A 144,179-nucleotide genomic window follows, 5' to 3' on the forward strand; every position below is an offset into this window, starting at 1 on the left:
TTCTCATGAATCTGCGTCATTTTGTTTTTCTTTCCTGTGCCCCTTCGTTTCTAAAATATGGCACTTACGCCTTGTGTAAAGTAGTCTTTTTAGCCAACTCGGAGTGGTCTTTAACCCCTTACTGGCCAGGGGCGTATTAGTACGCCCCAGGCCATCACCCCCGGTTCCGCACCTAGTGGTTGGCGCTCATAGCACATGAGCATTTCTACTACATAGAGGCAATCTGCTCATCGCCTTTCTGAAGCCGAGCCGATCAGGTAACTGCAGCTTCTGGTTTCCTGTGGAGACTATTGAAGCATGCAGAAAGTGGAAAAAATGTTTTTAAAAATATAAAAAAGGTAAAACAATATATAAAAGTTTAAATCGCCCCCTTTCACCCGATTCAAAATAAAATAATAATAAAGAAAAAACACATACACATATTTGGTATTGCTGCGTTCAGAATCGCCCATTCTATCAATATAAAAAAAAGAATTAATCCGATCAGTAAACGGCGTAACGAGAAAATTCTAAACGCCAGAATTATGTTTTTTGGTCGTCGCAACATTGAAATAAAATGAAATAACGGGCGATCAGCTCGAAACACAAAAAATAAGCCCTCACTTGGCCCCAGATCCCGAAAAATGGAGACTCTACGGGTCTCGGAAAATGGCGCCATTTTTAGCAAACTTTGGATTTTTTTTTCACCACTTAAATAAAAAGAACCTATACATGTTTGGTGTCTACAAACTCGTAATGACCTGGAGAGTCATAATTGCAGGTCAGTTATAGCATTCAGTGAACGTGGTAAAAAAAAACAACAACCGTGGAATTGCATTTCATTTGCAATTTCACCGTGCTTGGAATTTTTTCCCCCGTTCTCCAGTACATGATATGGTAAAACCAGTGATGGCGTTTAAAAGTCCAACTTGTCCCGCAAAAAATAAGCCCTCACATGGCAATATTGACCGAAAAATAAAAAGGCTATGGGTCTGGGAAGAAGGGGAGCAAAAAATGAAAATGCAAAAATGGAAAATGCTCCGGTCATTAAGGGGTTAAAAAGCCTCCCATGTAGAGGAGTTTTGTATCACTACCACTTAGCTAAAGGGACAAGATGAATATATAAGTAAGAGGAGTGGAGTGGCCGATGGAAATGGGAATAAAACCAATCCCAGATCCAGAAGAACAGCGGCATTTACACCAAATAAATGTTCTAGATTTATGACAAGTGACAGATCCTATTTAATGTGATTGTTTCTGTGACAAAACAGCCATTTTCTGCTATTCTAGAACTCCTTTCCATATAAATGTATTGTGGCTCTAGATGGTACCGTGTATGCTATCATTGTAATCTCCATTACTGGATAGAATTAGAGAAGAAAGACTAAGGCTCGAAGCTGTGACCAAAAATTATCAAAAGTGACTGCAGATTTTATTTGTATCTTTTTTAGGCAAAAGGAGTTAATAACAGCGATCACCTGACCGGGGTCTTACATCTTCAAGCAACTATTCCCAATCATCTGGGGAATCTACAAGAAGAAATGTCTTGTTTGCAGCCACTGATTTCTCTGCCTCCATTCAGTCCACAGTTGTGGATTTGTCCGGCTGAATCTTCCATGAGGCTTTTCCTCCATCACTGACTGCGAGGATCCATCACAGAACTGCCATAGATTCAGCTTATGTGCTCAGACATCACTGGGAGCCCCCCAGCAATGTATACATGACATTGCCAGAACAGACCACCCCACTGTATCCAGAGCTGATCACTCCGTACTAGGACCCTGGAATAGAAGTGGACGGCCCCCACACACAGGGGGCAGCTGTGGACGTGGTCCTGTGCCGGCTTCATTAGGGCAAGGTATATAGAGGATCTCATCTGTACCGAGAAGCCGGACAAGCAGTCCTGCAGCAGAAGTGACCGAACACTGCGAGGGTCAGGACCTAGGACCACCTCTTGGGAGGAGGAGGATGTTTTAATGAAGTATAAAAACTTAGGACACTATAGTCCTGATTGATCAATGCAATTATGCCAGAATTCTGGTGTAAATCACTTTGAAAAGTCACAATTTTTGTGCATTGTTGAGTTGATCAAAAATGTTGTAACGTTTGGTGTTTTCACGTCAGTTTTGCCCAGCTTCACCAAAATGGGCAGAGTTGGGGCAGGATGGAAGTGTGGCACCACAGCTTGTCTAATTCATAGCGAACTGTGGCTTCCCTTACACCAGAAATCTTACTCCAGTCCGTGACTGGAGTAAGATTTGTGGCAAGGTGCACACACCACTTGTCAGAAGTGCATAATTCATGCGCCACTTAATGAATCTGGACCGTCTGACTCCAGCACGCTCCCTCATCAAGAGCAGCTTGAATATGGCCAGTCTTAATGAATCCGTGTCCTAAGTGCTTTACTAGTTAAAGAATAACCGTTGTTTTAATTTTTGTTTTGTAAATTAATATTACACATGAAAATAAGTAATTTTATAATCTTATCAGAGAAGTCTTCTTTTTCCTGCTGGATTGATCTTTCAGTCTCAATTCGCGGTAACATCTGTAAAATCTGTATTCAGTGAAGACAAACTTTCCTATTAGTGAGATAGATGACAGTTAATGCTATTAATACTCGTTAAAGAAGGAAGGGGGGAGGAGCTAGCAGAAGGGGGAGGAGCTAGCGGAAGGCACAGACCTTCTGCTGCAAGTTCTCCTGAAACCACAGTTACTTCTCCATGGAAGATTGCAGCTGGTGTTTATACATAGAATCCTAGAACATTAGAATTGGAGGAACCTCCAGGGTCCTAGTGTCCAACCCCTGCTCAATGCAGGATTCACTAAACCATCTCAGACAAATGTCTGTCCAGCCTCTGTTTGAAGACTTCCATTGAAGGAGAATTCACCACCTCTCGTGGCAGCCTGTTCCATTGAAAAACGCACCAAATCTGCAGCGTGTGCACACAGCCTTGTTGTTCTTTTGGTCACAGGCAGGTCTTTGCACAGTCCTGAATGATAAGTACAGCAGATACACGCTAAGGCTATGTGCCCACGTAGCAGATTTACATGCATTTTTTCTGCCAGAGAGAAGTGTTTTTTCAGCATTTTTTCAGCGTTTTTTCAAGCACTTTTCCAAGTGATTTTGAGCATCACCTGGAAAGTGCTTGACAAGTTGGTCACACAATATAAATCCATGCAACCGGCATGGATTTATATTGTGTGACCAACTTAGATGCTTTAAATGCTGCATCTATAGTACAAAAAAGATAAGAATTAAAAAGTTAGAAATAAAAAAACCCTGTATACTCACCTCTCCAGTCTCCTCCCGGCAGCGTTCTCTCTCTTAAGTGTCCCGTGGTATACTGGCAGGACCTGCGGTGACATCATCTAGTCAGCTAATGGTCACGCGACCATCACCTGACCTCTGACGTCAGCGGTCGGTTGACCATCAGCTGACTAGATGACGTCACCGCAGGTCCTGCCAGTACACCACTGGACGCCGAGGAGAGAGGACGCCGCCGGGAGCAGACCGGAGAGGGGAGTATACAGGTTTTTTTTATTTTTAACTTATTTATTTCTTTTTTTCACCGCTTGGTAGCCGGGATGAAGAGGAGTTGTAGTCTCTTCTTCATCCTGGGTACCACACGCACCCCGATTACGCTGCAAATTCTCGGCCATTGAATTTAATTGAAACGCAGTAAATCCACATATACCTGCGGGTTTGCTGCTTTTCAATGGCCGCGTAATCGCGGTAGAAATGGTCATGCTGCGTTTTGCAACGCAATGCGAATTCGGCGCGCTAATTAGCGCATCATGTGCACAGCACATCCCAATTCACATTGCTTTGCATGGCAGACGGTTTTACATGGGCACATAGCCTAAGAGCGGGGAGCAGCTCTAGTGTCACCTGCTGGGATGGCACAATCACTGTCAGCAGGATACAGGGGACATTATCAGAAAGGAGGAGATGACGTCTCTGCCCTCTCGCCTATCAGAGAATAGATGGCTGTATACGGGGGGCCTTATCCTCCTCTATTACACAGCACTCAGCTCCTAAAGGGAATGATTTGACCATAATGCAATATATTTGAGTGGGGCCAGTGCTCCAGGTTTACGTTCATAATGTTGAATGGAGATTGATCAGTTCCAGTGTGTCTGAACAGGGTCCGAGCCCACATCTCCTGAGCTCAGGCTTTACACTGAGCATCACTGTCACGGAGGTCAGATTAGAAGGGCATGGAGCACGATGTGGATGGTTGCCTCCGTATCCGCCATTACCTGGACTGCTAGCTTTACCTGGACACTCTGGATCAGCTCCTCCGTCTTGTCGAGACCTCTAAGGGCCTGTTCACACAAGCAGATAAAATATCATTCAGAGTTTCATCCAGAAAAGTGGGAGAATTCTTTTCTCACTTGTCGTCCATGTGCAGTCCAGATCTAATCTGGCTTTTTAACCATTTACAGTTTCCAGGGCTACAGGATTGCAATGTATCTGTAAAAAGCAGATTTTTTTCTGTACCCATAGACTTGAATGGGTGAATCTTGTCTGACGGATGAAACGAGGACATGCTGCCATTTTCTTTCTTTATTTTTTGCTCACACACAGATTCGATCAGTGACAAAAAAGAAAAATGACTCCTCTGCACTTTCCCATTGAATCCCATTGGTCTGAGTGCCGTCCATTTGTTCCACAGACAACTTTCCTACTGAAAATACATTCGTGTGAACGAGTCCTAAGAAAGACATTGTAATTGGTTATTAGATGTTGACTGAAGTTTGGCTCTGAAAATGCAGGGCTCTTAAAGACGTTCTCTAATACTTTAATGCAGATGATTTATGCATAAAATAGGTGGTCTATATCAGATCGTTGTAGGTCCGACTCTTGGCTCCCCACCAATAAGCTGTTTATAGCAATGGCAACGGCCGGATGTAACTTGTGAACAGAGCGCACCCCAGTGGCCACTGCCTGGTGCTGCAGATCACCTCCGGTACTCCTCAATAGCTGGTCTGCACCCGGCAGCGGCCGCAGTGTACGGAGCGGTTTTGTTCCACTTTGAACATTGCCTGCATCTTGCCAGAGGTGATGACAGCTGATCATCGGGGGGCCGATGGTTGGACCCCACCTATCTTATATTAATGACCTATCCAGTGGAGTATAAAAGTGTTTGATAACTCCTTTTAAAATCTTGTTTCCATCCCATTGTCTTATACAGCGTGTATCTGTGTTCTTTCTGTAACCAGATGGGCCTGACCTCTGATGGTTCTTCTAGGCTTCTATTACAGCTCTTACAGCCCCAGCATGCATCATTTGTGCTGGAGAGGAATATGAAGACGCAGGAGCAAATAGAAGAACAATTAGGAAAGCTTGGATTATTAGAAGAGCAAAAAATGCTCATAGTGGAGGTGAGACTATTATTATTTTTTTGTAACTTTCATTTTTATATTTTTTTATTTTTAGGACATTTGTTTCCTCTCTTCAGAAAATAACAGCAGATAAGATTGATTAAAGCTTCTGGAAAGGTGTTCAATAACGTCTGATCAGGTGGCTGGTTTGTAATGGTTGTCCCATCTTACCAATCCCTCTCTTCTACCATGAATGTGACATTGTGGGACGAATATATATATATATGTATATGTGTATGTGTGAAAAGTTGTTTGCCCCTTCCTGATTTCTCATTCTTTTGCATGTTTGTAATACTTAAATATTTCAGATCTAAAAACAAATTTTAATATTAGACAAAGATAACACAAGTAAACACAAAATGCAGTTTTTAAATGAAGATCCTAATTATTAAGGGAAAAAGAAATCCAAACCTACAGGGCCCTGTGTGAAAAAGTGATTGCCCTCTAAACCTAATAACTGGTTGAAGCACCCTCAGCAACAACAACTACAATCAAGTGTTTGGGATAATTGGCAATGAGTCTTTTACAACACTCTGGAGGAATTTTTGCCCACTCATCTTTGCAAAATTGTTGTAATTTAGCCACATTGGAGGGTTTCCGAGCATGAACCGCTTTCTTAAGGTCAGGACTTTGACTAAGCCACTGCAAAGTCTTAATTTTGTTTTCCTTTAGCCATTCAGAGGTGGACTTAATAGTGTGTTTTGGATCATTGTCCTGCTGCATAACCCAAGTGCACTTCAGCTTGAGGTCATGAACAGATGGCCGGACATTCTCTTTCAGGATTTTTTGGTTAACCAGCAGAATTCATGGTTCCATTTACCACAGCAAGTCTTCCAGGTCCTGAAGCAGCATAACAGTCCCAGACCATCACGCTACCGCCACCATATTTTACTGTTGGTATGATGTTCCTTTTTTGAAATGCAGTGTTACTTCTACGCCAGATGTAATGGGACACACACCTTCCAAAAAGTTCAACTTTTGTCTTGTCAGTCCACTGAGTATTCTCCCAAAAGTCTTGGCGATCATCAAGATGTTTTCTGCCAAAACTGAGATGAGCCTTTGTTCTTATTGCTCAGCAGTGGTTTTCGTCTTGGAACTCTGCTATGTGTGTCATTTTTGCCCAGTCTCTTTCTTATGGTGTAGTCATGAACACTGTCCTTAACTGAGGCAAGTGAGACCTGCAGTTCTCTGGATGTTGTTGTGGGGTCTTTTGTGACCTCTTGGATGAGTCGTTGCTGCGCTCTTGGGGTAATTTTGATCAGCCGGCCACGCCTAGGAAAGTTCTCCATTGTTCCATATTTTCGCCTATTGTGGATAATGACTCCCACTGTGGTTCGCTGGAGTCCCAAATCTTTAGAAATGGCTTTAGAACTTTTTCCAGACTGATAGATCTCAATTACTTTGTTTCTCATTTGGTCCTGAATTTCTTTGGATCGCAGCATGATGTCTAGATTTAGAGGATCTTTTGTTCTACTTCACTTTGTCAGGCATGTCCTATTTAAGTGATTTCTTGATTGAGACCACGTGTGGCAGTAAACAGGGCTGTGTGGGGCTACGGAAATTAAACTCAGCTTCCCAAAGATGTGACAAATCACAGTTAATTTATGTTTTAAGGAGGGAGGGGCATCACTTTTTCACACAGGGCCCTGTAGGTTTGGATTTCCTTTTCCCTTAATCATAAAAACCTTCCTTTTAAAAACTGCATTTTGTGTATACGTGTGCTATCTTTGTCTAATAGGAGTCTGCTGCTGACATTGGTATTGGGGTAATGTCCCCCAATTCAGTTAATATCCTCCATCCTGGTATGTATGGTCCCTCCTTCCTGGTATATGTGACCCCCATCCCATCTTGGTATACGTGGCCCTCATCCCCATCCTGGAATGCATGGCACCCCTTGATCCCCCATCCTGGTATTCATGGCACCCCTTTGATCTACCATCCTGGTATGCATGGCACCCCCTGATCCCCGTCCTAGTTTTCATGGCACCCCTTGATCCCCCATCCTGGTATGCATGGCACCTCTTGATCCCCCATCCTGGTATGCATGGCACCCCTTGATCACCCATCCTGGTATGCATGACACCCCTTGATCCCCCATTCTGGTATGTATGGCACCCCGTGATCACACATCCTGGATATATACAGTACAGACCAAAAGTTTGGACACACCTTCTCAGTTAAAGATTTTTCTGTATTTTCAATGACTATGAAAATTGTACATTCACACTGAAGGCATCAAAACTATGAATTAACACGTGTGGAATTATATACTTAACAAAAAAGTGTGAAACAACTGAAAATATGTCTTATATTCTAGGTTCTTCAAAGTAGCCACCTTTTGCTTTGATGACTGCTTTGCACACTCTTGGCATTCTCTTGATGAGCTTCAAGAGGTAGTCACCGGAAATGGTTTTCACTTCACAGGTGTGCCCTGTCAGGTTTAATAAGTGGGATTTCTTGCCTTATAAATGGGGTTGGGACCATCAGTTGTGTTGTGCAGAAGTCTGGTGGATACACAGCTGATAGTCCTACTGAATAGAATTTGTACTATGGCAAGAAAAAAAGCAGAAAAACATGTCCCCAGCATGAGACACCCATTCAGGGCCAATAAACACTAAACTATGGAGGGCACCATCCAAATCAAAAAGGGGATCAACATGCTGCACACCACATAAATACACGTGAAAAAAGGGAAAAGAGGTGTGCTATGAAGCAGTGATCACCAAGCAATACTTCAATAAATTATCAAACGTTATAATAAGTGACAATAAATTTTATTCATTACAAATATAAATACATACAAACAACGTCAAAAAACCCAAATAGCTAAAACACAAGTAAAATCAATATAGTGGGGTTACCCACTAATTTGAAGCCCACCTGCTCCAAAAAAACATCCCTAGTTACAACAGAACAACTTTTTGTGGTATGTGAGTATATAGTATTTGTCAGCTCAGATATTCTATATGGGCTTCATTTATGTTTGGGACTCTTTGTATTTTTCAATATATACTCTGCTGTAGTAGGCACATACTTCCCTCTTCATCTTTCTGGACTATAGTACACCTCCTTGAATACTAATGTCAGGCAGTCATAACTAATTTGCATGTGTACGATATTGATCACCAGGGATAATACTGGCACTTGTTGTATTATGGTACTGCTTGTTCTGTTGTAACTAGGGATGTTTTTTTGGAGCAGGTGGGCTTCAAATTAGTGGGAAACCCCACTATATTGATTTTACTTGTGTTTTAGCTATTTGGGTTTTTTGACGTTGTTTGTATGTATTTATATTTGTAATGAATAAAATTTATTGTCACTTATTATAACGTTTGATAATTTATTGAAGTATTGCTGGGTGATCATTGCTTCATAGCACACCTCTTTTCCCTTTTTCACACCCATTCAGGGCCGGCGTAAGGGCATGTAGACTAGGCATCTGCCTAGGGCCTCCAGCCCGTGGCGTGCCGCTATACGGCCCGTGAGTTCGTCCCCCCGCATCGCGCATTGAACTGTATTGGTAGCGGGGAAATGACTGTGCCTGCAGAGTGGTGCTGCTGAGACGCTCTGCAGAGCATGGAGCAGCTGGAGAACGAGGAGAGGTGAGTATTGTATGTATTTGTTTTTTATACGTGGTGACCATAATACTGCAGAACTGGGGGGCTGCATTATACTGTATGGAGTGGCTGAATTATACTCTATCGTTGGGGCCGAATTATACTTTATCGAGGACTATGGGTTGCATTATATTATATGTACTATATGTTTGGCTGCTTTATACTATAGGGAGGCTGCATTATACTCTATTAAGGACTGAGGAGAATGCATTATACTATATGAAGGACTATGGGAGTGCATTATACACTATGAAGGACTATGGAGAGTGCATTATATTATAGGGAGGGCTATGGGGAGTGTTTTATACTATAGGGAGGGCTATAGGGAGTGCATTATACTATATGGAGGGCTATAGGGAGTGCATTATACTATATGGAGGACTATGAGGTGCATTCCATTATATGGAGGACTATGGGGAGTATATTATACTATATGGAGGGCTATGGGGAGTGTATTATACTATATGGAGGACTATGAGGTGCATTATACTATATGAAGGGCTATGGGGAGTGTATTATACTATATGGAGGGCTATGGGGAGTGTATTAAACTATATGGAGGACTATGAGGTGCATTATACTAACATGGAGGGCTATGGGGAGTACATTATACTATATGGAGGACAATGAGGTGCATTATACTATATGGAGGACAATGAGGTGCATTATACTATATGGAGGGCTATGGGGGAGTGTATTATACTATATGGAGGGCTATGGGGAGAGTATTATACTATATGGAGGACTATGAGGTGCATTATACTATATGGAGGGCTATGGGGAGTGTATTATACTATATGGAGGGCTATGGGGAGTGTATTATACTATATGGAGGACTATGAGGCACATTATACTATATGGAGGGCTATGGGGAGTGTATTATACTATATGGAGGACTATGAGGTGCATTATGCTATATGGAGGGCTATGGGGAGTGTATTATACTATATGGAGGACTATGAGGTGCATTATACTAATATGGAGGGCTATGGGGAGTGCATTATACTATATGGAGGGCTATGAGGTGCATTATACTATATGGAAGGCTATGGGGAGTGTATTATACTATATGGAGGGCTATGGGGAGTGTATTATACTATATGGAGGGCTATGGGGAGTGTATTATACTATATGGAGGACTATGAGGTGCATTATACCATATGGAGGGCTATGGGGAGTGTATTATACTATATGGAGGACTATGAGGTGCATTATAGTATATGGAGGGCTATGGGGAGTGTATTATACTATATGGAGGACTATGAGGAGCATTATACTATATAGAGGGTTATGGGGCAGTGTATTATACTATATGGAGGGCTATGGGGAGTGTATTATACTATATGGAGGGCTTTGGGGAGTGTATTATACTATGTGGAGGACTATGAGGTGCATTATACTATATGGAGGACTATGGGTAGTATATTATACTATGTGGAGGGCTATGGGGAGTGTATTATACTATTTGGAGGAATATGGGCCATATTATACAATATTGAGCGCTGTGGGACGCATTATACAATATGGAGGACTATGGGGAGTACATTATATTATAGGGAGGGCTATAGGGAGTGCATTATACTATATGGAGGGCTATGGGGCAGTGTATTATACTATATGGAGGGCTGTGGGGCAGTGTATTATACTATACAGAGGGCTATGGGAAGTGTATTATACTCTATGGAGGACCATGGGGAATGTATTATACTATATTGAGGAATATGGGTCACATTATACAATATGGAGGGCTGTGGGACACATTATACTATATGGAGGACTATTGGGAGTGCATTATACTATATGGAGGACTATGGGGAGTATATTATACTATATGGAGGGCTATGGGGAGTGCATTATACTATATGGAGGACTATGGGGAGTATATTATACTATATGGAGGGCTATGGGGAGTGCATTATACTATATGGAGGGCTATGGGGAGTGCATTATACTATATGGAGGGCTATGGGGAGTGTATTATACTATATGGCGGACTATGAGGTTCATTATACTATATGGACGACTATGAGGTGCATTATACTATGTGGAGGGCTACGGGGAGTGTATTATACTATTTGGAGGAATATGGGTCACATTATACAATATGGAGCTCTGTGGGGCACATTATACAATATTGAAGACTTTGGGGAGTGCATTATACTATAGGGAGTGTATTATACTATATGGAGGGCTATGGGGAAGTATATTATACTATATGGAGGGCTATGGGGCAGTGTATTATACTATATGGAGGGCTATGGGGCAGTGTATTATACTATATGGAGGACTATGAGGTGCATTATACTATATGGAGGGCTATGGGGAATGTATTTACTATATTGAGGAATATGGGCCACATTATACAATATGGAGGGCTGTGGGGCACATTATACAATATGAAAGACTGGGGAGTGCATTATACTATATGAAGGTCTATGGGGAGTATATTATACTATATGGAGGGCTATGAGGTGCATTATACTATATGCAGGGCTATGAGGTGCATTATACTATATGGAGAACTATGAGGTGCATTATACTATATAGAGAGCTATGTGAAGTGTATTATACTATTTGGAGGACCATGGGCCTCATTATACAATATGGAGGCCTGTGGGGCACATTATACAATATGGAGGACTATGGCATGTATTATACTAAACAAGCAAAATGCTGCCTATTCATCGAGTAATTGGATTGTTTATGCCAGAACAAAAATCCTTGTTCTCAGCAGCACATCGGCCGGTGTAACCTGCAGATGTGCTGCTGATAACATGATGCTGTATGGGGACAGATTGATCTATTAGTGATTGTTCTGTATCCATCATTCTTCCTCAGCTGGTGTAAAGAGGTCGGGAAACAAGCGTTGAACGGCTTCAGTATTGCGGATTGCGCTCGTTTAGCGGCCTGATCTCAGCGCATGTAAATACAAGCTAAATGTTTGTGTGGTGCTGTATGTCAGCATTTGGGACCCCACTTTAAACTTTTCCCCAGGGCCCCACTTTATCTAAAATCGGCCCTGCACCCATTTAAATGGTTCCCGTCCGCTGCACAGACTGGGAGAGAGAGGGGAGACTATTTGGGGCTTATGTAGTGGCGCTCAGTTTTGTGGAAATTGGAGGGAAAGTTTTCTTTTAATTTATGAAATTCAATTCATGTGATAAATTTAAAAAAATATTAGTAACAATTCAACTTTATTTTAATCCTTAGGTTATGGGTGAGGATCTTTTGGCAGAAAGAACAGAGGAAGGACAAACGGACACAAAAACCACTCAGACATTGGCCTCTTACATAATGGCGTCTGACGCCGAGTTCAGAGTCAAATGGTTTCAGAAAGCGACCACTTTCCTAATGAGCAGCGAGTAAAGATGATCAGCTCTCCGCCATCACTGACTGTCTGCAGACTGGAGCTTGTCCATCTCTAATCATTCCTGCTCAATGGGGGCCACAATATTTTGACTTCACAGTAATCACTGACATCTTTTCGGAGTATATTGTATACATAGTGATCTTTATACGGCTGGAGCACTTACAGTAGCCAATCAGATGGCATGCAGGTAGCGTTGTGCGAGATCCAGTATGCCGTCCTGCTTCTATCATTAGAGGGTCCTGCTAGAGAACAGCGGCCACACTATTATACTGTGTCCAGAGTTACAGGACTCTGTCAGATGTGGACTGCTACGTTCCAAAAAATGCTTAATAAGTTATTTTTTTTCAAACTGGATTGATATGCAAAATATTTTTAATAAAATCATTTTCTTATACTTGCAGGGTTTCTGTTTATTCAGTAATGTTGTAGCTGTTTTCTCTCACGCTGTGGATGATTGTAAATGAATACAGTTTCCTACATAATCATTGCAGCGGATCAGTTAAAAACGGGTGCCGTATGTGTTGTACCCAGGGCCGGCATCACCACTCGGGCAAGTGCCTGGGCCCTGAGCGAGCAGGGGGCCCACTCACCCTCTGGGACACCAGCGCGCTATGGGGCCCATGAGTCAGCGGGGCCTGATGCCAGCGAATGGGCACTTGCACTGGGCCTTCCCCAGTGCTTTAAACTGTTTGCAATACTTACCTCTCCCTGTTCCTCTGCTGCTCCTCTGTCTTCTGCGTCTTCTTACTCTGTGACATCTCAGGGCAGAGGGCGCAATGACGTCACTACAGAGCGCCCTCTGCTGAGCAGTCCCAGTGCAGAGAGTCGGAAGACGCTGATGAGACAGGCCTGCTTCCAGCAAGGAGCGGTGAGTATTTGATTTTTTTTTTTAATGTAATGAGTATTATATGGGGCTCATTATCTATTGAACAATATATGGGGCCCATTATGTATGGAGTATTATATGGGGCTCATTATGTATGGAGTATTATATAGGGCTCATTATCTATTGAACAATATATGGGGCTCATTATGTATGGAGTAATATATGGGGATCATTATCTATTGGACAATATATGGGGCTCATGTATGGAGTATTATATGGGGCTCATTATCTATGGAACATTATATGGGGCTCATTATGTATGGAGTATTATATGGGGCTCATTATCTATTGAACAATATATGGGGCCCATTATGCATGGAGTATTATATGGGGCTTATTATCTATTGAACAATATATGGGGCTCATTATGTATGGAGTATTATATGGGGCTTATTATCTATTGAACAATATATGGGGCTCATTATGTATGGAGTATTATATGGGGCTCATTATCTATTGAACAATATATGGGGCCCATTATGTATGGAGTAATATATGGGGATCATTATGTATGGAGTAATATATGGGGATCATTATCTATTGAACAATATATGGGGCTCATTATGTATGGAGTATTATATGGGGCTTATTATCTACTGAACAATATATGGGGCTCATTATGTATGGAGTATTATATGGGGCTCATTATCTATTGAACAATATATGGGACTCATTATGTATGGAGTATTATATGGGGCTCATTATCTATTGAACAATATATGGGGCCCATTATGTATGGAGTATTATATAGGGCCCATTATCTATGGAGCATTATATGGGGCCTATTCTTTATGGAGCAATATATTGGGCCCACTATTTATGGAGCAATATATAGGGCCCATACTGTATGGAGCAATATATGGGGCCCATACTGTATGGAGCAATATTTGGGCTCCATTATTCTGTATGGAGCATTATATGGTACCCATTATGTATGGAGCAATATATAGGGCTCATTTTACTTTATGGAGTAATATATGGGGTCCATTATACTGAATGGAGCAATATATGGGGATCATACTGTATGGAGCATTATATGCGGTCCATTATTCTGTATGGAGCAATATATGGTGCCCATAGTACTGGATGCAGGACCATGTGCTGCCCATAATACTGTATGGAGGACCATGTGGTGTCCATAATACTGTATGGAGGACCATGTGGTGTCCATAATACTGTATGGAGGACCATGTGGTGTCCATAATACTGTATGGAGGACCATGTGGTGCCCATAATACTGTATGGAGGACCATGTGGTGTCCATAATACTGTATGGAGGACCATGTGGTGCCCATAATACTGTATGGAGGACCATGTGGTGCCCATAATACTGTGTGGAGGACCATGTGGTGCCCATAATACTGTATATGGAGGACCATGTGGTGCCCATAATACTGTATATGGAGGATCACGTGGTGCCCATAATACTGTATATGGAGGACCACGTGGTGCCCATAATACTGTATATGGAGGACCACGTGGTGCCCATAATACTGTATGGAGGACCATGTGGTGCCCATAATACTGTATAGATGACCATGTGGTGCCCATAATACTGTATGGAGGACCATGTGGTGCCCATAATACTGTATGGAGGACCATGTGGTGCCCATAATACTGTACAGTCATGGCCAAAAGTTTTGAGAATGACACCAAAATTATATTTTCACATGATCTGCTGGCCTCTGGTTTTTATTAGTGTTTGTCTGATACATACAGAAATATAATTGCCATCATATTATGAGTACCAATAGGTTATATTGACAGTTAGAATGAGTTAATGCAGCAAGTCAATATTTGCAGTGTTGCCCCTTCTTCTTCAAGACCTCTGTAATTCTCCCTGGCATGCTCTCAATCAACTTTTGGACCAAATCCTGACTGATAGCAGTCCATTCTTGCATAATCAATGCTTGCATTTTGCCAGAATTTGATGGTTTTTGTTTGTCCACCCGTCTCTTGATGATTGACCACAAGTCCTCAATGGGATTAAGATCTGGGGAGTTTCCAGGCCATGGACCCAAAATCTCTATGTTTTGTTCTATGAGCCATTTAGTTATCACCTTTGCTTTATGGCAAGGTGCTCCATCATGCTGGAAAAGGCATTGTTGGGCGCCAAACTGCTCTTGGACGGTTGGGAGAAGTTGCTCTTGGAGGACATTCTGGTACCATTCTATATTCATGGCTGTGTTTTTAGGCAAGACTGTGAGTGAGCCGATTCCTTTGGCTGAGAAGCAACCCCACACATGAATGGTTTCAGGATGCTTTACAGTTGGCATGAGACAAGACTGGTGGTAGCGCTCACCTCTTCTTCTCCGAATAAGCTGTTTTCCAGATGTCCCAAACAATCGAAAAGGGGATTCATCAGAGAAAATGACTTTGCCCCAGTCCTCAGCAGTCCACTCCCTGTACCTTTTGCAGAATATCAGTCGGTCCCTGATGTTTTTTCTGGAGAGAAGTGGCTTCTTTGCTGCCCTCCTTGAAACCAGCCCTTGCTCAAAGAGTTTCCGCCTCACAGTGCGTGCAGAAGCACTCACACCAGCCTGCTGCCATTCCTGAGCAAGCTCGGCACTGCTGGTAGTCCGATCCCACAGCTGAAACCGTTTTAAGATACGGTCCTGGCACTTGCTGGTCTTTCTTGGGCGCCCTGGAGCCTTTTTGACAACAATGGAAGCTCTCTCCTTGAAGTTCTTGATGATGCGATAGATTGTTGACTGAGGTGCAATCTTTGTAGCTGCGATACTCTTCCCTGTTAGGCCATTTTTGTGCAGTGCAATGATGGCTGCACGTGTTTCTTTAGAGATAACCATGGTTAACTGAAGAGAAACAATGATACCAAGAACCAGCCTCCTTTTAAAGTGTCCAGTGATGTCATTCTTACTTAATCATGACTGATTGATCGCCAGCCCTGTCCTCATCAACACCCACACCTGTGTTAATGGATCAATCACTAAAACAATGTTAGCTGCTCCTTTTAAGGCAGGACTGCAATGATGTTGAAATGTGTTTTGGGGGTTAAAGTTCATTTTCTGGGCAAATATTGACTTTGCAAGTACAGTAATTGCTGTTAAGCTGATCACTCTTTGACATTCAGGAGTATATGCAAATAGCCATTACAAAAAATGAAGCAGTAAACTTTGGAAAAATTACTATTTGTCTCATTCTCAATACTTTTGGCCATGACTGTATATGGAGGACCATGTGGTGCCCATAATACTGTATATGGAGGACCACGTGGTGCCCATAATACTGTATATGGAGGACCACGTGGTGCCCATAATACTGTATATGGAGGACTATGTGGGGCCCATAATACTGTATATGGAGGACCACGTGGGGCCCATAATACTGTATATGGAGGACCACGTGGTGCCCATAATACTGTATATGGAGGACCACGTGGTGCCCATAATACTGTATATGGAGGACCTCGTGGTGCCCATAATACTGTATATGGAGGACCATGTGGGGCCCATAATACTGTATATGGAGGACTACGTGGGGCCCATAATACTGTATAGAGGACTATATTGTCTGGTCTGAACTGTGCGCTGGGAGGATTCGCCGGTTTCTGAGCTGTTGTAGACTTTACAATAGATATCACTCATGTAATGTGAGAAGTCAGTGAAATCTTTAGCATTGTACTATACCTATATTTCTGTGCATCATGAATCGTGGTAGGTGTGAAAGGGGCCCACTGAGACTTTTGCCCGGGGCCCATGAAATCCTGGAGCGGCCCTGGTTGTGGCATCTATTTCTTTTTGTACTGTATGCATGAGTTTTAATGGCGAATTTCTTTAAAAAATCAGTGGGATAAACCGTCATCTGAACTTGTCCCTTAACTTACATTGGTCTGTGAGGTGATCTGAAAGCAGAAAATCCAATGCTGACTTCTAGAACATTTGGGGTAACTTTCCCGCATTGGTCTCTACATGATCTGTGAATTCAGGGAACTGCTAGATCTGCAGCAGATAAAAGAGGGATTATATCAAAATGCCATCATGCAGACCAGCAAGTGACACATCGCTGGGATAAGGTCCTCTGCCCGACTTGTTGCTTTTAGATTACATAGCAAAAACCTGATGACAGTTTCCCTGTAATAAAATCCCAGAGCTTCTCACATGGGAAATCCAGCGGGTGGCAGATACTGGCCTGGAATCCTGCAGATACACAGCACTGCCGTCGCCTATACACTGCATTGTGAAAGGATTTGGCCCCCTTGAACTTTTCTACCTTTTGCCACATTTCTGGCTTTAAACATAAAGATATAAAATTCTATTTTTTGGGGGAAGAATCAACAACAAGTGGGACACAATCGTGAAGTGGAATGAAATTTATTTGCTATTTTAAACTTTTTTAACAAATTAAAAACTGAAAAGTGGGGCGTGCAATATTATTCGGCCCCCTTGAGTTAATACTTTGTAGCGCCACCTTTTGCTGCGATTACAGCTGCAAGTCGCTTGGGGTATGCCTCTATCAGTTTTGCACATCGAGTGGCTGAAATTCTTGCCCATACTTCCTTGCAAAACAGCTGGAGCTCATTGAGGTTGGATGGAGGGCGTTTGTGAACAGCAGTTTTCAGCTCTTTCCAAGATTCTCGTTTGGATTCAGGTCTGGACTTTGACTTGGCCATTCTAACACCTGGATATGTTTATTTTTGAACCATTCCATTGTAGATTTTGCTTTATGTTTGGGATCATTGTCTTGTTGGAAGATAAATTTCCATCCCAGTCTCAGGTCTTTTGCAGACTCCAACAGGTTTTCTTCCAGAATGGTCCTGTATTTGGCTCCATCCATCTTCCCATCAATTTTAACCATCTTCTCTGTCCCTGCTGAAGAAAAGCAGGCCCAAACCATGATGCTGCCACCACCATGTTCGACAGTGGGGATGGTGTTTTGAGGGTGAAGAGCTGTGTTGCTTTTACGCCAAACATATCGTTTTGCATTGTGGCCAAAAAGTTTGATTTTGGTTTCATCTGACCAGAGCACCTTATTCCACATGTTTGGTGTGTCTCCCAGATGGCTTGTGGCAAACTTCAAACGAGACTTTTTATAGATATCTTTGAGAAATGGCTTTCTTCTTGCCATTCTTCCATAAAGGCCAGATTTGTGCAGTGTATAACTGATTGTTGTCCTATGGACAGACTAACCCACCTCAGCTCTAGATCTCTGCAGTTCATCCAGAGTGATCATGGGCCTTTTGGCGGCATCTCTGATCAGTCTTCTCCTTGTTCGAGATGAAAGTTTAGAGCAGTGTTTCCCATACTCCAGTCCTCACAGACCCCACAGGTCATGTTTTCAGGATTTCCATAGTATTGCACAGGTGAGAAAATTCCTGATGCCTTGATGATACTTCCATCACCTATGCAATACTAAGGAAATCCTGAAAACATGACCTGTGGTGGTCCGTGAGGACTGGAGTTTGGGAAACACTGGTTTAGAGGGACGGCCGGGTCTTGGTAGATTAGCATTGGTCTGATACTCCTTCCATTGCAATATGATCGCTTGCACAGTGCTCCTTGAGATGTTTAAAACTTGGGAAATCTTTTTGTATCCAAATCCGGCTTTGAACTTCGCCACAACAGTATCTCGGACCTGCCTGGTGTGTTCCTTGGTCTTCATGGTGCTCTCTGCACTTGAAACAGAACCCTGAGACTATCACAGAGCAGGTGCATTTATACAGAGACTTGATTACACACAGGTGGATTCTAGTTATCGTTACCAGTCATTTAGGACAACATTGGATCAGTGGATTCTAGTTATCGTTACCAGTCATTTAGGACAACATTGGATCATTCAGAGATCCTCACTGAACTTCTGGAGTGAGTTTGCTGCACTGAAAGTAAAGGGGCCGAATAATATTGCACGCCCCACTTTTCATTTTTTATTTTTAAGTTTAAAATATCCAATAAATTTCATTCCCACTTGTTGTTGATTCTTCCCAAAAAAATTTGAATTTTATATCTTTATGTTTGAAGCCAGAAATGTGGCAAAAGGTGGAAAAGTTCAAGGGGGCCAAATCCTTTCACAATGCGCTGTATCTACCACTCGCTGACCTCCCTCTGTGAGAAGCTGATGGTTATTAATGATGGAATACAATGTTTTATTATAGCGGTGAGTGCTGCATTCACTTCTTACACTCATTCATGTGGATTTGTCTGATTAGTGACCTGCACCAGCTTATATCATGGGGCTGCTCAAAGTATAAAAATTTACCAAAAAGGTGTGTTCTGTTTATTTTCTTTTGGTTTCCATTTTGTTTTACTTTTTTTTTTTCTTTACGTGGATCTTTCTGTAAAAAATAAATAAATAAAATATAGTCAACCTCTGGTATGCTCTACTACCATGAGATCCCCATAATAAAGGCAGAATTTAATAAAGGGTTACACATTTATCCAAGACATTGAAAGTTATGGCTAAAAAGGTAAAAAGACTTTTCTTTTTTTGCAGCAAAATTGGCTACAATTGCCCAGACAGGTTATATTTGCCCACAGCGTGGGACTGGGGAGACTGGGGCCCACCCTACAGCTAGATGCTGATACCTGTTAGCCTTTATCCCCGTTATAGTGGGACCTCGACTGTAAAACACAGGCGGCTCCTGCACATCTACTGTGCGCACAGCACAACTGGGATGGACAATTACGGTAGTTTGCATTAAAGGGCTTCTTTGGTGAAAACAAGTTATCACCGATCTATGGGCTCCTCAGGATTGGTGATAACTTAATGATCGTTTGGGTCCGACCATAGGAAACCGCACTGATCAGAATTGGGAAGTTTTATCCCTGACAGGACACTTTTATCCCCATTTTAAAATGCAGCGTCAGGTGGGATGTCTGACCGCAGATCCATTCATTCTCTTTGGGGCTTCCAGAAAAAAACAAGAGCAGCGCTCGCAGCCATTGAGGGAATGAATGGATCAGTGGTGAAGTCACACATGCTGCTCCAGTCTAGTGGGGATAAAAGCTCCACATTCTACCAATCGGTGCGGGTCCCAGCAGTCAGACCCCCACCAATCAATACCTTATCACTTATCCTTTGGAAAGGTGATTACCTGTTTTCACAGTAGAATTCCTGTAAGTTCATCTTGTTCCAAGTATTTAATCAGAAATCTAAATAAAGATTATTCTCCTAATATCAGAGAGAACAATTGACTGCTATACACAACACAATCCACTTTTTCAAGACCAATAATACCACATTCAAGGGAGAACTAACGTGACACTGTGACCAGACCACATATTACCAGCATAAAGCGACCGAATAATCCCACGTAGAAGGGAGAAATACAGCCACACCGTGACCAGACCACATATTACCACCACATAGTGACCGAATAATACCACATATTGTATAAGGGACAAATATCGCCACACCATGATCAGACCAGATTTTAGCAGCATATAGCGACCAAATTATTCCACATAGAAGGGAGAACTACCGTCACACCGTGAGCAGACCACATGACCACCACATAGTGACCGAACAATACCTCATACTGTAAAAGGGACAAATATCGCCACACCATGACCAGACCAGATTTTAGCAGCATATAGCGACCAAATTATTCCACATAGAAGGGAGAACTACCGTCACACCGTGAGCAGACCACATATGACCACCACATAGTGACCGAACAATACCTCATACTGTAAAAGGGAGAAATATCGCCACACCATGACCAGACCAGATATTACCAACATATAGCGACCCAAATAATTCCACATACAAGGGAGAAATACCACCACACCATGTCCACACCACATAGTGACCAAATAATAACACATACAGGGATAAATACCACACCATGACCGGACCAGATATTACAACATAGTGACCGAATATTACAATACTGATCATTAATGAAATGTCCTCGGACGTACATTCAGTTGAAACCAGTGGGCCCCCTCTACGTCCTGCTCAGGGTCCTGCCAAGGACCCTGGCCCACCGGATAATCGTTCAGTGTCCCGGTGCTCCAGTCAGACCCTGTTTGCCCACCAAACTCATCCATTTAAATGTCTGATTTTAGAGTTTGCATTGTGTTCCTTTTCTTTGCTTATAAAAACATAATAATTATAGTCTATGGACCTTTTCTGATGCTGATGGTTCACAAAAGAAATTTGAGACATGTTTGATTGTAATCTGATTTGCAGATAAAGCTGGCCCATTCAAATGATTGGATTGCCAAAAAAAGATCCATTTGCATCCTTGTTCTGTATGTTTTTCACTGACTAATGTTAGAAGTTTGTAAATCTTCATCACTTTTTTTCTCTCATCAATAGGTGGCAGAAAATGTCATTTTTCAACATGAGGAGAGAAAACTTCATTCCATCACTTTACCTGATGGGCCCATGCAGGGTCGGACTGGCCTGGTGTGATAAATTCCCGGTGGGCCCCGATGAGAGAGTGAGAGAATTGGTAGCGGGGGCTCTTAAAAAGTGCGGGCCCTTTAAAAGCGCAGCCGAAGGAAATGTAGCGTCGCGTGCGGCGCTCCTACTATTCAGTGGTGACAGCGGGTGACGCGCATAGTCACATGACAGGAGGACGTGATCTTGGTGGGCGGTGACACGCACCGCGCTCTGCTTTCCCGCTGGTGGCTGGCAGTTGTGTGGTGTCAGGTGACACGCTGACGTCACGCTCTCCTCTTTCTGCTCCCCTGCCGGTTTTCGATACGCCGACGCCGCGCTCTGCTCTCCAGTCCCGGCTCCTGCTCCCTTGGAATTGGCCTTGTAACACCGGCTCCCGTCCGGGTATGTAACACCGCACCAGCACCGCGCACCGCCCTCTTCTCTCCTGCTCTCTTGGCCTTTTAAGCCGGCTCCTGGGCTGAGTATGCGGTGACCTGCACTCTGCTCTCTCACCATCACCCTGGAAACAAGGCTGCCGGCCCCGGCTACAGCTCTCCCTGCTTCAACTTCAAGTCAAGTGCAATAGCCACGTTTTTCTGGGTGAGTGTTCCCAGCATTGGTCATCATCCATATATGGAGGGGTCGCAGGCTGGTCACATGGTGACATGGATGGAGACATGGGGCTGAAGGCGGGGCTGGCTGGACCCATGGGGACATGGGGCTGAAGGGGGGGCTGGATGGACTCATGGGGACATGTGGCTGAAGGGGGGCTGGATTGACCCATGGGGACATGGATGGGGACATGAAGCTGAAGGGGGGGCTGGCTGGACCCATGGAGACATGGGGCTGAAGGGGGGGCTGGATGGACCCATGGAGACATGGATGGAGACATGGGGCTGAAGGGGGGGCTGGATGGACCCATGGGGACATGGATGGAGACATGGGGCTGAAGGGGGGGCTGGATGGACCCATGGGGACATGGATGGAGACATGGGGCTGAAGGGGGGGCTGGATGGACCCATGGGGACATGGATGGAGACATGGGGCTGAAGGGGGGGCTGGATGGACCCATGGGGACATGGATGGAGACATGGGGCTGAAGGGGGGGCTGGATGGACCCATGGGGACATGGATGGAGACATGGGGCTGAAGGGGGGGCTGGATGGACCCATGGGGACATGGATGGGGACATGGGGCTGGATGGACCCATGGGGACATGGGGCTGAAGGGGGGGCTGGATGGACCCATGGGGACATGGGGCTGGATGGACCCATGGGGACATGGGGCTGGATGTACCCATGGGGACATGGATGGGGACATGGGGCTGAAGGGGGGGCTGGATGGACCCATGGGGACATGGGGCTGGATGGACCCATGGGGACATGGGGCTGGATGGACCCATGGGGACATGGGGCTGGATGGACCCATGGGGACATGGGGCTGGATGGACCCATGGGGCTGGATGGACCCATGGGGACATGGGGCTGGATGGACCCATGGGGACATGGGGCTGGATGGGGACATGGGGCTGGATGGACCCATGGGGACATGGGGCTGGATGGACCCATGGGGACATGGAGCTGGATGGACCCATGGGGACATGGATGGACCCATGGGGACATGGAGCTGGATGGACCCATGGGGACATGGATGGGGACATGGGGCTGGATGGACCCATGGGGACATGGGGCTGGATGGACCCATGGGGACATGGGGCTGGATGGACCCATGGGGACATGGGGCTGGATGGACCCATGGGGACATGGATGGGGACATGGGGCTGGATGGACCCATGGGGACATGGATGGGGACATGGGGCTGGATGGACCCATGGGGACATGGATGGGGACATGGGGCTGGATGGACCCATGGGGACATGGGGCTGGATGGGGACATGGGGACATGGGGCTGGATGGACCCACGGGGACATGGATGGGGACATGGGGCTGAAGGGGGGGCTGGATGGACCCACGGGGACATGGATGGGGACATGGGGCTGAAGGGGGGGCTGGATGGACCCACGGGGACATGGGGCTGAAGGGGGGGCTGGATGGACCCACGGGGACATGGATGGGGACATGGGGCTGAAGGGGGGGCTGGATGGACCCACGGGGACATGGATGGGGACATGGGGCTGGATGGACCCACGGGGACATGGATGGGGACATGGGGCTGGCTGGACCCACGGGGACATGGATGGGGACATGGGGCTGGCTGGACCCACGGGGACATGGATGGGGACATGGGGCTGGCTGGACCCACGGGGACATGGATGGGGACATGGGGCTGGCTGGACCCACGGGGACATGGATGGGGACATGGGGCTGGCTGGACCCACGGGGACATGGATGGGGACATGGGGCTGGCTGGACCCACGGGGACATGGATGGGGACATGGGGCTGGCTGGACCCACGGGGACATGGATGGGGACATGGGGCTGGCTGGACCCACGGGGACATGGATGGGGACATGGGGCTGGCTGGACCCACGGGGACATGGATGGGGACATGGGGCTGGCTGGACCCACGGGGACATGGATGGGGACATGGGGCTGAATGGGGGGGCTGGCTGGACCCATGGGGACATGGGGCTGAATGGGGGGGCTGGCTGGACCCATGGGGCTGAATGGGGGGGCTGGCTGGACCCATGGGGCTGAATGGGGGGCTGGCTGGACCCATGGGGCTGAATGGGGGGGCTGGCTGGACCCATGGGGCTGAATGGGGGGGCTGGCTGGACCCAATGGGACATGGGGCTGAATGGGGGGGGCTGGCTGGACCCATGGGGACATGGGGCTGAATGGGGGGGGCTGGCTGGACCCATGGGGACATGGGGCTGAATGGGGGGGCTGGATGGACCCATGGGGACATGGGGCTGAATGGGGGGGCTGGCTGGACCCATGGGGACATGGATGGGGACATGGGGCTGAATGGGGGGGCTGGCTGGACCCATGGGGACATGGGGCTGAAGGAGGGGCTGACTGGACCCATGGGGACATGGATGGGGACATGGGGCTGATGGGGGGGGCTGGCTGGACCCATGGGGACATGGAGGGGGACATGGGGCGGAAAGGGGAGCTGGATGGACCCATGGGGACATGGAGGGGGACATGGGGCAGAAAGGGGGGCTGGATGGACCCATGGGGACATGGGGCTGAAGGGGGGGGGGCTGGCTGGACCCATGGTGACATGGATGGGGACATGGGGCTGAAGGGGGGGCTGGGTGGACGCATGGGGTGACATATGGATGGAGGCAGGGGGCTGAAGGGGGGGCTGGCTGGACGCATGGGGAGACATGGATGGAGGCATGGGGCTGAAGGGGGGGGCTGGCTGGACGCATGGGGAGACTTATGGATGGAGGCACGGGGCTGAAGGGGGGGGCTGGCTGGACGCATGATCGGACACATGGAGGTGAAGGTGGCCAAGTTGGGGACCTGGATGGACACATGGAGGTGAAGGGCGGCAAGCTGGACACATGGGGACCTGGATAGATATATGGGGTGGGGTGGGATGCATATATGAGGGGGACAGGATGGATATATGAAGGGGGGCGGGCTGGACACATGGAGGCCCGGATGGATATATGGGAGGGGCAGGCTGGACACATGGAGACCAGAATGGATATATGGGGGGGGGGGTCAGGTTGGATAGATGGGTGGCCACGCTGGACAAGGGACTTTATTACTGTTTAGGGGCCAGATTGAGGAACTTTATTAGTTTATGATGGCGAATGGGGAACATTATTACTTTAGAGTCCAATTAGGGACATTATTACTTCTCTAATATAATTTACTTTTTAGGAAACTGTTTTCCATAAGAGGGGACAAAAGGGGGGTCCTGTTACTGTGCAGGGCGCCACTATGTCGCTTTATTTCTTCAACTGGTGTAGTGTAGAATCCTGGGGAAAAGTGGGAATGTGCTCTAAAAGAGATCAGTTATTGATAACTGTGTGTTATTTTCTGCAGAGATGATTCCTGGCTGGAAGAAGTGATGGCGGACTGTGCCAGATGAAGAAAAGCGAAGATGAAGAACTTCACCTAGAGACATCACTGGTGAGTCAGTGTATTACTGTACACTTACACTATATAGTATATACTGAGCTCCTGTGTATGTCACTCGTGATAACTGTATTACCTGTACACTATATACAGAGCTCCTGTGTATAATGTCACCGGTGATCACTGTATTACCTGTACACTGACACTATATACAGAGCTCCTGTGTATAATGTCACTGGTGATCACTGTATTACCTGTACACTATATACAGAGCTCCTGTGTATAATGTCACTGGTGATCACTGTATTACCTGTACACTGACACTATATACAGAGCTCATATGTATAGTGACAGTGTTGTTAGTATTGTGGTTTGTATTCCTGATCAGTATTGTAGTATTTGGTCACTATGTGGTGGTAATATGTGGTCTGGTCATGGTGTGGTGATATTTGTCCCTTTTGTATGTGGTATTATTGGTGTTGTTATAGTGGATTATGTTGTGTATGGCGGTCATTTGTTCTCGCTGAGATTAACTAGGAAAAGATTTTTTTCAATGAGGCCACGGCTTCACTATCCGTATTTGGTCAGTATTTTTTCTCAGTAGTGAGAGGCAAAAGCAGGAGTGGGTGATAAATCCAGAATTGGTGACTTGTTTCTATTCTACCTTTTCTCTGATTGTTCCTCACCTGGTTTTGGCTCCCACTCCTGAGAATAATCCTGACTGAATACTGATAGTGGGGCTGTGGCCTTAGAGATGAAATACTTGGAGCAGAGCGTCAAAGATGGACTTACAGGGGTTCTCCGGTGAAAACAAGTAATCACCTCTCCACAGGATCAGTGATAACTTATTGATTGGTGGGGGTCTGACTACTGGGACCTGCACCGATCGGCAGAATGTGGAGCTTTTCTCCCCATTAGACTGGAGCTCATGTGCGACTCGACCACTGATCCATTCTTCCAATCGGTGCGGTTTCCAATCAATAAGTGATCACCTATCCTGTGTAGCCCATGAATCTGTGATCACTTGTTTTAACCGCAGAAGCTCTTTCATGCAAACTCCAGAAATTGTCCATCCCTGTTCTAGTCTGTGCACAGTAGATGTGAGGAGCCGCCGGTCACTGCTCCACTATAACAGGGAGATAATATAAGAGAACCAGCGAATGATAGGTCCAATACAACAAAAGCAATTCAAAAATACCTTTATTCAAGTTATGGTTAAAGTGACACTACATACACAAGGAAAGCCGCATTATAATAGTCATACAGCAATGTTATAATATATACTAGACTCTGAGATATATAGATGAATAAGAATAGATAAACATCAAGCAGGTTAATACATGGAAGGAAGGGGACAAACGGAAAGGGGTTATATCACCGAAATGGCAACTAAGAAAACATGTGAATGGCCAAATCATAAATATATATATATGTACATGGCAGTGTGGAGAGGAAAATTCCCGTGTGCTCCATGTCATTTAATAGTACATATACCCCATGCTTATCCATACAGTCCAGAGTAATCAGTGTGTAAGCCCAAATATAGAGTGTATCTACCTGCACAGAAGTCCAGTGTGTATAAATGGCATCAAGCGGCGCAGCCCCGACGCGCGTTTCGGACACACGTCCTTCGTCAGGGGGTAGCGTCCATATGAACCAGCACGTATAAAAATACTAATGTGACCAATCGGTAAGCACCGGGTGTCCTACATAATTAGGATCGCCCGCAATTAAGCTCCAAATTGAGGCGGGCGCATACAGCTGGTTATCCGCCGGTGTATACAGGCAGCGCTTGATGTGCACGCATGCGGCGGCCGGAGGGACTGGAAGTCGCGGGCATCGCGTCATGCATCAGCCGACGACGGGAACACACGTGACCCGGGTCACCTGATGCATAGAGACACGTGACCGCAGCCTCACGGAGCACAGACGGCGCATGCGCGCAGCGCTTACCCGTAGAATGGGCATCAAATTGTCCTCTGTATCCAAGCAACCACGGGAGATCAGGAAGCCAGAATGGAGAAAGGAACACAAGAGGAATAAGGATCACGCAGATAGAGACAACTCGGGGAATCAGAGTGACAATAAGTAAGTGTGAGACTAGTGAAGTGACTGTGCAAATCATACAAATATAATCATATGTTATGTATATACACATCGACCACAATGGGAGATATGCATAGAGAGGAAGAGGGATAAAGTGAACATGTGCTATATATCAAAGACCTATAATGGCCAGTTAAAACATTAAGGTGTGTGTATATAGAGTATAACACAGTGTATATATCCATATTTGAATATATTTGCGTATACATACATATCAAATATAAAGTGTTTACGTGCAATAAATAGAGTAACATGAAAAAAAGGGGGGGGAAAGAAAAAAAGAGAAGAGAAAAAAATATATATATAAAAGATATATATAAAAAATAAAATAAAAATTTTTTTTTACATATAAATATATAGATAGATAGTAAAAACAATCAGATAATACATCAACATACGTATGGAAATAATATACAGGTGAGACATTCTATCCCATCAAGAAAAAATTATATTTTTATATATAAAATATATAAAGAAAGAAAAAAGGGGGAGAGGGGAGGGTGGGGGGGGGGAAGAGAAGAACAATATAATAACGGCTTCCAATCTTCAATCCCGAAATATGTCATAACACTAGGATCCCACTCCGATGCTAGATCAAAGGCCACATCAGAAATAAACTATAAGAGGGGAGAGAGAGTTAAAATTACTATCATATAGAAAATAAATAAAAACATGTTAAAAACAAATTAAAAACAAACAGGCAGGTTCAAGGACTAGATTGGTCACAGAAATGGAACGTAACTCATGTCAATACCGGTAGGCCAATTCCTTAGATTAAGGAGAATCTGCTCCAGTGATGCGGATTTTATACAACAGGCCGATATATTAAAGATGCGATTCTTGGAGAGAGGCTACAGCCGTCTCTCCGTCAAAAGAGCATTTAATAGGGCTAAACATACCTCTAGACACAATGAACTATATTCAAATAAGACACAGCCAACGAACAGAACTGTTAGATTCATCACACAGTATCATGGTCAAACTAATCTGATGCGCTATTTTCTAAACAAATCTTGGCCCATCCTACAATCTGACCCTGTGCTCTCGAGATATTTGAGCCCGAAACCCAATATCACTTTTCGTCGGTCACGTAATTTACGGGACGATCTAGTGAAAAGTCACTATACCAATGAAAGAACAACTTTTATGTCTAAAGTGAAACCACTCAAAGGCTGTAGACCCTGTGGTAAATGTGTGGCATGTTCAAATGTGGTGCGATCCGACACATTTCAAAGCTCGGACGGACTTACAATATATAATATCCAACACCTCATTACATGTACCACAACTGCAGTGATCTATTATGCCACTTGCCCATGCTCATTAATCTATGTGGGATTAACTACCCGCCAATTAAAGGTTAGGATACGCGAGCATGTTCTTGGTATTATAGCAGCAAAAGAAATCAATGATCCATCGCTCTTGAAGACAATACCGAGACACTTCAAGACATTTCACGGATGTGACGCCTCATTACTTAGAGTAATTGGGATTGATATGGTTCCACCTAACATTAGAGGAGGTAAGATAAGTAAACGTCTGGCCCAATTAGAAACAAGATGGATCTGGACATTGAAAACTGTCTGTCCTTTGGGACTCAATGAGAACATGAGTTACGTTCCATTTCTGTGACCAATCTAGTCCTTGAACCTGCCTGTTTGTTTTTAATTTGTTTTTAACATGTTTTTATTTATTTTCTATATGATAGTAATTTTAACTCTCTCTCCCCTCTTATAGTTTATTTCTGATGTGGCCTTTGATCTAGCATCGGAGTGGGATCCTAGTGTTATGACATATTTCGGGATTGAAGATTGGAAGCCGTTATTATATTGTTCTTCTCTTCCCCCCCTTCCCCTCTCCCCCTTTTTTCTTTCTTTATATATTTTATATATAAAAATATAATTTTTTCTTGATGGGATAGAATGTCTCACCTGTATATTATTTCCATACGTATGATGATGTATTATCTGATTGTTTTTACTATCTATCTATATATTTATATGTAAAAAAAAATTTTTATTTTATTTTTTATATATATCTTTTATATATATATATTTTTTTCTCTTCTCTTTTTTTCTTCCCCCCCCTTTTTTTCATGTTACTCTATTTATTGCACGTAAACACTTTATATTTGATATGTATGTATACGCAAATATATTCAAATATGGATATATACACTGTGTTATACTCTATATACACACACCTTAATGTTTTAACTGGCCATTATAGGTCTTTGATATATAGCACATGTTCACTTTATCCCTCTTCCTCTCTATGCATATCTCCCATTGTGGTCGATGTGTATATACATAACATATGATTATATTTGTATGATTTGCACAGTCACTTCACTAGTCTCACACTTACTTATTGTCACTCTGATTCCCCGAGTTGTCTCTATCTGCGTGATCCTTATTCCTCTTGTGTTCCTTTCTCCATTCTGGCTTCCTGATCTCCCGTGGTTGCTTGGATACAGAGGACAATTTGATGCCCATTCTACGGGTAAGCGCTGCGCGCATGCGCCGTCTGTGCTCCGTGAGGCTGCGGTCACGTGTCTCTATGCATCAGGTGACCCGGGTCACGTGTGTTCCCGTCGTCGGCTGATGCATGACGCGATGCCCGCGACTTCCGGTCCCTCCGGCCGCCGCATGCGTGCACATCAAGCGCTGCCTGTATACACCGGCGGATAACCAGCTGTATGCGCCCGCCTCAATTTGGAGCTTAATTGCGGGCGATCCTAATTATGTAGGACACCCGGTGCTTACCGATTGGTCACATTAGTATTTTTATACGTGCTGGTTCATATGGACGCTACCCCCTGACGAAGGACGTGTGTCCGAAACGCGCGTCGGGGCTGCGCCGCTTGATGCCATTTATACACACTGGACTTCTGTGCAGGTAGATACACTCTATATTTGGGCTTACACACTGATTACTCTGGACTGTATGGATAAGCATGGGGTATATGTACTATTAAATGACATGGAGCACACGGGAATTTTCCTCTCCACACTGCCATGTACATATATATATATTTATGATTTGGCCATTCACATGTTTTCTTAGTTGCCATTTCGGTGATATAACCCCTTTCTGTTTGTCCCCTTCCTTCCATGTATTAACCTGCTTGATGTTTATCTATTCTTATTCATCTATATATCTTAGAGTCCAGTATATATTATAACATTGCTGTATGACTATTATAATGCGGCTTTCCTTGTGTATGTAGTGTCACTTTAACCATAACTTGAATAAAGGTATTTTTGAATTGCTTTTGTTGTATTGGACCTATCATTCGGTGGTTCTCTTATATTATGTGTCTTACCGAATGGTCTGCCATTTCACGTTGGTCCATATAATAAGTACACGATTACTTACCGGCCCGTTGATTTGCGGGTCTGAATATGATCAGTGTCTTATACTGTTATATTCAGTGTTGTATATATCTGATAATTTTACTGTGTTTTGCACAGGCTCCGTCTACTCTGAATATGGACCTAAAAGCCAGGGAACTATCCTGGCAGGGACAAATTAATGAAGTTTTTGGTAACAGTGGTGCTGCAGCTTTGGATTCTATTGGTTCACAGGTTGATATAGCTACTAACGTAATTAGGAACCTATTGTTAAAAAGGACACGCCTTTGGTGGAATAAAGCTTTCCTTGAAAATTACATTCTGAAACAGTTGATCCCTAGAGGCCTTAGGGTACGGGTCATACCATCCTTTCTGATTGAAGATAAGGACTTTATTAGGGATTGGGAGCAAGTGTGTAATGACACATCTAAGAGATTTATGGAGTTATTGATACAACTCAATCTCAAGTCCATCAATGAGATTGATAAATCCCTTGAAAAGACGGTCTCCAATGCAAAAGTGGATTTATCTGTGGATCAAATTAACTCCATTGATGCACAGATGAATAAGTCCATGGACTTGTGGGTAAAGGACATCCAGGCGAACCATGCCAAAAAACTAACTAGAGACCAGAGGGATTTTTCGATGGGCAGAGTATATAGGTGGAAGAAACTTACTCCCCCGGGCCTAACTAGGGATCGCACCCCATCTATTTCATCAAACCCGCCGACCAGCGAGGCATCTGACGCCTCCTCTTCCGTCTCTGTATCTACTCCAAAACGGAAACGCGAGTTACGGTTCCCTCCTAACAAGCGCAACTATAACTACTCACCAGAATCTAGAGGCAGCTTGAAGGTAATTAACCTAAGTTCTCACTCTTTTTCCCAGCAGGAGATTTCGTTGTTGAATAAAGGTTTGATGTTTTGCCCTTCAGCACAATTCGATAGGTTTACGGCCATTAAAGATCTCCATCTTTTTGCACGGAAATTACTATTTAAAAGATACTTCCATGATGAGGCCGCCTTTTGTTTATTTCCCACAGAGACGGAACAGGAGGCGTTAGCCAACCTGGAAGAACTGGCGGAGGAACATAACAGTCCGATAGGGGGTAAGATCCCTTCCTCTATTAGACCACGCTCTCAGAAATTCCCACCCCTATCTACGTGTCCCACCATTGATGTATTTGTTAAAATGGTGAGCAAAGACTTTGAGAAAATTCCACGTTACCCAATGACGCGCCCCTGGGCCTGTGTCGCGCTGCGTTGCGCACGCGGGAGCTTACCCGGAGCCGGATCTGTTTAGGGTTGTAGTCTCGTGGCGGTGACCCGGTCCGTGCCCAGGGAGTCAAACTGGACGGCAGTCTGTTAGCGGTAGAAAATGGTTGATGACTACGCCACCCGTTGAATGCAGCCAGGGGGCTGCTGCTGCAGGGCAGACCGCTGAGGCCGGTGGAAGGATGGTGCAGCGTGATAGTATAACCCCCAACGGGAGGGGTATGGCCTCAGGGCAGCCGACGTGGATGATGGGGGTAGCAGGAACCACTCAGAGACGGTATGGTAGCGTTCAGGGTCTTTACTGGTAACAACGATAGACCCTCCCGGAGTACTTGCTAGCGAACGGGGCCTGGTCAGTCCTTGAGCAGATGGGATCTCCCCTGGCCAGGCGTAGTTGTAGGCCTCCCAAGCTGACTGTACTCTTCTGGCTACCTTGCTGGAAGCTGATGTAAGTAGCCCACGTCCCTGAGTGTACCGTGTGGTGCTCACCCGTATGGCCGGTGACTCGGGGCCTTCTAATGGCTTCCGCTCCACGATGGCGGTGCTGGTCCCACGCGTGTGACCGGGCCTTCGGGCTTCTGGGCCAGGGGACCTGAAATCCCCTGCCTGACGGATTCTGCTGCTGGGTAGAAGTTAGTCCCCACAGCCTCGGACTCCGGGTCCGGTAAAGAATCTTCTTAGTCAGGGCGAGCTCTTTAGCTGCCAGCCCCTGACTCCTTGTGACTCTGCTGCTTCCTATGCTGCTCTTGTCTCTACTCTTCCTGGACTCACTAACCCTGCCTCAGCCCCGGGTTTATACAGGGGAAGTTCTTCCCCTCCCAAGGCTGGGCAGGAGGTGTGGCATGCACAGGATCCCTGACCAAAGGACCTCCCACCTGCTCTCAGACGTAATATCTCTATCACTGTGACAACCAGACCCCTGGGGTGTCACACTCCCCCCTAGTGAAATTTAGTACTCCGGGACTAAACACTTTTTAGAAAAATATAACAAGGTATATCAAAGAACAATAAAATACAATAAGGAAACACAATAAGATGGTCACGGATGTCCGCAACCGGGTGCAGTCTTTGAAGAAAAGCAAAGGTGTCCATTTCACCAACACAGGGAGACGTAACCAGGTAGGGGTCTGTCCTACCCCGAGTCCTTAACAGTCTCTAGTCCATCCTGGGTTACGCTCCAACTATATACAAAGGATTCCCGGTAAATCCACCGAAGACTCCTAAAAACAACTAGAAACACAAAATTACACACAAGCAACAATAAACAGGTAAACATTGTAAAACAACTTAAACATTTAGATCCTCCAACGTGCGGGTAACTGGCCTCTAGTGGCCCTAGTGGACCTACGGAGCTGACTGTCTGGCCCTGAACTACAGGGTGTAGGAGCTGTCAAGGGTAAACTGGGCAGCTGTCTACCGGCTCTTTGTCTCACTAGGGGTACGGCAGGCTCACTATAAGCAGAGGGTGGATTCTCCTGTTCCGCTTGGGTGGAGTCTTCTGCCTCCTGGACCGGCTGCTCTTCCAGCTCTACCCGTTGCTCCGTAGGTTCTTGGGATGATGGTTGGAGGAAGGTGAGTACGGGTACCACAACTGCACCATTGACTTGAGTCCAAGACCGAGGGAAGTCCCCGAGCACGGTACTAACCATATCTTCCCTTTCTTCCACGGGTCGATGGTCTTCCTGTTCCTCCTCAGGGTTCCTCAGTTGTTCGGGGCACTTCTTCAGGTGGTCCCGGGATACAATGGCTGTGGTTTCCCCTCCGTCTTTACTGATGGTACAGACCTTCGGGTTCTCGTGGCTTGAGGGCAGTACGGTGTACGGGTCCTTCTCCCACTGGTCGTCCAACTTGTGGAGCCGTCTCTTCCTCTTCAAGACCTGCTCTCCGGGTACCAGGGGAACAGCGGGAGCATACTGGTTGTAAGTCTTCTCTTGTCTTTCCCTAGCCTGACAGAGACTTCGCTCCACGCTCTCCTGTACTTTCCGGTACTGCTGCTGCCTCTCTGTGTCCCAGTCTGTTTCTGGTGAAGTGTCCTCGGGCGTCAGGACTCCCATTTCCAGGTCAACAGGTAACTTACCAGGTCTTGCCCTCATTAGGTAAGCCGGGGTACAGTTGGTGGAACCTACCGGGATGTGGTTGTATAGGTCCACCAGATCGGGCAACTTCTCAGGCCACAGACTGCGTTCTTCCAGGGGCAACGTTTTTAGAAGATCCATTACCACCTGGTTCATTTTCTCACAAAGTCCATTAGTTTGCGGATGGTAGGGTGTCGTCCTTATCTTCCGGCAGCCATACAGATTGCAGAATTCCTGGAAGACCTCCGCTTCAAAGGCAGGTCCCTGGTCCGTCAGCACTTGGTCCGGGTACCCGTGTGGACGGCAAAAGTGCTGCTGGAAGGCTCTAGCTGCTGTTCGAGCCGTTAAGTCCTTGACGGGGACGACAACCAGAAACCGGGAGTAATGATCCACGATGGTTAACGCGTAGACGTAGCCACTTCTGCTGGGGGTCAGTTTTACATGATCCAAGGCTACCAGTTCCAACGGTTGCCGGGTGACGATGGACTGCAGGGGAGTCTTCTGGCTGGCCCGGTCCTTCCTTCTCAGATTGCACGGGCCACAGTCTCTGCACCACTTCTCGATGGTTCCCCTCATGCCTACCCAGTGGAACCGCTCGCGCAGCAGGAACTCCAGCTTTTTCCACCCGAAGTGTCCAGCTCCGTCGTGGTATGCCTCCATCACCATGGCTGCGTCTCTTCGTGGCACCACTACTTGCCAGAGTAGTTCATGCGTCCTGGAGTTAACCATTCTGCGGCACAACTTCCCCTTGTAAAGGAACAGTCGACTCTTCTCTGCCCATAGTTGTTTGGCTTCCTCTGGAGCGTCTGATTCCAGGCTAGCCTCCGGGCGAGTCAGCATCTCCTTCACCAGTCGGACGGCAGGGTCGCTGTCTTGCGTTTCCGCCCAGTTGTAGTGAGGTAAGGGGTTCAACGTAGCAGCCTGCTTACTCCTTACCCGGTGGGAATACTGGATAGTCCCATGACGGTGGAACGCAGGGAGTTCAACTTCTTCCAGTCCCTCCGGATCTTCTCCTCCGTCCGGCAGGTTGGGCATCCTGGACAGGGCGTCCGCGTTGGTATTGGAGCGCCCTGCCCGGTATTTAATTGTGAACTCGTAGTTGGACAGACGGGCCATCCACCTCTGCTCCAGGGCACCGAGTCTTGCCGTGTCCAGGTGTGTCAGCGGGTTGTTATCCGTGTATACGGTGAACCGGGAAGAAGCGAGGTAATGCTTAAAGCGCTCGGTGACTGCCCATACCACGGCCAGGAACTCTAGCTTAAATGAGCTATAATTCTCGGGATTCCTTTCGGTGGGTCGCAGTTTTCGGCTGGCATAGGCGATTACTCGCTCTTTCCCCTGCTGAATCTGGGACAGTACGGCTCCTAGCCCGACGTTACTGGCGTCGGTGTAGAGGATGAAGGGCTGGCTATAGTCCGGATACGCCAAGATTTCATCCCCCGTGAGGGCCATCTTCAGCTGGCGGAAGGACTCTTCCTCTAGCTCTTCCCATTTGAAGGGCGGCTTCTGGTTCTTGGCCTTCCGGGACTGGCCTATCAGGAGGTCCTGCATAGGCGCCGCCTTTTTGGTGAAACCGGGAATAAACCTTCGGTAGTAGCCTACCAACCCTAGGAACTGCCGCACTTCTTTTACGCTGGAAGGGCTTGGCCATCCTTTGATTGCGGTGATCTTATCGGGGTCGGGAGCCACTCCGTCAGCGCTCACCACGTGTCCCAGGTATTGCACCTTTGGTTTCAGGAGGTGACACTTGGAGGGTTTCACCTTTAGGCCGTAACTCGCCAGAGCTTCGAACACCTCCGCCAGGTGTTTCAGGTGGTCCTCATAAGTTTTGGAGTATACGATGACATCGTCCAGGTACAACAGGACCGTCTCGAAGTTTCTGTGGCCCAGACAGCACTCCATTAATCGTTGGAAGGTTCCTGGGGCGTTGCAGAGTCCGAACGGCATGCAGGTGAACTCGCTAAGTCCCATCGGGGTGGTGAATGCGGTCTTCTCCCGGTCCGCCTCTGCTACAGGAACCTGCCAGTACCCGCTAGTGAGATCCAAGGTAGAGAAGAAGTTAGCAGATCTTAAAGCAGCCAATGACTCCTCTATCCTTGGTAAGGGGTACGCATCCTTGTGTGTGATACGGTTGATTTTCCGGTAATCTACACACATCCTCATGGTGTTGTCTTTCTTTTTGACTAAAACTAGTGGGGCTGCCCAGGGGCTACAGCTATCCCGGATTACCCCAGCCTCCTTCATGTCTCTAAGCATCCCCTTGGCGTGTTGGTAATGTGCAGGGGGTACGGGTCGATACCTCTCTTTTATGGGAGGATGATCTCCCGTGGGGATGCGGTGTTCTACCCCCTTGACTCGCCCGAAGTCTAACGGGTGTTTACTAAACACTCTCTCATACTCTTGAACCACCCGATAGACTCCTTGTTTCTGGTGTGAGGGAGTGGAGTCAGTACCCAGATGTAGTTGCTGACACCAGTCCTCCATGTCTTTCTTAGAGCCGTTACCTTCCTCCGGGTGAGATGGAGGCAAGGGTTCCACAGATTGTATAGAATTTTGATTAGTGGTATATAATTTGGCTAGCGTGGCATACCGGGGCAGGTACACTTCCCTCTCCCCGATATTTATTATGCGAACGGGCACCCTCCCATGGCGTACATTGACCACCCCCCGTGCTGTCAAAATGGTGGGCCTACTGTCTGAGTAAACTGGTTCTACCATTGCCTGGTAATCTCTACCTCTCAGACCAATAGCTGCCCGGCACCAAATCATCATTTCACTTTTTGGGGGCATGGCAATAGGAAAAGGGTCACACATTCTTACGCTACCAATCTCACCGCCGGAGAGTTCCACTTGTTGCCGTTGCATCAGTGCCCGGATCTCTTTCTGGAGCACCCGCTGCTCGCCGGAGCTGGCATTCTTGGCAACCTGCTGTAAAAGGAAAATCACCTCTGCAAGACAATTTTCAATTACATTAGTTCCTAGAGTTATTTTTGGGTGACTCTCATGTTTGTCAATATCTACAATGATCAGTCCCTGTGCGGCCAGTTCGACTCTACCAATTTTGATGGTCACCTCTTTAAATCCGATCTGTGGCACGGGCTGACCATTGCTGGCGATGATACTCAAGTCGTCGTCAGGGTAGCGGGTAATATCCGAGTCATTCCAGTACTGCTTGAAGAGCACGTACGGGATGGTGGTGACCTGTGACCCGGTGTCCAGTAGGGCACTCATGGGAATGCCATCCAGTACCACAGGCAAGACTGGACGTCCTCCCACATATCTGTCGCGCCAGTTCGATGGGCCTGGTGATCTTTTTCCTGGGGGTTGGCCCTCTACCCCAGGTTGTGCCCGTTTAAAGAACAGTACCTTTCCATATGTCCGGGTTGATTGCAGCGGTGGCAGATGGGTCGTCCGTCCTCGCTGTATCGGTCACTGGGTCTTCCTCTGGCCGGTGGGGTCCTCCTTGGTCGACGCCACGGGATGTCCTCCGGTCCGGATGCCAGCTGGATCTTCCCTGGAGTGGAAACCTGTAAAGACTGCACAGTTCGGGTTAGCGCAGCAACGCTTTTAGCTAGCTCTTGGACCTGATGGTGTAGGTCTGGAGCCGGGTCATTGTCCAAAGCCTGCGCATCAGCTCCCACAGGCCCTGCTGACAAGGGCGCCGCCTCCTGGTAGTAAGTGGTAGTGGGGCGTCTGTGGGTCACAACGCCACCTGGTGCCGGTTCTCGGAGCACCCGGATGGCTCTGTCCTTGAACTGTGCAAATTCTAGATGAGGGTCCTGTAAGGCCATTGCCCGCAACTGGGTGCGGTGGGCATTGCAATATAAACCCTCTATAAATTGTTCGGTCAACAGCCTGTCCTCGTTTCCCACTCCATTAGGGTCGGTCTGCTTAATGGCCCTCAGGGCCTCTTGTAGGTTGAGTGCATAGTCCCTTATACTCTCATGCGCTCGCTGCTTGCACCCGTAGAATCTAAGTTTAATCTCGGCTGAGGTGCGGGTATCAAAGGTGTCCTTCAGCCGGGTTAGTATCCCTGCGACAGTCTTCCTCCCAGGTGGCCAGGATTTTACTTCCCTTTTGGCTGCCCCAGTTAGTTGGGCCACCAGGATGCTCACTTTTTGCTCTTCTGTGAGGGGGTACACCTGGAAGAGGCTATCCAGCTTTTCTCTAAAGTCATGCAGGGTATGTGACTCCCCTGAGTACTGGGGTAGCCAAGCTGCTCCCGGGATATAGGGCATGGTGAAGGGCATAACTGCAACAGCGGTAGCGCTGGCGGGGGTTGAGGCAGTGGAGCTCTCCTCCGTATCCGACATCTTCCTCCCCCCTAGTGGTCCGTGGCCTACCTTGCGATGATCCTGTTCCGTAGGCCGCGGCTCCGCAGTGGATCGTCAGGGTTGAGGACCTTCCGTCGCGCTCCTGTGACGTCGGCGTCTGCTGGGCTCCTTCCAGGACCTTACGCAACGTCCGGACGTGAGGCGGGGCTTCAGTTCTCGCGCGCTTTCGGAGTCCACGCCCCTCTTCTTCCCGCGCGGCGTCCTCAAGATGGCGTCCAATGGCGGGAAAACTCCACGGATGGCGGGAAGAAGGCTGAAGATGGCGCCGGATGGCGGGAAACTTCACCGATGGCGGGAAGAAGGCTGAAGATGGCGCCGGATGGCGGGAATCTTCACCGATGGCGGGAATCTTCACCACTGGTAAGTTTGAACAGTCTTTGCTTTTCAGGCACGCAGTACCCGGTGGTTGCGGGCACGTGATCCTGCCGACTACGCCAAAGTTGACGCGCCCCTGGGCCTGTGTCGCGCTGCGTTGCGCACGCGGGAGCTTACCCGGAGCCGGATCTGTTTAGGGTTGTAGTCTCGTGGCGGTGACCCGGTCCGTGCCCAGGGAGTCAAACTGGACGGCAGTCTGTTAGCGGTAGAAAATGGTTGATGACTACGCCACCCGTTGAATGCAGCCAGGGGGCTGCTGCTGCAGGGCAGACCGCTGAGGCCGGTGGAAGGATGGTGCAGCGTGATAGTATAACCCCCAACGGGAGGGGTATGGCCTCAGGGCAGCCGACGTGGATGATGGGGGTAGCAGGAACCACTCAGAGACGGTATGGTAGCGTTCAGGGTCTTTACTGGTAACAACGATAGACCCTCCCGGAGTACTTGCTAGCGAACGGGGCCTGGTCAGTCCTTGAGCAGATGGGATCTCCCCTGGCCAGGCGTAGTTGTAGGCCTCCCAAGCTGACTGTACTCTTCTGGCTACCTTGCTGGAAGCTGATGTAAGTAGCCCACGTCCCTGAGTGTACCGTGTGGTGCTCACCCGTATGGCCGGTGACTCGGGGCCTTCTAATGGCTTCCGCTCCACGATGGCGGTGCTGGTCCCACGCGTGTGACCGGGCCTTCGGGCTTCTGGGCCAGGGGACCTGAAATCCCCTGCCTGACGGATTCTGCTGCTGGGTAGAAGTTAGTCCCCACAGCCTCGGACTCCGGGTCCGGTAAAGAATCTTCTTAGTCAGGGCGAGCTCTTTAGCTGCCAGCCCCTGACTCCTTGTGACTCTGCTGCTTCCTATGCTGCTCTTGTCTCTACTCTTCCTGGACTCACTAACCCTGCCTCAGCCCCGGGTTTATACAGGGGAAGTTCTTCCCCTCCCAAGGCTGGGCAGGAGGTGTGGCATGCACAGGATCCCTGACCAAAGGACCTCCCACCTGCTCTCAGACGTAATATCTCTATCACTGTGACAACCAGACCCCTGGGGTGTCACACCCAACATTAGATAATTTGACTAGAGATGAGAGACAGTGTCTCCAGCGGCTGCGTAAGTTGCCAGATGTGGTGTTTAAACCAGCTGATAAGGGTGGGAATGTGGTGATCTGGCCTAAATCAATGTACGAGGATGAAGCCTTCCGCCAATTGAGAAGTGTGGAATGCTATAAGAAACTAACCTTTAATCCCATAATAAAATATCAGACGGAACTCTCCTCTATCTTACAAATAGCTAGGGACAATGGAGTCATTTCAAAAGAACTACATCTAGCACTCCAGGTCAGTGAACCCTCCATTCCCACCCTGTATCTTTTACCAAAAATACATAAAAACTGCCAAACACCACCAGGGAGACCAATTATCTCAGGGAAAGGGAATTACCTGGAAAATGTAAATCGATTCATTGACACCAAACTGCAGCCGCTGGTAGAATCACTACCTTCTTTTACCAAAGACACCTCTGAGTTCTTGAGGAAAATAGATGGGCTTCACATAGATGGGGATACCATTCTCGTAACAGGTGATGTAGAATCATTGTATACCAATATTCCCCATGCAGATGGAATACGGGCTACCCAATTCTTTCTGCAGTCTTCATCCAACACAACGGATATGAGTGATCTCATTATCCAACTACTAGAGTTCACCCTATCTCATAACTTTTTTCTATTCAATGGGTCCTTCTACCTACAGCTCCGGGGTACCGCAATGGGTGCGGCATTTGCACCGGCATATGCTAATTTATTCCTGGGGCTGTGGGAGAGGGACCTATTCCTGTCAGATCAGTATCCATCTATGGACCGCGTTCTTTTTTGGACGCGATACATAGATGATATATTCTTGATCTGGCAGGGGACCATTAAAGAATTACATCAATTTATGAATGATTTGAATCAGAATCATTTAAACATTCACCTTACATATCAATACGACACGGACTCCATCGATTTCCTGGATGTGAAGATATATAGGGATGCCCATAACTGTTTACAATCCACTCTATTCCGTAAAGATACAGCGGTGAATTCTCTACTGCTGGCATCTTCGTCACATCCTCCAGCAATGATTCGGTCAATACCGGTAGGCCAATTCCTTAGATTAACCACTTCGCGCCAGAGCCTGTTTTTGCCTTCGTGACCGGGCCAATTTTTTCAATTCTGACCACTGTCACTTTATGAAGTAATTACTCTGGAACGCTTCAACGTATTCCCCTGATTCTGAGACTGTTTTTTCATGACATATTGTACTTCATGATAGTGGTAAAATTTCTTCCATATAACTTGCGTTTATTTGTGAAAAAATCGGAAATTTGGCGAAAATTTAGAAAATTTTGCAATTTTCAAACTTTTAATTTTCATGCCCTTAAATCAGAGAGATATGTCACACAAAATAGTTAATAAATAACATTTCCCACATGTCTACTTTACATCAGCACAATTTTGGAACCAAAATTTTTTTTTGTTAGGGAGCTATAAGGGTTAAAAGTTGACCAGCGATTTCTCATTTTTCCAACAAAATTTACAAAAACATTTTTTTATGGACCACATCATATTTGAAGTCACTTTGAGGGGTCTTTATGACAGAAAATACCCAAAAGTGACACCATTCTAAAAACTGCACCCCTCAAGGTGCTCAAAACCACATTCAAGAACTTTATTAACCCTTCAGGTGCTTCACAGGAATTTTTGGAATGTGGAAAAAAAAAATTAACATTTAACTTTTTTCACAAAAATGTTACTTTAGACCCAATTTTTTTTATTTTCACAGGGGTAACAGGAAAAAATGGACCCCAAATTTTTTTGTGCAATTTCTCTTGAGCGTGCTGATACCCCATATGTGGTGGAAAACCACTGTTTGGGCGCACTGCAGGGTTCGGAAGGGAAGGAGCGCCATTAGACTTTTTGAATGTAAAATTTGTCTGAATAATTAGCAGACACCATGTTGCGTTTGGAGAGCTCCTGATGTGCCTAAACAGTGGAAACCCCCCACAAGTGACACCATTTTGGAAACTAGACCCCTTAGGGAACTTATCTAGATGTGTGCTGAGCACCTTGAACCCCAAGGTGCTTCACAGAAGTTTATAATATTGAGCTGTAAAAATAAAATTTTCACATTTTTCCCACAAAACCGTTTTTCATCCCTTAATTTTGCATTATCATAAGGGTAATAGGATAAATTGCACCATGAAATTTGTTGTGCAATTTCTCCTGAACACGCTGATACCCCATATGTGGAGGCAAATTACTGTTTGGGCGCATGGCAGGGTTTGAAAGGGAAGGAGCGCCATTTGACTTTTTGAATGTAAAATTTGTTTGAATAATTAGCAGACGCCATGTCGCATTTGGGGAGCCCCTAATGTGACTAAACAGTGGAAACCCCCCACAAGTGCCACCATTTTGGAAACTAGACCCCTTAGGGAACTTATCTAGATGTGTGGTAAGCACCTCGCACCCCCAGCTGCTTCACAGAAGTTTATAATATTGAGCCGTAAAAATAAAATTTTCACATTTTTCCCACAAAACCGTTTTTCATCCCTTAATTTTGCATTATCATAAGGGTAATAGGATAAATTGCACCATGAAATTTGTTGTGCAATTTCTCCTGAACACGCTGATACCCCATATGTGGAGGCAAATTACTGTTTGGGCGCATGGCAGGGTTTGAAAGGGAAGGAGCGCCATTTGACTTTTTGAATGTAAAATTTGTTTGAATAATTAGCAGACGCCATGTCGCATTTGGGGAGCCCCTAATGTGACTAAACAGTGGAAACCCCCCACAAGTGCCACCATTTTGGAAACTAGACTCCTTAGGGAACTTATCTAGATGTGTGGTGAGCACCTCGCACCCCCAGCTGCTTCACAGAAGTTTATAATATTGAGCCGTGAAAATAAAATTTTCACATTTTTCCCATAAAAAATGTTTTTCATCCCCTAATTTTGCATTATCATAAGGATAACCGGAGAAATTGCACCATGAAATTTGTTGTACAATTTCTCCTGAGTACGCCGATACCCCATATGTGGGGGAAAACCACTGCTTTGGTGTACGGCAGGGTTCGGAAGAGAAAGGAGCGCTATGTTGGCTGGGATAGGCAGCAGACACCATGTCACATTTGAAGAGTCGCTGACATGCCAAAACAGCAGAAGCCCCCACAAATGACCCCATTTTGTAAACTACACCTCTCAAGGAATTCATCTAGGGAAGTAGTGAGTATTTTTTAATTTTTAAATTTATACCATTGGGCAGTGAAAAAATCATAATTATATTTTTACCACAAAAAAATGTTTTACCCTCAGATTTTACATTTTCACACAGGGCAATGGGTAAAAATGGTGCCGAAATGTGTCACACAATTTCTTCTAAAAGTGTCAATACCCCATATGTGGCTGTATCGTACCGCTTAGCCATACGGTGAGATCTGGGGGGGACAGAGTGCTATTTGACAATTGGAGAACAAATTATTGTAGAATAGGCATTTGGATTTGGGAGCACAAAATTTTCTGAATTTCTTTTGGGGGGCAAGGGTCATTTTGCTTTTCCAGAGCCTTTCTGCTACCAGTAACTTGGAAGTCCCTTATATTTTTAACAGATGACGGACCTGAGTGGGGACTAGCTTTTTTTGAGGACTGAGTTGAAGCTTTTATTGGGAACATTTTACGTAACATTTATCCGGCGCTCTAGGCTGAGCACTTACATCGGGGTTTCCATCTAAATTTCCAAGTGATGTAATTCAGATGAAACCCCTGCAGGATCCATTCACTGTAATGAGGCAGCAGAGTTACTCTGGACACCGTCTGGCCTCTGTGTAGCGGTGTCCTTTTTTTCAGAAGTGCACAAAACTGTGGCCAACCGCACTTTTATGCACGCTTAAAACAAATGACACCGTGGGATCCCAGGCTAGACGGCGTCCACAGTGGCCTATATCTGTCTCATTACAGGGAATCTTCCGTCATGGGTTCTGGCTGAATCATGTATTTCAGAGATTTACACGGAAACTCTGGTGTAAGTGCTCAGCGCAGAGCACAGGATAAATGTGAGCAGAGCCTTACTGGGATCTTTGGGGACATAATAAACAAATCAGTAGCAGGTGAAGAATTGGTTTTTTTTATTTTTTACGCCGTTCCTAGTGTGATATAACTGATTAGATTACTTTATTCTTCGGGTCGGTGTGATTACAGAGATACCAGATTGATATCGGGTTTTTATGACTGACAGCTGTCACACACTAAAAGACGCTTTTTTTGCAAAATCTAGTTTTTGCATCACCATATTTTGAGAGCTATAATTTTTCCATATTTCGGCCGACAGAGTCATGTGACGGCTTGTTTTTTGCGGGACGAGTTGACATTTTTATTGGTACCATTTTTGGGTATGTGACATTTTTTGATCGCTTTCTATTCCGTTTTTTGGGAGGTAAAATTAACAAAAACAAACAATTCAGGAATTGTTTTTTGAGTTTTTTTTTTATGCCGTTCTGCGTGTGGTAAAAGTGATCAGGCAGCGTTATTCTTCGGGTCAGTACATTTACAGCGATACTACACTTACTGTATTTTTTTTATGTTTTGGCGCTTTTACACAATAAAATATTTTATAGAAAAAAATATTTTTTTTGCATTGCTTTATTCTGAGCGCTATAACTTTTTTATTTTTCGGCTGATGGAGCTGTATGGCGGCTTTTTTTTTGCGTAACAAGATGACGTTTTCAGTGGTACCATTTTTATTTCTATTTTGTTTTTTGATCGCATTTTTTTCCACTTTTTGTTTGGCAATATGATGAAAAAGCATATTTTTTTGCTCCGTTTTTTATTTATTTTTATTACGGTGTGCACAGAAGGAGTTAATTAGTGTGACAGTTTTATAGCTCGGGTTGTTTCGGACGCGGCGATACCAAATATGTGTACTTTTTTTGGTTTTGTAAAAATATACGGATTTATTGGTTTAATATTTTATTTATTTATTTTTATTTATTTTGTGATTTTTTTTATTAATAGTTTAAAAACTTTTTTTTTACTTTTTTTCACATTTTTTCTTAGTCCCTGTATGGGACATTAATTTTTATTTTTCTGATCTTTGATCTCATGTAATGTAATAGACATATATTACATTACATGAGATCTTCCCTGACTGTTTCAGTCAGAGTCTCCTGTCTGGCTACAGCTGCAGCTGAGCCAGACAGGACACCATATATGGCAGAGCTGGAGGCGGTCATGTGACCTCCAGCTGCCATAGCAACCCCAGGTCCTGGAAGGACTCGGAGGTCTTCGGAGAGGTAAGTTGACGACCCCCTCTCCTCCTGCTGTCTCCTATATGCCGCGATCACTATAGATCACAGCATATAGAAGACAGCTAGGGGTTAACATCACTGGGACCTGATCTAATCAGGTCCCGATGATGTTCCCTGTCAGAGCTAACGCTCTGCACCGGAATCGCAGCGCTTGCAGGACTCTGGGGGTCCTGAGCGCTGCGAGACCACCCACCGTTTTTAAACGTCGGCGCTGCACAGAGCCCAGCAAGCGCCGACGTTTATCTACAGTGGGCGGTCGGGAACCGGTTAAGGAGAATCTGCTCCAGTGATGCGGATTTTATACAACAGGCCGATATATTAAAGATGCGATTCTTGGAGAGAGGCTACAGCCGTCTCTCCGTCAAAAGAGCATTTAATAGGGCTAAACATACCTCTAGACACAATGAACTATATTCAAATAAGACACAGCCAACGAACAGAACTGTTAGATTCATCACACAGTATCATGGTCAAACTAATCTGATGCGCTATTTTCTAAACAAATCTTGGCCCATCCTACAATCTGACCCTGTGCTCTCGAGATATTTGAGCCCGAAACCCAATATCACTTTTCGTCGGTCACGTAATTTACGGGACGATCTAGTGAAAAGTCACTATACCAATGAAAGAACAACTTTTATGTCTAAAGTGAAACCACTCAAAGGCTGTAGACCCTGTGGTAAATGTGTGGCATGTTCAAATGTGGTGCGATCCGACACATTTCAAAGCTCGGACGGACTTACAATATATAATATCCAACACCTCATTACATGTACCACAACTGCAGTGATCTATTATGCCACTTGCCCATGCTCATTAATCTATGTGGGATTAACTACCCGCCAATTGAAGGTTAGGATACGCGAGCATGTTCTTGGTATTATAGCAGCAAAAGAAATCAATGATCCATCGCTCTTGAAGACAATACCGAGACACTTCAAGACATTTCACGGATGTGACGCCTCATTACTTAGAGTAATTGGGATTGATATGGTTCCACCTAACATTAGAGGAGGTAAGATAAGTAAACGTCTGGCCCAATTAGAAACAAGATGGATCTGGACATTGAAAACTGTCTGTCCTTTGGGACTCAATGAGAACATGAGTTACGTTCCATTTCTGTGACCAATCTAGTCCTTGAACCTGCCTGTTTGTTTTTAATTTGTTTTTAACATGTTTTTATTTATTTTCTATATGATAGTAATTTTAACTCTCTCTCCCCTCTTATAGTTTATTTCTGATGTGGCCTTTGATCTAGCATCGGAGTGGGATCCTAGTGTTATGACATATTTCGGGATTGAAGATTGGAAGCCGTTATTATATTGTTCTTCTCTTCCCCCCCTTCCCCTCTCCCCCTTTTTTCTTTCTTTATATATTTTATATATAAAAATATAATTTTTTCTTGATGGGATAGAATGTCTCACCTGTATATTATTTCCATACGTATGATGATGTATTATCTGATTGTTTTTACTATCTATCTATATATTTATATGTAAAAAAAAATTTTTATTTTATTTTTTATATATATCTTTTATATATATATTTTTTTCTCTTCTCTTTTTTTCTTCCCCCCCCTTTTTTTCATGTTACTCTATTTATTGCACGTAAACACTTTATATTTGATATGTATGTATACGCAAATATATTCAAATATGGATATATACACTGTGTTATACTCTATATACACACACCTTAATGTTTTAACTGGCCATTATAGGTCTTTGATATATAGCACATGTTCACTTTATCCCTCTTCCTCTCTATGCATATCTCCCATTGTGGTCGATGTGTATATACATAACATATGATTATATTTGTATGATTTGCACAGTCACTTCACTAGTCTCACACTTACTTATTGTCACTCTGATTCCCCGAGTTGTCTCTATCTGCGTGATCCTTATTCCTCTTGTGTTCCTTTCTCCATTCTGGCTTCCTGATCTCCCGTGGTTGCTTGGATACAGAGGACAATTTGATGCCCATTCTACGGGTAAGCGCTGCGCGCATGCGCCGTCTGTGCTCCGTGAGGCTGCGGTCACGTGTCTCTATGCATCAGGTGACCCGGGTCACGTGTGTTCCCGTCGTCGGCTGATGCATGACGCGATGCCCGCGACTTCCGGTCCCTCCGGACGCCGCATGCGTGCACATCAAGCGCTGCCTGTATACACCGGCGGATAACCAGCTGTATGCGCCCGCCTCAATTTGGAGCTTAATTGCGGGCGATCCTAATTATGTAGGACACCCGGTGCTTACCGATTGGTCACATTAGTATTTTTATACGTGCTGGTTCATATGGACGCTACCCCCTGACGAAGGACGTGTGTCCAAAACGCGCGTCGGGGCTGCGCCGCTTGATGCCATTTATACACACTGGACTTCTGTGCAGGTAGATACACTCTATATTTGGGCTTACACACTGATTACTCTGGACTGTATGGATAAGCATGGGGTATATGTACTATTAAATGACATGGAGCACACGGGAATTTTCCTCTCCACACTGCCATGTACATATATATATATTTATGATTTGGCCATTCACATGTTTTCTTAGTTGCCATTTCGGTGATATAACCCCTTTCCGTTTGTCCCCTTCCTTCCATGTATTAACCTGCTTGATGTTTATCTATTCTTATTCATCTATATATCTTAGAGTCTAGTATATATTATAACATTGCTGTATGACTATTATAATGCGGCTTTCCTTGTGTATGTAGTGTCACTTTAACCATAACTTGAATAAAGGTATTTTTGAATTGCTTTTGTTGTATTGGACCTATCATTCGGTGGTTCTCTTATATTATGTGTCTTACCGAATGGTCTGCCATTTCACGTTGGTCCATATAATAAGTACACGATTACTTACCGGCCCGTTGATTTGCGGGTCTGAATATGATCAGTGTCTTATACTGTTATAACAGGGAGAGCAGAGAAAAGAGATCTGCATATTGCTGTAGTTGGCCCCTAGAGTCAATGTCCCCTGTGGGCCCCAGACACCCCAGTCCGACCCTGCTGACATCTGATTAAGGCCTAAGGCCCCGTTCACATGTCAGGTTTTAATCAGTGTTTTTTTTCTAATTTTCATCTGATTTTGGTCAGTGTGTCAGTTTTTCTCCTCAGTGGGGCATATTTTTTTATATGTAAAGTAAAAAGCTAAAGGTTTCCTCGCCTCGCTTGCCCGGCCTATAGACCCTGGAGAACAAGCAGTACAGGCAACATGGTTGGTTCTGGCCATTTTTCTGACAGACTCATTGACTTCAATAGATGATCTTTATCTACAAATCGGAAGAAAATCGGACCGGTCTCAGTTCTGATTTACAGATCAATCGTCCACAAAAAATAGAGCTGTAAACCTGTCCCCGGTCTATAACGGAGCATATTCTACCTGTTAGAGAAATAACCAGACGTGAAAAGAGCCGTGTGCTATTCTTACTGGGAAGGGGCCACCATTTTATGTTTTGTATTAATAATTATGTAATCAATTATTTTTAATACAAAATTAAATGTCCCACTTTATTAGTTTTTTAGTTATTTATTTTTACATTGGCCACTGGGGGCTGCCATTTTTATTTGGGGGGTGTGTAAGAAGCGCTCTTACACACCTCATTTACTGCAGCCCTGGCCATAAGAGACAGTAGTCTGTCACCGACCCTATCTCTAACATTAGAGGCAGCTCCTCCTGCCTCTAGCTGTGACCTGGGCACGCCCCCTTGGCTGTCCAGGTCGCAGCCATGGGAGGAGATTGCAGCCATCTTTGTGGAGCCTGCAGTGTAAGCTGTACATTCCCCCTGTCGTCGCACGCACTGCTCAGTCAGAGCATGCCATGACAGGAGCTGCCGGGGAGGAAATGCCTGGGAGTGGACGTCCCGAGTGAGTATCTGCAGCGGCGCCGTGCGGTGATCTCAGCTTCTCTGCTGTTATCACCGCCGACATCTTCAGGCAACACAGACACAGCGCTGCATGGGAACGTGGAAGGTGAGTAGAAGCGTTTATTGTTTTTTGTTTTTTTTTCCTTTGCAGTGAATATATGGGGGCATATACACACAAGGGTGGAGTTGGAGGCATATACCCACCAGGATGGATGGAAGAGGCATATACCCACCAGGATGGAGGGGGCATATACCCACCAGGATGTAGGGAGTGTGCATATACCCACCAATGAAGGGGGGCATTTACCCACCAGGATGGATGAAGGGGGCATATATCCACCAGGATGGATGGAGGGGGGGTGTATACCCACAAGGATGAAGGTGGGGCATATACCGACAAGGATGGAGGGGGGCATATACCCACCAGGATGGATGGACGGGGGCATATACCCACCAGGATGGATGGAGGGGGGGCATATACCCACCAGGATGGATGGAGGGGGGGCATATACCCACCAGGATGGATGGAGGGGGGGCATATACCCACCAGGATGGATGGAGGGGGGGCATATACCCACCAGGATGGAGAGGTGGCATATACCCACCAGGATGGAGAGGTGGCATATACCCACCAGGATGGAGAGGTGGCATATACTCACCAGAATAGAGGGAGGGGGCATATACACCTACCCAGGATGGATGAAGGGGCATATACACCTACCCAGGCTGGATGAATGGAGGGGCATATACACCTTCCCAGGATGGATGGATGGAGGGGCATATACACCTACCCAGGATGGATGGATGGAGGGGCATATACACCTACCCAGGATGGATGGATGGAGGGGCATATACACCTACCCAGGATGGATGGATGGATGGAGGGGCATATACACCTACCCAGGATGGATGGATGGAGGGGCATATACACCTACCCAGGATGGATGGATGGAGGGGCATATACACTTAGGATGGATGGATGGATGGAGGGGCATACACACCTTCCCAGGATGGATGGATGGAGGGGCACATACACCTACCCAGGATGGATGGATGGAGGGGCATATACACCTACCCAGGATGGATGGATGAATGGATGGAGGGGCATATACACCTACCCAGGATGGATAGATGGAGGGGCACATACACCTACCCAGGATGGATGGATGGAGGGGCATATTCTCCTACCTAGGATGGATGGAGGGGCATATTCTCCTACCAAGGATGGATGGAGGGGCATATACTCCTACCCAGGATGGATAGATGATGGAGCATATATACTTATCCAGGATGGATGGAGGGGCATATACACCTACCCAGGATGTATGGAGGGGCATATACACCTACCCAGGATAGATGGAGGGGCCGATACACCTACCCAGGATGGATTTATGGATGGAGGGGCATCTACACCTACCCAGGATGGATGGATGGAGAAGCATCTACACCTACCCAGGATGGATGGATGGGGAAGCATATACACCTACCCAGGATGGATGGATGGAGGGGCATATACACCTACCCAGGATGGATGGAGGGGCATATACACCTACCCAGGATGGTTGGAGGGGAATATACACCTACTCAGGATGGATGGATGGAGGGGAATATACACCTACCCAGGATCGATGGATGGAGGGGAATATACACCTACCCAGGATGGATGGATGGAGGGGCATCTACACCTACCGAGGGTGGATGGATGGAGGGGCATCTATACCTAACCAGGATGGATGGAGGGGCATATACACCTACCAGAATAGACTACCCAGGATGGATGGAGGGGCATCTACGCCTACCCAGAATGGATGGATGAAGGGGCATATACACCTACCCAGGATGGATGGATGGAGAAGCATATACACCTACCCAGGATGGATGGATGGAGGGGCATATACACCTACCCAGGATGGATGGATGGAGGGGAATATACACCTACCTAGGATGGGTGGAGGGGAATATACACCTACCTAGGATGGATGGGTGGAGGGGAATATACACCTACCCAGGATGGATGGATGGAGGGGCATCTACACCTACCCAGGGTGGATGGATGGAGGGGCATCTATACCTAACCAGGGTGGATGGATGGAGGGGCATTTTCATCTAACCAGGATGGATGGAGGGGCATATGCATCTACCAGAATAGACTACCTAGGATGGATGGATGGATGGAGGGGCATCTACACCTACCCAGGATGGATGGATGAAGGGACATATACACCTACCTAGGATGGATGGATGGAGGGGCATATACACCTACCTAGGATGGATGGATGGAGGGGGATATACACCTACCTAGGATGGATGGATGGAGGGGGATATACACCTACCCAGGATGGATGGATGGAGGGGGATATACACCTACCCAGGATGGATGGATGGAGGGGGATATATACCTACCCAGGATGGATGGATGGAGGGGCATATACACCTACCCAGGATGGATGGATGGAGGGGCATATACACCTACCCAGGATGGATGGATGGAGGGGGATATACACCTACCCAGGATGGATGGATGGAGGGGGATATACACCTACCCTGGATGGAGGGGGATATACACCTACCCTGGATGGATGGATGGATGGAGGGGGATATACACCTACCCAGGATGGATGGATGGAGGGGCATATACACCTGCCCAGGATGGATGGAGGGGCATATACACCTACCCTGGATGGATGGATGGATGGAGGGGCATCTACACCTACCCAGGATGGGGACCATATTCCATATACCAGGATGGGGCATATAGAAGGATGAGGGGCATATACTGTAGGGCGTATATGGTGTCATTACGCTTTGGCTCTTTTGATACCTGTGATACGTCTGACCTCATAGTATGTCCCCCCCTTTTTACTCTTTTGAAGGAGGCTGTTTTACACTTGAAGCATATATGTGTTACAATCCATAACTAAATCGTGTATATTTTTTATTTTTCCTCTTTATTGGTTAACTCCGGAATGAAGCACCGCTTTGTATTCATTTATATGAGATATTTTCATGTGCTGAGTGTCGACTTATTTGTTACCCCCCCTCTTTTTCTCAGATATGATTGTAATTTGATTTATCATGAGACGATGGATTTTCGTTTTTTATACAGTTCTTCCCATTTTTTGTATTGTTTTAGATAAACCTTAATAAAGGCTGAGGCCGAAGTGTTGGTCATACATCTGTCTCATGAACAATTTATTGTCTGAATAAATTCCTTGATTTGCATCAATATCCATTGTGCCTAAAGGTTTTTATATATATATATATATATATATATATATATATATATATATATGTATATATATATATATGTATATGTATTTTTCCATGTGAGTTTTCTTATAATGTTTTTAAATAGAAGACCGTATTGCGATATCATTGAGATACAAATGTTTCTGTTGCGATCCTCAGCTCTACCTGAGAACACAATCTGCGTGGGACTGGGCCGAGTGGGGGGCATCTGGCCAACATATAGCGGCGGGCACTCTGCAGCAACTCAGCACTGTTGACTTTGGAGGTCCTCTTCATTCCCTGGTGGTCAGCGGCTGCATGCATCCCCTAGAACTAGATATGCTAAGATTGTTTGCTGTGGAGCCCTTTAGTTTCTATCAGATAAATGTGGAGGACAACTCAACATATCTGTCATCATAGACAATCTGTGCCGAATCCGCACCCCTCACTGCTGAGCAGCTACCCTGTCTAGGTGGCAGCACACAGTGCTTTGTGTGTGTCCCATTGTGTTACTAGTGATATAGCAGTATACTAGGGATGCACCAACTCCACATTTTTATTAATATTACTCCAGATATGGACGAAACCCTCCAAGATGCAGGCTTTATTATACTACAGAATTTTGGTGCATCCATAATATATGCTCAAGCACTTTAATAGAAACCTGTTCCACCATGTCCATCCTTCACTGCGTTACTGGTATTTATTTGGAAACACAGGGATATTCCAGGAAAACGTGTTTTATGCTTAATAAAAATAAACTGATCACATTTTCAGAGAATTTCCACTGGTATTTATCTCCTTTTTTGTAATTTATCTGTCTGGTTAATTCACACTTTTCTTGTTTTTTGTACAACCAGTTAATGGGGTGGTCTCAGTTTCTTAAAGGGAGTCTGTCACCCCAATACTCAAATCATTTATGGATTTGTATAGGAATCTTGGCCCCTATAAAAAAAATATACTTTAGGTACAGATATTTTTATGCAAAAACAGCATTTACACCCCACGCTTAATTACCATCCTCTGCCCCTCCCCTTACGATGATTGACAGCACTGCCTATATTGAATCCTCAGCCCTGCACACACTGACACTGCAGGAGCTGAAAACTCAGTGTCCGAGCTTGCGGGCATCCTCTGATCCCCTTGTCCAGTCTACAGTTGTCTCGTTCAGTGGGCAGAAAAAAGCTTTTACTTAAAAATTGTAAGTCTCGATTTGAGTTTGCCAAAAGACATGTGGGAGACTCCCAAAATATATGGAGGAATGTGCTGTGGTCAGATGAGACCAAAATTGAAGTTTTTGGCCACCAAGGTAAATGCTATGTCTGGCACCAAACCAACAGCTCATCACCCCAAGAACACCATCCCCACAGTGAAACATGGTGGTTGCAGTATCATGCTGTGGGTATGTTTTTCTGCAGCAGCCACCTCCATTATCTGAATGCAAGGAAGATTGTGAACTTGTGCTACTTGTGCAGTAACACTTTGTCATTTCTGCTCCATTCTGTCTTCAAGCACAGGGTTAACAATGCTCTGACTCCATATCCGGCTTCATGGCTTGATCATAGATGCTGGATCCTGATTCCCAAGAAAATCCCACCAACCCAAGATTGTGAAAGAAATGCACAAAACACTTTTAGTGAATGTTAAATAGACCAAATTTTATTACAAATCATATTATTTCATTCAGTGTCTGAAATTTAGAATCAGCCAATTGCTATGAAAAAGACACTGAAAATGGCAAACCTCCGACTCACGAAGAATCATCCGTCAGCACTCAGGAGAGGAAAACCCCCTGTGGAGGAAACCTCTAGGGAACCATGGCTGGAGGACTTGCCCATCCCTCGGGCTTAGAAGGATAGTGCCAACAAGTAACAGCAAATTGTACTAGAATTTGTACATTGTATCATATTTACAGTGAGACATAATATACATCCACTATAGATATGATAGCAGTGACATCACATAGTCATACAAGTTACACATTACATCATCAGAAAACAGACAGTAATGGAGAAGGTCAAAGTAGGTGCCCTGTGCGAGCACCATATGGAGAAGTCTAATGCGACATCTCCAGGCCGTACACATAAAGGTGAAGGCAACTAGTACCGGACGTGAGGGAGATCTGGCTGCAACATCTGTCACCCCATTGATCGCTAGGGTTAGGCTGATCTGGCTGGCTAGGCGATATGGCTGATCTGGCTGGCTAGGCGGTATGGCTGATCTGGCTGGCTAGGCGGTATGGCTGATCTGGCTGGCTAGGCCGTATCCCCTTCCTCCCTTACAGGTTATGGAGTGATGAAGCTCCAGGTCTCCAGACACATCAAGTACGGCGCTTCATACGGCTGAATGACCTGTGGTTCCGGAATCATCTTCTATATCATAGATGTATGTGTTTATGACATCAGCACAGTTGCCGTAGTTACCACAGGTGTTCATTACTGGTGCTTCACTGGCTAGAAAGTCTCTCTCAGTGTTCCAAAGAATTAACCCTTGAATGACTGGCACTGTACATTTGTCCAGAATCCTGTAACATAATCTTGTCACTATGCAGGACCGTTATCAATATTATACTTTAAAATTGCCCTAAACAAAGTCTAATTAGTGAGCGCATCTACAGATTTGATGGGTAACAAGCACAATAATCCCCTTAAGCCCTACTAAATGCATAAATGTCCAATATGAGTACAGAGCAGTCCATACAGAATGGATGATACAGAGGGCAATACAGTTAGATAAAGAAGTAGAAAGCCAAACCAAGTAAATGTCTCCTGAGATCTCGGCTACTGAGGTCTCAATTGCGCATCTGCTGCCTCAGGCGGCCATTTGTGTAACACAAGCGATCGGAAGATCACAGCTTCTAGTCTGCTAAGGAGACTATTGAAGCATGTAAAAAGTAAAAAAAAAATATTTAAAAGTTCAAATCACCCCCCTTTTACCCCATTCAAAATAAAACAATCAAAAATACACGTTTGATATCGCCGCATTTAGAATCGCCCGATCTATCAATATATAAAAAGAATGACTTCGATCAGTAAACCGTATAACGAGAACAAAAACAAAACTCCAGAATTAAGTTGTTTTGGTCACCGCAACATTGCATTAAAATGTAATAACAGGCGATCATAACATCATATCTACACCAAAACGGTATCAATAAAAATGTCAGCTCAGTGCGCAAAAAATAACCCCTGACCCGGCTCTAGATCACGAAAAATGGAGACGCTACGGGTCTCGGAAAAATGATTATTTTTTTTTACAAGCTTTGAATTTTGATTTCACCACTTAAATAAAATAGAAGCTCCACATGTTTGGTAACTACGAACTCGTAATGACCTGGAGAATCATAATGGCCGGTCAGTGTTAGCATTTACTGAACATGGTAAAAAAAAACCTTTTGTGGAATTGCACTTTTTTTGCCATTTCACTGCACTTGGATATTTTTCCCATTTTCCAGTACACAATATGGTAAAATCAATGGTGGTGTTCAAAAGAATAACTCATCCCACAATACAACAAGCCCTCACATGGCCATATTGACGGGAAAATAGAAAAGTTATGCTCTGGGAAGAAGGGGAGCAAAAAATGAAAACGGAAAACCTGAGGTGATAAAGGGGTTAACTGGAATTTTCTGCCATGGACTCATTGGCAAATCTGAAATAGATATTTCTCGCTCCCTTATCAGTGTGGAAACATATATCTTTGGCCTCATTCAGACGTCTGTTTTTCATGTTTGTGTCCTCTCCATATTTGTTACGGATAGATCACATACACAATATAATCTGTGGAGTCGTCCACATGTCATTTTTTTGTTGAAAACCATGTAGTGTCCGTTTTTTATCCTAGTGGTTGATGAAAATTCTCCAGTCAGATCTATGGGTCCATGACATCGCTGACAGCTGGCATTGCCATCCATGTGCTGTCTGTGATAACACTGTCACCAGAGGAGAAGCTTCTCAATTTATGGATTTATTTTGCATACAAGAAAAGCTGATGAAACGCTGAAGATAAAACTGACCACTTTCAGACATTTTTTGCATATACGATAAGTCACTGACATCTGATTAAGGCCTAAGCCCCCGTTCACATGTCAGGTTTTAATCAGTGTTTTTTTCTCATTTTCATCTGATTTTGGTCAGGGTGTCAGTTTTTCTCCTCAGTGGGGCATATTTTTTTATATGTAAAGTAAAAAGCTAATGGTTTCCTAGCCTCGCTTGCCCGGCCTATAGACACTGGAGAACAAGCAGTACAGGCAACATGGTTGGTTCTGGCCATTTTTCTGACAGACTCATTGACTTCAATAGATGATCTTTATCTACAAATCGGATGAAAATCGGACCGGTCTCAGTTCTGATTTACAGATCAATCGTCCACAAAAAATAGAGCTGTAAACCTGTCCCCGGTCTATAACGGAGCATATTCTACCTGTTAGAGAAATAACCAGACGTGAAAAGAGTCGTGTGCTATTCTTACAGGGAAGGGGCCACCATTTTATGTTTTGTATTAATAATTATGTAATCAATTATTTTTAATACAAAATTAAATGTCCCACTTTATTAGTTTTTTATTTATTTATTTTTACATTGGCCACTGGGGGCTGCCATTTTTATTTGGGGGGGGTGTAAGAAGCGCTCTTACACACCTCATTTACGGCAGCCCTGGCCATAAGAGACAGTAGTCTGTCACCGACCCTATCTCTAACATTAGAGGCCGCTCCTCCTGCCTCTAGCTGTGACCTGGGCACGTACCCTTGGCTGTTCAGGTCGCAGCCGTGGGAGGAGATTGCAGCCATCTTTGTGGAGCCTGCAGTGTAAGCTGTACATTCCCCCTGTCATCGCACGCACTGCTCAGTCAGAGCGTGCCATGACAGGAGCTGCCGGGGAGGAAATGCCTGGGAGTGGACGTCCCGAGTGAGTATCTGCGGCGGCGCCGTGCGGTGATCTCAGCTTCTCTGCTGTTATCACTGCCGACATCCTCAGGCACCACAGACACAGCGCTGCGTGGGAACGTGGAAGGTGAGTAGAAGCGTTTATTGTTTTTTGTTTTTTTTTTCCTTTGCAGTGAATATATGGGGGCATATACACACAAGGGTGGAGTTGGAGGCATATACCCACCAGGATGGATGGAAGAGGCATATACCCACCAGGATGTAGGGAGTGTGCATATACCCACCAATGAAGGGGGGCATTTACCCACCAGGATGGATGAAGGGGGCATATATCCACCAGGATGGATGGAGGGGGGGCATACACCCACAAGGATGGAGGGGGGGTGTATACCCACAAGGATGAAGGTGGGGCATATACCGACAAGGATGGAGGGGGGCATATACCCACCAGGATGGATGGACGGGGGCATATACCCACCAGGATGGATGGAGGGGGCATATACCCACCAGGATGGATGGAGGGGGGGCATATACCCACCAGGATGGATGGAGGGGGGGCATATACCCACCAGGATGGAGAGGTGGCATATACCCACCAGGATGGAGATGTGGCATATACTCACCAGAATAGAGGGAGGGGGCATATACACCTACCCAGGATGGATGAAGGGGCATATACACCTTCCCAGGCTGGATGAATGGAGGGGCATATACACCTTCCCAGGATGGATGGATGGAGGGGCATATACACCTACCCAGGATGGATGGATGGAGGGGCATATACACCTACCCAGGATGGATGGATGGAGGGGCATATACACCTACCCAGGATGGATGGATGGAGGGGCATATACACCTAACCAGGATGGATGGATGGAGGGGCATATACACCTACCCAGGATGGATGGATGGAGGGGCATATACACTTACCTAGGATGGATGGATGGATGGAGGGGCATACACACCTTCCCAGGATGGATGGATGGATGGAGGGGCATACACACCTTCCCAGGATGGATGGATGGATGGAGGGGCATACACACCTTCCCAGGATGGATGGATGGAGGGGCACATACACCGACCCAGGATGGATGGATGGAGGGGCATATACACCTACCCAGGATCGATGGATGGAGGGGCATATACACCTACCCAGGATGGATAGATGGAGGGGCACATACACCTACCCAGGATGGATGGATGGAGGGGCATATTCTCCTACCTAGGATGGATGGAGGGGCATATTCTTCTACCAAGGATGGATGGAGGGGCATATACTCCTACCCAGGATGGATGGATTGATAAAGGGGCATCTACACCTAACCAGGATGGATAGATGATGGAGCATATATACTTATCCAGGATGGATGGAGGGGCATATACACCTACCCAGGATGGATGGAGGAGCATATACACCTACCCAGGATGGATGGAGGGACATATACACCTACCCAGGATGGATGGAGGGGCATATACACCTACCCAGGATAGATGGAGGGGCCGATACACCTACCCAGGATGGAGTTATGGATGGAGGGGCATCTACACCTACCCAGGATGGATGGAGAAGCATCTACACCTACCCAGGATGGATGGATGGAGGGGCATATACACCTACCCAGGATGGATGGATGGAGGGGCATATACACCTACCCAGGATGGTTGGAGGGGAATATACACCTACCCAGGATGGATGGATGGAGGGGAATATACACCTACCCAGGATGGATGGATGGAGGGGCATCTACACCTACCGAGGGTGGATGGATGGAGGGGCATCTATACCTAACGAGGATGGATGGAGGGGCATATACACCTACCAGAATAGACTACCCAGGATGGATGGAGGGGCATCTACGCCTACCCAGAATGTATGGATGAAGGGGCATATACACCTACCCAGGATGGATGGATGGAGAAGCATATACACCTACCCAGGATGGATGGATGGAGGGGCATATACACCTACCCAGGATGGATGGATGGAGGGGAATATACACCTACCTAGGATGGGTGGAGGGGAATATACACCTACCTAGGATGGATGGGTGGAGGGGAATATACACCTACCCAGGATGGATGGATGGAGGGGCATCTACACCTACCCAGGGTGGATGGATGGAAGGGCATCTATACCTAACCAGGGTGGATGGATGAAGGGGCATTTTCACCTAACCAGGATGGATGGAGGGGCATATACACCTACCAGAATAGACTACCTAGGATGGATGGATGGATGGAGGGGCATCTACACCTACCCAGGATGGATGGATGAAGGGGCATATACACCTACCCAGGATGGATGGATGGATGGAGGGGCATATACACCTACCTAGGATGGATGGATGGAGGGGGATATACACCTACCTAGGATGGATGGATGGAGGGGGATATACACCTACCTAGGATGGAGGGGGATATACACCTACCCAGGATGGATGGATGGAGGGGGATATACACCTACCCAGGATGGATGGATGGAGGGGCATATACACCTACCCAGGATGGATGGATGGAGGGGGATATACACCTACCCAGGATGGATGGATGGAGTGGGATATACACCTACCCAGGATGGATGGATGGAGGGGGATATACACCTACCCTGGATGGATGGATGGAGGGGGATATACACCTACCCAGGATGGATGTATGGAAGGGGATATACACCTACCCAGGATGGATGGATGGAGGGGCATATACACCTGCCCAGGATGGATGGAGGGGCATATACACCTACCCTGGATGGATGGATGGATGGAGGGGCATCTACACCTACCCAGGATGGGGACCATATTCCATATACCAGGATGGGGCATATACAAGGATGAGGGGCATATACTGTAGGGCATATATTGGGCCGTTACGCTGTAATGCAATATATAGGGCCATTGCTCTGTGGCTCACCATATGGTGTCATTACGCTTTGGCTCTTTTGATACCTGTGATACGTCTGACCTCATAGTATGTCCCCCCTTTTTACTCTTTTGAAGGAGGCTGTTTTACACTTGAAGCATATATGTGTTACAATCCATAACTAAATCGTGTATATTTTTTTATTTTTCCTCTTTAGTGGTTAACTCTGGAATGAAGCACCGCTTTGTATTCATTTATATGAGATATTTTCATGTGCTGAGTGTCGGCTTATTTGTTACCCCCCCTCTTTTTCTCAGATATGATTGTAATTTGATTTATCATGAGACGATGGATTTTCGTTTTTTATACAGTTCTTCCCATTTTTGTATTGTTTTAGATAAACCTTGATAAAGGCTGAGGCTGAAGTGTTGGTCATACATCTGTCTCATGAACAATTTATTGTCTGAATAAATACCTTGATTTGCATCAATATCCATTGTGCCTAAAGGTTTATATATATAAAATAAGTATTTTTGCTTGTGAGTTTTCTTATAATGTTTTTAAATAGAAGACCGTATTGCGATATCATTGAGATACAAATGTTTCTGTTGCGATCCTCAGCTCTACCTGAGAACACAATCTGCGTAGGACTGGGCCGAGTGGGGGGCATCTGGCCAACATATAGCGGCGGGCACTCTGCAGCAACTCAGCACTGTTGACTTTGGAGGTCCTCTTCATTACCTGGTGATCAGCGGCTGCATGCATCCCCTAGAACTAGATATGCTAAGACTGTTTGCTGTGGAGCCCTTTAGTTTCTATCAGATAAATGTGGAGGACAGCTCAACATATCTGTCATCATAGACAATCTGTGCCGAATCTGCACCCCTCACTGCTGAGCAGCTACCCTGTCTAGGTGGCAGCACACAGTGCTTTGTGTGTGTCCCATTGTGTTACTAGTGATATAGCAGTATACTAGGGATGCACCAACTCCACATTTTTATTAATATTACTCCAGATATGGACGAAACCCTCCAAGATGCAGGCTTTATTATACTACAGAATTTTGGTGCATCCATAATATATGCTCAAGCACTTTAATAGAAACCTGTTCCACCATGTCCATCCTTCACTGCGTTACTGGTATTTATTTGGAAACACAGGGATATTCCAGGAAAACGTGTTTTATGCTTAATAAAAATAAACTGATCACATTTTCAGAGAATTTCCATTGGTATTTATCTCCTTTTTTGTAATTTATCTGTCTGGTTAATTCACACTTTTCATGTTTTTTGTACAACCAGTTAATGGGGTGGTCTCAGTTTCTTAAAGGGAGTCTGTCACCCCAATACTCAAATCATTTATGGATTTGTATAGGAATCTTGGCCCCTATAAAAAAAATATACTTTAGGTACAGATATTTTTATGCAAAAACAGCATTTACACCCCACGCTTAATTACCATCCTCTGCCCCTCCCCTTACGATGATTGACAGCACTGCCTATATTGAATCCTCAGCCCTGCACACACTGACACTGCAGGAGCTGAAAACTCAGTGTCCGAGCTTGCGGGCATCCTCTGATCCCCTTGTCCAGTCTACAGTTGTCTCGTTCAGTGGGCAGAAAAAAGCTTTACTTAAAAATTGTAAGTCTCGATTTGAGTTTGCCAAAAGACATGTGGGAGACTCCCAAAATATATGGAGGAATGTGCTGTGGTCAGATGAGACCAAAATTGAAGTTTTTGGCCACCAAGGTAAATGCTATGTCTGGCACCAAACCAACAGCTCATCACCCCAAGAACACCATCCCCACAGTGAAACATGGTGGTTGCAGTATCATGCTGTGTGTATGTTTTTCTGCAGCAGCCACCTCCATTATCTGAATGCAAGGAAGATTGTGAACTTGTGCTACTTGTGCAGTAACACTTTGTCATTTCTGCTCCATTCTGTCTTCAAGCACAGGGTTAACAATGCTCTGACTCCATATCCGGCTTCATGGCTTGATCATAGATGCTGGATCCTGATTCCCAAGAAAATCCCACCAACCCAAGATTGTGAAAGAAATGCACAAAACACTTTTAGTGAATGTTAAATAGACCAAATTTTATTACAAATCATATTATTTCATTCAGTGTCTGAAATTTAGAATCAGCCAATTGCTATGAAAAAGACACTGAAAATGGCAAACCTCCGACTCACGAAGAATCATCCGTCAGCACTCAGGAGAGGAAAACCCCCTGTGGAGGAAACCTCTAGGGAACCATGGCTGGAGGACTTGCCCATCCCTCGGGCTTAGAAGGATAGTGCCAACAAGTAACAGCAAATTGTACTAGAATTTGTACATTGTATCATATTTACAGTGAGACATAATATACATCCACTATAGATATGATAGCAGTGACATCACATAGTCACACAAGTTACACATTACATCATCAGAAAACAGACAGTAATGGAGAAGGTCAAAGTAGGTGCCCTGTGCGAGCACCATATGGAGAAGTCTAATGCGACATCTCCAGGCCGTACACATAAAGGTGAAGGCAACTAGTACCGGACGTGAGGGAGATCTGGCTGCAACATCTGTCACCCCATTGATCGCTAGGGTTAGTTTGATCTGGCTGGCTAGGCGGTACGGCTGATCTGGCTGGCTAGGCGGTATGGCTGATCTGGCTGGCTAGGCGGTATGGCTGATCTGGCTGGCTAGGCGGTATGGCTGATCTGGCTGGCTAGGCCGTATCCCCTTCCTCCCTTACAGGTTATGGAGTGATGAAGCTCCAGGTCTCCAGACACATCAAGTATGGCGCTTCATACGGCTGAATGACCTGTGGTTCCGGAATCATCTTTTATATCATAGATGTATGTGTTTATGACATCAGCACAGTTGCCGTAGTTACCACAGGTGTTCATTACTGGTGTTTCACTGGCTAGAAAGTCTCTCTCAGTGTTCCAAAGAATTAACCCTTGAATGACTGGCATTGTACATTTGTCCAGAATCCTGTAACATAATCTTGTCACTATGCAGGACCGTTATCAATATTATACTTTAAAATTCCCTTAAACAAAGTCTAATTAGTGAGCGCATCTACAGATTTGATGGGTAACAAGCACAATAATCCCCTTAAGCCCTACTAAATGCATAAATGTCCAATATGAGTACAGGGCAGTCCATACAGAATGGATGATATAGAGGGCAATACAGTTAGATAAAGAAGTAGAAAGCCAAACCAAGTAAATGTCTCCTGAGATCTCGGCTACTGAGGTCTCAATTGCGCATCTGCTGCCTCAGGCGGCCATTTGTGTAACACAAGCGATCGGAAGATCACAGCTTCTAGTCTGCTAAGGAGACTATTGAAGCATGTAAAAAGTAAAAAAAAAATATTTAAAAGTTCAAATCACCCCCCTTTTACCCCATTCAAAATAAAACAATCAAAAATACACGTTTGGTATCGCCGCATTTAGAATCGCCCGATCTATCAATATATAAAAAGAATGACTTCCATCAGTAAACTGTATAACGAGAAAAAAAACAAAACTCCAGAATTAAGTTGTTTTGGTCGCCGCAACATTGCATTAAAATGTAATAACAGGCGATCATAACATCATATCTACACCAAAACGGTATCAATAAAAATGTCAGCTTAGTGCGCAAAAAATAACCCCTGACCCGGCTCTAGATCACGAAAAATGGAGACGCTACGGGTCTCGGAAAAATGATTATTTTTTTTTACAAGCTTTGAATTTTGATTTCACCACTTAAATAAAATAGAAGCTCCACATGTTTGGTAACTACGAACTCGTAATGACCTGGAGAATCATAATGGCAGGTCAGTGTTAGCATTTACTGAACATGGTAAAAAAAAACCTTTTGTGGAATTGCACTTTTTTTGCCATTTCACTGCACTTGGATATTTTTCCCATTTTCCAGTGCACAATATGGTAAAATCAATGGTGGTGTTCAAAAGAATAACTCATCCCACAATAAAACAAGCCCTCACATGGCCATATTGACGGAAAAATAAAAAAGTTATGGCTCTGGGAAGAAGGGGAGCAAAAAATGAAAGCGGAAAAACCTGAGGTGATAAAGGGGTTAACTGGAATTTTCTGCCATGGACTCATTGGCAAATCTGAAATAGATATTTCTCGCTCCCTTATCAGTGTGGAAACATATATCTTTGGCCTCATTCAGACGTCTGTTTTTCATGTTTGTGTCCTCTCCATATTTGTTACGGATAGATCACATACACAATATAATCTGTGGAGTCGTCCACATGTCATTTTTTTTGTTGAAAACCGCGTAGTGTCCGTTTTTTATCCTAGTGGTTGATGAAAATTCTCCAGTCAGATCTATGGGTCCATGACATCGCTGACAGCTGGCATTGCCATCCATGTGCTGTCTGTGATAACACTGTTACCAGAGGAGAAGCTTCTCAATTTATGGATTTATTTTGCATACAAGAAAAGCTGATGAAACGCTGAAGATAAAAACTGACCACTTTCAGACATTTTTTGCATATACGATAAGTCACTGACATCTGATTAAGGCCTAAGGCCCCGTTCACATGTCAGGTTTTAATCAGTGTTTTTTTCTCATTTTCATCTGATTTTGGTCAGGGTGTCAGTTTTTCTCCTCAGTGGGGCATATTTTTTTATATGTAAAGTAAAAAGCTAAAGGTTTCCTAGCCTCGCTTGCCCGGCCTATAGACCCTGGAAAACAGGCAGTACAGGCAACATGGTTGGTTCTGGCCATTTTTCTGACAGACTCATTGACTTCAATAGATGATCTTTATCTACAAATCGGATGGAAATCGGACCGGTCTCAGTTCTGATTTACAGATCAATCGTCCACAAAAAATAGAGCTGTAAACCTGTCCCCGGTCTATAACGGAGCATATTCTACCTGTTAGAGAAATAACCAGACGTGAAAAGAGCCATGTGCTATTCTTACAGGGAAGGGGCCACCATTTTATGTTTTGTATTAATAATTATGTAATCAATTATTTTTAATACAAAATTAAATGTCCCACTTTACTAGTTTTTTAGTTATTTATTTTTACATTGGCCACTGGGGGCTGCCATTTTTATTTGGGGGGGAGGTGTAAGAAGCGCTCTTACACACCTCATTTATGGCAGCCCTGGCCATAAGAGACAGTAGTCTGTCACCGACCCTATCTCTAAGATTAGAGGCCGCTCCTCCAGCCTCTAACTGTGACCTGGGCACGCCCCCTTGGCTGTTCAGGTCGCAGCCGTGGGAGGAGATTGCAGCCATCTTTGTGGAGCCTGCAGTGTAAGCTGTACATTCCCCCTGTCGTCGCACGCACTGCTCAGTCAGAGCGTGCCATGACAGGAGCTGCTGGGGAGGAAATGCCTGGGAGTGGACGTCCCGAGTGAGTATCTGCGGCGGCGGCGCCGTGCGGTGATCTCAGCTTCTCTGCTGTTATCACCGCCGACATCTTCAGGCAACACAGACACATCGCTGCGTGGGAACGTGGAAGGTGAGTAGAAGCGTTTATTGTTTTTTTTTTTTTTTCCTTTGCATTGAATATATGGGGGCATAAACCCACCAGGATGGAGGAGGAGGCATAAACCCACCAGGATAGAGGAGGAGGCATAAACCCACCAGGATGGAGGAGGGGGCATATACCCACCAGGATGGAGGAAGGGCATATACCCACCAGGATGGATGGGGGGGGGCATATACCCACTAGTATGGAGGGGGGGCATATACCCACCAGGATGGATGAAGGGGGGGCATATACCCACCATGATGGATGTAGGGGGGGCATATACAAGCCAGGATGGAGGGGGGCATATACCCACCAGTATGGAGTGGGGGATATACCCACCAGGATGGATGGATGGAGGGGGGCATATACTGACCGGGATGGATGGAAGGACATATACAACTAACCAGGATAGATGGAGGTACATATACACCTACTCAGGATGGATGGATGGAGGGGCATATACACTTGCCCAGGATGGATGGATGGAGGGGCATATACACCTACCCAGAATGGATGGATGGAGAGGCATATACACCTAACCAGGATGGATTGAGGGGCATATACACATACCCAGGATGGATGGATGGATGGAGGGGCATTAACACCTACGCAGGATGGATGGATGCAGAGGCATTTACACCTACCCAGGAAGGATGGATGGAGGGGCATTTACACCTACCAAGGATGGATGAAGGGATGGAGGGGCATTTACACCTACACAGGATGGATGGATGGAGGGGCATATACACCTACCCAGGAAAGATGGAGGGGCAGATAATCCTACCCAGGATGGATGGAGGGGCATATACACCTATCAAGGATGGATGGAGGGGCATATATACCTACCCAGAATGGATGTATGGAGAGGCATATACACCTACCCAGGATAGATGGAAGGAGGAGGGGCATGTACACCTACCCAGGATGGATGGAGGGGCATATACACCTACCCAGGATGGATGGATGGAGGGGCATATACACCTATCCAGGATGGATGGATGGAGGGGCATTTACACCTACCCAGGATGGATGGATGGAGGGGCATTTACACCTACCCAGGATGGATGGATGGATGGAGGGGCATTTACACCTACCATGGATGGATGTATGGATGGAGGGGCATGTACACCTACCCAGGATAGATGGATGGATGGAGGGGCATGTACACCTACCCAGGATGGATGGAAGGATGGAGGGGCATTTACACCTACCCAGGATGGATGGATGGAGGGGCATTTACACCTACCCAGGAGGGATGGATGGATGGAGGGGCATTTACACCTACCCAGGAGGGATGGATGGATGGAGGGGCATTTACTCCTACCCAGGAGGGATGGATGGATGGAGGAGCATTTACACCTACCCAGGATGGATGGATGGATGGAGGGGCATTTACACCTACCCTGGATGGATGGATGGATGGATGGATGGAGGGGCATATACACCTACCCAGGATGGATGGATGGATGGAGGGGCATTCACACCTACCCTGGATGGATGGACGGGCATTTACACCTACCCAGGATGGATGGATGGAGGGGCATTTACACCTACCCAAGATGGATGGGTGGAGGGGCATTTACACCTACCATGGATGGATGGATGGATTTAGAGGCATGTACACCTACCCAGGATGGATGGATGGATGGATGGAGGGGCATTTACACCTACCCAGGATGGATGGATGGAGGGGCATTTACACCTACCCAGGATGGATGGATGGATGGAGGGACATTTACAACTACCCAGGATGGATGGATGGAGGGGCATTTACACCTACCCAGGATGGATGGATGGAGGGGCATTTACACCTACCCAGGATGGATGGAGGGGCATTTACACTTACCCAGGATGGATGGATGGATGGATAGAGGGGCATTTACTCCTACCCAGGATGGATGGATGGATGAAGGGGCATATGCATTTATCCAGGATGGATGGATGGAGGGGCATATACACCTACCCAGGATGGATGGAGGGGCATCTACACCTGTCCAGGATGGATGGATGGAGGGGCATCTACGCCTACTCAGAATGGATGGATCGATGGAGGGACATATACGCCTACTCAGAATGGATGGATCGATGGAGGGGCATATACATCTACCCAGGATGGATGGATGGGGTGACATATAAACCTACCCAGCATGGATGGATGGAGGGGCATTTACACCTACCCAGGATTGATGGATGGATGAAGGGGCTTATACACCTACCCAGGATGAATGGATGGAGGCGCATCTACACCTAACCAGGATGGATGAATGGAGGGGCATCTACACCTAACCAGGATGGATGGAGGGGCATATCCACCTATCCAGGATGGATGGATGGAGGGGCATTTACACCTACCCAGGATGGATGGATGGAGGGGCATTTACACCTACCCAGGATGGATGGATGGATGGAGGGGCATTTACACCTACCATGTATGGATGGAGGGGCATGTACACCTACCCAGGATAGATGGATGGATGGAGGGGCATGTACACCTACCCAGGATGGATGGATGGATGGATGGAGGGGCATTTACACCTACCCAGGATGGATGGATGGAGGGGCATTTACACCTACCCAGGAGGGATGGATGGATGGAGGGGCATTTACACCTACCCAGGAGGGATGGATGGATGGAGTGGCATTTACTCCTACCCAGGAGGGATGGATGGATGGAGGAGCATTTACACCTACCCAGGATGGATGGATGGATGGAGGGGCATTTACACCTACCCTGGATGGATGGATGGATGGTTGGAGGGGCATTCACACCTACCCTGGATGGATGGATGGACGGGCATTTACACCTACCCAGGATGGATGGATGGAGGGGCATTTACACCTACCCAAGATGGATGGGTGGAGGGGCATTTACACCTACCATGGATGGATAGATGGATTTAGAGGCATGTACACCTACCCAGGATGGATGGATGGATGGATGGAGGGGCATTTACACCTACCCAGGATGGATGGATGGAGGGGCATTTACACCTACCCTGGATGGATGGATGGATGGAGGGACATTTACACCTACCCAGGATGGATGGATGGAGGGGCATTTACACCTACCCAGGATGGATGGATGGATGAAGGGGCATTTACACCTACCCAGGATGGATGGAGGGGCATTTACACCTACCCAGGAGGGATGGATGGATGGAGGGGCATTTACTCCTACCCAGGATGGATGGATGGATGGATAGAGGGGCATTTACTTCTACCCAGGATGGATGGATGGATGAAGGGGCATATGCATTTATCCAGGATGGATGGATGGAGGGGCATATACACCTACCCAGGATGGATGGAGGGGCATCTACACCTGCCCAGGATGGATGGATGGAGGGGCATCTACGCCTACTCAGAATGGATGGATCGATGGAGGGACATATACGCCTACTCAGAATGGATGGATCGATGGAGGGGCATATACATCTACCCAGGGTGGATGGATGGGGTGACATATAACCCTACCCAGCATGGATGGATGGAGGGGCATTTACACCTACCCAGGATTGACGGATGGATGAAGGGGCTTATACACCTACCCAGGATGAATGGATGGAGGTGCATCTACACCTAACCAGGATGGATGAATGGAGGGGCATCTACACCTAACCAGGATGGATGGAGGGGCATATACACCTACCAGAATAGACTACCCAGGATGGATGGATGGATGGAGGGGCATCTACGCCTACCCAGAATGGATGAAGGGGCATATACACCTACCCAGGATGGATGGATGGCTGGAGGGGCATATACAGCTACCCAGGATGGATGGATGGAGGGGCCGAAACACCTACCTACGATGGATGGAGGGGCATATACACCTATCTAGGATGGATGGAGGGGCATATACACCTACCCAGGATGGATGGAGGGGCATTTACACCTACCCAGGAAGGATGGATGGAGGGGCATTTACACCTACCCAGGAGGGATGGATGGATGGAGGGGCATTTACACCTACCCAGGAGGGATGGATGGATGGATGGGCATTTACTCCTACCCAGGAGGGATGGATGGATGGAGGAGCATTTACACCTACCCAGGATGGATGGATGGATGGAGGGGCATTTACACCTACCCTGGATGGATGGATGGATGGAGGGGCATATACACCTACCCAGGATGGATGGATGGATGGAGGGGCATTCACACCAACCCTGGATGGATGGATGGAGGGGCATTTACACCTACCCAGGATGGATGGATGGAGGGGCATTTACACCTACCCAGGATGGATGGGTGGAGGGGCATTTACACCTACCATGGATGGATGGATGGATTTAGAGGCATGTACACCTACCCAGGATGGATGGATGGATGGAGGGGCATTTACACCTACCCAGGATGGATGGATGGAGGGGCATTTACACATACCCAGGATGGATGGATGGATGGAGGGACATTTACACCTACCCAGGATGGATGGATGGAGGGGCATTTACACCTACCCAGGATGGATGGATGGAGGGGCATTTACACCTACCCAGGATGGATGGAGGGGCATTTACACCTACCCAGGAGGGATGGATGGATGGAGGGGCATTTACTCCTACCCAGGATGGATGGATGGATGGATAGAGGGGCATTTACTCCTACCCAGGATGGATGGATGGATGAAGGGGCATATGCATTTACCCAGGATGGATGGATGGAGGGGCATATACACCTACCCAGGATGGATGGAGGGGCATCTACACCTGCCCAGGATGGATGGATGGAGGGGTATCTACGCCTACTCAGAATGGATGGATCGATGGAGGGGCATATACGACTACTCAGAATGGATGGATCGATGGAGGGGCATATACATCTACCCAGGATGGATGGATGGGGTGACATATAAACCTACCCAGCATGGATGGATGGAGGGGCATTTACACCTACCCAGGATTGATGGATGGATGAAGGGGCATATACACCTACCCAGGATGGATGGATGGATGGAGGGGCATTCACACCAACCCTGGATGGATGGATGGAGGGGCATTTACACCTACCCAGGATGGATGGATGGAGGGGCATTTACACCTACCCAGGATGGATGGGTGGAGGGGCATTTACACCTACCATGGATGGATGGATGGATTTAGAGGCATGTACACCTACCCAGGATGGATGGATGGATGGAGGGGCATTTACACCTACCCAGGATGGATGGATGGAGGGGCATTTACACATACCCAGGATGGATGGATGGATGGAGGGACATTTACACCTACCCAGGATGGATGGATGGAGGGGCATTTACACCTACCCAGGATGGATGGATGGAGGGGCATTTACACCTACCCAGGATGGATGGAGGGGCATTTACACCTACCCAGGAGGGATGGATGGATGGAGGGGCATTTACTCCTACCCAGGATGGATGGATGGATGGATAGAGGGGCATTTACTCCTACCCAGGATGGATGGATGGATGAAGGGGCATATGCATTTACCCAGGATGGATGGATGGAGGGGCATATACACCTACCCAGGATGGATGGAGGGGCATCTACACCTGCCCAGGATGGATGGATGGAGGGGTATCTACGCCTACTCAGAATGGATGGATCGATGGAGGGGCATATACGACTACTCAGAATGGATGGATCGATGGAGGGGCATATACATCTACCCAGGATGGATGGATGGGGTGACATATAAACCTACCCAGCATGGATGGATGGAGGGGCATTTACACCTACCCAGGATTGATGGATGGATGAAGGGGCATATACACCTACTCAGGATGAATGGATGGAGGGGCATCTACACCTAACCAGGATGGATGGATGGAGGGGCATGTACGCCTAACCAGGATGGATGGAGGGGCATATACACCTACCAGAATAGACTACCCATGATGGATGGATGGATGGATGGATGGAGGGGCATCTACACCTAACCAGGATGGATGAATGGAGGGGCATATACACCTATCTAGGATGGATGGAGGGGCATATACACCTACCCAGAATGGATGTATGGAGAGGCATATACACTTACCCAGGATAGATGGATGGAGGAGGGGCATGTACACCTACCCAGGATGGATGGAGGGGCATATAAAACTACCCAGGATGGATGGATGGAGGGGCATATACACCTACCCAGGATGGATGGATGGAGGGGCATTTACACCTACCCAGGATGGATGGATGGAGGGGCATTTACACCTACCCAGGATGGATGGATGGAGGGGCATTTACACCTACCCAGGATGGATGGATGGATGGAGGGGCATTTACACCTACCATGGATGGATGTATGGATGGAGGGGCATGTACACCTACCCAGGATAGATGGATGGATGGAGGGGCATGTACACCTACCCAGGATGGATGGATGGATGGAGGGGCATTTACACCTACCCAGGATGGATGGATGGAGGGGCATTTACACCTACCCAGGAGGGATGGATGGATGGAGGGGCATTTACACCTACCCAGGAGGGATGGATGGATGGAGGGGCATTTACTCCTACCCAGGAGGGATGGATGGATGGAGGAGCATTTACACCTACCCAGGATGGATGGATGGATGGAGGGGCATTTACACCTACCCTGGATGGATGGAGGGGCATATACACCTACCCAGGATGGATGAATGGATGGAGGGGCATTCACACCTACCCTGGATGGATGGATGGACGGGCATTTACACCTACCCAGGATGGATGGATGGAGGGGCATTTACACCTACCCAAGATGGATGGGTGGAGGTGCATTTACACCTACCATGGATGGATGGATGGATTTAGAGGCATGTACACCTACCCAGGATGGATGGATGGATGGAGGGGCATTTACACCTACCCAGGATGGATGGATGGAGGGGCATTTACACCTACCCAGGATGGATGGATGGATGGAGGGACATTTACACCTACCCAGGATGGATGGATGGAGGGGCATTTACACCTACCCAGGATGGATGGATGGATGGATGGAGGGGCATTTACACCTACCCAGGATGGATGGAGTGGCATTTACACCTACCCAGGAGGGATGGATGGATGGAGGGGCATTTACTCCTACCCAGGATGGATGGATGGATGGATAGAGGGGCATTTACTCCTACCCAGGATGGATGGATGGATGAAGGGGCATATGTATTTACCCAGGATGGATGGATGGAGGGGCATCTACACCTACCCACAATGGATGGAGGGGCATCTACACCTGCCCAGGATGGATGGATGGAGGGGCATCTACGCCTACTCAGAATGGATGGATCGATGGAGGGGCATATACGCCTACTCAGAATGGATGGATCGATGGAGGGGCATATACATCTACCCAGGATGGATGGATGGGGTGACATATAAACCTACCCAGCATGGATGGATGGAGGGGCATTTACACCTACCCAGGATTGATGGATGGATGAAGGGGCATATACACCTACCCAGGATGAATGGATGGAGGCGCATCTACACCTAACCAGGATGGATGAATGGAGGGGCATCTACACCTAACCAGGATGAATGGAGGGGCATATACACCTACCAGAATAGACTACCCAGGATGGATGGAGGGGCATCTACGCCTACCCAGAATGGATGAAGGGGCATATACACCTACCCAGGATGGATGGATGGCTGGAGGGGCATATACAGCTACCCAGGATGGATGGATGGAGGGGCATTTACACCTACCCAGGATGGATGGATGGATGGAGGGACATTTAAACCTACCCAGGATGGATGGATGGAGGGGCATTTACACCTACCCAGGATGGATGGATGGAGGGGCATTTACACCTACCCAGGATGGATGGAGGGGCATTTACACCTACCCAGGAGGGATGGATGGATGGAGGGGCATTTACTCCTACCCAGGATGGATGGATGGATGGATAGAGGGGCATTTACTCCTTCCCAGGATGGATGAATGGATGAAGGGGCATATGCATTTACCCAGGATGGATGGATGGAGGGGCATATACACCTACGCAGGATGGATGGAGGGGCATTCACATCTACCCTGGATGGATGGATGGAGCGGCATTTACACCTACCCAGGATGGATGGATGGAGGGGCATTTACACCTACCCACGATGGATGGATGGAGGGGCATTTACACCTACCCAGGATGGATGGATGGATGGAGGGACATTTAAACCTACCCAGGATGGATGGATGGAGGGGCATTTACACCTACCCAGGATGGATGGATGGAGGGGCATTTACACCTACCCAGGATGGATGGAGGGGCATTTACACCTACCCAGGAGGGATGGATGGATGGAGGGGCATTTACTCCTACCCAGGATGGATGGATGGATGGATAGAGGGGCATTTACTCCTTCCCAGGATGGATGAATGGATGAAGGGGCATATGCATTTACCCAGGATGGATGGATGGAGGGGCATATACACCTACGCAGGATGGATGGAGGGGCATCTACACCTGCCCAGGATGGATGGATGGAGGGGCATCTACGCCTACTCAGAATTGATGGATCGATGGAGGGGCATATACGCCTACTCAGAATGGATGGATCGATGGAGGGGCATATACATCTACCCAGGATGGATGGATGGGGTGACATATAAACCTACCCAGCATGGATGGATGGAGGGGCATTTACACCTACCCAGGATTGATGGATGGATGAAGGGGCATATACACCTACCCAGGATGAATGGATGGAGGGGCATCTACACCTAACCAGGATGGATGGATGGAGGGGCATCTACGCCTAACCAGGATGGATGGAGGGGCATATACACCTACCAGAATAGACTACCCATGATGGATGGATGGATGGATGGAGGGGCATCTACACCTAACCAGGATGGATGAATGGAGGGGCATCTACACACCTAACCAGGATGAATGGAGGGGCATATACACCTACCAGAATAGACTATCCAGGATGGATAGATGGATGGAGGGGCATCTACGCCTACCCAGAATGGATGAAGGGGCATATACACCTACCCAGGATGGATGGATGGCTGGAGGGGCATATACAGCTACCCAGGATGGATGGATGGAGGGGCCGATACACCTACCTAGGATGGATGGAGGGGCATATAAACCTACCTAGGATGGATGGAGGGGCATATACACCTACCCAGGATGGATGGAGGGGCATATACACCTACCCAGGATGGATGGAGGGGCATTTACATCTACGCAGGATGGATGGAGGGGCACATACACCTACCCAGGATGGATGGAGGGGCACATACACCTACCTAGGATGGATGGAGGGGCACATACACCTACCTAGGATGGATGGAGGGGCATATACACCTACCCAGGATGGATGGAGGGGCATATACACCTACCCAGGATGGATGGAGGGGCATTTACATCTACGCAGGATGGATGGAGGGGCACATACACCTACGCAGGATGGATGGAGGGGCATATACAGCTACCCAGGATGGATGGAGGGGCATATACAGCTACCCAGGATCGATGAATGAAGGGGCATATACAGTACAGACCAAAAGTTTGGACACACCTTCTCATTTAAAGATTTTTATGTATTTTCATGGCTATGAAAATTGTACATTCACACTGAAGGCATCAAAACTATGAATTAACACATGTGGAATTGTATACTTAACAAAAAAGTGTGAAACAACTGAAAATATGTCTTATATTCTAGGTCCTTCAAAGTAGCCATCTTTTGCTTTGATGACTGCTTTGCACACTTTTGGCATTCTCTTGATGAGCTTCAAGTGGTAGTCACCGGAAATGGTTTTCACTTCACAGGTGTGCCCTGTCAGGTTTAATAAGTGGGATTTCTTGCCTTATAAATGGGGTTGGGACCATCAGCTGTGTTGTGCAGAAGTCTGGTGGATACACAGCTGATAGTCCTACTGAAAAGACTGTTAGAATTTGTATTATGGCAAGAAAAAAGGAGCTAAGTAAAGAAAAACGAGTGGCCATCATTACTTTAAGAAATGAAGGTCAGTCAGTCCAAAAAATTGGGAAAACTTTGAAAGTGTCCCCAAGTGCAGTTGCAAAAACCATCAAGAACTACAAAGAAACTGGCTCACATGAGGACCACCCCAGGAAAGTAAGACCAAGAGTCACCTCTGCTTCTGAGGATAAGTTTATCCGAGTCACCAGCCTCAGAAATCGCAGGTTAACAGCAGCTCAGATTAGAGACCAGGTCAATGCCACACAGAGTTCTAGCAGCAGACACATCTCTTCAACAACTGTTATGAGGAGACTTTGTGCAGCAGGCCTTCATGGTAAAATAACTGCTAGGAAACCACTGCTAAGGACAGGCAACAAGCAAAAGAGACTTGTTTGGGCTAAAGAACACAAGGAATGGATATTAGACCAGTGGAAATCTGTGCTTTGGTCTGATGAGTCCAAATTTGAGATCTTTGGTTTCAACCACTGTGTCTTTGAGCGATGCAGAAAAGGTGAACGGATGGACTCTGCATGCCTGGTTCCCACTGTGAAGCATGGAGGAGGAGGTGTGATGGTGTGGGGGTGCTTTGCTGGTGACACTGTTGGTGATTTATTCAAAATTGAAGGCATACTGTACCAGCATGGCTACCACAGCAGCGGCATGCTATTCCATCCGGTTTGCGTTTAGTTGGACCATCATTTATTTTTCAACAGGACAATGACCCCAAACACACCTCCAGACTGTGTAAGGGATATTTGACCAAGAAGGGGAGTGATGGGGTGCTACGCCAGATGACCTGGCCTCCACAGTCACCAGAACTGAACCCAATCGAGATGGTTTGGGGTGAGCTGGACCGCAGAGTGAAGGCAAAAGGGCCAACAAGTGCTAAGCATCTCTGGGAACTCCTTCAAGATTGTTGGAAGACCATTTCTGGTGATTACCTCTTGAAACTCACCAAGAGTGTGCAAAGCAGTCATCAAAGCAAAAGGTGGCTACTTTGAAGAACCTAGAATATAAGACATATTTTCAGTTGTTTCACACTTTTTTGTTAAGTATATAATTCCACATGTGTTAATTCATAGTTTTGATGCCTTCAGTGTGAATGTACAATTTTCATAGTCCTGAAAATACAGAAAAATCTTTAAATGAGAAGGTGTGTCCAAACTTTTGGTCTGTACTGTACACCTGCCCATTATGGATGAAGGGGCATATTCTCCTACCAAGGATGGATGGATGGAGGGGCATAAATACCTACCCAGGATGGATGGATGGAGGGGCATATACACCTACCCAGGATGGATGGAGGAGCATATACACCTACCCAGGATGGATGGATGGAGGGGGATATACACCTACCCAGGATGGATGGATGGAGGGGGATATACACCTACCCAGGATGGATGGATGGAGGGGGATATACACCTACCCAGGATGGATTAATGGAGGGGGATATACACCTACCCAGGATGGATGGATGGAAGGGTATATACACCTGCCCAGGATGGATGGAGGGGCAAATACTGCTACCCAGGATGGATGGATGGATGGAGGGGCATATACACCTACCCATAATGGATGGAAGGATGGATGGAGGGGTATCCACATCCATCATGGATGGATGGAGGGGCATCTACACCGACCAAGGATGGATGAATGGAGGGGCATATACACCTACCCAGGATGGATGGATGGAGGGGCATATACACCTACCCAGGATGGATGGATGGAGGGGCATATACACCTACCCAGGATGGATGGATGGAGGGGCATTTACACCTACCCAGGATGGATGAATGGAGGGGCATCTACACCTACCTAGAATGGATGGATGGAGAGGCATATACACCTACCCAGGATGGATGGATGGAGGGGCATATACACCTACCCAGGATGGATGGATGGAGGGGCATATACACCTACCCAGGATGGATGGATGGAGGGGCATATACACCTACCCAGGATGGATGGATGGAGGGGCATTTACACCTACCCAGGATGGATGGATGGAGGGGCATATACACCTACCCAGGATGGATGGATGGAGGGGCATATACACCTACCCAGGATGGATGGATGGAGGGGCATTTACACCTACCCAGGATGGATGGATGGAGGGGCATATACACCTACTCAGGATGGATGGATGGAGGGGCATTTACACCTACCCAGGATGGATGGATGGAGGGGCATATACACCTACCCAGGATGGATGGATGGAGGGGCATTTACACCTACCCAGGATGGATGGATGGAGGGGCATATACACCTACTCAGGATGGAAGGATGGAGAGGCTTATACACCTACTCAAGATGGATGGATGGAGGGGCATGTACACCTACTCAGGATGGATGGATGGAGGGGCATTTACAGCTACCCAGGATGGATGGAGGGGCATATACACCTACCCTGGATGGATGGGGGGGGTGTATACACCTACCCAGGATGGATGTAGGGGAATAAACACCTATCCAGGATGGATGGATGGAGGGGCATATACACCTACCCAGGATGGATGGATGGAGGGGCATATACACCTTCCTACGATCGATGGATGGAGGGGCATATACACCTACCCAGGATGGATGGAAGGAGGGGCATATACACCTACCCAGGATGGATGAATGGAGGGGCATATTCTCCTACCATGGATGGATAGAGGGGCATATACTCCTACCCTGCATGGATGGATGGAGGGGCATATACTCCTACCAAGCATAGATGTATGGAGGGTCATCTACACCTAACCAGGATGGATGGAGGGGCATAAACACATACTAGAATAAACTACCCAGGATGGATGGATGGAGAGTCATCTACGCCTACCCAGAAAGGATGGATGGAGGGGCATATACACCTACCCAGGATGGATGGAGGGGCATATACACCTACCCAGGATGGATGGAGGGGCCAATACATCTACCCAGGATGGATTGATGGATGGAGGGGCATCTACAACTACCCAGAATTGATGGATGGAGAGGCATATACACCTACCCAGGATGGATGGATGGAGAGGCATATACACCTACCCAGGATGGATGGATGGCGGGGCATATACACATACCCAGGATGGATGGTTGGGGCATATACACCTACCCAGGATGGATGGATGGATGGATAGAGGGGAATATACACCTACCGAGGATGGATGGATGGATGAATGGAAAAGAATATACATCTATCCAGGATGGATGGCTGGAGGGGCATTTACACCTAGCTAGGATGCATGGATGGATGGATGGAGGTGCATATACACCCACCCAAGATGGGGACCATATTCCATATACCAGGATGGGGCATATACAAGGATGAGGGGCATATACTGTAGGGCGTATATTGGGCCATTACGCTGTAATGCAATATATAGGGCCATTGCTCTGTGGCTCACCATATGGTGTCATTACGCTTTGGCTCTTTTGATACCTGTGATACGTCTGACCTCATAGTATGTCCCCCCCTTTTTACTCTTTTGAAGGAGGCTGTTTTACACTTGAAGCATATATGTGTTACAATCCTAACTAAATTGTGTGTATTTTTTATTTTTCCTCTTTAGTGGTTAACTCTGGAATGAAGCACCGCTTTGTATTCATTTATATGAGATATTTTCATGTGCTGAGTGTCGGCTTATTTGTTACCCCCCCTCTTTTTCTCAGATATGATTGTAATTTGATTTATCATGAGACGATGGATTTTCGTTTTTTATACAGTTCTTCCCATTTTTGTATTGTTTTAGATAAACCTTGATAAAGGCTGAGGCCGAAGTGTTGGTCATACATTTGTCTCATGAACAATTTATTGTCTGAATAAATACCTTGATTTGCATCAATATCCATTGTGCTTAAAGGTTTATATATATATAAAATAAGTATTTTTGCTTGTGAGTTTTCTTATAATGTTTTTAAATAGAAGACCGTATTGCGATATCATTGAGATACAAATGTTTCTGTTGCGATCCTCAGCTCTACCTGAGAACACAATCTGCGTGGGACTGGGCCGAGTGGGGGGCATCTGGCCAACATATAGCGGCGGGCACTCTGCAGCAACTCAGCACTGTTGACTTTGGAGGTCCTCTTCATTCCCTGGTGGTCAGCGGCTGCATGCATCCCCTAGAACTAGATATGCTAAGACTGTTTGCTGTGGAGCCCCCTAGTTTCGATCAGATAAATGTGGAGGACAGCTCAACATATCTGTCATCATAGACAATCTGTGCCGAATCCGCACCCCTCACTGCTGAGCAGCTACCCTGTCTAGGTGGCAGCACACAGTGCTTTGTGTGTTTCCCATTGTGTTACTAGTGATATAGCAGTATACTAGAGATGCACCAACTCCACATTTTTATTAATATTACTCCAGATATGGACGAAACCCTCCAAGATGCAGGCTTTATTATACTACAGAATTTTGGTGCATCCATAATATATGCTCAAGCACTTTAATAGAAACCTGTTCCACCATGTCCATCCTTCACTGCGTTACTGGTATTTATTTGGAAACACAGGGATATTCCAGGAAAATGTGTTTTATGCTTAATAAAAATAAACTGATCACATTTTCAAAAAATTTCCATTCGTGTTTATCTCCGTTTTTGTAATTTACCTGTCTGGTTATTTCACACCTTTCATGTTTTTTCTACAACCAGTTAATGGGGTGGTCTCAGTTTCTAAAAGGGAGTCTGTCACCCCCAATACTCAAATCATTTATGGATTTGTATAGGAATCTTGGCCCCTATAAAAAAAATTCTACTTTAGGTACAGATTATATTTTTATGCAAACAAACCATTTACACCCCCGCTTAATTACCATTCTCTGCCCCTTCCCTTATGATGATTGACAGCACTGCCTATATTGAATCCTCAGCCCTGCACACACTGACACTGCAGGAGCTGAAAACTCAGTGTCCGAGCTTGCGGGCATCCTCTGATCCCCTTGTCCAGTCTATAGTTGTCTCTTTCAGTGGGCAGAAAAAAAGCTTCTGCTTAAAAATTGTAAGGCTCGATTTGAGTTTGCCAAAAGACATGTTGGAGACTCCCAAAATATATGGAGGAATGTGCTGTGGTCAGATGAGACCAAAATTGAAGTTTTTGGCCACCAAGGTAAATGCTGTGTCTGGCACCAAACCAACAGCTCATCACCCCAAGAACACCATCCCCACAGTGAAACATGGTGGTTGCAGTATCATGCTGTGGGTATGTTTTTCTGCAGCAGCCACCTCCATTATCTGAATGCAAGGAAGATTGTGAACTTGTGCTACTTGTGCAGTAACACTTTTTCATTTCTGCTCCATTCTGTCTTCAAGCAGAGGGTTAAAAATGCTCTGACTCCATATCCGGCTTCATGGCTTGATCATAGATGCTGGATCCTGATTCCCAAGAGAATCCCACCAACCCAAGATTGTGAAAGAAATGTACAAAACACTTTTAGTGAATGTTAAGTAGACCAAATTTTATTACAAATCATATTATTTCATTCAGTGTCTGAAATTTAGAATCAGCCAATTGCTATGAAAAAGACACTGAAAATGGCAAACCTCCGACTCACGAAGAATCATCCGTCAGCACTCAGGAGAGGAAAACCCCCTGTGGAGGAAACCTCTAGGGAACCATGGCTGGAGGACTTGCCCATCCCTCGGGCTTAGAAGGATAGTGCCAACAAGTAACAGCAAATTGTACTAGAATTTGTACATTGTATCATATTTACAGTGAGACATAATATACATCCACTATAGATATGATAGCAGTGACATCACATAGTCACACAAGTTACACATTACATCATCAGAAAACAGACAGTAATGGAGAAGGTCAAAGTAGGTGCCCTGTGCGAGCGCCATATGGAGAAGTCTAATGCGACATCTCCAGGCCGTACACATAAAGGTGAAGGCAACTAGTACTGGACGTGAGGGAGATCTGGCTGCAACATCTGTCACCCCATTGATCGCTAGGGTTAGTTTGATCTGGCTGGCTAGGCGATATGGCTGATCTGGCTGGCTAGGCGGTATGGCTGATCTGGCTGGCTAGGCGGTATGGCTGATCTGGCTGGCTAGGCAGTATGACTGATCTGGCTGGCTAGGCCGTATCCCCTTCCTCCCTTACAGGTTATGGAGTGATGAAGCTCCAGGTCTCCAGACACATCAAGTACGGCGCTTCATACGGCTGAATGACCTGTGGTTCCGGAATCATCTTCTATATCATAGATGTATGTGTTTATGACATCAGCACAGTTGCTGTAGTTACCACAGGTGTTCATTACTGGTGTTTCACTGGCTAGAAAGTCTCTCTCAGTGTTCCAAAGAATTAACCCTTGAATGACTGGCACTGTACATTTGTCCAGAATCCTGTAACATAATCTTGTCACTGTGCAGGACCGTTATCAATATTATACTTTAAAATTGCCCTAAACAAAGTCTAATTAGTGAGCGCATCTACAGATTTGATGGGTAACAAGCACAATAATCCCCTTAAGCCCTACTAAATGCATAGATGTCCAATATGAGTACAGAGCAGTCCATACAGATTGGATGATACAGAGGGCAATACAGTTAGATAAAGAAGTAGATAGCCAAACCAAGTAAATGTCTCCTGAGATCTCGGCTACTGAGGTCTCAATTGCGCATCTGCTGCCTCAGGCGGCCATTTGTGTAACACAAGCGATCGGAAGATCACAGCTTCTAGTCTGATAAGGAGACTATTGAAGCATGTAAAAAGTAAAAAAAAATATTTAAAAGTTCAAATCACCCCCCTTTTACCCCATTCAAAATAAAACAATCAAAAATACACGTTTGGTATCGCCGCATTTAGAATCGCCCGATCTATCAATATATAAAAAGAATGACTTCCATCAGTAAACTGTATAACGAGAAAAAAAACAAAACTCCAAAATTAAGTTGTTTTGGTCGCCGCAACATTGCATTAAAATGTAATAACAGGCGATCATAACATCATATCTACACCAAAACGGTATCAATAAAAATGTCAGCTCAGTGCGCAAAAAATAACCCCTGACCCGGCTCTAGATCACGAAAAATGGAGACGCTACGGGTCTCGGAAAAATGATTATTTTTTTTACAAGCTTTGAATTTTGATTTCACCACTTAAATAAAATAGAAGCTACACATTCTTGGTAACTACGCCATATTGACAGAAAAATAAAAAAGTTATGGCTCTGGGAAGAAGGGGAGCAAAAAATGAAAGCGCAAAAACGGAAAAACCTGAGGTGATAAAGGGGTTAACTGGAATTTTCTGCCATGGACTCATTGGCAAATCTGAAATAGATATTTCTCGCTCCCTTATCAGTGTGGAAACATATATCTTTGGCCTCATTCAGACGTCTGTTTTTCATGTTTGTGTCCTCTCCATATTTGTTACGGATAGATCACATACACAATATAATCTGTGGAGTCGTCCACATGTCATTTTTTTGTTGAAAACCGCGTAGTGTCCGTTTTTTATCCTAGTGGTTGATGAGAATTCTCCAGTCAGATCTATGGGTCCATGACATCGCTGACAGCTGGCATTGCCATCCATGTGCTGTCTGTGATAACACTGTGACCAGAGGAGAAGCTTCTCAATTTATGGATTTATTTTGCATACAAGAAAAGCTGATGAAACGCTGAAGATAAAAACTGACCACTTTCAGACATTTTTTGCATATACGATAAGTCACTGACATCTGATTAAGGCCTAAGGCCCCGTTCACATGTCAGGTTTTAATCAGTGTTTTTTTTCTCATTTTCATCTGATTTTGGTCAGTGTGTCAGTTTCTCTCCTCAGTGGGGCATATTTTTTTATATGTAAAGTAAAAAGCTAATGGTTTCCTCGCCTCGCTTGCCCGGCCTATAGACACTGGAAAACAAGCAGTACAGGCAACATGGTTCGTTCTGGCCATTTTTCTGACAGACTCATTGACTTCAATAGATGATCTTTATCTACAAATCAGATGGAAATCGGACCGGTCTCAGTTCTGATTTGCAGATCAATCGTCCACAAAAAATAGAGCTGTAAACCTGTCCCCGGTCTATAACGGAGCATATTCTACCTGTTAGAGAAATAACCAGACGTGAAAAGAGCCGTGTGCTATTCTTACAGGGAAGGGGCCACCATTTTATGTTTTGTATTAATAATTATGTAATCAATTATTTTTAATGCAAAATTAAATGTACCACTTTATTAGTTTTTTATTTATTTATTTTTTCATTGGCCACTAGGGGCTGCCATTTTTATTTGGGGGGGGGGTGTAAGAAGCGCTCTTACACACCTCATTTACGGCAGCCCTGGCCATAAGAGACAGTAGTCTGTCACCGACCCTATCTCTAACATTAGAGGCAGCTCCTCCTGCCTCTAACTGTGACCTGGGCACGCCCCCTTGGCTGTCCAGGTCGCAGCCATGGGAGGAGATTGCAGCCATCTTTGTGGAGCCTGCAGTGTAAGCTGTACATTCCCCCTGTCGTCGCACGCACTGCTCAGTCAGAGCGTGCCATGACAGGAGCTGCCGGGGAGGAAATGCCTGGGAGTGGAGGCCCCGAGTGAGTATCTGTGGCGGCGCCGTGCGGTGATCTCAGCTTCTCTGCTGTTATCACTGCCGACATCTTCAGGCAACACAGACACAGCGCTGCGTGGGAACGTGGAAGGTGAGTAGAAGCGTTTATTGTTTTTTTTTTTTTTCCTTTGCATTGAATATATGGGGGCATAAACCCACCAGGATGGAGGAGGAGGCATAAACCCACCAGGATGGAGGAGGAGGCATAAACCCACCAGGATGGAGGAGGAGGCATAAACCCACCAGGATGGAGGAGGAGGCATATACCCACCAGGATGGAGGGTGCATATACCCACCAGGATGGAGGAAGGGCATATACCCACCAGGATGGATGGAGGGGGGGCATATACCCACCAGTATGGAAGGGGGGCATATACCCACCAGGATGGATGGAGGGGGGGCATATACCCACCAGTATGGAGGGGGGGATATACCCACCAGGATGGATGGATGGAGGGGGGCATATACTGACCGGGATGGATGGAGTGGCATATACACCTAACCAGGATGGATGAAGGTACATACGTTCCTCTCCCAGAACTCCAACTATTGTCTCCTCACTACCCGGAGGTTTACTGACTGCTGTACAAAGAGGAGGAGATGCCACACAGTGGTAGACATGACCATGACCTTATTTTGAGTTGTGTTGCTGCCGTCAATTTCTACATTAGGTAAGTTTTTCAAATGAAATGGAAAATGTCTGATGTTCACCCTCTGATCTGTGATCTATGTTCTGTTGTGAATAAAATGTGGCTATAAGAGATTTCCCAATCATTGCATTCTTGTTTTCTTTCCATTTTTACACACGGCCCCAACTTTTTGGGAATTGGGGCTGTAATTTATGGTCATGTTCACAATGTCCACAAAGATAAAACATGGATATATCCATTTTCCATCGGATTTGCAGATAAAACTCGCCCCTTCGAGTGAAAGTTTGTAAGGAGAATGCACAGCACTCGGATGCTATCCACGTCATTTGAGCGATGTTCGTCTTTTAGGGTTTAATGGGCAGAAGACGCTTGGAAACGCTAAAGGGACGTCACATAAATGTGTCACATACATTGACATGATGCAGATTTTAATTCTACATTGCAAACAATTTCTGCATGAAATCAGCAGAGACATTTATTTTCAGCGTGCAGATTACATTTTGTAAACTTCCATCCGCTTTCCTGCTGCTATAATACGCTGCGGCTTTTCCACAGAGAGAGGACCCTGGTCCACAACATTTTGCTTATTTTGTTGGGAATTGGGCCCTCCGGAGTATGGGAGCTGACACTGATATGGGAGGTTTTATGCTGTTTGTGCAGTATTTGGGACATTAATTTATCAATTATTCGGCCAGGGTATAACAGTATTTTTAGGTAATGATTTGTATTGTACTAATATTTAAAACTTTAATACAATAAACTTTACGGTGTGATGTCAGGACTATGGCACAGTTATTCGGCCGGTGTATTTCAGTATTGTACAGCACTATTATTTGGGGACTTTCTGACGTGTATTTATGGACTGCGGGGTAGAATTATTTTGTGCATTGTATTGCACTATTTTCCATAGAACTGTGTGGCTATATTATTTGGCCAGCATATGGTAGTAGTTTTTGGCACTAGGGATACTATTATTCTGAAACTTTGTGTCATCATTTTATGGACTGTACAATTCTGTTCATACTAATGTAATTGCTTCTATTTTTATAGTCTATGTAACATTTTGAACACCGTACGGTATTATTTTATGACAGAATTATTTGACCACTTTATGGAATTATTTTCTTATGGACTGTATGGCGCCATTATTTAGTTATTGTATCGTCGTTTTTAGTAATTATGTGTTACTATTCTTTAGAGTTTCATATGGTGGGTATTTAGGGATTGTTTGGTGGAATTAATTTGACCACTGTATGGCAGTATTATTGAGGCATTATAATAGGCCCATTGTGTGACTGTTGAAAGTATATCCAGCGGAGCCGTCACCACAGGGAGTCTCACATGTAGACCCAGGTGATGTGTTTGACCTGAGAAAAATACCTCCACTAGCTTTGGGGGGGAGGGTGAGAGCAGTTCTGTCCATTCAGAGGGCTGATCCCAGTGAAGGAGAAAAGAAGCCACATGGTTAGAGTTGGTGGAATGTCGTTGAAGGGATAGTATCTAGTCTGAGGATCTGGACCATGGATGAATCGATGGCTTATGGCGTAGAGATCAGCTACCACCTGAGCTGAATAAATGTGCTACAGTTGTGGGATCCGTGATCCATTGTCTGGATTTGATACATTTTCTTAAAGGACTGTTGCTACTGGGCACCTTTGCTTCTATCGTTTTATGTGTCACATGGAGGATCGTGGACTGTGACTACAGACTATACTTGCTGGAGATACGAAATATGTGGGCCAACCAAAAGTTGGGGGATAGTGAGTATCGCTTGGCACAAAGGCAGTGGAATTACCTCCCCGGGGAGGGGATCTTGTGGACTGAGACAATTGTATTTTGGACATTTACCTGGAATTGCTGTATTACCATGGATGTAAGGAATAAAATAGTGTTGCTTGTAGATGGTAAGCTTAGGAGCAGGGACCTCACTCCTCATGTAACAGTTTAAACTGTCTTACCGTGTATTGAACTTATTGTATGTACATGTCCCCGCTTAATTGTAAAGTGCTGCGGAATATGTTGGCGCTATATAAATAAAAATCATTATTATTATTAACCTGCCTAAGTAATTATTGAAATGCACCATCTCAGATCTTCACAGTATGGACCCCAAAATAGTAAGGATAAAAACTACAGCAAACACTGCAAATAAAAAAAATAAGAAAGTTGGAAAGCAAAGAGGAAGCAATAGGACTATGTGACCCAGGACCTGGTGCAGCCATCTACTAATGTGCAGGACACCCTGGGGACAATGTCCTCCCCATCCATTAGAACTACAAGGTCCAGCAGACAAGCAGCAGAGCACATCACTCCTTCCCTCCATGTTCCGCTGCAAGTCCAGCGCCGACATTACCGCACATGGCCGCTAGATGGCGGGGCACCTCTGCTGTTGCAGCCAATACTAGCGTGCAGGTGAAGTCGCTGGCCACTAGGTGGAGGGTCATCTCTGCTGTTGCTTCCATTACAATTGCTGGGTGCAGTCGCTGGCCACTAGGTGGCGGCAGACTTTTCCAGGCTGGAATGTTGCTCTCCTCTGCTCTTGCAGTCTGATATAACGCTGGGGATTGTGGGCAGCAGAGATCACAGCCGCCTTGTCTCCTCCACACTCCGTGGAGAGATCCTGTCAGTGAGCCGCCCCTCCTGTCAGGGAGCCGGGGAGAGCCTGACCGCTGCCTCCATCCATCACCGGCCGCTGCTGCGGGCTCAGGTAAGTAGCAGCCCCGTGCCCGCAGCCCATGTCCCGGGCTGAGAAGCCTCCGGCTGCTGATTGCTGCTGGCAGAGGCGATGGCATCCGGGACTGGCAGCAGGTGATGGGTCCTGTGTGATGTGGGCACATACTGGTCAGATGGGGGCACAGCAGTGCCAGGGAAGCTGGCAGGAGGAGATGCCCATAGTGTGTGGTGTCTGGGGTGATGGGGTGAGACTGGCACCTGCCCTGATAACGCTGCCAGTGCCCGGGAGACTTGTGCCGCTCACTGTGCCCGGGGAGACTCGATCACCTGCTGATCTGCCAGTATTCTACAGCTGGGATTGGCTGTAAGAAGCGGATTGTAACCAAGTCCTAGTGATTAGCTGCAGCGTCGCTATGTTCCATTGTGATCATTATATACCAGGGATTAGCTGCAGCATCGCTATGTGCCATTGTGATCGTTATATACCAGGGATTAGCTGCAGCGTCGCTCTGTGCCATTGTGATCGTTATATACCAGGGATTAGCTGCAGTGTCGCTCTGTGCCATTGTGATGTTATATACCAGGGATTATCTGCAGCGTCGCTCTGTGCCATTGTGATCGTTATATACCAGGGATTAGCTGCAGTGTCGCTCTGTGCCATTGTGATAGTTATATACCAGGGATTAGCTGCAGTGTCGCTCTGTGCCATTGCGATCGTTATATACCAGGGATTAGCTGCAGCGTTGCTCTGTGCCATTGTGATCGTTATATACCAGGGATTAGCTGCAGTGTCGCTATGTGCCATTGTGATCGTTATATACCAGGGATTAGCTGCAGCGTCGCTCTATGCCATTGTGATCGTTATATACCAGGGATTAGCTGCAGCGTCGCTCTGTGCCATTGTGATCGTTATATACCAGGGATTAGCTGCAGCGTCGCTCTGTGCCATTGTGATCCTAATATTCCGGGTTACAATGTGACCCTATAAGATGTGAGTAGCCCCTGAGTAATAGACACGAGGAGGTGAAGGACCCTCCTGCTGTTCCTCCTGGCCCGGTGGCCGTGGCACATGAGGACGTCCACTCCAGTGATGGGTATCAATGTTATTATATTATTTTCTGATAACTGAATATTTTATCAACGGTATTTTCTGCCGTTAATGTTAGTGTTGGTGAGGTCCCAGTGTGCTATGAGATATTCCCCAGCGCCTTCTCTCCTGCTGATCCCCCTTCCATTCCTCCGTGCTGCTGATATCCCCCCCTCCATTCCTCCGTGCTGCTTCTATCCCCCCTCCATTCCTCCGTGCTGCTGCTATCCCCCCTCCATTCCTCCGTGCTGCTGCTATCCCCCCTCCATTCCTCCGTGCTGCTGCTATCCCCCCTCCATTCCTCCGTGCTGCTGCTATCCCCCCTCCATTCCTCCTTGCTGCTGCTATCCCCCCTCCATTCCTCCGTGCTGCTGATACCCCCCCTCCATTCCTCCGTGCTGCTGCTATCCCCCCTTCCATTCCTCCGTGCTGCTGCTATCCCCCCTCTATTCCTTCGTGCTGCTGCTGATATCTCCCCCTCTATTCCTTCGTGCTGCTGCTGATATCTCCCCCTCCATTCCTCCGTGCTGCTGCTGATATCCCCCCTCCATTCATTCCACCGTGCTGCTGCTGATATTCCCCCCTCCATTCCTCCGTGCTGCTGCTGATATCCCCCCCTCCATTCCTCCGTGCTGCTGCTGATATCCCCCCTCCATTCCTCCGTGCTGCTGATATCCCCCCCTCCATTCCTCCGTGCTGCTGATACCCCCCCCTCCATTCCTCTGTGCTGCTGCTGATATACCCCCTCCATTCCTCCGTGCTGCTGATATCCCCCCCCCTCCATTCCTCCGTCCTGCTGACCGGGTCCCCGCTACTTTCTTCTCTTCTTCCATTGTTGGCTCGTGCCTTTCCCATTCAAGTAGTGGTGGTAGCAGGTATGGCCACTGAATTGGCTGCAGCAGTCACATGCCAACAGTACTGGGAAAGGAGCCTGGTGGGACCCGACCAGCAGCATGGAGGACTAGGGGGGGATCAGCAGGGGCTGTTCAGTATTTCCATCCCACACTCAGCCCATACCTACATATAGAATGTGATGTCTGCAGCCGATCTATAGCTACTGATTGTCTGCAGCGTTCCTCGGTGCACTTCACTATTGAGGGCGCTGTCTGGGATCGTCCTCACCCACTGGGATTCTGGCAATAATGAGAAGCGATAAATGACGGGTGAGGAAAATCCTGGAGAAAAGCCGCAAAGAGAAACCTTCAGGGTGTTTCCTACTGATTCTATAGAAATCCTTTTCTCCGCCAGTAACATAGTCCATTAGCCCCCATAGGGACCGCCTGGTGGTCAGGGGGTCCGGGGTGTTGTGCCCTGGTGGTCAGGGTGTCCGGGGTGTTGTGGTCAGGGGGTCTGGTGTGTTGCACCTGTGGCCTCTGTACATTTATAAGGGTGGAGTCGCTGATATCAGCCACAATATAGTGAGACATAAAGATGGAGAAATGCTGGAGATCTCCGGATCCACTGTGATCTCCTAGAAGAGATCTGCCGGTGACGCCCCAGAAACGATGACTGTTCGGAGCTCCGCACCTTGGATACGAGTGGGGTCTCATTCACACCTCCGTGATCTTCACGTGTGCAAGAAAAATGCTCCCGTGGTCCTCAGTGTTCTGGATATAAGTATAAGGGTCTGTGCGCACCACGTCTTGTAGATGCCGGCGACCCGCTCAACTTTACTACAGGAAGAAGCTGCAGAAACCGAGACAGGGAGAACTCCGAGCAGAAACCGCCTGGAGAACGGAGCGGTCACTTCTAACCGTGTGGCCTCTTCATAAACGTGAAACGGTTAAAGGACTGATCATGTGCACAGCGAGGCGGATTACATTGCAGGGTATATGGTCATTCTATCTATTTAGTGGGTGGTTGTTCTTCAGACGGGTTGTGGAGCGTACCGGCCTGATAAAGGCGCTGTGTGCACAGAGCCTAAACCTGCAGCGGGAATCATAGGGTCAGCCATGAATCTCTGCTCGTAGATCACATTGCAAATGCACAAGGGATTTATTAGTGTGAACTCCCGGTAACAATGCTCACACTCACTGGGTGGATGTGGACCAAGCCTGCTCATATTCACCACCCAACATGTATGGTGTTTCTTCATGTCTGGGAAGGAAAGATCAGGCATATTGGATAGCAGCATGCCCAATCCTTTTCTTCTGAGAGAAGCTGTCATCAGTAAATATATTTCTAAAGGTGCTATTGCCATGAAATTCTCACCAGATGTCGGTAACAGCCCATCCAATCCACACAGGCAAAGAAATCACCATAGATGTCCATAAATGAAGTTTTGTGTAATGAGAAATGACAATTTCTCAGCTGGAGGACTACGAGGCATCGAGTGATATCATTGCTACTAATGGAGACAAGTGTAGAGAATTCTGCTACTTCTGGGCTTAGGACCATTATGTGCAAAAAGTGTATGGTGTGTGTTACCAAAATAGGAATACCTCTTTAAAGGGGTTGTCCGAGCTTTTATACTTTTCAATGTGTGTGTCTAAGTTGCAGAATGCTGCCCCCTTGTAATATACTCACTGTCAGCATTCTGCACGGTTGCCTACATACTATACTTCAGCATGTGACCAGCCTCACTCCTGATTTTGGAGGACCTGGTCACATCCTGACTAGTCTTTTCGTGTTCTGTTCGGAGACTAGTCATGAAGTCACAACTAACACCACACCCAGTTTCTGCCAGACCCTCCTCCTTCAGCCTCCTGTGCCTGCACACAGTGCAAGGCGGCAGTGGCATGTCACAGCTGGTGGCACTAACCAGTCCAATCAGCTGCTAGCAGAGACATACGGGTGAACTGAATGGTGGAACAAGGAACTGAAAGCTTCTTCCTCCACTGATCAATCTCAGGAAAGGCTGGAGGTCCTGTCACTGATGATGATGGGAAAACAGTGCTGCTGTAGGTGCAGCGCAAAATCACATTCTGCAAATGGGAAAGTAATCAGACCTAGGTATTTCTAATAGCTGCAGAGCAGGTGACATTACTTTGACCAATGTCCTAATAGACCTTTCTTCAGTCAAGGTCTAATAGGAGCAGTAAGATGTCAGTCATGGGGGTCACTGTTAGGACCCCAACTTCTATAGAAACTCATCTGCCCTGTAATCGTATCTCCCTCTCCTTCTGTCCAAACCATCTAGATGCTGTGGTTGCTACTGACGGTGGGGTATAAGGGGTTAACCTGCCAGGATCAGGAATAGCTCCGCCAGCAGCGGGACTGTGTAATACAGCTGTACGACTGCTGCAGATCTCGTAGGTGCCCTGACGACACCTGCCTGATGAAAATGTGCACTATTGAGCGGGTGCTGGATCCTGACTGTGAAGTAGATTTTCGATGCTTCTCGGGAACCAGTTATTCTTAATCTTTCAGCAGGTTAAGGGTAGAGAGTCTGATTCCAGTGATGTGTCAATTACTGGGTGTGTTTTGCTGTTTTAATACAATCAGTATTTTATCAGCAGGACGTTGTCACTACAAGACTAGGTGTCTCGTGTCTCCTAGTCCAACCACACCGCCATCACTGGTTAGCGGCTTTCTGTCAATATACAGTGTACACAGAAAGCTGCCAATCAATGGTGTGTTCAGGGTTATACAGGGCTCAACATCTGAGCTCTGCTACAGAGAAAAGTGTGATTCTATCACAATTGCTGCACCCAGTAAGTGGCACATCGCTGGAATCAGGGTCTCTGTCCCTACATCATGCTGCTGTCAGATTACATAGCAAAAACCTGCTGACAGATTCCTGTTAAGGCCCAGCTATAATATCACTGTAACACTATCATTAGATGTGAGCTCCCTATACCTGTATACCTGCTGCTGTGGTGCTGCACAAAAAGTTATTCACAAAACGAGTGTATACATGTATATCTATATCTCCTGAATGGTATTACTGCTAGATTTACTATAGATATACAGTACAGACCAAAAGATGAAGCTCATCAAGAGAATGCCAAGAGTGTGCAAAGCAGTCATCAAAGCAAAAGGTGGCTACTTTGAAGAACCTAGAATATAAGACATATTTTCAGTTGTTTCACACTTTTTTGTTAAGTATATAATTCCACATGTGTTAATTCATAGTTTTGATGCCTTCAGTGTGAATGTACAATTTTCATAGTCATGAAAATACAGAAAAATCTTTAAATGAGGTGTGTCCAAACTTTTGGTCTGTACTTTATATGATTGTGAACTAAAAGTAAACGACACAAAGTGAATAACAATTGATCATACTTTCCATACGCTAATGAAAGTGCTACAGTGCATATATGAACAATAAAAAATGTGTATATAATTTATTTAAAACAATAATAAATATATAAGGATTGAGAGGAGCCACTAATTTTAAAAACCTCTATATCAAAAAAGCTCTTGTATGAATATCCAGCCGCCTGTCACTGGTATTTATTCAGATAAGTATGATGAACAGAACTCCGGAATGTGACGACCAATTCCTCGTTGGCGAAATATCATCAATTCAGATGCATTTTTATTGTGTAAAAGCGCCAAAACCTAAAAAAACTATATAGATGTAGTATAGCAGTAAATGTACTGACCCAAAGAATAAAGCGACCTTATCAATTTTACCACACGTGGAACAGCGTAAAAAAACAATTCCTGAATTGTTGATTTTTGTTTGTTCTGCCTCCCAAAAATAGGAGTAGAAAGCGATCAAAAAATGTCACGTGCCCGAAAATGATACCAATAAAACCGTCAACTTGTCCCGCAAAAAACAAGCCCTGACATGACTCTCTCGGCCGAAATATGGAAAAATTATAGCTATCAAAATATGGGATGCAAAAACTAGTCTTTACAAAAAAAGCGTCTTTTATGAATATGAATCTGGTATCGTTGTAATCGCACCAACCCGAAGAATAAAGTCGTCTAATCACTTATACCGCACGAGGAACAGCGTAAAAAATAAGCTCTAGCATTAGAGTTACGGTTAGACCACGGCCTCATTATCAGTATCTGGTCAGCATTTGGTCAGTATTTTTCTCAGGAGTGGGAACCAAAACCAGGAGTGGGTGATAAATGCAGAGTTGGTGACTTGTTTCTATTCTACCTTTTCTCTGATTGTTCCTCTCCTGGTTTTGTCTCCCACTCCTGAGAAACAATACTGACCAAATACTGATAATGGGGCCCTGGCCTTAGGGTTGTTTTAGGGTTAGGGTTGTGTTGAGGTTGGGATGTTTTCAAAAGTAAAGAAAAAAAAAAAAAAATGATGACGATATGGTGACTAGTCTTGAGAGCAAGTGCTCGCTACTTGAGTATGCATCGGGTGCCGGGTATGCACTGAGTATCGCAGGTGCTCAAGTGACATGCTCGAGTCTCTGCCCCATATGTTTCACGGCTGTTATACAGCCAAAAGAAAAAAACACATGGGGATTGCCTGCTATGCATCGGCAATCCCTGCATGTTTTTTTTTTGTTGTTGTTTTTTCGAGTGTCTAGAAACCGTGAAACATGCGAGGCGGGGACTCGAGCATGTCACTCGAGCCCCCGCGATACTTGTTTCATACCTGAGTACCTGATGCAAACTCAAGTAGCGAGCACTTGCGCTTAAGACTAATGACAACATATTCAATATGATGACATAATGTTATCAAACTCTGTGTTCTGTGTCGTACCTCTGGGTTCAAAATGTTCACTATACCCTGTGACAAAGTCACTGGCAAAGTACTGGAGGGAAGATGTGTAACACTGAGACTGGGAGCTCCAGTAATTAAATATAGGAAAAAGGTTCCAGCACACGAAGGGGTTACTCAGCCATCTTTAGTTCTAAGGTGGTTAAACACCTGTAGAAAGGAAGGAGGTCAGAGGATAAAATCCCAGCCTTTTAGAGCATTTGTGTGTAGGGTGGGTTTGGAGGTGAAAGCTCTGAGCTGTTTTGTCATGTGAAGGAAAGACAAACCTTGAGTTGTTTGTTCCTGAAGCGGGCGGTTACTCGTAGCAACAAGGACTGTGCCATACGTTATGTTTTGTTTTTCCTGTTAGGCCAGGAAGGCCGTGTTTGTTTTTGCTATCTGTGCTGTGGTTTATGCAGCATTCTTAATAAACCCAGCAGAAGATTTAAAGAGACAATGTTCCTGTGTACCGCTATATGCAACCAAGTGAGCCGATCTACAACAACCCCTTGATAAAATCCTTGGGGGGGGTCTAGTTTCCAAAATGGGGTCACTTGTGGGGGATGTCCACTGTTTAGGTGCATCAGGGGCTCTCCAAATGCGACATGGCGTCCGCTCTCGATTCCTGCCAATTTTGCGTTCAAAAAGTCACACGGTGCTCCTTCCCTTTTGAACCCTGCCGTGCACGCAAACAGTGGTTTTTCCCCACATATCAGGTATCGGCGTACTCAGGAGAAATTGCACAACAAGTTTTGGGGTCCATTTTCTCCTCTTACCCTTGTGAAAATAAAAAATTTGGGGCTAAAAGATCATTTTTGTGAAAAATGTTAAATGTTCATTTTTTTCTTCCACATTCCAAAAATTCCTGTGAAGCACCTGAAGGGTTAATAAACTTCTTGAATGCTGTTTTGAGCACCTTGAGGGGTGCAGTTTTTAGAATGCTGTCACTGTTGGGTGTTTCTATCATATAGTCACTTCCACCTCCTATCCACGATCTGTCACAAACTCTCGCAACCATTCTAAACTTATTCCCATCCGCCCAGCCCCCGCCTCCCCAGTCCCACTAACAGGAGCTCTATGCAATGCTCGCTCCGTGTGCAACAAACTTTCCTACATCCATGATCTTTTCATTACTAACAAACTCTCCTTCATCGGCATCACCGATACCTGGCTCACCACCTCTGACACGGCGTCCCCAGCTGCACTTTCTTACGGTGGATTCCATCTTTCTCACACACCCCGCTCCAATTTCAAGCATGGTGGAGGAGTAGGTTTTGTCCTGTCAGGCAACTGCTCCTTCACCCATATCCCACTGCCACCCTCCATTACTCTTCCCTCCTTTGAAGTACACTGTGTGCTCATCTACGCCCCCCTCCAACTGGCCGTCGTTTACTGCTCCTCAGGACTAGCCACCACCTTCTTTGACCACTTCAACGACCTGGCTGCTTAATTTCCTTTCCGATGACATCCCCACTATCATCATGGGTGACTTCAACATCCCCATTGACACTTCCCACTCATCTGTCTCGAAGCTTCTATTCCTCACTTCCTCCTTCAGCCTTGCTCAATGGTCTTCAGCCCTCACTCACAAAGATGGCCACACACTGGACCTCATCTTCACCCTCCTCTGTTCCCTATCTAACCTCTCAAGCTCACCTCTCCCTCTTTCTGACCACAACTTACATTCTCTTACCTCTCCTCTCCAGGTACACAAGCCACACTCCACAAACTTGCACACCCTCACAGAAATCTCAAACACCTTGACCTACACTCAATCTCTGAATCCCTTCTCCCTCTCACAGGCATAAGTTCATTACACAATGCAATGCTGCTGCCACTTTATATAGCACCTCAATAGCTGCAGCTCTCAAATTGGTCGCCCCCTGACACTTATCACAGCTCGCCCATTCAACCGGCAACCCTGGCACACCAACCTGACTAAAGAACTGCGAAGGGCCTCCAGGGTTGCTGAGTGAAAATGGAAAAGGTCCCACTCCAGCGAGCACTTCATTGCATTCTAACAGTCCCTCACTACCTTCAAGTCCACACTTACTGCAGCAAAACAATCATACTTCTCATCTCTCATATCATCCCTGTCTCACAACCGTAAACAGCTATTCAAAACTTTCAGTTCTCTCCTCCGTCCCCCAGCGCCTCCTTCATCTCCTCTCATCTCAGCCGAAGACTTTGCCACATTCTTCAAGCAGAAGGTTGACACTATCAGACAAATCTTTTGACTAAAGTCCCCACAGCCCCTCCTCACACCTACTCAACCATCCTCCTCCAAAACCAGCTTCTCCACCATTACAGACAATCAACTCTCCTCTTTACTCTCCAAATCACACCTCACCACCTGCAAACTTGACCCAGTCCCGTCCCAACTCATCCCTAGCCTTAACACTATTCTCATCCCAACCCTAACCCACCTTTTCAACCTGTCACTAACAACTGGTGTCTTCCCCTCATGCTTCAAACATGCCTCGATCACACCCATCCTCAAAAAGCCATCCCTTGACCCATCCTCTCTGTCTAGCTATTGCCGCATATCACTTCTCCCCTATGGCTCAAAACTACTGGAACAACACGTCCATTCTGAACTGTCCTCCCACTTCTCCTCTTTGACCGCCTCCAATCTGGCTTCCGACCGCACCACTCCACTGAAACTTCCCTGACTTAAGTCACCAACAACCTACTAACTGCCAAATCCAGGCAACACTACTCTGTCCTCCTCCTCCTGGACCTGTCATCTGCCTTTGACACAGTCGACCATTCCCTCTTACTACAGACTCTCATCTCTTGGCATCACGGACTTGGCCCTATCTTGGATCTCTTCATACCTAACTGACCGGACATTCAGTGTCTGCCACTCACACACCACCTCCTCATCTCGCCCCCTATCTGTCAGTGTCCCCCAAGGTTCAGTCCTAGGACCCCTGCTCTTCTCCATCTACACCTTCGGCCTTGGACAGCTCATAGGGTCCCATGGCTTTCAGTATCACCTCTATGCTGATGACACACAGATCTACCTCTCTGGATCCGATTTCTCCTCCCTACTAACCAAAATCCCACAATGTCTGTCTGCTATTTTATCCTTCTTCTCTGACAGGTTTCTAAAACTTAACATAGACAAAACTGAATTCATAATTTTTCCACCGTCTCACTCAACCCCCCCCAACTGACCTATCCATCAAAGTCAATGGCTGCCCAATCTCCCTAGTCCCGCAAGCCCGCTGCCTCAGGGTAACCCTGGACTCTAACCTCTCCTTTAAGCCACATATCCAAGCCCTTTCCACTTCCTTCCGACTCCAACTCAAAAAATATCTCCCGGATCCGCACATTCCTCAACCACGAATCTGCAAAAACACTAGTGCACGCCCTCATCATCTCCTGCCTTGACTACTGCAACCTCTTGCTCTGTGGTCTCCCTTCTACCACTCGCACACCTCCAATCTATCCTAAACTCTGCTGCCCGACTAATCCGCGTGTCCCCCGCCTCTCCTCTCTGTCAATCCCTTCACTGGCCCCCCATTGCCCAGAGACTCCAGTGTAGGGCCAGCAATGGCAGCCCTGGGAGCAGCAGTACAGTATATCACTATAACCATAGTGAGCATCCAGGAGATGTGTGGCTGGCATGGCCGTGCTGTTTATGTGGCAGAAGCCACATGATATAAAGACAAAGTAGCACTCTGTAGTGCTAAAGCATGGAAACATGAAATACATGGAATCTGAATGTCATTACTGCTTTAGATAATAAGAAAAAATGGAGATGTTTAGCTCATAATTTGGCCAATTCACGCAAACCCAGCAGCCAACGACAAGGCACTTTCCGGTTTGCTGGGAACTGATGTAATGTGAATCCTCTGCTAGGCTAAAGCCTGCATTTATGGGTAGCTAGGATCCTGCTGCAATTAAATCCACCACAGGCTGGAGGGTGGAGCGCTCGGTCAGAGAGACAATATACAAATAGCAAAAAACTGACTGTCACTTCCAAATCAGAAGACTGGTGTGTACAAGTCCCCTCTGGAGCGGAGCTGCGCCCACTAGTCGGGTTCTGCCCGGGAGTATGTATAATGCATATATCCCCGCCGTCCCCGGGTCAGAAACCAGCGACTCCGCACAGTGCACAGTCTCTGCGCTGGAGGATTTATAAGTCTGCAGTTACACACTGACCCCACAACCCCTTACAGCAAGCCAACCATTTGCTTTGTGTGTAATACCAGGGTGAACCCAAGGTTATGGAATGATTTGTACTCACAGAACTATAATAAAACAATATATTTGTCACTTAGTTGATTTCCTTATAGAATGATCAGACTCGCAGAATTGCAAGAAATCAGTTCTGCAGTTTTGTAGGAAAGACTTTGCCCATAAACCAAAAGACTTTGCTAAAACATCTGAAAAGAATTCTGCCACCATCCCTTTCTTTTAGGAAGGATAATGGCCGTTCTCTTTCTTCCCTTTCAGAAGGCGTTTAATGTGTCCAGCGACTGCTCTGCACTTATACCGCTGGCAAACACCGCAATGAGGAGCGACGTCCAGGAAAGTCAGGCGCGCGGCTTACTACGTCTGGGGAGGCGCAAAGAAGCGCTGGAGAGCGCAGAACTGCTGGGAATGGAATTGGAGACATTATAGGAAACATTATTTCTCCAACTTGAGAAGAAAAAGTTGCTTTATTATGTTTAAAAGTAAAAATGGATGAAACTTACCTTTTTTTTTTAACTAGAGCATAATAGTATGGAAAAGTTGTCATATTTGCATTGGTCCAGGATCTCCTTCTGCCAGTGCCACCTATGTGAGAATGGAGCTGCCAACACCTGGGACCAGCGCTGATATAGTGTTGTGGGAAAACGCTGCAAAGTCAGAATGCTTTACAAAATAAGTGTTGTGTAGGGGGGCATGTCTGGCAGCCATTGGGTGCGTATGTGTCCAAGGGTCTCCGAGTTGCACAGAGGGCTCATCCCGGCATGGAGGGCCATCAGTGTGACTCCTCTTGGTTACAAGAAGCTTATGGGCCATTTTCAGATGAGTTTGGCTGAGCTCCATTAGCATGGCCTACGCGATGCTCAGAGTTGCGGCCTCACTTGAGCTGAGGTGGGAGACCAGAGGACCTTGTCTGCCATTGTCCTGTTACGAATGGGCCCCAGACTGTGAGACCCGACTCAGAAACACATGGCCCCTTAGCAGCGCTTCACTAATTGGTACTGTCCGTTACCACAAGATGGCGTAGTTGGCCCAGACCAAGGGTGCAGTTCTAGGTAGACATTGTCCCCCCTGATACCATCACCTATTTACCAGCGCTCAGAGGGAGAGCGAGAGGAGACTGAGGAACAGGGCACAGATACGCCCTCACAGACATTATCGGGCGCACGTACAGTCTGATGTCAGCCATACCAGTGCAAGTGGCAGTATCTTTCATTAGTCAGCACATGTAATATGCAGGTACTGTTATGTCTGACCTTATTCTGTGCATAGTACTCTGCTGCCCTCATGTGGTGAATGTGAAAACTGAAACATCTCTGCACATATAAATAAAAATGATTATTCTATCATAGCACCAACATATTCTGCAGCACTTTCCAATTAAGTAATGACCTGTACAGACAATAATAACAATAAAATGTAAGACGTTTTATCCGTTACAGGAGGAGTGAGGGCCCTGCTCGCAAGCTTACAATTTATATACTGAACTCTCTCAGCATCTTAAAGAAGGAAGGGGGAGGAGCTAGCAGAAGGGGGAGGAGCTAGCGGAAGGCACAGACCTTCTGCTGCAAGTTCTCCTGAAACCACAGTTACTTCTCCATGGAAGATTGCAGCTGGTGTTTATACATAGAATCCTAGAACATTAGAATTGGAGGAACCTCCAGGGTCCTAGTGTCCAACCCCTGCTCAATGCAGGATTCACTAAAGCATCTCAGACAAATGTCTGTCCAGCCTCTGTTTGAAGACTTCCATTGAAGGAGAATTCACCACCTCTCGTGGCAGCCTGTTCCATTGAAAAACGCACCAAATCTGCAGCGTGTGCACACAGCCTTGTTGTTCTTTTGGTCACAGGCAGGTCTTTGCACAGTCCTGAATGATAAGTACAGCACATACACGCTAAGGCTATGTGCCCACGTAGCAGATTTGATGCAGAGCGTTTTTGCCTCTCTCTGGCAGAAAAAAACGCATGCAGATTTACATGCAGACTTACATGCAGATTTACATGCATTTTTTCTGCCAGACAGAAGTGTTTTTTCAGCATTTTTTCAGCGTTTTTTCAAGCACTTTTCCAAGTGATTTTGAGCATCACTTGGAAAAGTGCTTGACAAGTTGGTCACACAATATAAATCCATGCAACCGGCAACCGGCATGGATTTATATTGTGTGACCAACTTAGATGCTTTAAATGCTGCATCTATAGTAAAAAAAAAAAAAGAATTAAAAAGTTAAAAATAAAAAAACCCTGTATACTCACCTCTCCGGTCTCCTCCCGGCGGTGTTCTCTCTCTTCGGTGTCCCGCGGTATACTGGCAGGACCTGCGGTGACGTCATTTAGTCAGCTGATGGTCACGCGACCATCACCTGACCTCTGACATCATCGGTCGCATGACCATCAGCTGACTAGATGACGTCACCGCAGGTCCTGCAAGTACACCGCTGGACGCCGAGGAGAGAGGATCGCCGCCGGGAGCAGACCGGAGAGGGGAGTATACAGGTTTTTTTATTTTTAACTTATTTATTTCTTTTTTTCACCGCTTGGTAGCCGGGATGAAGAGGAGTTGTAGTCTCTTCTTCATCCTGGGTGCCACACGCACCCCGATTACGCTGCAAATTCTCGGCCATTGAATTTAATTGAAACGCAGCAAATCCACATATACCTGCGGGTTTGCTGCTTTTCAATGGCCGCGTAATCGCGGTAGAAATGGTCATGCTGTGTTTTGCAGCGCAATGTGAATTCGGCGCGCTAATTAGCGCATCATGTGCACAGCACATCCCAATTCACATTGCTTTGCATGGCAGACGGTTTTACATGGGCACATAGCCTAAGAGCGGGGAGCGGCTCTAGTGTCACCGGCTGGGATGGCACAATCACTGTCAGCAGGATACAGGGGACATTATCAGAAAGGAGGAGATGACGTCTCTTCCCTCTCGCCTATCAGAGAATAGATGGCTGTATACGGGGGGCCTTATCCTCCTCTATTACACAGCACTCAGCTCCTAAAGGGAATGATTTGACCATAATACAATATATTTGAGTGGGGCCAGTGCTCCAGGTTTACCTTCATAATGTTGAATGGAGATTGATCAGTTCCAGTGTGTCTGAACAGGGTCCGAGCCCACATCTCCTGAGCTCAGGCTTTACACTGAGCATCACTGTCACGGAGGTCAGATTAGAAGGGCATGGAGCACGATGTGGATGGTTGCCCCCGTATCCGCCATTACCTGGACTGCTAGCTTTCCCTGGACACTCTGGATCAGCTCCTCCGTCTTGTCGAGAACTCTAAGGGCCGGTTCACACAAGCAGATAAAATATCATTCAGAGTTTCATCCAGAAAAGTGGGAGAATTCTTTCCTCACTTGTCGTCCATGTGCAGTCCAGATCTAATCTGGCTTTTTAACCATTTACAGTTTCCAGGGCTACAGGATTGCAATGTATCTGTATAAAGCAGATTTTTTTCTGTACCCATAGACTTGAATGGGTGAATCTTGTCTGACGGATGAAACGAGGACATGCTGCCATTTTCTTTCTTTATTTTTTGCTCACACACAGATTCAATCAGTGACAAAAAAGAAAAATGACTCCTCTGCACTTTCCCATTGAATCCCATTGGTCTGAGTGCCGTCCATTTGTTCCACAGACAACTTTCCTACTGAAAATACATTTGTGTGAACGAGTCCTAAGAAAGACCTTGTAATTGGTTATTAGATGTTGACTGAAGTTTGGCTCTGAAAATGCAGGGCTCTTAAAGACGTTCTCTAATACTTTAATGCAGATGATTTATGCATAAAATAGGTGGTCTATATCAGATCGTTGTAGGTCCGACTCATGGCTCCCCACCAATAAGCTGTTTATAGCTCTGGCAACGGCCGGATGTAACTTGTGAACAGAGCGCACCCCAGTGGCCACTGCCTGGTGCTGCAGATCACCTCCGGTACTCCTCAATAGCTGGTCTGCACCCGGCAGCGGCCGCAGTGTAAGGAGCGGTTTTGTTCCACTTTGAACATTGCCTGCATCTTGCCAGAGGTGATGACAGCTGATCATCGGGGGGCCGATGGTTGGACCCCCACCTATCTTATATTAATGACCTATCCAGTGGAGTATAAAAGTGTTTGATAACTCCTTTTAAAATCTTGTTTCCATCCCATTGTCTTATACAGCGTGTATCTGTGTTCTTTCTGTAACCAGATGGGCCTGACCTCTGATGGTTCTTCTAGGCTTCTATTACAGCTCTTACAGCCCCAGCATGCATCATTTGTGCTGGAGAGGAATATGAAGACGCAGGAGCAAATAGAAGAACAATTAGGAAAGCTTGGATTATTAGAAGAGCAAAAAATGCTCATAGTGGAGGTGAGCCTATTATTATTTTTATTTTTTTTTTTCTTAACTTTCATTTTTATATTTTTTTATTTTTAGGACATTTGTTTCCTCTCTTCAGAAAATAACAGCAGATAAGATTGATTAAAGCTTCTGGAAAGGTGTTCAATAACGTCTGATCAGGTGGCTGGTTTGTAATGGTTGTCCCATCTTACCAATCCCTCTCTTCTACCATGAATGTGACATTGTGGGATGAATATATATATATGTATATGTGTATGTGTGAAAAGTTGTTTGCCCCTTCCTGATTTCTCATTCTTTTGCATGTTTGTCATACTTAAATATTTCAGATCTCAAAACAAATTTTAATATTAGACAAAGATAACACAAGTAACCACAAAATGCAGTTTTTAAATGAAGACCCTAATTATTAAGGGAAAAAGAAATCCAAACCTACAGGGCCCTGTGTGAAAAAGTGATTGTCCTCTAAACCTAATAACTGTTTGAAACACCCTCAGCAACAACAACTACAATCAAGTGTTTGGGATAATTGGCAATGAGTCTTTTACAACACTCTGGAGGAATTTTTGCCCACTCATCTTTGCAAAATTGTTGTAATTTAGCCACATTGGAGGGTTTCCGAGCATGAACCGCTTTCTTAAGGTCAGGACTTTGACTAAGCCACTGCAAAGTCTTAATTTTGTTTTCCTTAAGCCAATCAGAGGTGGACTTAATAGTGTGTTTTGGATCATTGTCCTGCTGCATAACTCAAGTGCACTTCAGCTTGAGGTCATGAACAGATGGCCGGACATTCTCTTTCAGGATTTTTTGGTTAACCAGCAGAATTCATGGTTCCATTTACCACAGCAAGTCTTCCAGGTCCTGAAGCAGCATAACAGTCCCAGACCATCACGCTACCGCCACCATATTTTACTGTTGGTATGATGTTCCTTTTTTGAAATGCAGTGTTACTTCTACGCCAGATGTAATGGGACATACACCTTCCAAAAAGTTCAACTTTTGTCTTGTCAGTCCACAGAGTATTCTCCCAAAAGTCTTGGCGATCATCAAGATGTTTTCTGACAAAACTGAGATGAGCCTTTGTTCTTATTGCTCAGCAGTGGTTTTTGTCTTGGAACTCTGCTATGCGTGTCATTTTTGCCCAGTCTCTTTCTTATGGTGGAGTCATGAACACTGTCCTTAACTGAGGCAAGTGAGACCTGCAGTTCTCTGGATGTTGTTGTGGGGTCTTTTCTGACCTCTTGGATGAGTCGTTGCTGCGCTCTTGGGGTAATTTTGATCAGCCGGCCACACCTAGGAAAGTTCACCATTGTTCCATATTTTCGCCTATTGTGGATAATGACTCCCACTGTGGTTCGCTGGAGTCCCAAATCTTTAGAAATGGGTTTAGAACTTTTTCCAGACTGATAGATCTCAATTACTTTGTTTCTCATTTGGTCCTGAATTTCTTTGGATCGCAGCATGATGTCTAGCTTTAGAGGATCTTTTGTTCTAGGGTTAAGATAATTGTGTAAATTCGCGCTAATGGTAGTGGGTTTGGAGAAAGAAAACCAGAGGTGGATAACTTAATTTGCTTGAAGCTTTTATTAAGATATAAAATATAAAATATATGGGGGTGGGAAAAAAAATAAGTTTTAAAAGGGTGATATGTATCACCAGGATTAGTGTACAAATTTCTTTAAAAATGCACCAGGCTAATATGATAAAAACATAAAACATAGAAAGAAATTTGATGATTGAAATTAATCTTCCTTCTCAGGTGCGACGGGTAGGTTAGATCGGCTGGGCCTGTTGTTGAGTACTTGTAGAATGTGGATAGGGACTCTCGTAGGAGAGGATTAGATACTCAGCTCAGCAGACAGTATCACACAGGAGAGGATTAGATACACGGCTCAGCAGACAGTATCACACAGGAGAGGATTAGATACACAGCTCAGCAGAGAGTATCACACAGGAGAGGATTAGATACACAGCTCAGCAGAGAGTATCACACTGGAGAGGATTAGATACACAGCTCAGCAGACAGTATCACACAGGAGAGGATTAGATACACGGCTCAGCAGACAGTATCACACAGGAGAGGATTAGATACACAGCTCAGCAGAGAGTATCACACAGGAGAGGATTAGATACACAGCTCAGCAGAGAGTATCACACAGGAGAGGATTAGATACACAGTTCATCAGACAGTATCACATAGGAGAGGATTAGATACACGGCTCAGCAGACACTATCACACAGGAGAGGATTAGATACACAGCTCAGCAGACAGTATCACACAGCATAGGATTAGATACACGGCTCAGCAGACAGTATCACAAAGGAGTGGATTAGATACACAGCTCAGCAGACAGTATCACACAGGAGAGGATTAGATACACAGTTCATCAGACAGTATCACATAGGAGAGGATTAGATACACGGCTCAGCAGACAGTATCACACAGCATAGGATTAGATACACAGCTCAGCAGACAGTATCACACAGCATAGGATTAGATACACAGCTCAGCAGACAGTAGAACACAGGAGAGGATTAGATACACAGTTCATCAGACAGTATCACATAGGAGAAGATTAGATACACGGCTCAGCAGACACTATCACATAGGAGAGGATTAGATACACGGCTCAGCAGACAGTATCACATAGGAGAGGATTAGATACACGGGTCAGCAGACAGTATCACACAGCATAGGATTAGATACACTGCTCAGCAGACAGTATCACACAGGAGTGGATTAGATACACAGCTCAGCAGACAGTATCACACAGGAGAGGATTAGATACACAGTTCATCAGACAGTATCACATAGGAGAGGATTAGATACACGGCTCAGCAGACAGTATCACACAGCATAGGATTAGATACACAGCTCAGCAGACAGTATCACACAGCATAGGATTAGATACCCAGCTCAGCAGACAGTAGAACACAGGAGAGGATTAGATACACAGTTCATCAGACAGTATCACATAGGAGAGGATTAGATACACGGCTCAGTAGACAGTATCACACAGCATAGGATTAGATACACAGCTCAGCAGACAGTATCACACAGCATAGGATTAGATACACTGCTCAGCAGACAGTATCACACAGGAGTGGATTAGATACACAGCTCAGCAGACAGTATCACACAGGAGAGGATTAGATACACAGTTCATCAGACAGTATCACATAGGAGAGGATTAGATACACAGCTCAGCAGACAGTATCACACAGCATAGGATTAGATACACAGCTCAGCAGACAGTATCACACAGCATAGGATTAGATACACAGCTCAGCAGACAGTAGAACACAGGAGAGGATTAGATACACAGTTCATCAGACAGTATCACATAGGAGAGGATTAGATACACGGCTCAGCAGACAGTATCACACAGCATAGGATTAGATACACAGCTCAGCAGACAGTATCACACAGCATAGGATTAGATACACAGCTCAGCAGACAGTATCAAAAAGGAGTGGATTAGATACACAGCTCAGCAGACAGTATCACACAGGAGAGGATTAGATACACAGTTCATCAGACAGTATCACATAGGAAAGGATTAGATACACAGCTCAGCAGACAGCATCACACAGCATAGGATTAGATACACAGCTCAGCAGACAGTATCACACAGCATAGGATTAGATACACAGCTCAGCAGACAGTAGAACACAGGAGAGGATTAGATACACAGTTCATCAGACAGTATCACATAGGAGAGGATTAGATACACGGCTCAGCAGACAGTATCACACAGCATAGAATTAGATACACAGCTCAGCAGACAGTATCACACAGCATAGGATTAGATACACAGCTCATCAGACAGTATCACACAGGATGGGATTAGATACACAGCTCAGCAGATGGTATCACACAGGATAGGATTAGATACACAGCTCAATAGACAGTATCACACAGGATAGTGTTATAGCAGAAGATGGAGTCCCTCAAGTTTAAAGGCCCCATCTATGCTATATAAGTCTGACAGTTATTTTAGGTGAAAACAACAGCTATGAATGTTCCTTCTTGTATCATTGGGAGAAGATAAAGTATACTCCCTGGCCAGATGTTTCTTCTTGTAGCAATAATGTGTTCTTGCAGAAAGATGAAATGACCTTGCTAACTAGATAAGTCTAATTAAATATTGTAAAGCATACAGAAACTAGCTTTTTTTCGCTTGTTCAGCTAAACTGTATAATCGAACCATATATGGCAAATCCGTTTCCTGCCTTTTAGGGTGTATATTAGCCCTGTGTTTTGTAATAAAGTTTTTAGAGTATGTTTAGACACAAACATCCTGTCCTGTGTCTTCATTCTCTCCGAGCTCGTAATTCAAAGGATAGAAGACCCAAAATTCAGTGACGACAGCTGGCGCCCGAACAGGGACCTTGAGTTAATCTACCCAAGGGTGCTCGACCGGTCAAAGACGTGGGACGAGTGAAGATCTCTGTTGGTGATATATACAGCGCTGAGGTAAGAATAACTGTTATATTCTACCTAATTATATCACTGCATAGAAGAGACTCCCTCACCCCCGAGCGGTCGGCTCCCCAGGTAATTCAACAGATTGTTGTCTGGCTCAGGTCCCTTTGAACCAGTAGAATCCCTCAGATAAATTGACAGTCCTGCCTTCTATCCTTTAGAGAATTTAAGAATGAAAGTATGGATCCGATGATTGTGTTGTGGATGTGTCCCGGGATTGATGTTTTTGGTCTGTTTTTCTGGTTGGCGTATAAGTCCTAGAGAGGCTAGTAGTGGAATGGTTCAGAAACCTTTGTGGCCCATTGTCTAAGTGACCATTGTCTAAGTGACTGAGGAGTCTCTTCTAGGTGAGGAGAACCGAAAAAAATGGGGAACCAAAATGCCAAGGAAGGCATTATAGCCAAAGACTTAGTGGTACGCAGAGAAGGGAAACAGGCACTGATTGGAATTGACAAAATATTGTGTAAAGCGGGAATGAATGAGAATGGAGAGATGAATGGAGAGAAATGGAAATCCTTCTTTAACTCCTATCATGGATGGTTGAAAGATAAGGGTCTGTTGAAGACAGTGGATGTATGGATGAATGCATGCGCTTATTTTGAAGGAAAGATTGAAGAATTAGGAGACGGACGTTACAGACTGACAAAAACTGGAATGACAGATTTTCCTCCCTGTCCGCTCCCGACGTCACCCCCACCCCAGTACCAGAATTCTCAAGAACCTAAATGTTGGGTTTGCCCCAGATGTGGACAGCAGAACCCCTTGACAGTAGACATCTGTGTGGCATGTGGAGGACCGAGTCCCCACCCAACTAGTCTATTCCCAATGAGGACGGTAGTTATGCCAGGAGCACCGGGAGCAGCAGCAGCAGGGGGGGATGCAGTGGTTCCAGGTCAGGAAGCTCGTACAATGTTAATGTATAGACCATGGAGTCCTTCAGAGCAGTTGGCACTGATCTCCCAGCTGCCAGACCCATCCCAGTCCCCTATGGGTTTCGCTAGAATGATCACCACCATACAGGATACGTACCATGCCACTAGAATAGATCTGCAGGGGGTAATTAAGGGAAAATTGGCAGATGAAGCCCGCTATGATAGGTTGATAGATGAGACAAAAAAACAGTATGCCAATAGGACCGGACCCGTAGATGCAGAATCTAATGATGCAGCAGCTGGAGTCCTATTCGCAGCAGCGTTGGTAAAAGCATGTCAAGACAGGCAAGCAGAAAAGCAAGTTACACTAGAAGATAGAGTGCAGGGAAAGGAGGAAGATCCTAAGGATTATTTCTATGCACTAAAGAAAACCTGGTCAGAAATGGGGTTCAACCCCGGGAATAAGACTAGTGAGAGGGTATTAGCAAGTGCTTTCATGAATGGACTAAAGAAAGAGATTGCAGAGAAGGTAAAAGCAAGTAGACCGGACTGGAGATCAGTGAAGGCAGAAGATTTAGCTAGAATCGCTCAGGGGGCACAGCATGACATAGCGCAGGCAAAAAGAGCTGCCAGAATACATATAGTAGAGACGACCCCCAGAAACAACAGAGGCAGAGGACGGACTGAAGGAGGAGGACAGAAACTGTGTTACGGATGTAAAAAGCCAGGACATTTTAGAAAGAACTGTAGGACCAACCCGTATCCAAATGCTCAGAGTACGGGTCCTCCAGCCGACCAAACAACGCCCCTATAGGATGAGGGTAGCTTGCACATGAACCCCCTCATCTCCTTACCCCCAACTCCCAGTTGTATAGTGCAGGTGAACCTACCAGGGGGACATGAAATCGATTTCCAAGTAGATACGGGGGCCGACAATTCAGTAATTACGCAAGGTAATTGGCCATATACTGACACTGATTTTTCACATCTTGTCATTGCCACCCCCTTCAATTCCCCGTCTGTCCTGCTTCCTGTCACTAAAAGAATTCCCCTGCAAATTCAAGGAGCTACTGTACATAGCCAGCTCATGGTATCGCCCCGAGGCCAATGTAATCTATTGGGAAATGATGTGTTGTCCCAATTACAAGCACATATTGAGTATCATCCCGATGGCACTGTCACCATGACCCCAGGTTTAAAACCAAGTACCCTTTGCAAAATTATGTCACTAGATATTGCCAGCATAGAAGAGACAAATGAGTTTCCCCCGATATTGGAGCAGGCTGTGCCACATGATTTTTGGGCCTCAGACAAAACAGATGTTGGTAGGTTAAGAGTTCAACCAGTAATGGTGAAATTAAAACCAGGAGCCATCTTGCCTCAACAGAGGCAGTATCCCCTTAGCTCGGCTCAGGAGAATGCCATAGCCCAGCAAGTCCAAAAATTACTACAGAGAGGAGTCCTAGTCAAAACCCAGTCCCCTTGCAACACTCCCCTGTTCCCAGTAAAGAAAAAGAGCGTGCCAGGACAACCAGCCGCATATAGAATGGTCCATGACCTCCGGTTGGTTAACAAAGCCACAGAACTTCTAACACCAGTTGTGCCCAACCCGCATACTCTCCTGTCACAGATACCTTCTAACTCTCTTTGCTTTTCAGTGGTTGATTTGGCAAATGCATTTTTCAGTGTACCATTACATCCTGACTGCCAGTACCTGTTTGCTTTCACATTCCAGGGCAGTCAATATACATGGACAGTGTTGCCACAGGGTGCCCAGAATTCACCCACAATTCACCCACAATGTACACTGCAAGTCTGCAGGAAATACTGGAGGGATGGTCTGAACCACATATCGTTGTTCTGCAATATGTTGATGACCTGCTCATTTGTGCCCCCTCCAGGAAACAATGTCATAGTACAACTATATCGCTTATGTTGTTTCTCTATCACGCTGGCTGCAAGGCATCGAAAGATAAGCTTCAGTTTTGTAAATCTTCAGTCACCTTTTTGGGACATTGCATTACACCAGGAGCTCGTCATTTAACAAATGCACGTAAACAAGCAGTACAGGCATTCACCGTCCCCATTAATGTTGCAGCCCTCAGAACTTTTCTTGGACTTGTTTCCTATTGCAGACAGTGGATTCATGCCGTCTCTGTTTTGATGCAGCCCCTCTATGACTGTCTTACCCCAACACCTTTTGTACTAACATCAGAGGCAATAGACTGTTTTTATTCTCTCAAGAACCGTATTTTGGCCGCTCCAGCTTTGGGTACCCCTAATTATGAGCTCCCATTTACTCTGTACCTTCATGAACAAGCTGGACATGCAGCAGGAGTTTTAACTCAAACACACGGTGATAATCAGAGACCTGTTGCCTACTTTAGTGGCAGATTAGATGCGGTAGACAGAGGTGCACCATCCTGCGTACGTGCTCTGCATGCTGTTGGACTATTACTCCATAAATCCGCAGACATTGTTCTTGACCACCCGCTCACCGTGCTAACACCTCATGATGTCTACACTATATTGAATCAAGTGCAACCCACTCACCTCTCAGCAGCAAATAGTAACATAGTAACATAGTTTGTAAAGCCGAATAAAGACTTGCGTCCATCAAGTTCGACCTGTTAGTTCTGTAATTGCTAAAGTTGATCCAGAGGAGGGCAAAAACCCCCAATGATTTGGCCAATCTTCACCTGAGGAAAAATTCCCTCCCGACTCTGAAACCAGCAGTCAGAATAAATCCCTGTATCAACCTACTATTTTATTTTATTTTTAAGTATATGCTGAAATCTGCCTGGTATCTAGAAATGCATCCAGTCCCCGCTTGAACTGGTGTAGTGAATCCGACATTACCGTCTCCTCACTCAGTGAATTCCATATTCTCACTGCTCTTACCGTAAAGAACCCCTTCCTATGCTGGTGCTGAAACCTTTTCTCTTCCAGTCTTAGTGAATGCCCTCTAGTTACCGTAATATCCCTCCTTTTGAACAAATCCCGGGCAAGATCTCTATACTGTCCCCTAACATATTTGTACACATTTATTATGTCCCCCCTCAACCTTCTCTTTTCCAGGCTGAATAGTTCTAGTTTTGCCAACCTCTCTGGGTATTGCAGTCCATCCATTCCCTTTATTAATTTTGTTGCCCTCCTTTGTACCTTTTCAAGCTCATTTATATCCTTTCTATATATTGGGGCCCATAACTGAGCACAGTATTCCAAGTGTGGTCTGACCAGTGCTTTGTACAGTGGAAGAACAATGTTCTCATCCTTTGCAGCTATACCTCTTCTGATACATCCCATTACCCTGTTTGCCCTTACAGCAGCGGCCTGACTTTGGGCACTCCAATTTAGTTTGCTATCAATCAAGATGCCCAAGTCCTTCTCCATCTCTGAATTCCCCAATGATTTCCCATTCAGTGAGTACTGGTGACTTCCATTTTTCCTTCCCATATGTATGACCTTACATTTCTCCTCGTTAAACCTCATTTGCCATTTAATGCTCCACCTACCCAGCTTATCCAAATCCCTCTGTAGGTCTGCACTGTCCTCTTTTGTATTAATTGTTTTACATAACTTTGTGTCATCTGCAAATATTGATATTTTACTATTTATCCCGTTGACTATGTCGTTAATAAAGATATTAAATAACATTGGGCCTAGTACAGACCCCTGTGGTACCCCACTAGTGACGCTTACCCACTCTGAGTATATTCCATTTATAACCACCCTCTGCCTTCTATCCTTTAGCCAGTTAGCTACCCACTTGCAGACATTTTCCCCCAGCCCCATCATTCTCATTTTGTATACCAACCTATTATGTGGCACGCTATCGAACGCTTTTGAGAAGTCGAGATACACGACATCCACTGGTTCCCCCTGATCTACTCGAGAGCTAACCTCCTCGTAGAAGTCAATCAGGTTTGTTTGGCAGGAGCGATTCCTCATGAATCCATGTTGGTTCGGGATTAAAAGATTATTAGCATCAAGATGCTCCGTAATTGCCTCTTTAATGAAGCTTTCAAAAATTTTGCCCACAACGGACGTCAGACTCACCGGCCGATAGTTTCCGGCGTCACTTTTCACTCCCTTTTTGAATATTGGCACTACATTCGCCTGTCGCCAATCAAGTGGCACAGACCCAGTCTCAACAGAGTCCTTAAATATAAGATATAACGGTCTGTCTATCACATTACTTAGTTCCCTTAGTACCCGTGGGTGTATGCCATCAGGTCCTGGTGATTTGTTTATTTTAATGTTACTGAGGCGTTTCTGTACCCCAGCTTGGGTTAGATTTGTCATACTTAGTGGAGGATTAAGTTTGTCACTTCTCATTTCTCCTGTTAGTTCGATTTCCTTTGTGAAAGTTGTCGAAAAAAAATTATTTAATAGATTAGCTTTATCCTCATCTTTCTCTATGATTTTGCCTTCCTCACTTTTTATCGGTCCAATATTATCCGATTTAATCCTTTTACTATTTATATACGTAAAGAACAGTTTGGGATTTGATCTACTTTCCCTAGCAATACGTCTCTCTGTTTCCTCCTTCGCTATTTTTATTTGTTTTTTACAGGTTCTCGTTTTTTCCTTGTAACACATTAGTGCCTCCTTACTGTTTTCCTGTTTTAATCTCTTGAATGCCTCTTTTTTGCTATTTAACGCCCCTTTTACGTTCTTGTTCAACCATATTGGTTTCCTCTTATTTCTGGCCCTTTTATTCCCATACGGTATATATCTCTCGCACTGAGTATTCAGAATTCTTTTGAAGGTTTCCCATTTACTATTCGTATTCCTTTGATTAAGAACTTTGTCCCAGTCAATAAGTTGAAGGCTTTCTTTCAGCTGATCAAACTTCGCCCTCCTAAAGTTTAATGTTTTTGTTGTTCCCTTATTGATAACCCTACTGAAGGGCATTTTGAAGTCGATAATATTATGGTCGCTATTACCTAGGTGCCCCCCTATCTGTACCTCAGTTATTCTATCAGGCCTATTAGTCAATCTTAGGTTACAATGTGCACTGTTAATGCCTCCCAATGTTTCTTTACAGAGGTGTACTACCCTGAATCCAGCAACTTTGTTACTTCTCTCGGATCTGAAGGAGGGGTCAGGTACTGTGCTTTATAAGGAAGATCCAAGAGAGGAAGTTCCTCATGACTGTGTACAAATGATGGCACAAGAAACGGCAGGTTTACCTACTGTATTTGAACATGAATTACAAAATGCAGATTTTGAATTTTTTGTAGATGGATCCCGTCATCAGGACGATTCAGGTACCTTCCATACTGGATATGCAGTTGTCTCCCTCAATGCAGTAATCAAGGCAGAACCAATGCTCCCACACCAGTCGGCTCAAGAAGCTGAACTTAGGGCCCTAACCGAGGCCTGTAAACTAGCGGAAGGTAGTATTGTTAACATTTACACAGATTCTAGGTACGCATTCGGTATATCGCATGATTTTGGTCCAATATGGAAGTCAAGAGGTTTCCTGACGGCAGCAGGACACCCCATTAAGAATGCTGATGCGGTCCAGCAGTTAATTGATGCGCTACAACTACCTAAACAAGTAGCTGTCATAAAGGTAAGAGCACATACCAGACGCACCGACAAGGTAAGCAGAGGAAACGCGATGGCAGATGCAGCGGCAAAAACAGCAGCCTGTAAGCCGCAACAAGGGTCAACAGTACGTTAGTTAAGTGCCCCTAAAAACCCCTTTGTGTCGGAGGACATCTTATCCCAAATGCAGGCTCAGGCTCAAAAGGAGGAGGTTGATAAGTGGTTAAAGGAAGGTGCATGCCTGAATGAAGCAAATGGGGTATGGGGGAAAGGGACACGACGATGCCTTCCAAGGGCACTGTACCCAGCAGCTGCCCAGATACTACATGGGCCGACACACCAATCTAAAACGGGTGTGATGAGTGTGATGCAGAAACATTGGGTGGCACCAGGATTCTCCACCTGTATTGAAAACCTGGTACAAGGGTGCATGATATGTGCTACACATAATCAGGGTAGAGTAGTTAAAACACCACCCAAACACACCCCCCGGCCCCTCTATCCATTCCAGAGACTGCAAATTGATTATATTCAGCTGCCAAAGTCAGGATCATGGGAATATGTGTTGGTCTGTATTGATTTGTTCTCAGGATGGCCAGAGGCTTTCCCGATTGCCAAAGCCACGGCTGCGGCAACCGCAAAGAAACTGCTTGCGGAGGTGGTCTGCAGGTATGGGGTACCAGAGGTAATTGAGAGTGACAGAGGTACACACTTCACAGGTGAAATAATGAATGAAGTCATGTCAGCTCTAGGAATTCAACAAGCATTCCACACCCCATATCACCCACAAAGTAGTGGTAAAGTGGAAAGACTGAATGGGACAATGAAATTAAAAATTCAGAAAGCCATGGCTGAGACAGGAAAACCATGGCCGGACTGTTTACCACTTGCTCTGTTTTCAGTAAGATACACGCCTAATAGAAAGACTGGACTCTCTCCATATGAGATATTGTTTGGCAACGTACCCAGCCTAGGGTGTTTCTATCCGCAAGCATTAGAAATGAACAACCATGTGCTAAGTTCCTATGTGAGGGCTTTACACAAAAAGATTAAGCAAGTACATGATAATGTCTTCAGTTCTCTTCCAGATCCAGATCAAGACTCTAGCAGCCATACGCTGCAACCTGGAGACTGGGTGGTTATAAAAAGACACGTGAGGAAAAGCCTAGATCCACGGTTTGACGGACCCTTTCAAGTTCTGCTGACCACAAGTACAGCCGTTAAGCTAGAGGGAAAAGAGACCTGGATCCACGCGTCCCATTGCAAAAAGATACTAGGAGAACCAGCGGACAAAGAATGATGACATTTATACTTACCTGCATACTTACAATCACAGGTGCATGGACTACGTTAGGCACCATGGATGGAGATGACAATAGATTCATTAGACACCATCTTGCTCTAATCGATTGACTAAAGGAGCAAAACCAGACCATTGCTAATTGTTGGATATGTACACATGCCCCTGTGACGTCCACTAGCATACCCTTTCTCGCTGTCCCGGTCTCATGGGAAGAGATAAACTTTTGGGTGAACTGTTCAGATACTTGGGCCAATAATTCCACACAGAGATTTTCCTTTCTAAATCCCACAAATTGGTTTAAAGGTATTGGTGGGTGGTTGGCTGGTATAGTACAAGTGATTTTACAGGTTTTGCTAATGTGTCTTGCGGTTTATTTGGTTTTTAAGCTTTTTTTAATGTGTATTCAGCGTTGTACTAAAAGAAAACATAGAAATTCGTATTGATAAATGAAGGAACAAAAGGATGGAATGTTATAGCAGAAGATGGAGTCCCTCAAGTTTAAAGGCCCCATCTATGCTATATAAGTCTGACAGATATTTTAGGTGAAAACAACAGCTATGAATGTTCCTTCTTGTATCAATAGCGTGTCCTTGGGAGAAGATAAAGTATACTCCCTGGCCAGATGTTTCTTCCTGTAGCAATAATGTGTTCTTGCAGAAAGATGAAATGACCTTGCTAACTAGATAAGTCTAATTAAATATTTTAAAGCATACAGAAACTAGCTTTTTTTCGCTTGTTCAGCTAAACTGTATAATCGAACCATATATGGCAAATCCGTTTCCTGCCTTTTAGGGTGTATATTAGCCCTGTGTTTTGTAATAAAGTTTTTAGAGTATGTTTAGACACAAACATCCTGTCCTGTGTCTTCATTCTCTCCGAGCTCGTAATCCAAAGGATAGAAGACCCAAAATTCAGTGACGACAATAGGATTAGATACACAGCTCAGCAGACAGTATCACACAGGAGAGGATTAGATACACAGCTCAGCAGACAGTATCACACAGGAGGGTATTAGATACACAGCTCAGGAGACAGTATCACACAGTATAAGATTAGATACACTGCTCAGCAGACAGTATCACACAGGAGAGGATTAGATACACAGCTCAGCAGACAGTATCGCACAGGAGAGGATTAGATACACTGCTCAGCAGACGGTATCGCACAGGAGAGGATTAGATACATGGCTCCACAGACAGTATCACACAGGGTAGGATTAGAGATACAGCTCAGCAGACAGTATCACACAGGAAAGGATTAGATACATAGCTCAGCAGACGGTATCACACAGGACAGGATTAGATGCATAGCTCAGCAGACAGTATCACACAGGATAGGATTAGATACACAGCTCAGCAGACAGTATCACACAGGAGGGGATTAGATACATAGCTCAGCAGACAGTATCACACAGGAGAGGATTAGATACACAGCTCAGCTGACAGTATCACACAGGAGAGGATTAGATACACAGCTCAGCAGACAGTATCACACAGGAGAGGATTAGATACACAGCTCAGCAGACAGTATCGCACAGGAGAGGATTAGATACACGGCTCAGCTGACAGTATCACACAGGAGAGGATTAGATAAACAGCTCAGCAGACAGTATCACACAGGAGAGGATTAGATACACAGTTCATCAGACAGTATCACACAGGAGTGGATTAGATACACGGCTCAGCAGACAGTATCGCACAGGGCGGGATTAGATACACGACTCAGCAGACAGTATCACGCAAGATAGGATTAGATACACAGTTCATCAGACAGTATCACACAGGATGGGATTAGATACACAGCTCAGCACACAGTTTCACACAGGAGAGGATTAGATACACGGCTCAGCAGACAGTATCACACAGGAGAGGATTAGATACACAGCTCAAAAGACAGTATCGCACAGGAGAGGATTAGATACACAGCTCAGCAGAAGGTATCACACAGCTTAGATACACTGCTCAGCAGATGGTATCACACAGGAGAGGATTAGATACACGGCTCAGCAGACAGTATCACACAGGAGAGGATTAGATACACTGCTCAGCAGACGGTATCACACAGGACAGGATTAGAGATACAGCTCAGCAGATGGTATCACACAGGGTAGGATTAGAGATACAGCTCAGCAGACAGTATCACACAGGAGAGGATTAGATACACAGCTCAGCAGACAGTATCACACAGAAGAGGATTAGATACACGGCTCAGCAGACAGTATCACACAGGAGAGGATTAGATACACAGCTCAGCAGACAGTATCACACAGGAGAGAATTAGATACATGGCTCAGCAGAAAGTATCACACAGGAGAGGATTAGATACACAGCTCAGCACACCAGTATCACACAGGAGAGGATTAGATACACGGCTCAGCAGACAGTATCACACAGGAGAGGATTAGATACACAGCTCAGCAGACAGTATCACACAGGATAGGATTAGATACACTGCTCAGCAGACAGTATCACACGGGATAGGATTAGATACACGGCTCCGCAGACAGTATCACACAGGAGAGGATTAGATACATGGCTCAGCAGACATTATCACACAGGAGAGGATTAGATACACAGCATAGGATTAGATACATAGCTCAGCAGACAGTATCACACAGCATAGGGTTAGATACACAGCTCAGCAGACAGTACTACACAGGATAGGATTAGATACACGGCTCAGCGGACAGTATCACACAGCAGGGGATTAGAGACACTGCTCAGCAGACAGTATCACACAGGAGGGGATTAGATACATGGCTCAGCAGACAGTATCACACAGCATAGGGTTAGATACACGGCTCAGCAGACAGTATCACACAGCATAGGATTAGATACACGGCTCAGCGGACAGTATCACACAGCAGGGGATTAGAGACACTGCTCAGCAGACAGTATCACACAGGAGGGGATTAGATACATGGCTCAGCAGACAGTATCACACAGCATAGGGTTAGATACACGGCTCAGCAGACAGTATCACACAGGAGGGGATTAGATACACAGCTCAGCAGATAGTATCACACAGGAGTGGATTAGATGCATAGTTCAGCAGACAGTATCACACAGGAGAGGATTAGATACACAGCTCAGCAGATAGTATCACACAGGAGAGGATTAGATACACAGGAGAGGATTAGATACACAGCATAGGATTAGATACACAGCTCAGCAGACGGTATCACACAGCATAGGATTAGATACATAGCTCAGCTGACAGTATCACACAGGAGGGGATTAGATACACAGCTCAGCAGACAGTATCACACAGGAGAGTATTAGATACACAGCTCAGCAGACAGTATCACACAGGAGAGGATTAGATACACAGCTCAACACACAGTATTACACAGGAGAGGATTAGATACACAGCTCAGCACACAGTATCACACAGGAGAGGATTAGATACACATCTCAGCAGACAGTATCACACAGGAGAGGATTAGATACACAGCTCAACTCACAGTATTACACAGGAGAGGATTAGATAACGGCTCAGCAGACAGTATCACATAGGAGAGGATTAGATAGACACCTCAGCAGACAGTATCACACAGGAGAGGATTAGATACATGGCTCAGCAGACAGTATCACACAGGAGAGGATTAGATACACGGCTCAGCAGACAGTATCACACAGGGTAGGATTAGAGATACAGCTCAGCAGACAGTATCACACAGGAGAGGATTAGATACACAGCTCAGTAGACAGTATCACACAGGAGAGGATTAGATACACGGCTCAGCAGACAGTATCACACAGGGTAGTATTAGAGATACAGCTCAGCACACAGTATCACACAGGGTAGGATTAGATACACAGCTCCGCAGACAGTATCATACAGGAGGGGATTAGATACACAGCTCAGCAGACAGTATCACACAGGATAAGATTAGATACACTGCTCAGCAGACAGTATCACACAGGAGAGTATTAGATACACAGCTCAGCAGACAGTATCACACAGGAGAGGATTAGATACATGGCTCAGCAGATAGTATCACACAGGATAGGATTAGATACACTGCTCAGCAGACAGTATCACACAGGAGAGTATTAGATACACAGCTCAGCAGACAGTATCACACAGGAGAGGATTAGATACATGGCTCAGCAGATAGTATCACACAGGAGAGTATTAGATACACAGCTCAGCAGACAGTATCACACAGGAGTGGATTAGATACACGGCTCAACACACAGTATTACACAGAGGATTAGATACACAGCTCAGCAGACAGTATCACACAGGAGAGGATTAGATACACAGCTCAGCAGACAGTATCACACAGGATAGGATTAGATACACTGCTCAGCAGACAGTATCACACGGCATAGGATTAGATACACGGCTCCGCAGACAGTATCACACAGGAGAGGATTAGATACATGGCTCAGCAGACATTATCACACAGGAGAGGATTAGATACACAGCATAGGATTAGATACATAGCTCAGCAGACAGTATCACACAGCATAGGGTTAGATACACAGCTCAGCAGACAGTACTACACAGGATAGGATTAGATACACGGCTCAGCGGACAGTATCACACAGCAGGGGATTAGAGACACTGCTCAGCAGACAGTATCACACAGGAGGGGATTAGATACATGGCTCAGCAGACAGTATCACACAGCATAGGGTTAGATACACGGCTCAGCAGACAGTATCACACAGCATAGGATTAGATACACGGCTCAGCGGACAGTATCACACAGCAGGGGATTAGAGACACTGCTCAGCAGACAGTATCACACAGGAGGGGATTAGATACATGGCTCAGCAGACAGTATCACACAGCATAGGGTTAGATACACGGCTCAGCAGACAGTATCACACAGGAGGGGATTAGATACACAGCTCAGCAGATAGTATCACACAGGAGTGGATTAGATGCATAGTTCAGCAGACAGTATCACACAGGAGAGGATTAGATACACAGCTCAGCAGATAGTATCACACAGGAGAGGATTAGATACACAGGAGAGGATTAGATACACAGCATAGGATTAGATACACAGCTCAGCAGACGGTATCACACAGCATAGGATTAGATACATAGCTCAGCTGACAGTATCACACAGGAGGGGATTAGATACACAGCTCAGCAGACAGTATCACACAGGAGAGTATTAGATACACAGCTCAGCAGACAGTATCACACAGGAGAGGATTAGATACACAGCTCAACACACAGTATTACACAGGAGAGGATTAGATACACAGCTCAGCACACAGTATCACACAGGAGAGGATTAGATACACATCTCAGCAGACAGTATCACACAGGAGAGGATTAGATACACAGCTCAACTCACAGTATTACACAGGAGAGGATTAGATAACGGCTCAGCAGACAGTATCACATAGGAGAGGATTAGATAGACACCTCAGCAGACAGTATCACACAGGAGAGGATTAGATACATGGCTCAGCAGACAGTATCACACAGGAGAGGATTAGATACACGGCTCAGCAGACAGTATCACACAGGGTAGGATTAGAGATACAGCTCAGCAGACAGTATCACACAGGAGAGGATTAGATACACAGCTCAGTAGACAGTATCACACAGGAGAGGATTAGATACACGGCTCAGCAGACAGTATCACACAGGGTAGTATTAGAGATACAGCTCAGCACACAGTATCACACAGGGTAGGATTAGATACACAGCTCCGCAGACAGTATCATACAGGAGGGGATTAGATACACAGCTCAGCAGACAGTATCACACAGGATAAGATTAGATACACTGCTCAGCAGACAGTATCACACAGGAGAGTATTAGATACACAGCTCAGCAGACAGTATCACACAGGAGAGGATTAGATACATGGCTCAGCAGATAGTATCACACAGGATAGGATTAGATACACTGCTCAGCAGACAGTATCACACAGGAGAGTATTAGATACACAGCTCAGCAGACAGTATCACACAGGAGAGGATTAGATACATGGCTCAGCAGATAGTATCACACAGGAGAGTATTAGATACACAGCTCAGCAGACAGTATCACACAGGAGTGGATTAGCTACACGGCTCAGCAGACAGTATCACACAGGAGAGGATTAGCTACACGGCTCAGCAGACAGTATCACACAGGAGAGGATTAGATACACAGCTCAGTAGACAGTATCACACAGGAGATGATTAGATACACAGCTCAGCAGACAGTATCACACAGAAGAGGATTAGATACACAGCTCAGCAGACAGTATCGCACAGGGCGGGATTAGATACACGGCTCAGCAGACAGTATCACACAGGATAGGATTAGATACACAATTCACCATCATAATAGCACAGCGGTATGTGGTGAGGGACTACTACTCCCAGCAAGTGACAGCGCAGGCACCGATCATGTAACTAAACCATCACTGCGTCATAATAGCACTGCAGTATGTGGTGAGGGACTACAACTCCCAGCAAGTGACAGCACAGGCACCGATCATGTAACTAAACCATCACTGCATCATAATAGCACTGCAGTATGTGGTGAGGGACTACAACTCCCAGCAAGTGACAGCGCAGGCACCGATCATGTAACTAAACCATCACTGCTTCATAATAGCACTGCAGTATGTGGTGAGGGACTACAACTCCCAGCAAGTGACAGCGCAGGCACCGATCATGTAACTAAACCATCACTGCGTCATAATAGCACTGCAGTATGTGGTGAGGGACTACAACTCCCAGCAAGTGACAGCGCAGGTACCGATCATGTAACTAAACCATCACTGCGTCATAATAGCACTGCAGTATGTGGTGAGGGACTACAACTCCCAGTAAGTGACAGCGCAGGCACCGATCATGTAACTAAACCATCACTGCGTCATAATAGCACTGCAGTATGTGGTGAGGGACTACAACTCCCAGCAAGTGACAGCGCAGGCACCGATCATGTAACTAAACCATCACTGCATCATAATAGCACTGCAGTATGTGGTGAGGGACTACAACTCCCAGCAAGTGACAGCACAGGCACCGATCATGTAACTAAATCATCACTGCATCATAATAGCATTGCAGTGTGTGGTGAGGGACTACAACTCCCAGCAAGTGACAGCGCAGGCACCGATCATGTAACTAAACCATCACTGCATCATAATAGCACTGCAGTATGTGCTGAGGGACTACAACTCCCAGCAAGTGACAGCGCAGGCACCGATCATGTAACTAAACCATCACTGCATCATAATAGCACTGCAGTATGTGCTGAGGGAGTACAACTCCCAGCAAGTGACAGTGCAGGCACCGATCATGTAACTAAACCATCACTGCATCATATAGCACTGCAGTATGTGGTGAGGGACTACAACTCCCAGCAAGTGACAGAGCAGGCACCGGTCATCTAACTAAACCATCACTGCATCATAATAGCACTGCAGTATGTTGTGCGGGAGTACAACTCCCAGCAAGTGACAGCACAGGCACCGATCATGTAACTAAACAATCACTGCATCATAATAGCCCTGCAGTATGTGGTGAGGGACTACAACTCCCAGCAAGTGACAGCGCAGGCACCGATCATGTAACTAAACCATCACTGCATCATAATAGCACTGCAGTATGTGGTGAGGGACTACAACTCCCAGCAAGTGACAGCACAGGCACCGATCATGTAACTAAATCATCACTGCATCATAATAGCATTGCAGTGTGTGGTGAGGGACTACAACTCCCAGCAAGTGACAGCGCAGGCACCGATCATGTAACTAAACCATCGCTGCATCATAATAGCACTGCAGTATGTGGTGAGGGACTACAACTCCCAGCAAGTGACAGCACAGGCACCGATCATGTAACTAAACCATCATTGCATCATAATAGCACTGCAGTATGTGGTGAGGGACTACAACTCCCAGCAAGTGACAGCGCAGGCTCCGATCATGTAACTAAACCATCACTGCATCATAATAGCACTGCAGTATGTGCTGAGGGACTACAACTCCCAGCAAGTGACAGCGCAGGCACCGATCATGTAACTAAACCATCACTGCGCCATAATAGCATTGCAGTATGTGCTGAGGGACTACAACTCCCAGCAAGTGACAGCGCAGGCACCGGTCATGTAACTAAACCATCACTGCGTCATAATAGCACTGCAGTATGTGGTGAGGGAGTACAACTCCCAGCAAGTGACAGTGCAGGCACCGATCATGTAACTAAACCATCACTGCATCATATAGCACTGCAGTATGTGGTGAGGGACTACAACTCCCAGCAAGTGACAGAGCAGGCACCAGTCATGTAACTAAACCATCACTGCATCATAATAGCACTGCAGTATGTGCTGAGGGACTACAACTCCCAGCAAGTGACAGCACAGGCACCGATCATGTAACTAAACAATCACTGCATCATAATAGCCCTGCAGTATGTGGTGAGGGACTACAACTCCCAGCAAGTGACAGCGCAGGCACCGATCATGTAACTAAACCATCACTGCATCATAATAGCACTGCAGTATGTGGTGAGGGACTACAACTCCCAGCAAGTGACAGCGCAGGCACCGATCATGTAACTAAACAATCACTGCATCATAATAGCCCTGCAGTATGTGGTTAGGGACTACAACTCCCAGCAAGTGACAGCGCAGGCACCGATCATGTAACTAAACCATCACTGCATCATAATAGCACTGCAGTATGTGGTGAGGGACTACAACTCCCAGCAAGTGACAGCGCAGGCACCGATCATGTAACTAAACAATCACTACATCATAATAGCACTGCAGTATGTGGTGAGGGACTACAACTCCCAGCAAGTGACAGCGCAGGCACCGATCATGTAACTAAACCATCACTGCGTCATAATAGCCCTGCAGTATGTGGTGAGGGACTACAACTCCCAGCAAGTGACAGAGCAGGCACCGGTCATATAACTAAACCATCACTGCATCATAATAGCACTGCAGTATGTGGTGAGGGACTACAACTCCCAGCAAGTGACAGCGCAGGCATCGATCATGTAACTAAACAATCACTGCATCATAATAGCCCTGCAGTATGTGGTGAGGGACTACAACTCCCAGCAAGTGACAGCGCAGGCACCGATCATGTAACTAAACCATCACTGCATCATAATAGCACTGCAGTATGTGGTGAGGGACTACAACTCCCAGCAAGTGACAGCGCAGGCACCGATCATGTAACTAAACAATCACTGCATCATAATAGCCCTGCAGTATGTGGTGAGGGACTACAACTCCCAGCAAGTGACAGCGCAGGCACCGATCATGTAACTAAACCATCACTGCGTCATAATAGCCCTGCAGTATGTGGTGAGGGACTACAACTCCCAGCAAGTGACAGCGCAGGCACCGATCATGTAACTAAACCATCACTGCATCATAATAGCATTGCAGTGTGTGGTGAGGGACTACAACTCCCAGCAAGTGACAGCGCAGGCACCGATCATGTAACTAAACCATCACTGCATCATAATAGCACTGCAGTATGTGGTGAGGGACTACAACTCCCAGCAAGTGACAGCGCAGGCACCGATCATGTAACTAAACCATCACTGCATCATAATAGCACTGCAGTATGTGGTGAGGGACTACAACTCCCAGCAAGTGACAGCGCAGGCTCTGATCATGTAACTAAACCATCAATGCATCATAATAGCATTGCAGTGTGTGGTGAGGGACTACAACTCCCAGCAAGTGACAGCGCAGGCACCGATCATGTAACTAAACCATCACTGTGCCATAATAGCATTGCAGTATGTGCTGAGGGACTACAACTCCCAGCAAGTGACAGCGCAGGCACCGATCATGTAACTAAACCATCACTGCGTCATAATAGCACTGCAGTATGTGCTGAGGGACTACAACTCCCAGCAAGTGACAGCGCAGGCACCGGTCATGTAACTAAACCATCACTGCGTCATGATAACACTGCAGTATGTGGTGAGGGACTACAACTCCCAGCAAGTGACAGCGCAGGCACCGATCATGTAACTAAACCATCACTGCATCATAATAGCACTGCAGTATGTGGTGAGGGACTACAACTCCCAGCAAGTGACAGCGCAGGCACCGGTCATGTAACTAAACCATCACTGCGTCATGATAACACTGCAGTATGTGGTGAGGGACTACAACTCCCAGCAAGTGACAGCGCAGGCACCGATCATGTAACTAAACCATCACTGCGTCATAATAGCACTGCAGTATGTGGTGAGGGACTACAACTCCCAGCAAGTTTATTTCTTTTTATTTTACACGCTGCTGTTTTCCACAGTGAATTACCAGAAAGATCTGCACCATAATCATGAAGTGCAAATTTGCTGTTGTGGATTTTCTTGTGGATTCTTGCTAATTTGCTCTGATTTTCTATGGAAATCCTCCAGGAACAATCTGCCACATTTGAACAGATCTTCAGGCCTCATTCAGACATCTGTAGTTTTCTGGTACATTAAAAAAAAAAAGCAAAAAAAACAAAACTGATTTTCATCAAAGGGATCGATCCGAATTGTATCAATGTTTGTTACTATATGCAAATAAAAAAATATATATATATGGATATGTGAACTGCCCCATAGATGATAAAGGTGCGTATTATGTCTCTCAATAACATGGATGTAAAAAAACAGACGTCTGAATGAGACGTTCACCCACAAGATCATCTAGCAATAGTGCAGCTCTGACCTGACACATCGCATTCACAGAAAGGCTCCTGATCAGCACATATGATGTCTGTGATCTATAAAGAGTCCTCCACATTGTACCCACTACATATACATTCACAATAAAGCTGCCCCCGTAACATCAACTGCCCCACACCTACCACATATAGCCAGGTCCCAGCTCCCCCACACACAGTATATAGCCAGGTCCCCGCTCCCCCACACACAGTATATAGCCAGGTCCCCGCTCCCCTACACACAGTATATAGCCAAGGTCCCCGCTCCCCTACACAAAGTATATAGCCAGGTCCCCGCTCCCCCACACACAGTATATAGCCAAGATCCCCGCTCCCCCACACACAGTATATAGCCAGGTCCCCGCTCCCCCACACACAGTATATAGCCAGGTCCCCGCTCCCCCACACACAGTATATAGCCAAGATCCCCGCTCCCCCACACAAAGTATATAGCCAGGTCCCCGCTCCCCCACACAAAGTATATAGCCAAGGTCCCCGCTCCCCCACACACAGTATATAGACAAGATCCCCTCCTCCATGTATAGCATATTTATCCAGGTCTCCCTCCCCCACATATAGCAAAGAGAACCAAGTCCAGCACCCCCTCCCCCACCACACAGCATACAGTATATAGACAAGTCCCCCACACACAGCATACGGTATATAGACAAGTCCCCCACACAGCATACGGTATATAGACAAGTCCCTCCCACACAGCATACGGTATATAGACAAGTCCCCCCCACACAGCATACAGTATATAGACAAGTCCCCCCCACACAGCATACAGTATATAGACAAGTCCCCCACACACAGCATACAGTACATAGACAAGTCCCCCATACACAGCATCATATAGCACTGCAGTATGTGGTGAGGGACTACAACTCCCAGCAAGTGACAGAGCAGGCACCGGTCATGTAACTAAACCATCACTGCATCATAATAGCACTGCAGTATGTGCTGAGGGACTACAACTCCCAGCAAGTGACAGCACAGGCACCGATCATGTAACTAAACAATCACTGCATCATAATAGCCCTGCAGTATGTGGTGAGGGACTACAACTCCCAGCAAGTGACAGCGCAGGCACCGATCATGTAACTAAACCATCACTGCATCATAATAGCACTGCAGTATGTGGTGAGGGACTACAACTCCCAGCAAGTGACAGCGCAGGCACCGATCATGTAACTAAACAATCACTGCATCATAATAGCCCTGCAGTATGTGGTGAGGGACTACAACTCCCAGCAAGTGACAGCGCAGGCACCGATCATGTAACTAAACCATCACTGCATCATAATAGCACTGCAGTATGTGGTGAGGGACTACAACTCCCAGCAAGTGACAGCGCAGGCACCGATCATGTAACTAAACAATCACTACATCATAATAGCACTGCAGTATGTGGTGAGGGACTACAACTCCCAGCAAGTGACAGCGCAGGCACCGATCATGTAACTAAACCATCACTGCGTCATAATAGCCCTGCAGTATGTGGTGAGGGACTACAACTCCCAGCAAGTGACAGAGCAGGCACCGGTCATGTAACTAAACCATCACTGCATCATAATAGCACTGCAGTATGTGGTGAGGGACTACAACTCCCAGCAAGTGACAGCGCAGGCACCGATCATGTAACTAAACAATCACTGCATCATAATAGCCCTGCAGTATGTGGTGAGGGACTACAACTCCCAGCAAGTGACAGCGCAGGCACCGATCATGTAACTAAACCATCACTGCGTCATAATAGCCCTGCAGTATGTGGTGAGGGACTACAACTCCCAGCAAGTGACAGCGCAGGCACCGATCATGTAACTAAACCATCACTGCATCATAATAGCATTGCAGTGTGTGGTGAGGGACTACAACTCCCAGCAAGTGACAGCGCAGGCACCGATCATGTAACTAAACCATCACTGCATCATAATAGCACTGCAGTATGTGGTGAGGGACTACAACTCCCAGCAAGTGACAGCGCAGGCACCGATCATGTAACTAAACCATCACTGCATCATAATAGCACTGCAGTATGTGGTGAGGGACTACAACTCCCAGCAAGTGACAGCGCAGGCTCCGATCATGTAACTAAACCATCACTGCATCATAATAGCATTGCAGTGTGTGGTGAGGGACTACAACTCCCAGCAAGTGACAGCGCAGGCACCGATCATGTAACTAAACCATCACTGTGCCATAATAGCATTGCAGTATGTGCTGAGGGACTACAACTCCCAGCAAGTGACAGCGCAGGCACCGATCATGTAACTAAACCATCACTGCGTCATAATAGCACTGCAGTATGTGCTGAGGGACTACAACTCCCAGCAAGTGACAGCGCAGGCACCGATCATGTAAGTAAACCATCACTGCGTCATAATAGCACTGCAGTATGTGGTAAGGGACTACAACTCCCAGCAAGTGACAGCGCAGGCACCGATCATGTAACTAAACCATCACTGCATCATAATAGCACTGCAGTATGTGGTGAGGGACTACAACTCCCAGCAAGTGACAGCGCAGGCACCGGTCATGTAACTAAACCATCACTGCGTCATGATAACACTGCAGTATGTGGTGAGGGACTACAACTCCCAGCAAGTGACAGCGCAGGCACCGATCATGTAACTAAACCATCACTGCGTCATAATAGCACTGCAGTATGTGGTGAGGGACTACAACTCCCAGCAAGTTTATTTCTTTTTATTTTACACGCTGCTGTTTTCCACAGTGAATTACCAGAAAGATCTGCACCATAATCATGAAGTGCAAATTTGCTGTTGTGGATTTTCTTGTGGATTTTTGCTAATTTGCTCTGATTTTCTATGGAAATCCTCCAGGAACAATCTGCCACATTTGAACAGATCTTCAGGCCTCATTCAGACATCTGTAGTTTTCTGGTACATTAAAAAAAAGCAAAAAAATACAAAACTGATTTTCATCAAAGGGATCGATCCGAATTGTATCAATGTTTGTTACTATATGCAAATAAAAAAATATATATATATGGATATGTGAACTGCCCCATAGATGATAAAGGTGCGTATTATGTCTGTCAATAACATGGATGTAAAAAAACAGACGTCTGAATGAGACGTTCACCCCACAAGATCATCTAGCAATAGTGCAGCTCTGACCTGACACATAGCATTCACAGAAAGACTCCTGATCAGCACATATGATGTCTGTGATCTATAAAGAGTCCTCCACATTGTACCCACTACATATACATTCACAATAAAGCTGCCCCCGTAACATCAACTGCCCCACACCTACCACATATAGCCAGGTCCCAGCTCCCCCACACACAGTATATAGCCAGGTCCCCGCTCCCCCACACACAGTATATAGCCAGGTCCCCGCTCCCCTACACACAGTATATAGCCAAGGTCCCCGCTCCCCTACACAAAGTATATAGCCAGGTCCCCGCTCCCCCACACACAGTATATAGCCAAGATCCCCGCTCCCCCACACACAGTATATAGCCAGGTCCCCGCTCCCCCACACACAGTATATAGCCAGGTCCCCGCTCCCCCACACACAGTATATAGCCAAGATCCCCGCTCCCCCACACAAAGTATATAGCCAGGTCCCCGCTCCCCCACACAAAGTATATAGCCAAGGTCCCCGCTCCCCCACACACAGTATATAGACAAGATCCCCTCCTCCATGTATAGCATATTTATCCAGGTCTCCCTCCCCCACATATAGCAAAGAGAACCAAGTCCAGCACCCCCTCCCCCACCACACAGCATACAGTATATAGACAAGTCCCCCACACACAGCATACGGTATATAGACAAGTCCCCCACACAGCATACGGTATATAGACAAGTCCCTCCCACACAGCATACGGTATATAGACAAGTCCCCCCCACACAGCATACAGTATATAGACAAGTCCCCCCCACACAGCATACAGTATATAGACAAGTCCCCCACACACAGCATACAGTACATAGACAAGTCCCCCATACACAGCATCATATAGCACTGCAGTATGTGGTGAGGGACTACAACTCCCAGCAAGTGACAGAGCAGGCACCGGTCATGTAACTAAACCATCACTGCATCATAATAGCACTGCAGTATGTGCTGAGGGACTACAACTCCCAGCAAGTGACAGCACAGGCACCGATCATGTAACTAAACAATCACTGCATCATAATAGCCCTGCAGTATGTGGTGAGGGACTACAACTCCCAGCAAGTGACAGCGCAGGCACCGATCATGTAACTAAACCATCACTGCATCATAATAGCACTGCAGTATGTGGTGAGGGACTACAACTCCCAGCAAGTGACAGCGCAGGCACCGATCATGTAACTAAACAATCACTGCATCATAATAGCCCTGCAGTATGTGGTGAGGGACTACAACTCCCAGCAAGTGACAGCGCAGGCACCGATCATGTAACTAAACCATCACTGCATCATAATAGCACTGCAGTATGTGGTGAGGGACTACAACTCCCAGCAAGTGACAGCGCAGGCACCGATCATGTAACTAAACAATCACTACATCATAATAGCACTGCAGTATGTGGTGAGGGACTACAACTCCCAGCAAGTGACAGCGCAGGCACCGATCATGTAACTAAACAATCACTGCATCATAATAGCCCTGCAGTATGTGGTGAGGGACTACAACTCCCAGCAAGTGACAGCGCAGGCACCGATCATGTAACTAAACCATCACTGCATCATAATAGCACTGCAGTATGTGGTGAGGGACTACAACTCCCAGCAAGTGACAGCGCAGGCACCGATCATGTAACTAAACAATCACTACATCATAATAGCACTGCAGTATGTGGTGAGGGACTACAACTCCCAGCAAGTGACAGCGCAGGCACCGATCATGTAACTAAACCATCACTGCGTCATAATAGCCCTGCAGTATGTGGTGAGGGACTACAACTCCCAGCAAGTGACAGAGCAGGCACCGGTCATGTAACTAAACCATCACTGCATCATAATAGCACTGCAGTATGTGGTGAGGGACTACAACTCCCAGCAAGTGACAGCGCAGGCACCGATCATGTAACTAAACAATCACTGCATCATAATAGCCCTGCAGTATGTGGTGAGGGACTACAACTCCCAGCAAGTGACAGCGCAGGCACCGATCATGTAACTAAACCATCACTGCGTCATAATAGCCCTGCAGTATGTGGTGAGGGACTACAACTCCCAGCAAGTGACAGCGCAGGCACCGATCATGTAACTAAACCATCACTGCATCATAATAGCATTGCAGTGTGTGGTGAGGGACTACAACTCCCAGCAAGTGACAGCGCAGGCACCGATCATGTAACTAAACCATCACTGCATCATAATAGCACTGCAGTATGTGGTGAGGGACTACAACTCCCAGCAAGTGACAGCGCAGGCACCGATCATGTAACTAAACCATCACTGCATCATAATAGCACTGCAGTATGTGGTGAGGGACTACAACTCCCAGCAAGTGACAGCGCAGGCTCCGATCATGTAACTAAACCATCACTGCATCATAATAGCATTGCAGTGTGTGGTGAGGGACTACAACTCCCAGCAAGTGACAGCGCAGGCACCGATCATGTAACTAAACCATCACTGTGCCATAATAGCATTGCAGTATGTGCTGAGGGACTACAACTCCCAGCAAGTGACAGCGCAGGCACCGATCATGTAACTAAACCATCACTGCGTCATAATAGCACTGCAGTATGTGCTGAGGGACTACAACTCCCAGCTAGTGACAGCGCAGGCACCGATCATGTAACTAAACCATCACTGCGTCATAATAGCACTGCAGTATGTGGTAAGGGACTACAACTCCCAGCAAGTGACAGCGCAGGCACCGATCATGTAACTAAACCATCACTGCATCATAATAGCACTGCAGTATGTGGTGAGGGACTACAACTCCCAGCAAGTGACAGCGCAGGCACCGGTCATGTAACTAAACCATCACTGCGTCATGATAACACTGCAGTATGTGGTGAGGGACTACAACTCCCAGCAAGTGACAGCGCAGGCACCGATCATGTAACTAAACCATCACTGCGTCATAATAGCACTGCAGTATGTGGTGAGGGACTACAACTCCCAGCAAGTTTATTTCTTTTTATTTTACACGCTGCTGTTTTCCACAGTGAATTACCAGAAAGATCTGCACCATAATCATGAAGTGCAAATTTGCTGTTGTGGATTTTCTTGTGGATTTTTGCTAATTTGCTCTGATTTTCTATGGAAATCCTCCAGGAACAATCTGCCACATTTGAACAGATCTTCAGGCCTCATTCAGACATCTGTAGTTTTCTGGTACATTAAAAAAAAGCAAAAAAATACAAAACTGATTTTCATCAAAGGGATCGATCCGAATTGTATCAATGTTTGTTACTATATGCAAATAAAAAAATATATATATATGGATATGTGAACTGCCCCATAGATGATAAAGGTGCGTATTATGTCTGTCAATAACATGGATGTAAAAAAACAGACGTCTGAATGAGACGTTCACCCCACAAGATCATCTAGCAATAGTGCAGCTCTGACCTGACACATAGCATTCACAGAAAGGCTCCTGATCAGCACATATGATGTCTGTGATCTATAAAGAGTCCTCCACATTGTACCCACTACATATACATTCACAATAAAGCTGCCCCCGTAACATCAACTGCCCCACACCTACCACATATAGCCAGGTCCCAGCTCCCCCACACACAGTATATAGCCAGGTCCCCGCTCCCCCACACACAGTATATAGCCAGGTCCCCGCTCCCCTACACACAGTATATAGCCAAGGTCCCCGCTCCCCTACACAAAGTATATAGCCAGGTCCCCGCTCCCCCACACACAGTATATAGCCAAGATCCCCGCTCCCCCACACACAGTATATAGCCAGGTCCCCGCTCCCCCACACACAGTATATAGCCAGGTCCCCGCTCCCCCACACACAGTATATAGCCAAGATCCCCGCTCCCCCACACAAAGTATATAGCCAGGTCCCCGCTCCCCCACACAAAGTATATAGCCAAGGTCCCCGCTCCCCCACACACAGTATATAGACAAGATCCCCTCCTCCATGTATAGCATATTTATCCAGGTCTCCCTCCCCCACATATAGCAAAGAGAACCAAGTCCAGCACCCCCTCCCCCACCACACAGCATACAGTATATAGACAAGTCCCCCACACACAGCATACGGTATATAGACAAGTCCCCCACACAGCATACGGTATATAGACAAGTCCCTCCCACACAGCATACGGTATATAGACAAGTCCCCCCCACACAGCATACAGTATATAGACAAGTCCCCCACACAGCATACGGTATATAGACAAGTCCCTCCCACATAGCATACAGTATATAGACAAGTCCCCCACACACAGCATACAGTACATAGACAAGTCCCCCATACACAGCATCATATAGCACTGCAGTATGTGGTGAGGGACTACAACTCCCAGCAAGTGACAGAGCAGGCACCGGTCATGTAACTAAACCATCACTGCATCATAATAGCACTGCAGTATGTGCTGAGGGACTACAACTCCCAGCAAGTGACAGCACAGGCACCGATCATGTAACTAAACAATCACTGCATCATAATAGCCCTGCAGTATGTGGTGAGGGACTACAACTCCCAGCAAGTGACAGCGCAGGCACCGATCATGTAACTAAACCATCACTGCATCATAATAGCACTGCAGTATGTGGTGAGGGACTACAACTCCCAGCAAGTGACAGCGCAGGCACCGATCATGTAACTAAACAATCACTGCATCATAATAGCCCTGCAGTATGTGGTGAGGGACTACAACTCCCAGCAAGTGACAGCGCAGGCACCGATCATGTAACTAAACCATCACTGCATCATAATAGCACTGCAGTATGTGGTGAGGGACTACAACTCCCAGCAAGTGACAGCGCAGGCACCGATCATGTAACTAAACAATCACTGCATCATAATAGCCCTGCAGTATGTGGTGAGGGACTACAACTCCCAGCAAGTGACAGCGCAGGCACCGATCATGTAACTAAACCATCACTGCGTCATAATAGCCCTGCAGTATGTGGTGAGGGACTACAACTCCCAGCAAGTGACAGCGCAGGCACCGATCATGTAACTAAACCATCACTGCATCATAATAGCATTGCAGTGTGTGGTGAGGGACTACAACTCCCAGCAAGTGACAGCGCAGGCACCGATCATGTAACTAAACCATCACTGCATCATAATAGCACTGCAGTATGTGGTGAGGGACTACAACTCCCAGCAAGTGACAGCGCAGGCTCCGATCATGTAACTAAACCATCACTGCATCATAATAGCATTGCAGTGTGTGGTGAGGGACTACAACTCCCAGCAAGTGACAGCGCAGGCACCGATCATGTAACTAAACCATCACTGTGCCATAATAGCATTGCAGTATGTGCTGAGGGACTACAACTCCCAGCAAGTGACAGCGCAGGCACCGATCATGTAACTAAACCATCACTGCGTCATAATAGCACTGCAGTATGTGCTGAGGGACTACAACTCCCAGCAAGTGACAGCGCAGGCACCGATCATGTAACTAAACCATCACTGCGTCATAATAGCACTGCAGTATGTGGTAAGGGACTACAACTCCCAGCAAGTGACAGCGCAGGCACCGATCATGTAACTAAACCATCACTGCATCATAATAGCACTGCAGTATGTGGTGAGGGACTACAACTCCCAGCAAGTGACAGCGCAGGCACCGGTCATGTAACTAAACCATCACTGCGTCATGATAACACTGCAGTATGTGGTGAGGGACTACAACTCCCAGCAAGTGACAGCGCAGGCACCGATCATGTAACTAAACCATCACTGCGTCATAATAGCACTGCAGTATGTGGTGAGGGACTACAACTCCCAGCAAGTTTATTTCTTTTTATTTTACACGCTGCTGTTTTCCACAGTGAATTACCAGAAAGATCTGCACCAAAATCATGAAGTGCAAATTTGCTGTTGTGGATTTTCTTGTGGATTTTTGCTAATTTGCTCTGATTTTCTATGGAAATCCTCCAGGAACAATCTGCCACATTTGAACAGATCTTCAGGCCTCATTCAGACATCTGTAGTTTTCTGGTACATTAAAAAAAAGCAAAAAAATACAAAACTGATTTTCATCAAAGGGATCGATCCGAATTGTATCAATGTTTGTTACTATATGCAAATAAAAAAATATATATATATGGATATGTGAACTGCCCCATAGATGATAAAGGTGCGTATTATGTCTGTCAATAACATGGATGTAAAAAAACAGACGTCTGAATGAGACGTTCACCCCACAAGATCATCCAGCAATAGTGCAGCTCTGACCTGACACATCGCATTCACAGAAAGGCTCCTGATCAGCACATATGATGTCTGTGATCTATAAAGAGTCCTCCACATTGTACCCACTACATATACATTCACAATAAAGCTGCTCCCGTAACATCAACTGCCCCACACCTACCACATATAGCCAGGTCCCAGCTCCCCCACACACAGTATATAGCCAGGTCCCCGCTCCCCCACACACAGTATATAGCCAGGTCCCCGCTCCCCTACACACAGTATATAGCCAAGGTCCCCGCTCCCCTACACAAAGTATATAGCCAGGTCCCCGCTCCCCCACACACAGTATATAGCCAAGATCCCCGCTCCCCCACACACAGTATATAGCCAGGTCCCCGCTCCCCCACACACAGTATATAGCCAGGTCCCCGCTCCCCCACACACAGTATATAGCCAAGATCCCCGCTCCCCCACACAAAGTATATAGCCAGGTCCCCGCTCCCCCACACAAAGTATATAGCCAAGGTCCCCGCTCCCCCACACACAGTATATAGACAAGATCCCCTCCTCCATGTATAGCATATTTATCCAGGTCTCCCTCCCCCACATATAGCAAAGAGAACCAAGTCCAGCACCCCCTCCCCCACCACACAGCATACAGTATATAGACAAGTCCCCCACACACAGCATACGGTATATAGACAAGTCCCCCACACAGCATACGGTATATAGACAAGTCCCTCCCACACAGCATACGGTATATAGACAAGTCCCCCCCACACAGCATACAGTATATAGACAAGTCCCCCCCACACAGCATACAGTATATAGACAAGTCCCCCACACACAGCATACAGTACATAGACAAGTCCCCCATACACAGCATACGGTATATAGACAAGTCCCCCCCACACAGCATACAGTATATAGACAAGTCCCCCACACACAGCATACAGTACATAGACAAGTCCCCCATACACAGCATACGGTATATAGACAAGTCCCCCCCACACAGCATACAGTATATAGACAAGTACCTCACACAGCATACGGTATATAGACAAGTCCCCCACACACAGCATACAGTATATAGACAAGTCCCCCCCACACAGCATACGGTATATAGACAAGTCCCCCACATAGCATACGGTATATAGACAAGTCCCCCACACACAGCATACAGTATATAGACAAGTCCCCCACACACAGCATACAGTATATAGACAAGTCCCCCACACACAGCATACAGTATATAGACAAGTCCCCCACACACAGCATACGGTATATAGACAAGTCCCCCACACACACAGCATACGGTATATAGACAAGTCCCCCACACACAGCATACAGTATATAGACAAGTCCCCCACACACACAGCATACAGTATATAGACAAGTCCCCCACACACAGCATACAGTATATAGACAAGTCCCCCACACACAGCATACAGTATATAGACAAGTCCCCCCCACACAGCATACAGTATTTAGACAAGTCACCCACACACAGCATACAGTATATAGACAAGTCCCCCACACACACAGCATACAGTATATAGACAAGTCCCCCACACACACAGCATACGGTATATAGACAAGTCCCCCACACACAGCATACAGTATATAGACAAGTCCCCCACACACACAGCATACAGTATATAGACAAGTCCCCCACACACAGCATACAGTATATAGACAAGTCCCCCACACACAGCATACAGTATATAGACAAGTCCCCCACACACAGCATACAGTATATAGACAAGTCCCCCACACACAGCATACAGTATATAGACAAGTCCCCCCCACACAGCATACAGTATTTAGACAAGTCACCCACACACAGCATACGGTATATAGACAAGTCCCCCACACACACAGCATACAGTATATAGACAAGTCCCCCACACACAGCATACAGTATATAGACAAGTCCCCCACACACAGCATACAGTATATAGACAAGTCCCCCACACACAGCATACGGTATATAGACAAGTCCCCCACACACAGCATACGGTATATAGACAAGTCCCCCACACACAGCATACAGTACATAGACAAGTCCCCCATACACAGCATACGGTATATAGACAAGTCCCCCCCACACAGCATACAGTATATAGACAAGTACCTCACACAGCATACGGTATATAGACAAGTCCCCCACACACAGCATACAGTATATAGACAAGTCCCCCCCACACAGCATACGGTATATAGACAAGTCCCCCACATAGCATACGGTATATAGACAAGTCCCCCACACACAGCATACAGTATATAGACAAGTCCCCCACACACAGCATACAGTATATAGACAAGTCCCCCACACACAGCATACAGTATATAGACAAGTCCCCCACACACAGCATACGGTATATAGACAAGTCCCCCACACACACAGCATACGGTATATAGACAAGTCCCCCACACACAGCATACAGTATATAGACAAGTCCCCCACACACACAGCATACAGTATATAGACAAGTCCCCCACACACAGCATACAGTATATAGACAAGTCCCCCACACACACAGCATACAGTATATAGACAAGTCCCCCACACACAGCATACAGTATATAGACAAGTCCCCCACACACAGCATACAGTATATAGACAAGTCCCCCACACACAGCATACGGTATATAGACAAGTCCCCCACACACAGCATACGGTATATAGACAAGTCCCCCACACACAGCATACAGTATATAGACAAGTACCTCACACAGCATACGGTATATAGACAAGTCCCCCACACACAGCATACAGTATATAGACAAGTCCCCCCCACACAGCATACGGTATATAGACAAGTCCCCCACATAGCATACGGTATATAGACAAGTCCCCCACACACAGCATACGGTATATAGACAAGTCCCCCACACACACAGCATACGGTATATAGACAAGTCCCCCACACACAGCATACAGTATATAGACAAGTCCCCCACACACACAGCATACAGTATATAGACAAGTCCCCCACACACAGCATAGAGTATATAGACAAGTCCCCCACACACACAGCATACAGTATATAGACAAGTCCCCCACACACAGCATACAGTATATAGACAAGTCCCCCACACACAGCATACGGTATATAGACAAGTCCCCCACACACACAGCATACGGTATATAGACAAGTCCCCCACACACAGCATACAGTATATAGACAAGTCCCCCACACACACAGCATACAGTATATAGACAAGTCCCCCACACACAGCATACAGTATATAGACAAGTCCCCCACACACACAGCATACAGTATATAGACAAGTCCCCCACACACAGCATACAGTATATAGACAAGTCCCCCACACACAGCATACAGTATATAGACAAGTCCCCCACACACAGCATACGGTATATAGACAAGTCCCCCACACACAGCATACGGTATATAGACAAGTACCCCCCCACACAGCATACGGTATATAGACAAGTCCCCCACATAGCATACAGTATATAGACAAGTCCCCCACACAAAGCATACAGTATATAGACAAGTCCCCCACACAGCATACAGTATATAGACAAGTCCCCACACACAGCATACGGTATATAGACAAGTCCCCCCCACACAGCATACGGAATATAGACAAGTCCCCCCCACACAGCATACAGTATATAGACAAGTCCCCACACACAGCATACAGTATATAGACAAGTCCCCCCCACACAGCATACGGTATATAGACAAGTCCCCCACCACACAGCATACGGTATATAGACAAGTCCCCCACACACAGCATACGGTATATAGACAAGTCCCCCACACACAGCATACGTTATATAGACAAGTCCCCCACACACAGCATACGGTATATAGACAAGTCCCCCACACACAGCATACAGTATATAGGCAAGTCCCCCACACACAGCATACAGTATATAGACAAGTCCCCCACACACACAGCATACGGTATATAGACAAGTCCCCCACACACAGCATACGGTATATAGACAAGTCCCCCACACACAGCATACGGTATATAGACAAGTCCCCCACACACAGCATACGGTATATAGACAAGTCCCCCACATAGCATACAGTATATAGACAAGTCCCCCACACAAAGCATACAGTATATAGACAAGTCCCCCACACAGCATACAGTATATAGACAAGTCCCCCACACACAGCATACGGTATATAGAGAAGTCCCCCCCACACAGCATACAGTATATAGACAAGTCCCCCCCACACAGCATACAGTATATAGACAAGTCCCCACACACAGCATACAGTATATAGACAAGTCCCCCCCACACAGCATACGGTATATAGACAAGTCCCCCACCACACAGCATACGGTATATAGACAAGTCCCCCACACACAGCATACGGTATATAGACAAGTCCCCCACACACAGCATACGGTATATAGACAAGTCCCCCCCACACAGCATACGGTATATAGACAAGTCCCCCACACACAGCATACGGTATATAGACAAGTCCCCCCCCACACATCATACGGTATATAGACAAGTCTCCCACACACAGCATACGATGTATAGACAAGTCCCCCCCACACAGCATACAGTATATAGACAAGTCCCCCACACACAGCATACGGTATATAGACAAGTCCCCCCCACACAGCATACGGTATATAGACAAGTCCCCCACACACAGCATACAGTATATAGACAAGTCCCCCACACAGCATACAGTATATAGACAAGTACCCCACACACAGCATACAGTATATAGACAAGTCCCCCCCACACAGCATACGGTATATAGACAAGTCCCCCACACACAGCATACAGTATATTGACAAGTCCCCCACACAGCATACAGTATATAGACAAGTCCCCCACACACAGCATACAGTATATAGACAAGTACCCCACACACAGCATACAGTATATAGACAAGTCCCCCCCACACAGCATACGGTATATAGACAAGTCCCCCACACACAGCATACAGTATATTGACAAGTCCCCCACACAGCATACAGTATATAGACAAGTACCCCACACACAGCATACAGTATATAGACAAGTCCCCCCCACACAGCATACAGTATATAGACAAGTACCCCACACACAGCATACAGTATATAGACAAGTCCCCTACACACAGCATACGGTCTATAGACAACTCCTCCACACAGCATACGGTATATAGACAAGTCCCCCACACAGCATACGGTATATAGACAAGTCCCCCACACACAGCATACAGTATATAGACAAGTCCCCCACACACAGCATACGGTATATAGACAAGTCCCCCACACACAGCATACGGTATATAGACAAGTCCCCCACACAGCATACGGTATATAGACAAGTCCCCCACACAGCATACAGTATATAGACAAGTCCCCCACACACAGTATACAGTATATAGACAAGTCCCCCACACACAGCATACAGTATATAGACAAGTCCCCCACACACAGCATACGGTATATAGACAAGTCCCCCACACAGCATACGGTATATAGACAAGTCCCCCCCACACAGCATACGGTATATAGACAAGTCCCCCCCACACAGCATACGGTATATAGACAAGTCCCCCCCACACAGCATACGGTATATAGATAAGTCCCCCCCACACAGCATACGGTATATAGACAAGTCCCCCACACACAGCATACGGTATATAGACAAGTCTTCCCCACACACAGCATACGGTATATAGACAAGTCCCCCACACAGCATACAGTATATAGACAAGTCCCCCTCACACAGCATACGGTATATAGACAAGTCCCCCACACACAGCATACGGTATATAGACAAGTGCCCCCCACACAGCATACGGTATATAGACAAGTCCCCCCCACACAGCATACGGTATATAGACAAGTCCCCCCCACACACAGCATACAGTATATAGATAAGTCCCCCCCACACAGCATACGGTATATAGACAAGTCCCCCCCACACAGCATACGGTATATAGACAAGTCCCCCCCACACAGCATACGGTATATAGACAAGTCCCCCCCACACAGCATACAGTATATAGACAAGTCCCCCACACACAGCATACAGTATATAGAAAAGTCCCCCACACACAGTATACGGTATATAGACAAGTCCCCCCCACACACAGCATACGGTATATAGACAAGTCCCCCCCACACAGCATACGGTATATAGACAAGTCCCCCCCACACACAGCATACAGTATATAGACAAGTCACCCACACACAGCATACAGTATATAGACAAGTCCCCCCCACACAGCATACGGTATATAGACAAGTCCCCCCCACACACAACATACGGTATATAGACAAGTCCCCCCCACACACAGCATACAGTATATAGACAAGTCACCCACACACAGCATACAGTATATAGACAAGTCACCCACACACAGCATACGGTATATAGACAAGTCCCCCCCACACACAGCATACAGTATATAGACAAGTCCCCCACACACAGCATACAGTATATAGACAAGTCCCCCCCACACAGCATACGGTATATAGACAAGTCCCCCCCACACACAACATACGGTATATAGACAAGTCCCCCCCACACACAGCATACAGTATATAGACAAGTCACCCACACACAGCATACAGTATATAGACAAGTCACCCACACACAGCATACGGTATATAGACAAGTCCCCCCCACACACAGCATACAGTATATAGACAAGTCCCCCACACACAGCATACAGTATATAGACAAGTCCCCCACACACAGCATACGGTATATAGACAAGTCCCCCATACACAGCATACGGTATATAGACAAGTCCCCCACACACAGCATACGGTATATAGACAAGTCCCCCACACACAGCATACAGTATATAGACAAGACCCCCACACAGCATACAGTATATAGACAAGTCCCCCACACACAGCATACGGTATATAGACAAGTCCCCCACACACAGCATACGGTATATAGACAAGTCCCCCACACACAGCATACAGTATATAGACAAGTCCCCCACACACAGCATACAGTATATAGACAAGTCCCCCACACACAGCATACAGTATATAGACAAGTCCCCCACACACAGCATACGTTATATAGACAAGTCCCCCACACAGCATACAGTATATAGACAAGTCCCCCACACACAGCATACGTTATATAGACAAGTCCCCCACACAGCATACAGTATATAGACAAGTCCCCCACACACAGCATACGGTATATAGACAAGTCCCCCATACACAGCATACAGTATATAGACAAGTCCCCCACACAGCATACGGTATATAGACAAGTCCCCCACCACACAGCATACAGTATATAGACAAGTCCCCCACCACACAGCATACGGTATATAGACAAGTCCCCCACACAGCATACAGTATATAGACAAGTTCCCCACACACAGCATACAGTATATAGACAAGTCCCCCACACAGAGCATACAGTATATAGACAAGTCCCCCACACAGAGCATACAGTATATAGACAAGTCCCCCACCCCCTCCCCCCACACACAGCATACAGTATATAGACAAGTCCCCCACCCCCTCCCCCCACACACAGCATACAGTATATAGACAAGTCCTCCACACAGCATACAGTATATAGACAAGTCCCCCACACACAGCATACAGTATATAGACAAGTTCCCCACACAGAGCATACAGTATATAGACAAGTCCCCCACACACAGCATACAGTATATAGACAAGTCCCCCCCACACACAGCATACGGTATATAGACAAGTCCCCCCCCCACACAGCATACAGTATATAGACAAGTCCCCCACACAGCATACGGTATATAGACAAGTCCCCCATACACAGCATACAGTATATAGACAAGTCCCCCATACACAGCATACAGTATATAGACAAGTCCCCACCACACAGCATACAGTATATAGACAAGTCCCCCCCACACAGCATACGGTATATAGACAAGTCCCCCACCACACAGCATACGGTATATAGACAAGTCCCCCCCACACACAGCATACAGTATATAGACAAGTCCCCCACCCCCTCCCCCACACACAGCATACGGTATATAGACAAGTCCCCCCCACACACAGCATACCGTATATAGACAAGTCCCCCACACAGCATACAGTATATAGACAAGTCCCCCATACACAGCATACAGTATATAGACAAGCCCCCCATACACAGCATACAGTATATAGACAAGTCCCCCCCACACAGCATACGGTATATAGACAAGTCCCCCACACACAGCATACAGTATATAGACAAGTCCCCCCCACACACAGCATACAGTATATAGACAAGTCCCCAACACAGCATACGGTATATAGACAAGTCCCCCATACACAGCATACAGTATATAGACAAGTCCCCCATACACAGCATACAGTATATAGACAAGTCCCCCCACACAGCATACGGTATATAGACAAGTACCCCACACACAGCATACAGTATATAGACAAGTCCCCCACACACAGCATACGGTATATAGACAAGTCCCCCACACAGCATACAGTATATAGACAAGTTCCCCACACACAGCATACGGTATATAGACAAGTCCCCCACACACAGCATACGGTATATAGACAAGTCCCCCCCACACAGCATACAGTATATAGACAAGTTCCCCACACACAGCATACAGTATATAGACAAGTCCCCCACACACAGCATACGGTATATAGACAAGTCCCCCACACCCCCCCCACACACAGCATACGGTATATAGACAAGTCCCCCACACCCCCCCCCACACACAGCATACGGTATATAGACAAGTCCCCCACACACACAGCATACGGTATATAGACAAGTCCCCCACACACAGCATACAGTATATAGACAAGTCCCCCACACACACAGCATACAGTATATAGACAAGTCCCCCACACACAGCATACAGTATATAGACAAGTCCCCCACACACACAGCATACAGTATATAGACAAGTCCCCCACACACAGCATACAGTATATAGACAAGTCCCCCACACACAGCATACGGTATATAGACAAGTCCCCCACACACACAGCATACGGTATATAGACAAGTCCCCCACACACAGCATACGGTATATAGACAAGTCCCCCACACACACAGCATACGGTATATAGACAAGTCCCCCACACACAGCATACAGTATATAGACAAGTCCCCCACACACACAGCATACAGTATATAGACAAGTCCCCCACACACAGCATACAGTATATAGACAAGTCCCCCACACACAGCATACAGTATATAGACAAGTCCCCCACACACAGCATACGGTATATAGACAAGTCCCCACACACAGCA

The 144,179-nt window shown here is 46.2% G+C and overlaps 1 long non-coding RNA gene across 1 annotated transcript; it reads left to right on the top strand.

Moving 5' to 3' along the window:
- Positions 1-21,840: 21,840 nt before the first annotated feature.
- Positions 21,841-99,215, top strand: LOC141220991 (uncharacterized). Its single transcript, XR_012289090.1, has 3 exons — positions 21,841-22,180; positions 25,543-25,629; positions 98,666-99,215. It is a non-coding gene; the product is annotated as an uncharacterized lncRNA (long non-coding RNA).
- Positions 99,216-144,179: the final 44,964 nt, after the last annotated feature.

The sequence above is a fragment of the Phyllobates terribilis genome, unplaced genomic scaffold, assembly GCF_046119375.1.
Source record: "Phyllobates terribilis strain yellow unplaced genomic scaffold, ASM4611937v1 Scaffold_309__1_contigs__length_2245554, whole genome shotgun sequence".
Classification (NCBI taxonomy): domain Eukaryota; kingdom Metazoa; phylum Chordata; class Amphibia; order Anura; family Dendrobatidae; genus Phyllobates; species Phyllobates terribilis.